Source organism: Coenobita brevimanus, chromosome 110 (genome assembly GCF_032717465.1).
Source record: "Coenobita brevimanus isolate Jiangsu-jjx chromosome 110, ASM3271746v2, whole genome shotgun sequence".
Classification (NCBI taxonomy): domain Eukaryota; kingdom Metazoa; phylum Arthropoda; class Malacostraca; order Decapoda; family Coenobitidae; genus Coenobita; species Coenobita brevimanus.
The window spans coordinates 4047092-4167628 of record NC_137063.1 but is presented as its reverse complement, the minus strand read 5'-3'; the positions used below and the strand labels follow the sequence as shown (position 1 = coordinate 4167628).

The 120537-nt window shown below is 42.9% G+C and overlaps 2 protein-coding genes and 1 non-coding gene across 4 annotated transcripts; all 3 read left to right on the top strand.

The window, feature by feature from the left end:
* The first annotated feature begins 35949 nt into the window (after positions 1-35949).
* LOC145417314 (glycerophosphocholine cholinephosphodiesterase ENPP6-like) lies at positions 35950-84012 on the top strand. 2 transcript variants are annotated; one of them, XM_080285987.1, is made up of 8 exons: positions 35950-36089; positions 72897-73143; positions 74513-74719; positions 79463-79601; positions 80291-80451; positions 80688-80808; positions 81504-81638; positions 83663-84012. In XM_080285987.1, exons 1-8 carry the CDS (start codon positions 35953-35955, stop codon positions 83923-83925), a joined length of 1410 nt encoding a protein of 469 aa, XP_080142113.1. In that variant the 5' UTR covers positions 35950-35952; the 3' UTR covers positions 83926-84012. The 2 variants fall into 2 exon arrangements, with proteins under 2 accessions (XP_080142113.1, XP_080142114.1); XM_080285988.1 differs by lacking the exons at positions 72897-73143; positions 74513-74719; positions 79463-79601; ... (2 more) ...; positions 81504-81638; positions 83663-84012 and adding exons at positions 38043-38289; positions 42234-42440; positions 45194-45332; ... (2 more) ...; positions 51267-51398; positions 54306-54898.
* LOC145417670 (U6 spliceosomal RNA) lies at positions 61061-61167 on the top strand. The gene has a single exon (XR_013900534.1). It is a non-coding gene; the product is annotated as a U6 spliceosomal RNA (small nuclear RNA).
* Positions 84013-104596: 20584 nt separating the features above from the next.
* LOC145417409 (glycerophosphocholine cholinephosphodiesterase ENPP6-like) lies at positions 104597-118518 on the top strand. Its single transcript, XM_080286089.1, has 8 exons — positions 104597-104748; positions 108675-108921; positions 109855-110061; positions 111784-111922; positions 112586-112746; positions 114292-114412; positions 116233-116367; positions 118337-118518. The coding sequence occupies exons 1-8, from the start codon at positions 104597-104599 to the stop codon at positions 118516-118518; spliced, it is 1344 nt and encodes a 447-aa protein (XP_080142215.1).
* Positions 118519-120537: the final 2019 nt, after the last annotated feature.

The following is a 120537-nucleotide window of genomic DNA, read 5'->3' as shown; positions in this document are numbered from 1 at the left end:
AGTCTAAAGCCCTCTCCCCTAAACTGTCCTAATTAACCTGTGAAAGACGTAAGTGAAGAGGAAATTTGCAAGACCTGTGCCCGTCTGGTAAAGTAATAATTAAGAAAAATATAACTAAGATGAAATAAAATAATATGAAGGGAAACAGAAGCAACGTGTGGAATGTTTTTTTGGTCCATCGGGTGTTGCTAGGATTCCGGGGGATTGAATGGTGAGTGGATGGAAGTGTGGCTCATTCAGCTGGGCAAGTTTTGGTTAGCCTCTCTCTCTCTCTCTCTCTCTCTCTCTCTCTCTCCTTGACCACACCCCACCTTGGGATGGGAAAGGAGGTCTGGATGATGATGATGATGATGATGGTGAAGTGGCAGGGTCTCTAGTGTATTTTTCCAGCTGAGGCCAGACGAGTTTATTCAGCTGAGAGAGTCATAGAAGCCTGAGTGCAAAGGAAAAAAAAAAAAAGCTAAAGTAAATTGAACTGGAAGGAAATAAACCAAAATAAATGATAACTGAAGCTGGAATACAACACTAAGGTGAACGAAACTATGTGAGATAAATTGGAAAGTAGAAGAGGGTTGGGAGAGGGGGGTTGTGGAGGAAGGGGGTGGGGAGAAGGGGAAGGGAGTGAGGAGGGACTTGGGAATGGGACAGGGAGGGAAGGATAGGGGAAAGGGGAGGGGAGAGGTGAAGAGGAAAGGGGAGAATTAGTGGGAGAGAAGTGGTAAGAAGGGATTGGTTGAGGAGGAATGGGAGAGATGAGAGAGAAAGAGAGAGAGGGGAGAAGGAAGGAACGAGAAGGAAGAGAGGAGGGAGAGGCTGGCAGATGGGAGGAGAGGAAGGAGGGGAGGGGGCAGGGAGAGAAAGGGGAGGAAAGGGAAGGGGTGTGCGAGTGGGATTAGAGGGCAAGGATGAGCACTGGTGATCATGGCAAGTACGAGAAAAAAAAATGAAAAGAGAACAATCGAAGAATTGAACACGCACCTACATGAGCCACACACACACACACACACACACACACACACACACGAAATTCCAGTGCGTCATGTCAGTACGAAGAACACCCCTCTGGAGTCATTTTATTGTGTCATTTTGCTGATACCGGTGAAAAAATAGGTCCGTATTCTCGTAGGGTAAGGAGGCTCCCTAGCACCTCTTCGTTAGCGATTTATTTTTGTCTATGGCTAGTTAATATCCTTGTGTACGTATGGTAATTTATGCAGTGTATGACAATGTTAGATGGATTTATACGGCAGAACAGGAAAGTAAGATGTAATAGGCAAAAAAAAAAAAAAAAAAAAAAAAATCGCTTCGGAAAAGTTGTTTAGTCAGGATCTCACGCGGAACGAAGCCCTGTTGTTGAGCTGTTACAAGAGATTAATACTAGAAAGTGATGCTAGTCACGAGGAAGTGCTAAGGAAGGGATGCAGAGCCGTAGCATTGCTTTTTTCTCTCACTGTAGGCTAACGAAGCTTCGAACTATGCCGCCTGAACCCTTTGAACCCCGTGACGTATTTTCCATTACATTCTTGCCATCAACAGACATTTTTTATATATATATTTATTAATTTATGCATTTATTTATTTATTTTTAGTCTCCGTATCTGGTCACCCTGAAGCTTAGTAATTCCTCACACACCAGCAGATGGCGTACACACTCGCACTGTCACCGTTTCGTCACTGACACTGCCCCACCTACACTGTCAGGCTGGGTTTTCTCACTCAGGATTGCTGGGATAGGACTACTATCCATTTCAGAGGCGGAGTTGCGCTGTTTATCGCAAATATCTCCTAAACGAATCGTTTGATCAGTATGGTATTTCAACACACTACTTTTGACATCCGGGCCTAATTTATGACCCTTAAACCATATTGCTATTTATGTTATGTGAGGAGTTTACTCGTGAAAAATAACAGAAAGTCGACTAGTCATGTTGACGCATTCGAAGGAAAGTGTTGCCCCCCCAACACCCTCCCAAACTATTCCTTAACTACCCCTACTTCTCCCCCTTCTCGTCCTCGTTATCCCTCCTATTCTCCCCGAGCTCCTCGCCTCCTTCATCACTCTTGTGTCCCTCCCTCATTATCCCAGCACTGTTTTATAATGTAAGAATGTTATGTAGTTGTACACGTATTGATATGATTATTTGCAATGGATGCAAGTCGTATTTCGCGTAGAAAGTACTGTACATCAGGATGATTACGTACATGTAATAGAAGCTATGCCTATATGTTTGCAGTGTTTATGGTCAACCATTGAAATTCACGAACTACAAATTGTATCACTTGTTACCTGAACCTTCTCGGAGAAGTTATTACTATTATTACAATACTGTGTATTTTTGGTAACCGTAGATACATCGGTAATGATACGGCCATAACAACGTAATTAGCCAATGATTTTATGGTCGTTTGACACACTCTGGTTTTCATGGCCACACACAACAGTAGGTTACTGTTTTAAATAATATTACTAATGTATGATAAGTCTATACATACTGTCATATTCAAATATTATGTATGCAATTAGAATGAAAAAAAAAAAAAAAAACGGAAGTGCAAAGATGGGAGAGGGATGGTGTGACAGGGAGTGAAGAGGGAAACGGGGAGGGGGTAAACGCGATATTGGGGGGTAGGGAAGGAATGGTCAGAGGGTTGTTCAGGGTGTTAGTGGAGGAGCTACCCCACACAGTCGCACTCGTCCGATTTTGTATAACACCTTAGATTTGATGACTGGATTAGGCTTAATATCCTTCAGTAAACTCCTAATGTAACATATGTAGCAGTATGGTTTAAGGGTCATAAAATTAGGCCCGGATGTCAAAAGTACTGTGTTGAAATACCATACTGATCCAACGATTCGCTTAGGAGATATTTGCGAAAAACAGCGCAACTCCGCCTCTGAAATGGATAGTAGTTGAGGTGAGTTTACGACAAGTTGGTGGGTAGTATGAAAAACCAATGACGACGAAATTCAGACTGGAAAACTTGTAATATGTTTTGATGTGCATTTGTTGTGGTGGAGCGGCGGTGTTTGTGTGCAAGTCAGACTTTCCCTTGATTGAGCGTAAACGTGTGAACCCATGTATACACGTCTATTTATTCGATCTACCTCTTTCCAAACGCCTTAATCCCGGAGGAGGTGGTTATGAACAAATCACCTCCATGTCGCAATGTCCCTGACTCCAGTCTGGTCCTGCCCCCAAGTCACACACACCTCTAAATCATACATCTTTCTGTCTCGTTTCACAACCTCAGTCTCGGTCGCCTTCTTCCCTTTTTTCCCTCCTCCTCACCCACATACACTCTTCTAATTAATTTCTTCCAAGGGGCAAACCATCTTAGGGAGTTTCTAGCACTCTCAAGAATATCCACAACAGCATCACAACTCTCCCAGACTTCTTCGTATGTCTTCTCTCTCCACATTACGTCACAAGCTCCTCTCAGATTATCCATGGCCATTCCTTTCACTCTTGCCCTGTGTCCTTCCAGCGCAGTCCAGGTTTCACTTCCATACATTGGTGCTGGGATCACAGTGTTAGCACGCAACGATTTTCTGTGCTTCAGTGCTCGACTCCCTGTTCACTGTCATCGCCTGTTTTTCACGTACAAAAATTCTCCTTCACTTCCCTGCTTTAACCCCTTCAGCACACGGACGTCAAATTTAGTTAAGTCTTGGGTCTGTATTCTCGGGGGTTAAGTAAGCTCCCTAACACCTAAGCCTCACCGATTTGGTTTTGGATACGGCTGGCTAATATCGTTTTGTACGTTATATATGCAGGGTATGGTGGTATGAAAATGAAGGAACACAAAAGAAGGCGGCAGGGTAAAATAAGCAGAATAAATCGCTTAGGAAGGGGTGTTAGGGACCTTTCTTAACCGACGAGAATACGAGCCTCGCTATCTTCAGACGATTTTCTTCAGCTTAGAATTAACTGTGAGATTTACGTCCTTCTTTTACCCGCTGGCTACCCTGGAACTCTCCTTGGGTCAGCACTGTCTGGGGGAGGCGAGAATGGGGTGAGATTATACGTCGTTGGTTTGAAGGGGTTGAGAGGATTGTGGCGGCTCTCTCTCGCACCCCGTCATTGCCAGGACTTGTTAACTCTTTCGATTTCCGTGGAGGCAGCAAGTCATTTTGTTCATGACACTACACTGCGGTTTTGTTCAGACGAGAGAATGTGTGGTAGTAAATGGTGGAGAAAGAAAGAGGTCGGGATGATGATGGTGATGGTGTAGTGGTGGTGATGATGGTGATGGAGATAATGGTACTGATTTTGGCGATGTTGATGATGATGATGACGAAATGAAATGGATAGGTAACCTTTGGGGGAGGCGGTGCCACTGAGAAACTTAATATGAACTGTTTGAACCACGCCTTGTTGGACATCTTCAGGGGGACCACATGTGGGTGACAATTTCCTTAATGGAGTTGTACAAAAATCTGTCTAGCGAGAAACGGGTCAAAAATAGAGATTAAACCTCTACTTCCGTATCAACTGTGACGAGGGAGGGTGCAGAGTGAACCTTTTTTGTACCCTGTGTGGCGGGAACTTGATACAGCATCGTACCGTCGACAAAGAACGGTAGACTGAAGACGGTACGATGTGCTTCACCCTGTCGTTAATATAAATGCAAAGAATCAAACAACAAAAGATCATGAGAAGGAGGAATGAGCTCAAACGTTTGGGGGAAGAGTGAGAAATAATGAAGGCGAGACAGCGCTGAGAGGGAAGTGTGAGGGAACGTTTCCTTGTGTTTGTGCAGTTGGAATCAGTTGCAGGTGGTAGCCTACACGTCTCATGTAAACTGGAAATTTATGACGAGGATTGTGAATGGTTAGAGAGAGAGAGAGAGAGAGAGAGAGAGAGAGAGAGAGAGAGAGTGAGAGTGAGAAACAGAGAGAGAGAGAGGGAGAAACAGAGAGAGAGAGAGAGAGAGAGAGTGATTTTGTCTCTTAATATGCCCGGAAATAGTAATATCCTTTAATTAATTCTTCTTTACGAGCAAGGGCGAAGCCTTCGAGTCTCTTGTCAAGTAGTGGTGTTTTCTCACATATGAGCGGCCCAACGCAGCCCGGCCTGATCGTAAAACTTTAGAGCTTATATCTCAGCAACCACAGGTCCGATCACTGCGTGGTTTGCACCATATGATAGCATAATTCTTTAAGATTTGTTTTTGAAAGGTTGCATCGCACCCCGGCGGTGCACGTGGCACGTGACACGCGCCAAGTGCAGCATGCAGTAAATCTTTAATAGAGGGCCACAGGCCAGAACTTTGTCGTAAAGGCATGAAGCTTGGTAGGCAGATAGCCATCAATACACTCTAGGCATCCTCGGGGTGTAAGGAAACATTTCATTGCTTTGGATTTAAATGCCCTCTCTCGTACCTCGTCGACAAAGGCGTTTAACTGCTTCTAGAGGCCCTAGTTTTCTCTCAGGTGAGATTCGAGTAATTTGTATCTTATAGCGTCAGGCCCGCCATAATTTTGCGCAGTACAGAATAAACACAATAATTTCTCGGTCTCGATAAAAATGATGGAGAAAAAATAGTGTTCATATCACACTTTAAATATGGCTTTTAATACCTGGCAATGCAATGGATGTCAAATGTTTACAGTTACAGCGGCTGGGTGGTTTGCGTACTAGTTTCCTGATGCGCGAACACAGTGTTAAATACGGATCCCTTGCTGTGGCGGGCGTTTGAATTGGATGCTGGTTGTGAGTTCTCCCATGTACGGTCGCGGTCATAAGTAAGGATACACCATAGTTCTTTCACCCTGACGTGGCCCAAGTTTGTCGTCCTTTTGCAGTTTATTTCACGTAGCTCAGTGAGTGAAAAAGACAGCGCTGAGCATCCTCTCCATAGCACTTCTTCGTGACTAGCACCATTTTCTAGTGTTCATATTTTGTTACAACTCGACACTGGAGATGGAGAGAGATGGCAATTTTAGGCCAAGTTGAAGTAGAAAGAGTAGTGTTGTCGTATTGTTTATTATCCAGTAGGCTACTGATTGGATATGTAACTCGTCCACTTACAACTTGGTCCACTTAGCCTCATACAGTAAGTGGAGGAGTAAGTGGAGGAGTTCCCTTGAGTCCAGAGGTAAAGAGAAGGCATGGAGGAGCAGTTTACAGCAAAGTGTAGTGACGTAGGCCAGAGTAGATTTGGTTCACTGTATGCGTGTCGCCTTACTTTGGTTTACCACGGTAGAGGAAACTAAAGAAGAAGAAGAGGGAGAAGAAGAAGAAGAAGAAGAAGAAGAAGAAGAACAACAACAACAACAACAACAACAACAACGATAACAAAAATAAGGAATAAGAAAAGAGAAGAAGAAGAAGAAGTGGAAGAAGAGCAAGAACAAGAAGCAAAAGAAGAAGAAGAAGAAAATAGAAAAGAAGGAAAACAAAACCAAAAAGAAGAAAAAGAAAAAAACAAAAAGAAAAAGTAAGCACTTGCCAGTGATGTAAAAAAAAAATGCTTTCAACACTTCCTGGTTACGTCACCCTGGAGATAACGCTGGCGATGCACAGACGACTGATTACTGTTCGATACACATAATGGCTGCCGTGATTGGAACCAGTTTACAAGCCTCGTGAATCTCCACCCAATTTGCTTCCTAACTGCTAAACTGCCCCGATAATGGGAGGTGTGGGTGGCCTTTGCACTCAATACTATACTGGTTAGCGCTGATTTACCGCCAAGTATCGCAGCGTCCAAGAGATATCACACGAACAGCGTTTATTCCAATACTCTCACCAAGACCAACTCTCACGCGACCCATGTAGAGGGCCAGGAACGAAAGCTTGTCTCACCTCATCTGCTTCTCACTGTCCTCGCTTGGCTGATTCCTAAGCTAAGAGAGGCTTGGTATGTTTCTCTGTCTGTGGATGGTGCCTGATATTTCACCTCTGCTTCTCATTTCTTCTGCTGGCTAATATTTCAAAGCTGATAGAGGCCTGTCATGTTTCTCTGCCCATATATGTTGTCTGATATTTCACTTCCTCTGCTTCTCACTTTCTTCTGCTGGCTGGTATTTCCAAGCTAAGAGAGGCTTGGTATATTTCTTTGCTCATAGAAGAGGCTTGATATTTCACCTCCTCTGCCTATAACGTTACTTTCCTTTGCTGCCTAGTATTGCAAAGCTGAAAAAGGCTAGGCATGCTTCTCTGCTAATTGGTAATGCCGATTATTTCACCCCTTATATACTTATCACTCTCCTCTGCAGTCTAATATTCTTAAGCCTACGGACGCTTGATATGTGTCTCTACCAATACATGATGCCCAGTAATTCAGGTCTCCATCTTTCCCACTTTTCTCTGCTGTCTAATATTCCCAGGTTGATAGAGGTTTGGTTTGTTTTGCTACCCATAGAGGATTCATTCAAGGAAGAGGGTAAAGAACAATTTAAAAAAAAAAAAAAAAGCGAAGTAGATGCATTGGGATAGTAGATAAACTTTTGCGTCTGGCTGTGCAGTGCCCCCCCAAAATATCGTAACTTTTTCCGTCTTTCCATTTTGAAACAGTGAACGAACTCTTGCAGTATTCTTCAGTAGCTCCTTATTTATTTACCTGCTATTTCCAGTAACACGGCGTAAAGGTGGAACCGCGTATAGCATCGGAATTAACGTACTGGAATTTAACATCTGTCTACTTCATTACGATAAATAATGAGACGATGAGCGATGATATTCGAAACCCAATGATCTGATCATCGGAGCTTCATATACATTTGCGGAATATTATGCATTACACTCATTATTGTTCGGCTCATTGTGGATGCCTGTCTGTCTGTTGCTTCACGCCCCATCCTGTCAGGGTGGCTTCGACCAAGGAACCTCTAGGCGTCTCTGTCCCTACTCATTAACGACAGCTGTTCCCATGATACACAACCCCCTTACTGACTCACGCACTACAATATTTTACCTCATCCTCAGCGTGCCTCTCCTCTTCCTACACTCATCCACACTCCTTTTACTTTAACCTGGCCTAAAGTTTCCATCTCATCATCTTGATTGCTAAGATATAATAATGAAACAACATTGGAATAAGGCGCTAGTCACGAAGAAATGTGATGAAAAGTCTGTTAAGTCGTAGCATTCTCTTTTTCTGCCACTTATCGAGGAGAAATTAGCTGAAAAGGTTAAAAATCTGGGCCAGGTAAGTGTAAAAAGAGTATAGGTAATATTTCACTCTCCATTCGCTCCATATGGCCCAGCATCCTCATTCATCACAAATTCTTTCTCTTGCGCATTTAATTCTCCATATAATTCAATTGACACATTTAACATAATTTGTTTCACCTTCATTAGGTACATAAAACAAGAATACAGCACTCAGGGAACCCATACCTCCCCCAGCGCCTAGACCAGCCAATTCAATTGTCACCAAAATTTTATCAACTCTTCCTTGGCCCATGACCCACATATCCAAGAAATTTCGTCCAAATCCATCAATAACTTTTTGAGATATACAGCGAACAAACAAACTGACAAAAAAGGGCTGAATACATAACCCCCTCCAGTTCCGTCGGCGGAGGTAATAAAAAGTATTTTGCGAAATTAATTGCTGAGGAAGAGGTGTGAATGGATAGTAGGTCCTCTTGTGTTGGTGATTTGCCTAATGTAGTTGTGATACGGAGAGTCCACGTCTGCGATTCACTATATATTTTGCAACATTGACGCTTGTGCAGTCCAGCGTTGAGTCACAGTGTAGGAAAAAGTGCTCGTATGTGACCCATTACAGATAAACAGTCGTAATTGGCCCCAGGTGGACTATATCAGGAACAGCTGGATATAAAAGTTCGCCTTATATTTCACCTCTCCTGCTTCCCGTTTTCTTCTTGTCCAGATCCAGGGGAGGCTAGGCATTTTCTCCTAACCACAGATGCTTTTCCTTTGCAAGATGAATTAGGGGGGACAACGGACATAGAGCAGGTGTGAGGAAAACCAGGTGAAGGATTAAGGTTTGTCTGTGACCGCATAGTTGAGGTCAATAATTCCTTTACGTGTCAAAACCCGTAAAAAACAATATGTCGCAAGTATCAAGAAGCATCATGTGGGCGAAAAATTAAAAAAGAAATATATATATCTTTCAGTTCTTGTCTTTTTTTCTTTGTTCTTGCTACTTTTAGGCATTTTTTTTCAACTTTGGACAGGCCTCTCGTACTGAAGAGGTTACCAAAGATCTGTATAAATCCTCTAGTTTGAAAATTATCGCAAAAGATGAAGGTGGCTTGGTGGGTAGGGTACTCGTCTTGCGATGCGTGTGCCCCAGGTATGTGGTTCGATCTCTGTTGGCTCTACTGATGGCATGTACAGTCTCCAGCAAAAGTCGAGCGACCGGCTTGACGAGCTGGTTGGTATATGTGGCACCGCCGCACCCCCAGTTTCACCCCCCCCCTTCCTCGTTCCCATTCATTCGTCTACCCTCCACCCTCCCCACATTGAAGGGTAAGAGAGTAAGGCCTTGTCGCATTGTCTCAACCACTCTTCCGTCATCCACTTGTCTGGGAAATAATGGTTTTGTAATGAAAACCAATAAAAACACATTAAACAGTATTCCATACTGTAGTTATTTATACACCACGATCTGAACGCAGGGTGATATAGTAGTATATTCGTATGACAGTGAGCTCTGTAATCATACAATTTATCATTTTGACGGTTGTATCCAGTCAGTGTGTAACATTAAACAGCCGCAAGCTATAAGCAGATGTTTGTAGTGGAAAGTGGTGTGTGTGTGTGTGTGTGGGGTGGGGGGTTAGCTGGCCGTCACACGTTGTGGTGGGGTCATGGGGAGAGGGAAATGGGCCCTGGGTCGACGGGATGTGTGTGTGTGTGTGTGTGTGTGTGTGTGTGTGTGTGTGTGTGTGTGTGTGTGTGTGTGTGTGTGTGTGTGTGTGTGTTCCACCAATGCTCATAAACACGTCTTTATTATCACCATGAAGTGTGCATTACAATATTGTCCACTGCGCCACATAAGAGTGATATTTATAGTTTAACGATATGGCAAATAAGCATTTAATGATCAGTACACAGTAAGACCTTATTTTCTAAATGTTATTCAATCAGATATGCAGTGCAATAGCAGATTATAATACATTAGTTTGAACGTAGCCTTTAACTCTGCAGGGTAAGTCAGGCTAAAACACCAGATCTCTAGTAAAACATTCAATATTGTCACTATACCACATGTTATTGTAGGGCAACTGGAACAGGGCGATAGCAAAGGTGGTGGATGGTCCTACTCGGTGTTGACAGGGTTACCTTATCACTCCCCCAGTTACCCACAACATTCCATTATCATATAAATCCAATGTCTGACCCCATTGTTTCATATCATTTTAAAATGTGTTCCTAAATATACCAGTAGTCAATTAGTCTTCCTTATTAAATATTTGTGTAACCAAAACCGTTTGTCCATTTTAACATCCTTCCCTCTCTGAGGCAATTGACGTTTCAGCTGACGATAGTTAATGGGAAAAACCATGGCCACACAGAGACAGAGGAAAGTAGTAACAGACATGGGACACAAGTTGAAGAGCAAATAATCATAAGGTTAACCTGGCCACTACGTCTGTTACGTTGCTATAAGTAACACTGACCAGTGTGAACAGTAACTCGTCAAACCTTTGTTGAAAACGTTGTCACTGAAAACGAATAAACTAAATTATCTGTTGTATGGCACGATAATGTTGATTAGCGAAAGCTGCGATCGAGACAAGTTTGTTTGGTTACTATGCAGATCATCCATTTGGCCAGTGTAGTTATTGGTTATATTTTTCGAAATGCGTCGTGTTATAATCGTGTGAATCGCAAATTACACCCTATTATAGTTATAACTATATAAGGCAAGGTTATATTCCTGATATTGTTATCAGGTGGTGGTGGGTCTCTTGCTGGAGTGAGTGGCGATAAGTGGCTGAGGCAAGCGGTGGAGGGGGTTTGGTTGTGTGCAGTGCCGGATTAACCCTGCTGTGGCCTGGTAGGCACTGCAGACGGTTGGTCTTCAACATATAGATCTCTTTTTTCCGTTATTTCCGGTGAACTGTTGGCATGACCTATAATGGCCCTTTTTAATGGCCTGATGGGTGATGGCACTTATTTGAACGCCCGAAGCGCATATTTATTCCGCTCTGGAAGTCTGGATGGCCTGTGACAGGCCGTGGCCTGGTAGGCAGTTGCCCATTTTGCCTATACCTGGTAATCCGGCCCTGGTTGTATGGTGTGTGCGGGGTCAGCACACCACGTGGCTCACTCTACTGTTGGCTGTCCTGTGTATGAAATTGACCTTGATACTTATAATACTGTCAGCAGTAATGAATGGCGTCTAAATATTGACTGACCTTTGGTAATGCCAGCAGCCACTTCATGGCCTCGGCTTGACCAGCTTATGCGGTTCAATCACAAGGCAAGCTGTCATCCAGTCCCTGTTGCCCAGCATTATCCGACATCATGTATTAAGACATCAATAACCAAGATAATACTGATCATGCGGTTTACTTAGCAACAGTTTGCTATTATCACAAATGGGGTATTAGTAGTAACTAATGGTAATGACCTATACTAAAATTTGTAAAGTAACAGTGATTACGTCGAGTAAGGGAAGGAGCACACCACCAACCATTAAACATTTGCTTATAGCTTCCGACTCTTTCATGTTACACACTGACTGGATACAGCCGTCAAAATGGTAAACTGTATTATTACATAGCTCACTATCATACTAATATATTACTATTTTATATCACCCTGCGTTCAGATCATGGTGTATAATTAATGTTTTTATTCGTTATCATAACAAAACCATTATTTCCCAAGACAAATGGATGACGGAATAGTGGTTGGGACAGTGCGACAAGGCCTTACTCTCTTACCCTTCAATGTGGGGAGGGTGGAGGGCAGACGAATGAATGGGAAAGAGGGAGAGGGGGGGGTTAAATGAGGGTGTGGCGGTGCACATATACTAACCTGCTCGTCAAGCCGGTCGCTCGACTTCTGCTGGAGACTGTACAGACTTCAGTACACACACACACACACACACACACACACACACACACACACACACACACACACACACACACACACAGTTAAAACACTTCAACTTACACATGCCTCACTCTCCACACAGACACTCCTTCCTCGTCCGTACTTCTCCAGCATGGGGTTGGGTTAATTCTGGTCATCACTCTCCCTCCGAGGAAAAGACCCAGCCATGCAGTGGACCAAGTACGAACTGATGCACAGTAACGCTCACTTCCTCCAGACAAGACTTTAGGTGAAGAGTGTGGTAGGATGAAAAATAAGGCTGTTATGGAACGGTGCTTGGACCTCTTACCCACCATCCTTGAGGCAAATTGAGCTACGCCGATACCACGTCGCCACCAGCACCCAAGCAAGAATGTGAGAAAAATGGTTGCAAATTCCGTGTTGTCATATATATATATATATATATATATATATATATATATATATATATATATATATATTTTTTTTTTTTTTTTTTTTTTTTCAATGTAAATGATGATGATGATGATAATATTATTATTATCATCATCATCATCATTTGCATTAATTATTATTATTATTATTATTATTATTATTATTATTATTATCATCATCATCATCATCATCATCATCATCATCATAATAATGATAAACGTTAGGAAGAACACACTGAGGTGGTTTGGCCACATGGAGAGGATGGAGGGTGAGAGACTGACGAGGAGAGTGTATGTGAGTGAGGTGGAGGGGGGGGAGAGGGAGGGGGAGGCCGAAGATGAGATGGAGGGATGGGGTGGAGAGGTATATGAGAGAGGGGTGTGTGAGTTGGGAGCAGGGCAGTGAAATGGCGGGGGACAAGGCGACGTGGAGGCGATTCGTTTGTGGCCACCGCGTACGGGATTAAGGCGTCTGGCAATAGATAGATAGATAGATAAACAAATAAAGGAAAAGAAAAAGGACCAAGACTAACATCGTGCAAAAATAATGTCCCTTCTCAAAAAAAGTCAAATAAAAAAAAGAATCAGGATCCTCTCATAATAACATGCCTAGATACATTGCCTTCAAAATAAACAAACAAATAAATCAATAAATAAATAAATGGAGGTCGTAAGCAGTGGGAAATACAGAAAGACAATCGCAAAGTTGATCAGCTGCAGAAAGACAATTGCAAAGGTTAACTCTTGTATTAAAGAATTGGATTACAAAAAGGAGAGTGTGTAGGTAGACGAGTGCTGCGTGTCCGCCGTAATGGGGAAGGGAATACATGCAGAGAATTTAGAAGAGCAGTGTCCAGAATAGCAGAGATGGAGAAGAGATATGTTAACGTACTATACTCCTTTCACATTAACTTGGCGTAGATTTTCGTCCTTATGCAGGTTATTTCACGTAGCTCTGGCGGAGAAAGACAATGCTATGGCTCTACATCCTTCAGCACTTCTTCATGACTAGGATCGTATTCTTGTGTTTATCTTTTGCCACGAGTCAGCAGTCAAGATGGAGAGATGGCAATTTTTAGGCCACGTTAGAGTAAAACGAGTATAGCCTCGATGGTGATTTTAACGAGTGGGCAAACGGTTAATTAACGTGATTTATCTTTACTAATTACAAATCTGTTCCAACTATCCCTGAAAATTACTGATGCGCGAGATATAAAGCGATTAACACCTTTAGCCCGAGGACGTCAATTTCACTTTACGCTTGCCCTCTCAGCGGTTTTATTCAGTTTACGATGCAATTCAAACAGGGTGAGTTAGAGACAGGCCCATACTACTTTCACGTTAACTTGGCCTAAAATTGCTGTCTCTCCATCTTTAATCCTACCATCATATTCTAGGGTTAATCTACGACTCAGCATTCAAGATCTAGGTGGTAATTTTAGGCTATGTTAGAGTGAAGAAAAAAATTGTACAGTCAAAATACAAAGCACTGAAAAGCAAGCTCACTAATAAGGGTCCATGTAGCTCCCTAACATCTCTTCCTTACCGATTTATTTTCCTGACCTTGCCCCCTTCATCTGTGTTTTTAAGTCATTCAAAAACCTTCACACTCAGCATCAGTAACATACAAACCAGAACCAGCCGAACCCAAAAAATAAATCGCTAAGGAAGAGGTGCTAGGGAGAACCGAGGAGAATATGGACCTAGAGGACTCCTTGTGTGTATGACCGGATGTATTGACTTCCGCTTACGTCACTCCGGATACCATCAACTTCCGGTAATGAGAGGCCGGGTTGGGTGACGATGGCGAGTCAGTGAATGAGAGAAAATGATGGAGACTGACTTCCGATTGAGCCGAAGTGTGTGTGTGTGTGTGTGTGTGTGTGTGTGTGTGTGTGTGTGTGTGTGTGTGTGTGTGTGTCGTCTTGTTTGTTCTGGTTCTTGTATTGATGTGTTGGGTGGTGGGATTCGTCTGTGTGTGTGTGTGTGTGTGTGTGTGTGTGTGTGTGTGTGTGTGTGTGTGTGTGTGTGTCAAGAAATAAATGACTGGACAGTGATTTATTATTATTATTATTATTATTATTATTATTATTATTATTATCATCACTCGGTTAACATGATTTTGTGGATGAATTTCCTTTGTTCGAGTGAATATCTCAGTTTGAATCTTTAGCTGCATTTGTGGGATTGTCTGTCTTTCCGGCAAAAATATTTTCTGTGTAGATTTTTCTTGTTCGTTGCCTTTCTGGATTTTTTTTTTTTCAGTGTCAATCGTAACTACCAAATACCTCAGACGAATCTATACTCTTCTGTGGGTAGTTGACTTTTTTTCTTTAACTTTTCTTTAACTTTCTTGGTCATAGAGAATATATGTCTTTGAATAATATAATATCCCTAGTATTACGACACTGAAGGGACCCTCTCGAAATATTTGTTAGAATAAAATATGCTCTGTCAAAATATTCTCCTCGTCCTCCTCCTTCTCCTCGTCCTCCTCCTCCTCCTCCTTATCATCATCATCATCATCAGAACAAAGGCCCTTCTCATCTTTTTTCACTCTGACCTATTGACTGTTAGCCTGTTTTATCCAGTATCCGAATCTCATCTCGCCATCTCGTTCTCTGTCTGCCTCTTCCTCTCGCTCCATCTCTGGGCTGCCACTCAGTTCCCCTGGCTATCCATTTGCAATCATTTCTACGAAGGACGTGACTTGCCCACATCCAATTACGCATTTTTAACCGTATTGATTATATCCTCAACTTTCGTCAGTTCTTGTATTCTGGGAACTCTCTTTTTGTCTCTCCATGCTACCCCAAACACAGTCCTTTTCATTCCTCTCTAAGCACTCCTAAGTTTACGTTCCAAGGATTTTGTTAGACTCTAGGTTTCTGATACGTTAGAAGAGGAAGGACACAATGATTATATAGCCTTCTCTTCTGGCATAATGGGAATCGCTTATTTTTCATGTAGTTACTTGGTTTGTCAAAGTCCTCCATCTCATTCCTACTCTTCGCTTGATTTCTTTGTCATGGATTGGGTCTGTCTGAACTGCCTGGCGTCGGTATTATTATTCCTGGACACATTCTAGCTCTCCAGCTCCTATTTTTACTGGACGGAAACGAGCGTGTCTGTAAAACATAATTTTTCTATTCTTCATATTTTTAAACCTTCACGCTCTTCCCGTTCATCACCAGTCATTTCTTGTAGTTCCTCCCCGATTCACTGAAAAGGACTATGTCGTCTGCAAATTTATGACTGTTCATTCGCTCACCGTTTATGTTAATTCCTTTGTCAACCTAATGTAAATGTCTGAAAACGTCCAAGAGGCATGAAATGAAAAATGTGGCTAACACTGTGTCTAACACCTATCTTTGTTGGAATTTTCTGGCTGCTCTAACGAAGTTTTTATAAAGGTCATAGTAAATACCATCTAGTACTTTAACATAGGTATCTTCTACACCTTATTTTCAAATTGCTCTCATTATTGCAGCTCTCTCAACAGAATCAAATGCTTTTCATTATCAACAAATGCCCTGCACAAAGATTTCTCAAATTCTGAAGTTTTCTCATTAACATGATTGATAACTTGAATATGGTCTGTTGTTCGGCAACCTCTTCGATATCCTGTTCTCTTGACTGGTTTACATCTATTGTACCATTATTTCGATTGTACTTTACCCTCCAGCTCTTTTCCACGCCCAGGGTCCTTTAAGTATATCCCCCTCCCCCCCCAAAAAAAAAAACGTTGGCTGTGACCATTATCTTTATTGATTTATTTACTTATTTGTTTATTTATTTGTTTATTAATTTGGGTGACGCTGTTAACTTTTCCTTCGGGTTTTATCTTAAGCTCTGGTTCCTCCTTTGGTAGCAACAGAGGCGTGGATGATGATGATGGTGATGATGATGATGATGACGAGGAGGAGGAGGAGGAGGGTGATGATGATGATGAGGAGGAGGAGGAGGAGGAGCAGGAGGAGGAGCAGGGTGATGATGATGATGATGTTGATGATGATGATGAGGAGAAGGAGGAGGAGGAGGAGGACGAAGAGGATGATGATGATGATAAGGAGGAGGAGGAGGGTGATGATGATGATGATAATGACGATGTTATTCTTGTTACCACCAAACGATTATATTGAACTTAGCCCAATGTCTCACTAATAACGCACAGGGGAGAGGGATGGGGACGCAGGCCGCTAGTCTCGTTAATTAAGAAAGCTCCCTAGCATCTTTTCCTAAGCGATTTAGTTTGTTTATTACACCTTACGGCCCTCTTCTGTGTTACTTAAATAATTCTAATAACATCAAACTCTGCATAAGAGAAGGATATTAGCCGTATTATTGTATTTTCCTGCCACTGAACTATGTGAAATAAACTTGCAAGGGACGAAAATCTAGGCCAAGTTATGGTGAAAAGAGTATGGTATGTTAGAACCACAGGAGCCACCTTTTGGGGTTTGGGAGTGGACAAAACCTTCATTCTCGTCCCCCTGAGAAATTATCCACAGTTTTGAAGATGTAGGCGGGAAATTCCGTGATGGGTAGAGAAGGGGAGCTACGTAGGTGATGAGTGCAGCAGGAACCAAGCGTGGCCATTGAGAGGGGGAGCAGCTGCCCACAGGAGCCACCTTTTGGGGTTTGGGAGTGGACAAAACCTTCATTCTCGTCCCCCTGAGAAATTATCCACAGTTTTGAAGATGTAGGCGGGAAATTCCGTGATGGGTAGAGAAGGGGAGCTACGTAGGTGATGAGTGCAGCAGGAACCAAGCGTGGCCATTGAGAGGGGGAGCAGCTGCCGACCCGACGCCAAAGAATATATCCAGTTCCATCCATCAACCATCCAATCCCCCCCTCCTTTTATTTTTTTACCAGAAGCGTAGGAACCCGGGGCTAGGCTACTCACTCCCGGCATTTAAGGCGAGGGTAACCAGCCCCTCTCTTCACTGAGTAGCATTATGTGAGAAATAAACTCCAATCCCCTCGGATATAAACCCTCACAGGCTCAATCCTGGTGAAACGTCTTGACTCAAAAAAGGGAGTCATTTGGTGATATGGTTACCACCCAACGTTGTAAATTATTTGCTTTCCCCTCATTGTAGGGTCACGCGAAAGCAGTACTAGCCTATATCGAGTGAGGGGATGGTTGGCGCCCTCATCTACCATAGTTTTCCAGGATAAATAGATGCAAGAGTGTCCCTCAATAATGTATGTATCGACTGGGGACCCTGTTCTCGTTAGTTGAGGGAGCTCCCTAACACCTCCCCCTTTGCGATTTATTTTTCTTACTACTCCTCACTCTCCTCTTCAGTGCCATTCACATATTTCAAATACTACCATACTGGCCATGAATAACCCAGAAATATGTATCAACCAGCCGTATCCAAAAATAAATCGCTAAGGAAGAGGTGCTAGGGATTCGGTGTTGACAAGGCGGAGTGAATGGCTGGGCGGAAGCAGAGTAGGACTGAGACATAATGCACTCAAGAAATTATGTTAGTTTTTGATATTCTTAAGAGGATATGAATAAAGATCTTAAGGCACGTTTCTCAGGCAGGATTTCTTTTCAGATGTGGTGTTGATTGTCTCAGGGTTACGCCGACTGTTTGCAAGGTGAGTAACAAGAGTAACGCCGGTAATTCTTTTGTGGTAATTGTATTTCTGTCCTGTGTCTGCAACTACCTCTCTGTTTACCTGTCTACCTGCCTGTCTACTGTTGTGTGTGTTTATATTCGTACATTACCTATCTGTCTATCTATATCTATCTATCTATCTATTTGTCTCCCTGTCTGTCCGTCCATCCATCCATCTATCTATCTGCCTTCCTGTGCATCCATCCATCCATCTATCTATAAAAGGAGAGAGTGCATCTACGTAAAGCTTCATTCGTCAACATTACCTTTACCTTCTGGTCAAGGATGCAGCACAACTCAGCAGTACACCATCCAAGCGTCCCTCTGTCACCCACACCCCCTCGTCGTCATCCCTCGTTCCTGGGGTGGGTTCGGGTGGCGGGAGGCGTTGCGGAATTGACTGTGTGGTTCTGAGGGCCGGTAGGAGAGGAATAATGAAAAACAAAAAAAAAAAAAAGAAGTATCAGTGTTTTTGTGCTAGTGTTGTTGAAGAGAAAGATGTTTGTTACCGAGGAAGAGATGGACTGAAGAACTTAGGGCGATACTCTATCCTAACACCTCTTTCATAGCGATTTATTTTGCATATTACACCTTAACGTTCTCTATTGTGCTATTTCTATCGTTTTAATATTACCGCAGTTTTCATCAATCACGTACTAGTGGAAACTGAGGCATACTATTGCGTGCGGGCGAAGCCCTCGTGAGTCTCTTTTCAGATAGTGGCATTTTCTCACATACGAGCGGCCCGACCCTGTCCGATCGTAACACTTTTGAGAAACTTACAGTATATCTCAGCAACCACAGGGCCGACCACTGCGTGGTTTGCACCATATGATAGCCCCATTCTTTAGGATTTGTTTTGGACAGGTTTCATCACACCCAGGCGGTGCACGTGTCACGTGACACGCGCCCCGTGCAGCATGTCGAAAATCTTCAAAAGAAGGCCACAGGCCAGACAGTTTGTTGTAAAGGCATGAAACTTGGTAGGCAGACAGCCGTCAATATACTCTAGGCATCCTCGGGGTGTAAGGCCACATTTCAGTGCCTTCGGATTTAAATGGCCTCGCTCTACCTCGCCGAAAAAGGCGTTTTGCTGGTGAAAAGTAAATCGGCAAGGAATTGGTGTTAAGACATTTCCAAGACCAGTTAGCACTGTATACGATCCTCTGCATATTCGTTAAAACTTTCTTCTCGTGCACTCAGCTGGCTCCTTTGCCACACATTTTGCTTATTAGGTAAATTCGTTCGCTCGTTAGTTTGTTTGTTTGTTAGTTCGTTAGTTGGGTCGTTCGTTTGTTAGTTGGTTACTTAGTTCGTTCGTTCTTTAGTTAATTTGTTAGTTTAGTTCGTTGGGTGGGTGGTTCTTTCGTTCCTTCGTTCGTTGGTTAGTTGGTTTGCTAGTCAGTTCGTTCGTTAGTTAGTTAGTTAGATAATTAGCCGTTCGTTCGCTGTTTAATTCGATCGTTCGTTGGTTCATGCGTTCGTTAGTTGGTTAATTCTTTCGTTAGTTATTTCGTTCGTTAGTTAGTTCATTACTTCGTTCGTTAGTTAATTCGTTTCTTTCGTTCGTTAGTTAGTTAGTTCGTTACTTAGTTTATTGACAAAATCCCTTACATAATTCAGCAAAAATACATAAAAATTTACAATGTTTTACACCTCAGTATTTTCCTGTATTCTTTTAAGGACATATGGATCGTTCACCTTAACTTGGCTGTGATTTTCGACCCGTTGTAGATTATACGACAATACGAGGCTCTACATCCGTTCCAGAGCACTTCTTCGTGACTATCACCCTTTTCTAGTGCTGGTGCCTTGTTAGATGTCAGGGTTGGAGAGATGGCAGCTCTACCCCGAGTTAAAGTGAACAGCGTATAGGTAGTGTCATCAGCATATCAGGCGAAGCAACAACTTTCTTAGCTCCACAGATCACGACTCGAAAAATATAGTAACAGATTTTTTTTTTATATATATAGATTTCCTCGTATCTGGAGGCTCGTAACTTTTTCTTGTTAAGTTTGAGACAAGAATGGTAGAGGAGAACGCAGAAAGAAACAGAGAATTGTGTGTTTTTCGGAAAAGTATTAAGTTTTTTTGCAGGGGTGAGAAAGTGTTTGGTGAGTGTTTGTGTTGGTGGTGATGTGGTGGTGGTGGTGGTGGTGATAGTGACATGGTGGAGATGAGACTGGTGCGGTGTTGGTGATGAGATGGTTAGGTGGGGTTGCTGTTGGGATGATGAGATGGTTGTGTGATGGTGGTGGTGTTGGTGATGATGCGGTGGATGTATGGTGGTGTTGGTGGTGGTGAGGGAATGTGGTGGTGGTGGAAATGGAGTGTGGTGGTGAGTAGAGTGTGATGAGGCACTGCTGGCTAGAGAGAATGTGGAATGGGTGTGTGGTGGTGGTGGTGGTGGTGGTGGTTGTGGTAGTAATAGTGGTGGTGGTGGTAGTAGTAGTAGTAGTAGTAGTAGTTGCCATCCCAGGTTCATCTAAGTGTGACCTTCTCTATTGCAATTGATGGTGGTGAAGTGTGGTGATGAGTGTGGTGTTATGAGGGAGTGTGTTGGTGTGGTGATGATAGTGAAGCAGTCTGGCGGTGGTGATGATGGAAGTGTGTGGATGAGTGTTGTTATGAGGGAGTGTGTTGATGGTGATGAAGAAATGTGATGATGAGTGGAATGTTATGAGGGAGGGTGATGATGAGGCCGTTTAATGGTGAGGGAGTGTGGTGAGGGAGTTGGATGGTGCGGTGATGTGGTGGTGAGGGAGTATGGTGTGGTGGGGATAGTGTACCGTGTGAGGGGCTGTGTGGAGGAGTGGAGTTGACGGTAGAGCAACACACTATGGACTGCCACACTCTCTTTCATCCACCCTTACATTCCCTCCCCCCCCACCCCGCCCCCTCCATCACGTGTTTGACCCATCCTCTACCCCCCCCTCTCTGTCCCTCCCCCCTTCCCTCCTTCTCCGTCCTTCCCCCTCCTTCTCTCCCCCATTCTCCATCCTTCCTTCTAACTCTACTTTCCCTCTCTGTTCCTTCCTCCCTTCTTCAGTGCCATTTCCTCCAACTCCTACCTCCTTCTTCCCTCACTCGACCCCCTTCCCCAACCCCCACCTCTCCCCTTCCTTCCCTTTCACACCCCCACTTCTCCCCTAGTCCCTTCCTGTCCCTCCCACACCCCTCCTCTTCTTTCCCCTTCCCTCCCTGGCCATCTCGTACTCCTAATCCACCTCTTCTCTAGTTATCCCCTTAGTTATTCTCGTGCAGTCGATAGGCATAAAATCTAAACCTTCTTCCTCTTCCTCTTCCTCTTCTTCTTCCTCTTCCTCTTCATCTTCCTCTTCTTCTGTAATTCCTTCCTCTTGAATGTCCCCTTACTCCATTACTATTTATGCTGAACTCATTAGCGAAGATTTATTCTGATTCGGGGAGGGGAGAGGATGACTTCTGAGACAAAAAACTACTTTGATATAGAGGGAAGAAATGGCCACCGTCCGGGGAAGCGAGTTGGTGTCCTGTATATATATATAAATTCGACAAAGGTAGGCAAAATGGCAATTAACACGAAGACATGAAAAGTAGCACAATTTATTACTTATAGCCGCATCTGGCACGATCACCTCATCACACTGACGCTCATTTTAAAAGCTGAGTTTGCTACACTGGGTTAGCTTATATTTTTTGGGTGTTTTACTGGTGTTTTACTGGTGTTTTAATAGTTTTTGCAGTTTGTTTCCTTTTTTTATTTTTTGGTAACTATTTTTGGTGGAAAGACTAAATACAAAGGTAGATTCCAGACTTTACTTTCCTTCTGGATTTCCTGAATTTTAGGGGGGGGGGGTTACATAAGACATCCCCCTGATATATCCACCCCGGGTCTCCTTCACCTTGAACCCTTCCCTCCCTCTCTCCCCCTCCCTTTACCCCTCTCCTTTCTCCAACCCTCCTTCACTTTCTCCCTCCCTTCCTCCCTCCCTTTTGCCGCCTTCCTTTCTCTCTTCATCTCTCCCTTTCTCTCTCTCTCCCTCCCTCCCTTTCATCCTTATGCTTCTCCCTTCCCCCATCCAGTGTTCATGTGTTCACACTCTCTCTCTCTCTCTCTCTCTCTCTCTCTCTCTCTCTCTCTCTCTCTCCAGCCCTTCCCTCCACCTCCCCCGCCTCCTACCGCGAAGAGAGGACGAAAACAAAAGAATTATTTAACACGGTCAGTCCCTAGCGTGATCTTTGCCCTGTTCTGCCCTATTCCCTACCCTTCTACTTTACCCTGCACTACCTTATCTTACCTTACTCTGCCTTACCCTGCCTTACCCTAGTCTCTCTTCCTTGATCTACTCTGCCTTATCCTACCCTGCTCTACCCTACTGTTCCCTAGCCTTCCCTACCCTACTCTGCCTTCCCCTTCCCTCTCCTTCCCCCCGTGCCCTACCACTACCCTACCTTCATCCAACCCTGCCCCACCCTGCTGTGCCCTGCGTTGGTCTGCCTTGTCCTACATTGTTCTGCCCTGCCCTGCCCTACCTTGTCCTGCCATGTCCTGCCCTGCCCTGTCCTCTCCCACCATACCCTATTGTGTCCTAGTCTGTCCTGCTATCACCCTACCCTGCCATCACCCTGCCCTGCCATCACCCTGCCCTGCCATCACCTACCGTGCCATCACCCTACCCTGTCATCACTCTACCCTGCCATCACCCTACCCTGCCATCACCTATCCTGCCATCACCCTACCCTGCCATCACCCTACCCTGCCATCACCTATCTTGCCATCACCCTACCCTGCCATCACCCTACCCTGCCATCACCCTGTCCTGCTATCACCCTACCCTGCCATCACCCTGCCCTGCCATCACCCTACCCTGCCATCACCCTTCCCTGCCACCATCGTACCCTGCCATCACCCTACCCTGCCATCACCCTGCATTCCTTCTTAAAACCTCAAATTCCTTTCGTACTGTTTTCTTTTCTTTTCTCTGCCTCTATCAAGCCTCCTCCAGACGCTTTATACAGCTTGAGGAAGATGTGTGCTGAATAAAATCGTCCCTTGGTCAGAAGAATTAAAATAGGCGTCAACGGACTCAAGGGGTTAAGCCTGATAGAAAACGTAGGTGTGGCTTTCCTCCCGTCCTGCATTTCTTCCTATAGTTTCCTTTCTTTTTTTTTTCCTACTCCCTTTTTTCTTTCTTGTTTTGTCTTCGAACTGGGTTTGTTAAGTTGGTTTTTGTTTAAAGTTCACACACACACACACACACACACACACACACACACACACACACACACACACACACACACACACACAGAATATACAGTACACAGTGGCGACAGATGCATCTTAAGGAAAAGGAAGTGATTAAGTATTTTCTGTAAGTGCATATCATTACATTTAGATTGCATGAGGATGGTGTGAGTCACCTCTGAAAAATTGCAATAAGCATGATTATATACCGAGTGCCGCTGCCACTTCTCCCCGTGTGTACAGGGAGAGAGAGAGAGAGAGAGAGAGAGAGAGAAAGAGAGAGAGAGAGAGTTCAGGTAGGAAAGGACATAACTGTAAATACACAATGCCACATCAACGCTGGTCCCTATCTCAGTCGTTACTCACCTGTGCTTACTAACGACCTTGAGGCGGAATTTTGAGGGGGACCATTTCTGCCCATGAGGTCATCAGTAAACTGTAGCTCCGAAACGGTTGAGATTTGGACTCAAGTTGATTTAGCACTTCTTAGAGTTCTTTCATCTGTCAATTGCCGAAGTTATGCCCTTTCTTCCCGAGACACCCTATATATACAAAAATGTAGAATCACACCCACCCACCCACATGTGAAAATACCCCTTATAATACCAATACACCAGTCCCGTATGAGACAGCACTAGCATGTATTCAGTATGGGTGGTGGGTGTCAGAGCCGAAGTGGTGACATGTGCAGGTTCATGGTATGTAGGAGAACTACTGGGCCTTGGAAACAGGCTGTGAATCCTATGCCCAGAGTCAGGCTCATTAAAAATTAAAAAGGAGAGGGGTGAGGGTGAGAGGGAAGGAATGTGAGGGTGAGGGAGGGAGTGAAGGAGTGTGAGAGTGGGAGAGGGAGTGAAGGAGTGTGAAGGTGAGGGAGGGAGTGAAGGTGAGGCAGGGAGTGAAGGAGAGTGAGGGTGAAGGAGGGAGTGTGAGGGTGAGGGACGAAGTGTGTAAGAGAGAGGGTGCATGAGGTTGAGGAGGAGTGCGAGTGTGAGGGTGAGGGAGTGTCAGTGAGAGGGGGAGAATGAGTTTGAGCGAGAGGGAACGTGAGGGTGATAGGGAGGGAGTGTGAGGATGAGGGAGAGGCGTTGAGGGTAAGGGAGTAAAGGAGAGAGTGAGGGAAAGAGTAAAAGACGAAGTGTGACGATGAGGAAGAAGGGAAGGAACAAAATATTAGTAAGTAATATAAAAAAATGTAATAAGAAGAAGAAGAGGAAAAGAAAGAGAAGAAAATAACAGAAAAAATATCGACAAAAAATATCCTGGGTACACAGCACTACCCGCCATTGTGGTATTGACGACAAACACAATATCCTCTTGAACCCTCTAGTTTTTGTGTCTCTGTCAGATCGGATTGTTTACCCAGGATCTGATACCGTACGTGGAGATCAAGGTGTCTATAGATTATACCTCGACTTGCACTGAACCCTCGCGAAATTAATATCAATCCACTTTTTAGATGAACAAATATGACACAAGTCCAAAATAGCCTAAGAAGTTTCAAAGACTGCAGTACTGTGATTCAAAAGTCATCGCTCACTGTCTCGTTATTTATCGTGTTGAGGTGAATTGATACACACGTCTGCAGTCTTAACTCAGCTTCCAAACTGTCCAATATAAGTCATGTTTTTTGAGGGTAAAGACTGGGACTTAGTAAATACTGATAGTCCCCGTTAATGACTATTGTTTAGTTGATAGAGATAATAATTAAGTTTTCTTCAGCAATGTAATAAGGTGTAGTTTGTATTTCTGTATTCTGGTGTAATTATTTTGCCTGTCTATGAATATGACCCTTTATCATAAGTATATTGTATTTATCTATCAAGGTGTATATGCAGTCAGCCAACTTTATCTGCTTCCATCTTAGTAGCCTATATCTGCATTTATCTATCCATCCATCCATCCACCCATCCATCCATCCATCCATCTATCCACCCACCCACCCACCCACTCATCCATCCATCATCCAATCCTCCATTTCTCCATCATGAGCGTCAGGGTCCGGGGATATGCTCTCAGTCCAGACCATCGAGGCGTGAGGACCAGTTACTCTTCCCTGAGCAGTGCTACGTGAGAAATAAACACTCAGCACAAAATTCCACCACATTTATTTGGAGCGCATTAATCCACTAAACCACCGGGCGTCTAGTTACTGGTTATCACTGAACTAGTAAATGGAACGTATTTGTCTTGTCACTCATTGCGGAGTCCAATAAATGCAGTTATATCAAATGAGTGGATGGTACGCGCCCCCACCTACCACCAAAATATAAAAACAGTAAGAGTTGGCTAATATGTACATTTATTGTCTCGTAATATTTATCTGAACATATACCTTTTTTTATCGACTAATTCCATCTGGGTTGTCAGTCTCATGTCTTCCGTTGATTCACATATTTATCCGTCTCGTTATATCCAGTTTATTATTATTATTATTATTATTATTACTTCGTTATCTGTTATTCATTACGTTTCCTTATTTGCTAGTCTATGCATATGGCCTATCCGTCAGTCTCAAATTATCTTCCAAATATCCATCTCCAAATCCATGTATGTGTTCATATTTTTTGTTTCGTCATTCATACAGTTCGGTCCTCATATTTTCTCAGCTACTTTCATATCTTACATCTCTGTCTACTAATTTTTACATTTAATTCGCCAGTCATTCTCGCGTGTTCCGTAACTCATTCCCAGGCTGCCATCATTGCATAAGCTGCCCCTTGCTAACCTTTCCCCGTAGATAACATGGCGAGCATTAATATCCCAGACCTCCACACACGCAAGGCATCTGCTGCTCTACCGGCCACAGGGGAGGCTCTGAACCGATAAGTGTCTCTTGGCGGATGGTGATGTATGTACGTTTAAGATTAACCGAAAAGAGGCTGATGGCCGTGAATTATCTCAGGGGAAAGTGAGAGTTGGGTCAGAGGGACAGACCCCGACAGAGAGACAGAAAGCGAAGCGTATTCTCGCGGCCAGGGGAGACTTCGTTGAAACTCTATGATTTATTTTCCATTTTTCACCTTCATGCTCTCCTTTATGTTCATTATATCTTCATAATATCGACAGACTTTACATCAGCAATATCTATGAGGATTATTAATGTGTAATGTTTAGGATAAATCCCTGAAAAAATGCAAAACAAATGAAAAACAGACGAGAAAAGCCAGTTGTGACCAAGCATCTTTACGCGTTGTTTGGGGTGTCACTCCCCTGCCAGACGTAAAACTAACTCTAGCCCCTTATTAACTTCGCCCTCCTGTTCTCTTTGCTCTTACATGATTTATTTCACTTGGCAAGAAGGATTAAACGAAATCAAGGGGGATATATCTCCAGCATTTAGTCTGTGAACGAAAATACCTGATAACCATAACCTAAGCAAACCTGTTATGCAAAGAATCAAAGCATTAGACTTCCAGGATGTTTGATGCTTGACGTGAATGTTTTGATTTTCGAGGATTGATCTCATGCAGTACATCCATGTGAAAAACGGTCTGAAGCAAAGGTAAGAAATACTAGGCGATGATTGAAGTTTTATGAATATTTTGTACGACACGTTGGCTAGCATTCAACAGGTGTGTCTCGCTCTGGTCAGTGAGTGTACAGTACGGTGATGGTGTGTGGCACAGCTTAAACTCCTCACACCACTACAATCTTCGGATCCTGTGAAGAGTAGGGGTGTTGTCCTTGTCTATAGCGGCTGGAGTTAGGTATGTACAAAAAAATGATAATAATAAAAATGACGAACGATTACTTTGGGTGCAATGCATTATATGTGAAGGATTAATTAGATGCTTGTATGAGTTATAATGATACAGGAGAGAGAGTGTGTTTGCATGTAGCAGGTGTATATAAGTACTGTGTGTGTGTGTGTGTGTGTGTGTGTGTGTGTGTGAGAGAGAGAGAGAGAGAGAGTTTGCATGTAGTTACTGTGTGAACTGAGAGAGAGAGAGAGAGAGAGAGAGAGAGAGAGAGAGAGAGAGAGTTTGCATGTAGTTACTGTGTGTACTGAGAGAGAGAGAGAGAGAGAGAGAGAGAGACTATTCTTAGGGTCAGTGTCGCTAAAATTAGCATAACGTGTTTTCATCTCTTTAACCAGCTCTGACCTGTGTAAGCTGTCGGACCCTCGCAGATGCTAGTAGGAATGGATTTAGGCTCGTATTCTAAGTGGCCTTTGAAATTTCTTAACTCTTCTTCCTTGGCGACTTATCCTGCACATTACTCCTGAGTTTCTTCCTGTATGGCACTAATGCTAATTATGCAGATGTTAAAGAAATAGCATGTAAGGGATTTTGTTTTGTAATCTGTCAAATAAATCGCTAAGGGAGAGGTGTTACGTAGCCACCTGTGTCCCTATCCCATCCTGAGTTTGACCGAAGAACTGACTGGGCGTTCGGTAGTTAGATTTCCTCCACGTATACTGAATGCCGGTGTCATATGCACGGAGTGACTTTATGCTGGAAGTTACCGTTCCCTTCTCTATTAAGCCTAAATTAACCTAACCTAACCAAACCTAACCTTACCTTAACCTAACCTTATCCTAGATCAACCTAACCTAAATAAACCTAAAATAAACTAATTTTAATTAACGAAATGACTAATTTGATAATCTGCCTGTAACACACACATATATCTTTATTTATATATATCCATATATCGACCTATAGTTACCTACAGGTCGATAAGACATCCAACTATCTTCCTGATACATGTATTTCATACAATATTGTTCATAAATAGCACAAAATTTGAGATAACATGTAGATACTTTCAAAATAGAAGCTAAACGGCCACTCGGCGCATGCGCACTCAGCGGAACGGTAACTTTCAGCATAAGTCACTCCGTGCATACGACACCGGGCCATACATTGACCTGGTACTGAGTGGGCGTAACCGTGGAAAAAAAAAAAAATCAGCTGTTAATAGAGAGGAAATAATAACAGTAATAATAGTAGTAGTAGTAGTTGTAGTAGTAGTAGTAGTAGTAATAATAATAATAATAATAAAAGTGACCCAGTGTCGGTGTTCTGATCCTACAATTGCCCCAGCTTCCCACAGAAATAACAGCCGTGACAAGTGGGCAGGGTAAGCAGCATCACGTGGTAATGATGGGGTAATTATGAGTTTGCTATCACGCCACGACCTGACTCACGGCTGCAGTTTACCGCGTTAATGTGACCTGTAATTACCACCGATAACGGGTACAACATTTGTCCTTGGGAAATCGGTACTGGAATAATACTTGTACTTGACCGGTATAATACTCCATACAGCTTTCATCGTCAGCGTTATATGGTGGCCACTAACATTGCGGATATGAGCCAGCCTTGGTGATACGAGTACAGTACATGCAAGGCAGCTGCTGTGCACGGGATAACTCGTCTTGATTAATGCACTTAATGATGAAAGAAATCGACCACAGTATATCGTCGTAACCGAAAACTGTCTACGATATGTGTGTTAAACATCCGATCCTAATCACGTGTTACATTGTCCTGATTTTGTGATATATATATATATATATATATATATATATATATATATATATATATATATATATATATATATATATATATATATATATATATATATATAAGATAATCAATATTTATGCATAAAGTTAACAATGTAAACTATTTGCACACACACACACACACACACACACACACACACACACACAAATAAGCACTTCCAATACTTTGTTTTGCATTTTCGATAACTTTGTTCTTATTTAGGAGTAGTTATCCCACCTCATTGTGTTACATAATTATATAAAGCTTCACAGATCCCCTCCCTTCTAGACATCTTTTTCTAGACTGAAGAAAATAAATTGGCAGTAAAATAATTGTATAGAAAAAAAAAATGTCACCAAACAGAAAAGGATAATATTACTGTCATATAGATTTTGAGTAAAAGTTTTAAAACAGATGATGTATATAAGAGTTTTATACGAAGAGCGTTAAAGGTGACCAGATTCTTTTCACGCAGAGGCAAAGGTGAAGGTATTAAAACTGATTCCCGTCATTACGATAAGTTACGAGACAGCAATGAATTCTGAAACTCATTGATGCGATAATCAGAGTCCAATTAAGTTAAGTACGGTGTCATAATTCTTGGGCGGAAAACTGAAATGATAGTATTTTGTGGTATTACTCAGTTGTAGAATATATATTATAATCCTGGCACAAATACTGTATCTCTTACTGGTGAAGAGTGAAAGAGGGGAATGTGTGTGTGTTTGTGTGTGTGTGTGTGTGTGTGTGTGTGTGTGTGTGTGAAAATAAAGTAATAGTGTATGTGTACTAAATATGAAATAGTGTGTGTGTGTGTGTGTGTGTGTGTGTGTGTGTGTGTGTGTGCACGTTGTTATATACAGAAAGAACCCCCTGTCTCCCTTACCCACATCCACCACTTAACCAGATGAGAAAGAGAGAGAGAGAGAGAGAGCATGACGTGGAATCTGACATTTTATGGGCAACACAAGATCACGCAATACGCCCGTTTACCCTCCAACATAACTTTAACCCTTTATCGGCGCAGTGGGTCGCCAGCTGAATTAAATCTGTTGTTATCTGTTGCATCTGTTGTTATCTGTTCATCTGTTAGCCTGAATATAGAAACCACGTCTATCAGGAATGTGCTGAAGATGTGAGAGGCGGGTGGATGATTGAGGGGTTGAGTCACCAGCGCATGAGTGAAGAAGGTTAGATATCCAGCTTAGGTCGTTGGTAAATAGGAAGAGGAGAGATGAAAAGACAGAGCCCTGAGGAACACCACTACTAAGAGTGTTAGAAGATAGAAGAATTTTAGAAGATTGGCTGTCTACAACTTTTGGTGTGGAGTGACAGGAGAAGCTTCAGATGACAGCCACAGAAAGGGGGATTGAAACCTCACGAGAACAATATGAATTTTAAATATTTGTATTTGACTCGTTCAGAAGCCTTTGATAAACCTAACGCAACAGCAAAGGCTTTATCGAAATATTAAAAGAGGAAGAGCAAAGATAAGAGAGGAAATTATCTACGGACGCATACACGTTATTTTTAAAACTAATTATTACTGATTCCGCTGTAGAGTATTCAGGAATAAGAAAGAGTTTATCCTGGCCAGTACGCACCTGAACACATATGCCTTCAGGGTTGTTTATCTATCAGTCGTCTAAGATATACTAAAGGCAAGAAGGTTCATCATCAGTCCTCCACTATCAGTTACAGCAACAAGAACCTGTGTCAGTCCGCTGCACGACGAAGGCATTTCATCTTTCTTCATTCTAACCTTTTAACTGTTAGCCTTTTCCATTCAGTCCCGGGAAATTTGTAAATCTCCTGTAGCAAGCATGTTATTGGTCCGTCTCTTCCCCTCACTCTATCTCTGGGTTGCCGCTTAGTTATCCCTATTGTCCATCTGTTAACTTTTATATTATGGAGTGATGTGACGTTCCCACATCCATTTTCTTTTACTCAAATCGTCTTCTTTCACCTGCTACCTTATTGCAGAATCTCTCTTGTGTTGTACTCTCCTTGTGATGCATAACAATCCTCTCCATTCCTCTTTCAATACTGCTAAATTTATGTCAAAGCGACTTTTCTCTTAAATTCTAGTTTTCCGATCGCTAAGTTAGCATTGGAAGGACACACTGATTACATAAACGTCTCACATCAAAGTAGTTTTTTATCTTTCGTGTGTGTGTGTGTGTGTGTGTGTGTGTGTGTGTGTGTTTTGTAGTAGACCTATCTCTATAAAAATATTGAACTTTAACATTCTTCGACTCTGATAACACTCTCAGCTTCATGAAACTGTGTGGTATTAATGGAAGTCAAATGCCAAAGTTGTCCAAATCATGAAAGGGCTGGCATAGGTGTGGTTTTTTTTTTTTCACTTTCCCTTCGAATTGCTCTCATCATTGCCACTGTTTCAACTTAAATTCTTTCTCATAATAAGGGCCAGATGTAAATATTTCTTTTATTCCTTTCTCAGTTACTTGATTAGCTTATAACTGGAAACACGAATTCCATACTACAGAGGAGGAATAAACACTGACTGCATGTCTATAATAAAGAGCCATTGTTATGCACCTTACTATTAGGATACAGACATCAATAAAGCCTTAACAGAAGATTCCCAGGAGCGCCCGGTTGAAGTGGCCCATTTCTTGCGGTCCACTGGATTCACTTCCGAATGAGCCTGGGGTTGCAGCTCCTCCTCGTCGTCGTCGTCGTCGTCGTCGTCCTCCTCCTCCTCCTCCTCCTCCTCCTCCTCCTCCTACTACTACTACTACTACTACTACTACTACTACTACTGCTACTACTACTACTACTACAGAAATAACTCCCGCTTTACCTACTCCAAATATTCAGATACAATGTACAGTTTGGGACAAAATTTCATGTATCATTCCACGGCATCTACTTCGCACTTGGGACATTTTCTCTTCCCCTGACGCATCATAACAAAAAGAAGCATTTTTGTACAGAGAAATATACCCTGTCTCTCTCAGCTTATGAATATTTTACCATGAAAGAAACGTGAGGAGCAGGAGAGGAGATGAAGTACCAGGTATCATATGTGAGTAAGAAAACATATTAAGCTTAAGAATACTAGTCCGCAGAGGGATGTGAGCGTACCCGTTGACAAGAGCGACGTCCCTTAGTCACCCTCCGCTAGATGGCAGTTAAATCGATTCATAAGTGGAGGAAGGGGGTTAGAATGTGTCTGGTAGAGGATTAGAATGTGTTTGGTCTTCTCAATAGATGGCGCTGATTCATGGACACTTATAGCCCGTTTCGCGTCCGTTGATTGTGTGGGTAGTGTGTAGTGTGTGTGAGAGACGGTATCCTTGTCTTATTAGAGGAATTATTAGTTATTTTTATCGTTATTGGGATGCGTTTGGAATCGGAAAGGAAAGCCGTCAGATTAAGCCTGTTAGTCAATCAGTCAGTCAGTATCTCTCTCTCTCTCTCTCTCTCTCTCTAGATCAAGCAATGTAAGAGGGACTCACACACACACACACACACACACACACACACACCACGCTCAGAATAAAATTACTAAGGAATTTTCAAGGTTAAAATAACAAGCACAGTATCCAGGATGTGAATCAACATTATTATGCGCTTTTATGAAGAGACACGAAGTTGACAAGTTACCACCCCTCTCTCTCACACACACACACACACACACACACACACACACACACACACAAGAAGTCAATGGAAGGGGATGAAAATTGTGATAAATTGGAAAGCCTATTTTTGTGTGTGTGTGTGTGTGTGTGTGTGTGTGTGTGTGTGTGTGTGTGTGTGTGTGTGTGTGTTTTATTCTTGCATGGGGGTGAATATAACAACGCAATGGATTAAACAGAGCCTTATAAACCATTTCCATGCCAAGTCTCCTTCCTCGCTTAAATAAAATCGTCTGGCGGTATATAAATAAAAATGAAAAATATACCTAGACTAAAAGACATTATATTACTCTCGTGTAGCATCTGGTTCACTAAAAATTTTGAAATAGATTATGTAGTATTAAATTTCATACTGATTTCAAATGAGGTTACCCACGAAATTTTCACCTGCTCACACCTGTAGGCTCGCTGATTCACCTCCTTCCGATAATTCAGGAGACCGTGAGCGATGAATTTTGAAACCCTGTATTACGATATATGGGATCCGGCAAAGGCTTTCATATTATTAAGGAAGAGTTTCATAATATTTAGACTTCGAAGGGAAATGCGGTGTTTTTATTTTTTTTACGTGCTTGCTCATTAATTCATACGCGGATCGTGAAGCGGCCAAATAGCATGTTCTGAGTGTTAAACAGTTTATAGTGGTAGGTGGGGGCGCTCACCATCCACTCATTCGATGTGGTGCTGCTCTCGGGTGACTGCCCTTTCCTCTCTTCTTTCTTTCCTTCCTTCCTCTTCTGCCTTTCTTTCCTTCATTCTTTCCTCTTCCTTCTGCCTACTGGTGACTCTACAATCCTTCTTCTGTCTTTTTGTTCTTCATTCTTTCCTCTTCCTTACCTACGGGTGACTCTACACACCCTCTTCTGTCTTTCTTTCCTTCATTCTTTCCTCTTCTACCTATTGGTGACTCTACACTGAGTGACAAGCCAAATGGTTTCCTGTACACCTGGAAACCATTTCTTACGCTGGATGGTAACCATATAACCAAATTATGGCGCCTGGTGGTTTAGTGGGTAATTAAGGCGCTCCAGTTGGATTGAGCCGGTGCAGGTTTATATCCAAGGGGTGGTTGGGGTTTATTGCTCATGTAATTCCACTCAAGGATGAATGAGGCTGGTCACTCTCATCTTAAATGCCAGGACCAACTTGCCTAGCCCCGGGTTCCTACGCTACTCATGGGCAACACAGGATTAGATGATGAATGAATAAATAAATTTCTCGAACCGATCAGAGAGAGAGGGAGAGAGAGAGAAGGGGAATGTTAATACTGAATGTGTATGCTAATGTGTATATGCGTGCAGATGTATGTACTTGTGTGTGTGTGTGTGTGTGTGTGTGTGTGCGGGGCTAAGATGGTGAAGCATATACAAAGAGACTCCTGCACTTCTTGACCCGCATCCACCACTTAACCAGTTGTGTGTGTGTGTGTGTGTGTGTGTGTGTGTGTGTGTGTGTGTGTGTGTGAGAGAGAGAGAGAGAGAGAGAGAGAGAGAGAGAGAGATGGTAAGTTAAGATATGCGGTGAGGCGAACTCTCAGCTTTCAGGCAAGGTGTTTAGTCTCTCTCTCTCTCTCTCTCTCTCTCTCTCTCTCTCTCTCAAATCTAAGCCAGTTTTATAATAAGCTTTTTTTTAACAATCAGTGACAGTACCAGGGCCCTAAATATTATGTTACTAGATTTCCAGAAAGCCTTTGACAGAGTACGACGTAATAGATTAATGAGACAGATAAGATTACCAGGAAGCGACGGAAACATTCACAGGTGGATAAGTAGCTGGGTAAGTGAAAAAAAGAAAAAAGAAAAAAAAACGTGTAACGAATGGTGTCGAGTCAGATTGGGCCCGCGAGAGTAATGGTGTTGTGGTGTTCTTCAGGGGTCAGTGTTGGGACCAGTTTTGTTTATATTAGCGACATCGATGTTGGGCTAAACAAATTCATTTCTAAATTCGCGTGTAACACAAAAATCAGCGATACTGTTAAACTGAAGAGGACAGAATCAGCCATCAGAATTGCCTTAACAAAATTGCCGAATGGTCGAAAAAAACTGGCAAATGTCCTTCAGTGTAATGGCCAGGTACTGCAGTGTGAGACAAAAAGCAAGAATTAGTTAGAAAATGCAAGGCCAGATAATCAGCAATTTAGGAATAATAATGTCAGATAATCTCAAATTTTCTGATCGGTGTATCCTTACCATGAATAGAGCCAACAAAGCCGTAGGATTCATCAAAAGGCGTTTTACCTATAAATGCAAGGACATTGTAATCCCTCTTTACCATAGCACAGCTAGGCCACACTTAGGGTTTGAGGCTCAATTGTGGGCACTATAACTGGTCAGAGATACGGAGAACTTGAAGTTGTACCACACAGGACCACCAAGTTAATCCTTTCCCTGAGAATAAACAGTTATCTCGAGACGGTTAGGGAACTGAATTTATTCTCTCTTAGAGAACGCAGAATCAGGGATCAGCTAACTGAGTGTTGTAAGGTATTCAACGGTTTTAGTGATATACAATCAAACAGTCTGTTTAAAGTTGTTACCGAGACCACAACTCTAGGAAATAGCATGAAGCTGCAAGCAAGAGAGGCTAATCTTGATGCAACTAAAAACTTCTTCACTTCTTTGCAAATAATTGGAATAAACTCCCTAGGAACGTGGTCGAGAGCATAATCATAAATAGCTTCCAAAAAGAAATTCGATATACATATTAATGCGATTGGTATTATACAAGTACGAAAGTCAGTGTGTATTAATAACTATATGGGTGTGCACATGTACAGTACCTACATATGTTCAAGGATACGAGTAAGTGTATATCATGTCTCTGAGGAGGAGAGGGTAATGTGGTGATCCATGAGCTGACTCGGCCTAACCTGACCTGACCTGACCAAATATGTTGTACCAGGTGTGGCCATCGCCTTCACCAACATATCCTTATCTGTTCCCGGGGCATGAAGCAAGAATAAGTATATAGGTGTATACACATTTGTTTATATAGATATCCAAGTACAGACATATATTTGAGGTTATGCGTTAGGTGCACACGCATAGGCCTGCAGCTTTTTGCATACATCCGTAGCAGTTATGTATACAGCTCATATTTCCTTCTATGAAAAACTAATATAAAGTGTATGCAATAGGTTAAAATTAGATTTAATATTTGGCTGCATACTCAGCCTTTCCATTTTCATTATTTCCGACTCTCTGCCGATCCTATTTTTCCTTCAGGCCTTTTAAACCCTGCAAGGTGCTGATGCTCCATTTTTTCCTTTACGGCAAATATCAGAGGGTTTGGAGGGTGGGGGAGAGACTTTTCTGTTGTGCTATCCTTTTCTCCTACTTAACTTGAGAGCTGTATCAGAGTTAAGGCCGGACCGCTTCATAGGAACTGTGAGGTCTGTGTGGTCTGTGAATCAATGCAATTCTATGTAACGCTGTGTACCTCTCGTCTCTATATTATTTTCTTTCCCAGAGTCAAGATGGGCACAATGCGACGCCTGTGTTTTGTGTTGATGGTTCTGTCTCTCGCCGCCCTGGTCTCGTCCTTCCCTGACCGCCACACGAAGGACACACACCACAACACCAGGAACCAACTGCTGTACATCCTGCTGGACGGGTGAGTGTGCCGCTGATGGTGGTGGTGGTGATAATGGTGATGATGATGGTGTTGAAGGTGGTGGTGGTGGTGGTGGTGACTGATGATAATTGATGATGATGATGTGGTGCTAGGTATTATAGTGGTTGTGGAGTGGTTTTAGTGGTGGTAGTAGTTTTAGTGGTGGTGGTTATGGTGGTGGTAGTGGTGATGTTGGTTATAATGGTAGTTGTGGTGGTGGTGGTAGTAAAGACAGCAGGTGTTGTTTGAGACAGGTGTGTTGGCAGTATGGGTCAGCTGTTACGGGGGCTGGAGAGAGAGAGAGAGAGAGAGAGAGAGAATGATAAAACAGGCAAAGATAGTTAAATAATTGAGAGAGAGACAGACAGACAGAGAAGAAGGGTAAATATGACAGACAAAAGATAGTGAAAAGTAAATGAGAGAGAGAGAGAGAATGGTGGGTCTATTCGTTTCTGGCGTCGAATAGGGTACACTTTTCCCCCATCGTTCTGTGCAAGTTGTCAGTATTTGCCCACTAGCCTAGTACTCTGCTGGCGGGGGACACTGTTTTATGAGTCGAATGTTTAGTGCTGGGGTCGAATATCTGTTGGTGTCACATTTTTCTCGCTGGTGTCGAATATTTTTTTTTTTTTTTTTTTTTTTTTTATGCGAGGAAGAAGGAACCAAAGGCCATGAGCCCGCAGTAACAGTTCCCTCCAAGAGAAAAACAAAATACAACAGAGAGCCAAATTCAAGATCCGATCATTTTGAGATGCCTGGACACACTGCGTTTGAAAGACTGGAGATCATAGGCAGCAGGAAATACAGACAGAGGGAGACAGTTCCAGAGCTGACCTGTTGCATAAATGAAAGACTGGGAGTAACGGTTAACTCTTGCATTAGAGAGTTGGACAGAAAAAGGATGAGAGTTTGCTGCCAGACGGGTGCTACGCGCCCGTCGTAGAGGTGGAGGAATGCAAGCAGACAGTTCAGAGGAGCAGTGACCATTAAAGTAGCGATAGAAAAGAGATAAAGATGCAACAGTGCGGCGAAGAGACAGAGGTTGAAGGGAGTCAGTAAGAGGAGGAGAGTTAATGAGACGAAAAGCCTTTGACTCCACCCTATTGAGAAGAGCTGTATGTGGGGAGCCACCCCACACATGAGAGTTGTACTCCACACAGGGGCGGATAAAACCCCTGTATAGAGTCAACAATTGCGCAGGGGTAAAGAAAGAGCGGAGTCGGCTTAGCACACCCAATCTCTTGGAAGCAGATTTTACAAGAGATGTAATATGATCTTTCCAAGATAAGTCCCGAGTAAATGAAACCCCAAGCATGTTCAAGGATGATGCAGGATTAAGCTGAATATTATTAAACATTAGTGGGTATACCTGTGGAAGATTTTGTCGGGTTGATAGGTGTAAGAACTGAGTCTTAGATCCATTAAAAACAACCATATTATTTTTACCCCAGTCAGAGATACGAGCCAAGTCAGACATTAGGTGTGCCATAGCCTCATCCCTTGTTTGTTGAAGTAACTGTTGAGATGGGCGTTGCGGGAACCGAATGGAAAGGTGAAGGGTGGAGTCATCAGCGTATGAGTGGATATGGTTAGATGTACAGCTTAGAAGATCATTGATGAATAAAAGGAAGAGAGTTGGTGATAGGACAGAGCCCTGAGGAACACCACTGTTGATAGATCTAGGAGAAGAACGATGGCCATCTACAACAGCGGCTATAGAACGACCAGAAAGGAAGCTAGCGATGAAGGCACAGATAGAAGGATAGAAACCGTAGGAGGGCAGTTTGGAAATTAAAGATTTATGCCAGACTCGATCGAAAGCCTTTGAGATGTCAAGTGCAATGGCAAAGCTTTCGCCAAAGTCCCGAAAGAAGGATTTCTTAAGAGTGGGATGGCACATTGGACCGTAGCCCTCTTGTAGTTGATGGGCATTAACCCAACCCTTTCCCGTAGCTTCCGATGGGACTACGTGGACAAGCAGCCGGCCAGCAGCCTGCCGGGGTTCACCAGGTTCCTGCAGGAGGGTGGAAGGGCGCGCTGGACCACGCCCCTCTTCCCTTCCCTCTCCTACCCCACCTGGACCAGCCTCGTCACGGGCCGGCACGCTGAGTCGCACGGCATCGTCGGCAATTACTTCTACGACCCCGAGGACAAGGACGTGTTCTCGCTGTTTGATAACGACGCCACCGGGAAGGCAAAGGTGGGGAAGTGTAGCTGATTGTGCCGTTTGAACCCTCTGTCTCCACCTGCCTCTCTTTCTGGCTCCCCCTCTCATTCTCTGTCTCTGCTCGTTTCTCTCTCCCTCTCTCGCTCTTTCTCTCTTCTCCTCCCTTTCCCACGTCCTTGTGCATCACCCTAACTACCACTCAGTATGCAGAGGAGACGCGTGGGAAAGTGGGCAGTTGTTTTTATGACCTTGAAGATTAGGATAGTTTTAAGTTATTGATGTTACTGAGAGGCAGAGGGTGAGGAGGCTTGGTTGGTTGTGATATTCCCCCCACCCTTCTCTCTCTCTATCTATCTTTCTATCTGTCTGTCTATATCTATCCATCTCTAAGCTAAAAACCTGTCCTTGCCAATATATCAAATCAATCTTCATGGAATTTATATAGGGAGACGCCTTTCGTGATTCAGAACGTTCGTATACACATATATCCATAAACAGAGCCCCTCCAGTCGACCAGTGACTATCCTAAAGTGAAATAGTTTAAACCCACGTCTCGAAGTGTATTTATGATGACGATACATCTTTTGAAGATACACTTTTTGTACTTATACGGTCGCAGCTTCAGTATGTGTAAAATGTCCTTCTCTTCCACTGTTCACGATTTCATACCAACACCCACCTACACTTACACTTTCCAAGGCTTCTGTTCTCGTCGGAGGCTCCTTAACACTTTTTCCTTAGCGATTTATTCTTGGATATAGCTGGTGAATATCCTTTTATACGCTTTTTATGCAGTGTGGCGATACTGGAAAGACGTGTGTGACAGGACAGGACAGGAAGGAGTAACAAGCAAAATAAATCGCTTAGGGAGAGGTGTTAGGGAGCTTCTTTAACCGACTAGTATGCGGTTCCTAGACTATAACACCCTAACCTTAAAGCCTTATACTCACACACACCCCAAAGCCAGTCAGGAGACAGGACGTGTGTGCTGGGCAATCCCCAGGTCCTGTCCTCCCCACTTACTGTTTTTTAATCAGCCCATACCCCACTGACCGGGCTAATGTATGGCCTGGCCTGCACTATAGGTGCAGGGAATCTTTAAACGAACGAAAGCCTTATACTTTATCAGGGGTAATATTAGGGTGTTGAATATTACCCCATGGAAGTATTAGAGGAAGTATTGCCAGTATATATATCATGATGCACAGATGTCAATAGTTATCGAATTCTGTAAAAAATTAATGGATCTGTTTCAAAACTAATTATCAGCAATTAAATGGAATGTAATCTGGCTTAATTAATTTAGAATCCAAAGAAGAGTAAAGGAATTCTTGGCTGGGTGTACAGTACTATAGGCTTGGGTAAATGTAATGAACTAATATGTAATGGTGTGCTATGTAAGAGTCGTCAGTACTCTTGTGTTTGTTTGTTTTGTTTTGCTTTATGCTTACTCTCCAGTTCCCTGGCAAGAAGGAAATCGCTGGTGTGTGTGTGTGTGTGTGTGTGTGTGTGTGTGTGTGTGTGTGTGTGTGTGTGTGTGTGTGTAAAGGAGTGCGTTTATGGTTCCGTGCACATCAAAGGACAAGGCCACATGCTCAATCATCTTGTTCTCAGAGCCAGGAAGCATAATTATTCCAATCTGAGGGCAGCACACAACATAGCAACAGCCATCCATCCAATCCTACGTTGCCCCATGAGGAGCGTAGGAGCCCGGGGCTAGGCAAGTTGGTCCTGACATTTTTTTTAATAGATAATGAATGGAGGAAGGAAAAACAAAGGGAAAAAAAAATAAGTCCATGTGCCTAAAGGCATCTTCCATTCATAAAATATTTATAACAACTGGATTTGACTTGAAGTGGATTAAATGTTTGTGGGAAACAACTCCCAGGAAGTGAATTTCAGAGAGTAGTAGTTCTGGGGATAAATGAATTTTGATAAGCAGAGGTTCTGCATTGCGGGGGAGAGAGTGTGAATTCATGGGCGCTCCCAGCTGCCCGAGTATTTCGGGAGAAAATGTGAAGGGGAGGAACAATTGAAACCAGTTCGTCTGAACACTTACGGTAAAAATATCTACGAGATTGACCAGCCTCATTTATTCCTTGAGTGGCATTACGTGAGCAGTAAACCCCAACCATCCCTTGGATATACACCTTCACCGGCTCAATCCGATTGGAGTGCTGTAATTACCCATTAAACCATCAGGTGTCAAAATTTGGTTATATGGTTACCACCCAGCGTAGTAAATGGTTTCCTGGTGTACAGGAAACCATTTGGTTTGTCACTCAGTGCAGAGTCACCCACAGGCAGAAGGAAAAGGAAAGAATGAAGGGAAGATAGATAGAAGAGGGAGTGTGAAATCACCCGTAGGGAGAAGGACGAGGAAGGAATGAAATAAAGAACGACAGAAGAGGAAGGAAGGAAGGAGGAAAGGAAAGGACAGACACCCAAGAACAGCACTACATCGAGTGAGTGGATGGTGAGCATCCCCACCATACAATTATTCATACATATTCCACATCACTTCTATGCAGATCTATAACTTCCAAACACACAGTGGATACTCCAGTTTTTAAAAGCAATGTATCCAGGCATCTCAATGTGAATGGTTATTGAATTTGGCTCTGATATTTTGTTTTTATGTTTTTCTTGGAGCGAACAGTCTTGCGAGTTTCTGGCATTTGGCTCCTTCTTCCTTGCATTTAAAAAAAACTTCAGTGCACTGTGTGGTCACAAATTATTACTTAACCCGAGGCATCCCATTGACGTATGGACACCACCACGTTTTGTCACGGTGACACCCGTTGATATATCCATATGTTTTGCAATTGCGAGGTCTGTCATTTGCACATTTTTCAAATTTCGCACGTGATTTTTGGTACTTATACGTGGGACACCTTCCTTTACCCGAGGCCAGGCGGGGGCAATGCCTTACCCCACGTGACCTCCCCCCCCCCCGCCATTGTCTGGGCAGCTCACCTGTTATCAATGACCTGGCCAGTAAAGACATGTTGCGCCACAGTACGAAATTCAAGGCGAGAGTGATTCCCCAATCGATGACAATGTGAAGGACAAAGTTTTTGTGGTGCAAGAGGAAGAAACGATCAGAAATGATGGGGAGGTAACGTCGTCAAGGAAGATGCGGTTTGTTGATGTGTTTGGTGAGTGAAACAACGCTTATATTGCCTATGTTATTGTGTGAAAACCAGTATACTCTTCTACTACATATAAATTCGTACCAAATGAATAAATATCTACCTATTCTGAGTGGTTTGGAATAGTTACCCCTCCTGTAGAAAAGTCTTCTTTGGAGCTGGGCTCAAGACAGTACGAGATGAGGGGATAGTCACCTGTATAGGGCACTTACAGTATAAGCTCAGGTGAGTACTTTCTCTCTGAATTATCGATGTTTCTCATAAAAAGCGGAGGTTTTAGTCAAAAAAAAAAAAAAAACTTTTTGAAAATCTTCCGGGATTGGATGGGAGTCATTGGTGAAAAATCTGCCGGGACACGGCGGGTTAAGAGACATTTATTTTACAAGTTCTTCCACGTAGCAGCTTTTGGCATGTTATTTAAATGTCCCGGGTGGCTCATGTCTTCCCCTCACATGGTCTAATATCTGGCGTCATTGTAAACAGATTCTTACAGTGGTGGTCATTATCTGTGGGAAATATAACGTAATGTTCCCAGTGCTGACATTGTTGCATGTAATGTAATAATATTGTCAGTGGAGTACATTACATCTACCTGCAATTATTGTAATATAGTGTAATGTAATGTAGACCTAATATAATGTAAACCTGTGATACTGTCAAATGGTGGATATTATCTACTTGCAGAATAATGTGATGAAATGTAATACAGTACTTGTAGTGGTGGAAATTATAATAAAGTTAATGCAGTGTTGTGGTTGACATTATTACATGTCTACCCATAATATAATGTAATGTGAATTTAATGTCCAGTTGTAATCCTGGCAGTGGTGGACGTCTGAGCCTGTATGGACAACGGCGGAGAAGGCTGGCCTGCGCACAGCTCAGTTCTTGTGGGCTCGCTGCGACGTGCCCATAGATGGCGTCACCACCACCTTCTGTGAACACTTTGTTAAGATTCCCGGCAAACGGATCTTCCAGCAGAACATCGGCAGAGCCCTGGACAAGCTGAGTGAAGGATTTGATCTGGTGCAGGTGAGTATACTTGTACATACGGATTTTTTAAATATTTTCTGAACTAACATTCTTCATGTACCTTCGAGGACAAGTCCCAACACTGAAGAAGGACTCGCTGATGGCCAAGCAGGAATGGATATATAATTGTTTTTTTTTTTCTTTCTTTCTTTCATTCCTCTAAGATGATAACAAGGTTATTACCTCCGCCATTTTTTTTTTTTTTTTTTTTTTTTACAATTGAGTTGGCCATAGAATTGTTTTTAGTATGGATTCCACCAGGGATGCACCACTGGCCATCTTCTCTCCTTCCTTTCAGACTCCTGGTCATCCTCCTTTTGGGACACTGGCCGCTGCACTTGACATCTGAAAGACTTCTGATCGAGTCAGGCATAAATCTTTAATTTCCAGACGGCTCCCTTATGGTTTCTATCCTCATGTCTGTGAGTTCATCTCTAACTTCCTGTCTGGTCGTTCTACTCGTATAGCTGCTGTTGTAGACAGCCGCTGTTCTTCTAGAGCTATCAGTAACAGTGTTCTTTAGGTTTCTGTTCTGTCACCAGCACTTTTCCATTTATTCATCAATGATCTAAGCTGTACATCTAACCCTATCCACTCATACGCTGATGACTCCACCCCTCACCTTTCCATTCGCGTCTCTATCTATCTATCTATCTATTGCCAGACGCCATAATCCCGTATGGGGTGGCCATTTGACTCTGAGTTATTTGTTTTACAGGGAGGGGCACTAACCCTCCACCAACCTACTTGACACGTAGGGAGCACGTATGGTTTGGTTGTATGGTTACCACCCAGCGTTGTAAATGGTTTCTTGGCTTACAGGAAACCATTTGGCTTGTCACTAAATGTAAAGCCACCTGTAACGGAAAGAAAAGCGCATTCGCGTCTCGCAGCGTCCATTTCAGCAGTTACTTCAACGAACAAGGGGTGAGGCTGTGGCACACTTAATGACTGACTTGGCTCATATCTCTGATTGAGGTAAATGTAACTTTGTCTTTTTTAATGCAATAAAACTCACTTATTGCATCTTTCGACTCGTCAAAATTTTCCACAAGAGTATCCGTTAATATTTAACAGCGTTCATTTCTATCCTACATCGTCTGTTAACATACTAGGGGTTTCATTTTCCTGGGATTTATCTTGGAAAGATCATATTATTCTCATGTAAAATCAGCTTCCAAGAGTTTCAGTGTGCTAAGCCGACTCCCTGCCTTTTTTATCCCTACCCATTTGTTGACTTTATACACGGGTTTTATTCGCTCCTTTGTAGAGTACAGCTCTCACGTGTGGGGAGGCTCCCCACATACAGCTTATTTTAACAAGGTGGAGTCAAAGGTTTTACGTCTTATTAACTTTCCTCTTCTTACTGGCTCACTTCAACCTCTGTCTCTTCGCCGCATTGTTGCATCTTTCTCTCTTTACAGTCATTACTTCATGGGTCACTGCTCTTCTGAACTGTCTACTTGCATCCTTCCTCCAGTACGGCGGGTGCGTAGCACCCGTCTAGCAGCAAACTCTAACCTTTTTTGTGTCCAACTTATTAATGCAAGAGTTTCATTTCTCCCAGTCCTTCATGTATGCAACAGGTCAGCTTAGGAACTGTCTTCCTCTGTCTATGTTTCCTTTTGCTTATGACCTCCAACATTATAAATGTAATGTGTCCAGGCATCTCGGAATGAACAGATCTTGAATTTGGCTGTTTGTTTACCTGTTTTTTGTTGGAGGAGCCATCTTACAGGATGCTAGCCTTTGTTTCCTTCTTTCGTGCATTATAAAAGAAAAATCATTCGATCCCACCCAACCCCACCATTACCTCACTCCACCCCACCCAACCCCACCATTACCTCACTCCACCCCACCCAACCCCACCATTACCTCACTCCACCCCACCCAACCCCACCATTACCTCACTCCACCCCACCCAACCCCACCATTACCTCACTCCACCCCACCCAACCCCACCATTACCTCACTCCACCCCACCCAACCCCACCATTACCTCACTCCACCCCACCCAACCCCACCATTACCTCACTCCACCCCACCCAACCCCACCATACTCTGCTGTTCTTTCCATTTCCTGAGGATTTTGTTAACATTTAAGAAACCATGTGTAGCGACGAGGTTACAATCTTCATTAATCCCTCCACGGTCTCCATTAATCCCCCCACGGTCTCCATTAATCCCCCCACGGTCTCCATTAATCCCTCCACGGTCTCCATTAATCCCTCCACGGTCTCCATTAATCCCTCCACGGTCTCCATTAATCCCCCCACGGTCTCCATTAATCCCCCCACGGTCTCCATTAATCCCTCCACGGTCTCCATTAATCCCTCCACGGTCTCCATTAATCCCCCCACGGTCTCCATTAATCCCCCCACGGTCTCCATTAATCCCTCCACGGTCTCCATTAATCCCCCCACGGTCTCCATTAATCCCCCCACGGTCTCCATTAATCCCCCCACGGTCTCCATTAATCCCTCCACGGTCTCCATTAATCCCCCCACGGTCTCCATTAATCCCCCCACGGTCTCCATTAATCCCTCCACAGCCTGATTTTTCTCTCTTCAGTAACCAAGAATACAGTGAAGAAAAATACAAAATCTGACTTGAGTTACATGAATAACCATGAAAATACATAATTCTCTCTCTCTCTCTCTCTCTCTCTCTCTCTCTCTCTCTCTCTCTCTCAACTATGCATAAAAAAAACACAAACTCAGGCTGAAATGGCAAAAAATGGCCTTTCCCCACAGGTCTACACAGAGCACACAGACCACACTGGCCACGGGAAGGGTCCGGAGTCTCCTGAGGTGGCGCAGGCGGTGAGAGACCTGGATGACGTCATACTGTACCTCCTTAATGAACTCCGGAACCGTCACCTCGAGGACAAAGGTACGTACAGGTGCGGACGGTAATATGACGTCATACTCTACCTGGATGACGTCATACGCTACCTGGATTACGTCAGACTGTACTTCCCAAATCAACTTTCATGACCCCAGCCTCCAGGACACGATAAAAAAAAAAAAAAAAAAGAATAACTAGCGCGGTGTCGATGTTTGTGTTTCTCAGGGAGGGATGTAGAGCCGTAGCATTGCCTTCCTCTGCCTCTGAAGAACGCGAAATAACCGGGACGAATATCTGGGCCAGGTTAAGGTGAAAAGGGTATAAGTTTGTTACCGTCTGCTGGATAGTCACACCAGTCACCACCAACCCCTTCTGATCGAGGTTATGGTTTTCCTTTTATTTTTGTTATGACTCCTGCTGCCTTCAGACGAGTTCCCTCACCTCTGTTTGTTTATATCTGAGGGAACAGGGTCACTCAGCTCAAACACCAAGTCGTGATGCTTGAAATTCGATGGGCCATGAGGTAAGAATGAGTCTCCTTGGTTACTAGTCAGATTTTTCCCTTTCAATCTGATTACGTTTGACCACCAGTTCGGGTGAAAACGGGTCAGGAATCTCTCTCTCTCTCTCTCTCTCTCTCTCTCTCTCTCTCTCTCTCTCTCTCTCTCTCTCTCTCTCTCTCTCTCTCTCTCTCAACCTTAGGGGAGAGTTGCATGGTGAAGGAATCAGTGAAGAGTTTAACAGACCCCTCCATCTTTTAGTGCAAAATTAAAAGATGAGGGAGCTTCGGGGCTATAACTTAATAAGCCCTTGATCTGGCGGGTGTGAGAAGGTAATTTTTGTGTGGTGTCGTATGAGGACGTTGTGTGGTGTAGTGTAGTGTGGTGATATAGTTGCTTGGTGTGGTGTGGTGTAGTATGGTGTGGTGTGGTGTGGTGTGACGGAGTTGCTTGGTGTGGTGTTGTGTAGTGTGGTGTGATAGAGTTGCTTGGTGTGGTGTAGCGTAGTGTGGTGGGGTGTGGTGTGATATAGTTGCGTGGTGTGGTGTGTCGTATGGTATGGCAGCGTTGCGTGGTGTGGGGTGGCGTGGTATTGTCTAGTCATTTCTGTATCGTTAAAGTCCACAGGTGTTAAGAGGGAGAAATTTAGGGGAACATTAGGCAGATGTTAATGAAAAGATTATCCCTGACTCACCGCGCGCCTTTCCCTGTTAGATCGAACTATGGGTGAAAGAAATTGATCATTGCACAGGGGGTCCCATCCTTACCGAAAACATTCCTTCATTTCCAACGTCTCATTGTGTGTCAACAGTGTCTAATTATATACACCTAACATTTGCTACACGTTTGCAAGAGGATGTTGCTATAAAGAAAAACAGTTGGCAATATTATGACACCTGCCGACATCAAGGCTACCATCATATCGTAGGTCGGATACTAATATTTCATTGACCTTCGTAGTGTGGTCCCTGATGGTTCACGCATATTCTGCACCGATACTTTTTTTATCCATAGTACATTATTTTTGCCAGGACTTGCCAGCTACAGCCGTCTCTCTCTCTCTCTCTCTCTCTCTCTCTCTCTCTCTCTCTCTCTCTCTCTCTCTCTCTCAGTTTTAGAAGTTCCCAAACACCTCTTCCTAATTTATTTATGTTGCTTTATATACGTTACGATAGTCTTTTGCGTTCCTCTAAATTACTCTGAAGTGGCCATACTCTGCTTGAGTGACGTGCAGAGTGATATTACCCAGCCAGATCCCAAAATAAATCGCAGAGGAAGAGGTGTTAGGGAGCTTTCTTACTGAACCAGAAGACGAACCCAGGACCTTACTTCTGGACGGCCATTTATAAATTACCTATAATTACTAGACGTCGTTAGCCTGCATCCCACATTTCACAGTGCGGTTAGCAGGGAGTCGGAAAGCAGGTCAGACAGGTTCCATCATCACATACTTCAGAAATTACTATAAAAATCTGGGTCTTCTCCACATCTCGCCTTTTTTATTTATTTATTTATTTTTTTCAATTTAATAATACTTCCCTACGTCTGCTCCACCCCACAAGCCGGCAGCCCGTCCCATATAACTCACTTCGAGGTGCAGGGTCCCGGGGCTAGGCTAGTGTAGGCCTGTGTATTGAAGTGTAGATGACCAGGCTTCCCTCCATCGTAGCATCGCATGTCTGAACACCCTCCGCTAACCTCTCTAGGGAAACAACCCGTGTGTATGCCGGGCCGCCACTCCGACCGGGGCCGTCTAACCACTTGACCACCAGGCGCCTTCAGGGTTGCCTCGTGAATATGTGATGAAGGGGAAAAAAAGTGGTACATCGATGTCATATATTTATTTCCATCCCTCCAGTCCTGAATGAGATATCCCTGTCGTATATTATGGAAGGACGGTGAGTATTAGTGCCCAAATGGTGACGTGAAATGTGTTGTACTACTGTCAGTCCTCAGGGAAGGGACCATCAAGTCTTTGGCCAGAGCTGATGCCTTTTTGTTTTGTTCTTCCTCCGGCCAAGTTATGTCATTAAGGCCTGTCAAGATTTCTCATAGTGATGGAGTTACAGGAGATGGTTTCTAACGCTGGCCGAAGCACCCCATCTGCAGTCCACCATCTTCCATTCAAGAGACTGGGAAGTTGTTATTGTCGCTGTTGTTGTTGATGTTGCTGTTGTTATTATTTTGGCCCGATCTGTGTGGACGAGAAGACCCATCGACCATAAGTAAGCGATGGTTGCCGTGGGGACGTCCTATAGGTACAGTACAGTGCAGTACATACATCGTGTAGGGATCCGGCGTCTTCTAGCTGTGGCAGACAGCGTCTCACCATTGTCGAACCACGGTCCTTCTCACGACAAGGTGCAGGGAAATATGAGGTTTGGCTCCTGGGTGGACGCTGCAGTTGCCCCATCCAGGGTACACAGCCACCACGTGTAGTCTCCCCTTCAGTATCTGTGGGGCTGTTGAGAGGCGATTGTGTAACCAGGTCGCGGAGGTGCTCAGTAATATCGGTGCCACCCCATGAAGGCGTCCCTCTGCAGCGCCAAAGACATCGCACAAAAGAGGTTAAACCATCCACTCATATGATGTATTTCTTTTTAATTCTCACTAGTTCCAGGGGATTTTATGCATCTCAGGAGAAATTTATTTTAATTACAAGGGTTACATGTCACCTTCATTTACCCATTAACTGTAAAATTTCTTTCTCAAGGTGAATAAAATCGTGTTGTGATTGAAAAAAGTAAATAATAATAATAATAATAATAATAATAATAAAGTTCATTCTGAGGGGATTACAGTGTTGATATTCAGTCTCTCTCTCTCTCTCTCTCTCTCTCTCTCTCTCTCTCTCTCTCTCTCTCTCTCTCTCTCTCTCTCTCTCTCTCTCTCTCTCTCTCTCTCTCTCTCTCTCTCTCTCTCTCTCTACCTGCCTACCTACCTACCTATCTGTCTGTCTATCTACCTGTCTATCAATCTATCTATCTATCTATCCGCAGTGAACATCGTCATCGTAAGCGACCACGGAATGACCAACACGGCGCCCGGAACGATCGAGCGACACGAAATTGACGAATATTTGGACTCGTCGTTGGTGGAGAATATCGCTGACAAGGGCGCCTTTATGAATATCAAGGTGGCGGCGCCGAACGTGGACGAGGTGAGAGAGAGAGAGAGAGAGAGAGAGTGAATTGTGTTTGTGTGTGTACAGTATGTATGTATGTGTATGTCTATGTATGTATGTGTGAGTATGGGAACGCTTCTGATTCAATTTTATCCAAACTTGGTGGAAAGTTGAGAGTTAGCCAAGGGAATGACCATTCTTTCTCATTCGTTCAGCTCCTTTATATTTTCGCTTCCACAAAATGATAATACCCAGATAAAGATTTACATGCAGTCTACGGGACCGATAATGCCTTTCGTAAAATTAAATCACTTGTCTTGTATAGCTGCCACCACCATTACCGGGTCTAAATAATACCAGGAGTTATATCGTGGACAGGTGTATGAGCAGGTGTCCAAAATACCCGGTGTGAAGGCATACCGGCGAGAGGACGTCCCCCAACAATACCACTACCAACACCAGAAATACATCCACGAGATCATCCTGTCTGCTGATATAGGTATGGATTTCTCCTCTGATGTATGTCCCCACACAAGTAACATTACGAGACTCATTTTCCTCTGCTGGTTATTATTTCTTATCTGAGGGAAGTTTGGTATGCTTCTCTGTGCATCAGTTATTCTCTCTCTCTCTCTCTCTCTCTCTCTCTCTCTCTCTCTCTCTCTCTCTCTCTCTCTCTCTCTCTCAGTAAATAAACTTTTTCCCCATACTGTACCTTCACGAGATCACACCAGTGGCTGATAGGGATGTTTCTCCTCTGATGCATTTCCCTAACATCCCAGGTACTCTCACTAGTTACCCTGTTTGCCGACACAAAGATACTTCTTCTTCGAAATGTATCCCAACACCACAAGCAAAGTCAAACACGCGTGGTCAGAGAGAGGACCGCTATACATCGTTTAAAATCACCAGCATCAGTAACACGCAAGATATTGATGTGTAATGCGTGAAATAAATCGCTAAGGATGAGGTGTTACGGAATCTCCAAATACTATAATATGCCCTGGTTCAGTCTCAGCTTACCATGCTAACCCTTTCAGTCCGATGGCATACATGTTGCTACTCCAACAGATGTTATTCAGCCGTGGAAAAGTTAATCCTACTTTAAATATTTCTTTTTAATTAACATCTTGACTTCGAATAAAATCGCCTGGTGATTGCAAGAATATACACGGGAAGACGTCATTGTAGTGAAGGGGCCAGCCGTTGTATTTTAAACAAATCGGGACAATCCTGGTGGGAAATTGTCCTATTCGGCGCATCACATCACTCGGCCACAGCGTGAGGCAGCCAGGGTTACCAGCCACTGAAACCCCATTATGATATTTACACAGTCCATTTTTGGCAGTTTCATGTTTTAGCCAAACGAACCAGGGCCTCCGACAGCCATCACCAGGCCTGAGGCAAGACTGACTCCCCCTGAAAACTGTGCTGAATACTGTAGATTATACTCTAAGTCCAGCTCACGGCTAACCATTCATGTACTGCCGAAAGAATCGTGCTGCGTCATAGCACCTTCCCCTCCTTCTCTGTAAAACAGCGAAAAAACTACAAGGAAATTATACTATATTAGGTAAAGAGACTTTAGTAGCAGTCTTTATATATTTATGTATTATATATTATTTGTCCGACGATTGTGGAAAATTTTGAAATAAGAGAAAACGGGTGCATCAGTAGATCTTGGGTCCGTATTGTATGCCATGGTATGTTGAACGATAAATCTCATTTAAATTCAAATTAATTGGCAGTGCAACCGGAATGCTTATGGCTTCAGACTTCATGTATGCCACCTTGTGCCCGGGTCTCAGGGATTATCTCCAGCTCCCCCCCCCCCCTCTCATCGGCCCTGATACGAACAAAAAGGAAACGTGTAATTTTCTTGACACATGCCAAATTTTTTTATTTGATTTTTGGCACAAAATGTTAAAATGTGGCTGCACCTGGTACCGCTGATAGCACCTTGTGGATAGGAACCTGGGGAAGACTTTGCTGGATGGAGAAAGGGAAAAATGATACACGGAACCAAAGTCTGCCACCTGACTTAATGCACTTTGGCTCCAGACACGGCTGAGAGAGAATGTTGCTTGCCGCCCCACCCATGGCCAGTACTCTCTCTCTCTCTTTTGAATGGCTGAAACCTTCTTCTTTTCTTCTTCTTCTTCCTTTTCTTCTTTTTCGTGATCGTCATCATCGTTATCTTCTGCTTCTCCTTCTTCTTCTTCTTCTTCTTCCTCTACTTCATTTCCATTTTCACAATCATCACCATCATCACCACCTTGTACCCACGTGAGCCAGGGGTGAGGTAAGTAATACGTCCCAGCCATGACCCGGAACTGATGTCAGGTGTGTTGGCAGGTCACTTCATCATGGCGTCGAGGTCAGGGAAGATGCTGCCGCCCCGGAATGACAACTTCGTGTACATGGGGGCTCACGGCTACAGACCAGAGGAGGAGGAGATGAGAGGGATTTTCTTCGCCAAGGGCCCAGGTAACCAAAAAACACGGCAGTTCTTTCATTTTAACTTGGCTCAGATTTTCGTCATTTTGTGGTTTATTTCACGTACCTCATTGACAAAAAGGAGGAGGAGGAAGAAGAAGAAGAAAGAAAATGACAATGCTATGGCTCCACGTCCTTTCCATTGCACTCCTTCATGACTAGCATAATATTCTAGTTTAATACATTGTTACAACTCAGCATTCAAGTTGGAGAGATGGCAGTTTTAGGCCCAGATTAATTTAACGGGTAAATTAATATTTCCTCAGTCATATTCTCGTCTTTAATTCGTCATAGAGCAATATTATCCCGACGAAGGGACGAAAGGCGTATTCTTCAAGTTTGTTTTCTCTCACCCCCCCCCTCAATCCGGTACCGTATTTTTCACTATAGTCATCTCCTCTAGACGACTTTGTTCAAATCAGGAAAGCTTTCTCGACCTCACAACCTTCCATAATCCTTTCACTTATTTCACTCTCAGTCTGTTCATCGAAAAAAGAAAATAGCAGTGAAAGGGCATGCAATACGTAGCAAGCCCCAACACATGACAGCAACCTTCCACACACGTTAATAAGCCCGCTGTACAGAGACAACAATTGCACCGGCGTGAAAAATGCATGGAGTCAGGTCGCTACAAGTACGGTTCATTGCAGGCGGAGATCGTTGGCCGTTATCATAAACTAAATCAGGTTTAAAGCAGCGGCGGTACTGATAACACCCATCAAAGCTTTTCATCTGAACGCAAAACGACCGCCACTGTGAACTTTTGATCCTTAATTTTCCTGATTACACTGCCATAATCTGTGATCCGTTTAGCCGCCCGTAACGACAATTCTTAGTCCACCCTGTCGTCTTTGGGTGCACCAGGAAGCATGCCGGGAACTTTGCTTGTGAGATCCTGCCCTTTCCCTCTACAGGGTAGAAGGTTCCCGGCATAATTTTGGTTTATTTCCTAAAATCTCTTTAGATTTTACTGGGGTTTATTTATAAATGGTAACATGGTACCTGCCAAATTGTAAAAGTCAGCTTATATATGATTGACGTCTGACTTTACAGTCCCAAACACAGAGGAAGCCACAGATGATTTATTTATGTATTTATTTATTTATTTTTGTATAATCGAAGCTATAATATAATAGGCAAAAATACATTCAGAAATTCTTGCCAAGTTTGCCACTACCGCAGTAACCACTCATCCTGTGCTTCTTACCTTCCTTGAGATGGATTGGTCACGCCACATGAGCGTCATCACGATACATAAACTCATCGTGAAACATGACACGAAGTAGGAATCTCTTGGTAAGGAATTCTGCTGTAGTCTGCCATGGAAACTGAGATAAAAGGGAGTAAGTTCTACAATCAGTCTCGAAAAACAGAAAAATGTTACCCTATACCTCATCTCCCACAAGAAATAAGTGTTGGTGAAGCTGTATTCCGCAGTAGACGTGTGTGTGTGTGTGTGTGTGTGTGTGTGTTTTGCTGCTTATATTAGCGAACATGCAATTAAAAAAAGGTAGCAGCTCCTGATATCATCCCAGTCCTGAGCAGTTCACGAGCATAGCAGAGTGAAGGTGCAACTCTGTATTATGGTAAGCATACACAACATATCATAGCAGTTATACAAGTGTGGGTGATTTCGCTCTTCAATTATGTACCCTGAACCATAATTCCATCCATAATTGGTATACGGCAGATGGTAGTGCAATATTGGAACACCACTGACTATGCTGGCCAGAAGAAAATATTTGTTGCATGAATCACTGAGGAAATAATAATGGAAATGTGAGTAAAGGAAAGTAAACATAAATTGCACACGAAAAAAACACAACGTTGGAAATTAGATGAAAGTACAATATTTAAGTACAATATTTAGTAAGATACCGTGGTACAACATGCAGTAAAAGGAGAGAGAGAGAGAGGCAGCAAGGAAAGAGGGCATGTGATGAGAGATGTCAGGATGGGATATGTCCAGAGTGAGGGTGGATATAAAAAGGAGGAAGAGTACGGCCACAGTCATGTGGTGTTTTCCTTCTGACAAAATAAACCACACACACACACACACACACACACACACACACACACACACACACACACACACACACACACACACACACACACACACACACACAGGCATTGCTTCAACCCCTTCTCACCGCTCGACCCTCTCCCCCATTCTCCCCGCCTGGTAGGTCTTCCCATTGCATCAGGCAGCAATATTAGTGCTACCTATATATAATGGAGTACCGGAACTGTGTTGCATGGCATGAATTCATGTACATGTAACACAGGCTAAAGGGCACGTTCGAGTCGAACTCATCCCGTACTGTAACCGCATTTGAAGCTGAAAAGAGGATACGTCATGTGTTAAGATAATTGCCTTGGCGTTTTTTGTTTCTGCGCCAATCAGTTGGTGGTTCTTTTCAACAGTTTTTAGACTAAAAACTCATGTTATTGTCTAAATAAAAATTATGAAAGAAGGTGTTCTGAAATACCGGGTTCAGGTACAATGCATATTAACTTTGACACCAGTCGGCACAACAGTAAGTCTTGAGGGCGTGGCAACGAGCCTTGCTAAGAACAACAGCACCAAGAATAAATATGGAATTTTTTTCCCCACTGAGAAAGGTGAAAATACATCACATTGACGAGGTTGCCCCTTTTCCCTCCATAGGAAAGAAAAAAAAATTTTGATTTAGCTTTTTGCCTACATAAAAATGAAAATAATATCGATTAACCTGCTCTAAGTTACTTCTTTCACACGATTTAATTCAACTAAGAGTGACTTATAAGAGCCTGACAGTATGGTTTAAGCTTAGTAGAGATTAAAATTTCCTCGATCAGCTCTTTATCTGTACAGGAGTGCCGAAAATTACCTTGTTTTCTCTCCTCTCTGCCTTTCAGACTTCAAGTGCGGGTGGACACTGGATCCAATACACGTGGTGGACATCTACCAGGTGCTGACCCACACCCTGGCCATCACCCCACGGCCACACAACGGCACCTGGACCCATGTAGAGGGGGCGCTGGCACAGGACGGGGGTCGGGAAGGCTGCACCAGGACATCAGCATCGCCCACACCAGGACTGTCACTTGCTGCTCTGCTCTGGTCTCTCATTTTTACCCTCCTTAGATAGACTGAAGTGCACTTTGGGGTGGAATGGACTTCCTTCTTTCCTGCCCTTTTTAAGAAGAATGGGCTGTTTTAAATACACAAGTTTCGTTAAAAATATGGAAACTCTGGGGAAAGCTCCCTCTGTGACGTCCATATTGTTCATCACACACCCGCAGCCAACTTTCCCAGTCTTTGTGGATGCATCATTGGACTTTCGGCTGAATGCTGGCACAGACATTGATAATTCTTACTTTTATATATTCCTTGTTCATTATTTTTGTTTCATACTCGTAGACCATGGATTTAAATATCTCCAGAGGTAAAAATCCAGGGAAGTAAAATCTGAGGATTGGGGTGGCCACTCAGCAGGACTACACCAACCAATCCATTGCCCTGGAAACTATTGATCTAGCCAGGAACAGACAAACAAATCGTGGTGGAGCAATGGCCCATCATGCGGGGAAAAAAATTCATAAACTTGCCATCTTCATTCTGCACCGTAGGCATGGTGATCTCAGGCATATGTCGGCAGAAATCCACGTTCAGATTCTCGTGGATGAAGAGAGGTCTGATTACGTTCGAAAGCTGCACCACACCGTCAGCTTTCCAGACCCTGCCATTTTGGAAGACAACCCGCAATGTGCTACTTGGAAAAAAATCTACCATTACTTAGTGCACAAAGGAAACCTGGTTTTTGTTCCTCCAACTGATGATGATGATGATGATTATTATTATTATTATTATTATTATTATTATTTTTGCTTTTGTTAAACTGATTCTTTAAAAATGTGACGAAATGGATAAGTTTTTTGGTTGTTATGTGCCATACTTTAGTTCCCACAGTGTCCTGAGCTTTTTTTTTTTTTTTTTTTTTAATTGAAGTCCATTTTTATGGGTATGAGACGGAAGATGGCCATATGAAATACAGGTTGCAAACTCCCACGTCAGTATCTGTTCTAGTTTAGTGGAAATGACCATCAAGGCAACTAAAAATAATGTTTTCAACCCATCCTATGATGCATGTAGCAGTCCTGGGAACAGTCTTATGCAGTTTGTTGCAGTTCTTTGGTCAGTCCAGTTAGGGTTAGGGTCAAACAAGCAATGATCATTCTGATTGTTGATTTCACTGTTCATGCAAAAGCTGGCATCATCAGGATCTGGAAGCAGGTGGCACATCCACTGCAAACTCCTGAAGGCCTCGCTCATAGATTTTGTGCATTGATCCAGGTCGTATTCACTTGAGTGTTGCTGCTTCTGTATTGTATTTTGATCCCACTTGTTTCTGTGTAAGACCTGTAGGGCAATGGGTTACCACATGTTTTCCACTGATACTGGGTGTGTGATTATGTGTGGGCCTTTAGCAAACACTGCAAAAATCATGATGAAAGCTTTATTGGCTGTTGTGCATGGCCGTCACTTCTTTATCAATGTGTTTTTTTTAATCACTTTCACGAATGGTATTGTGCAAATGTGTTTGTGTGAGGTGCTGGCATCTGAAGGCCTCTCTAACTTGTTAATTGTTGTTACCGACATGTAGGATGATGTCAGTGCATATTTCCTTTGACGTTGCCATCAGATGTCACCATAAACTTGACGAGACAGTGGACATGAAATCCCTCTCTTCCTCCAAGCTTCCAGACTTATGCCTTACCCTGCAGACTGAGATGTTATAAATGTTGAATCCTTAGTTTCAGTGTAAGATGGGCTGCTTTTATTGAGTAGTTTAACCCCTTTAGTCTGATTTTTTATCTCGCTATATTCTTGTCACCTGTAGACGATTTCATTCAGCACCAGATAAACTTGTTGAAACCAAGGGATTAGATAGTACTTTCAATATCCCCATTTGCTACGAGAGATCTTTATTGATTAAAACTGATGGTAAAAATAATTTGAAAATGCCATCAGACTGAAGGGGTTAAATATACGAAGGGGATAACTATACGAAAGACTTCATGTACAGTAGGTCGGTTTATGTCCGAGTTTATACATATAATTTGCTTCGAAATGTCGATCGGCCCGTTTGAAACGTAAAATGAATTGTATATTTACGTAGAATACATTATTTTTAACCCTTTACCTACGCAGTTGAGCTGTATGTATCCCCCCCCCAAAAAAAAAAAAATCGACTGCCCTACTAAACTCATGAATTAATGTTTATATAATCAGAAGCTTTTCATCAGATTTCAGCTCCATAAATTCAGTGCAGCTGGTGATTACGTAAATCCTCCACTCACCTCCTACCCCACCCCAGCCTAAATAACACGAACCATCAGCCTCATCGTCATCATCAGGTCCTAAAACATTGTCATCTGTATTGGCCAGTGTTGTTGAAGGGTTAAGTATAGAGTGGAATACTTTTGAGACTGAATGAACTGTATTTTTTGGCAGAGTGGACTGTTTTCTTACGTAACATACAAATGGTGGACATCTTCCACGCCCAGGACATCACTCAGCAACCCCACAAAAACACTTGGAATCGCCTGCTGGGAGATAAGGGGCAGAACACTTCACCAGGATATCACCATCATCCAGCCCTCTCACCCAACCCAGGACTATGTTGCTGTGCTGCTGTATCTCACACTTGCCCTCTTGCCTTGGAGAGGGTGAATAATGGATTAGTATTAGATAAACTGGAATATTTCATCACCGCTTTTATTCTGGAAACAAAGTTTTGGAAAATGCCGTGAAAACAGACTCCATAAAGGAAAAGCTTGAAAACATATCGTGTAAGATACGAGCTTTTATTTATTTATTTATTTGTGACAAGGCATAACTAGACGTGAACCCAGTGGACGGCAGGCTGAAGCTGCACTTGTCCTGCAGTTCACCATTCTCTTGTGATGAACATGGAGGGAAAGGCGTTTTTATACCATGGGTGCCTCCAAGGGTAAGAGCTTGGAAACTGGCTGAGTGCAGTAAAACTTGAAGACATCATATAAAATCTACAAAACTGAAAAACTTTAGGGTAAGAGGTAGAAAATGAAACAGATGACGTATAAGGCATGTATGAAAATCACTGAGCTCTATAGTACGGCGAGGCTTTCTCATGAGCAGCACCGCGTAATTTATGTAGCCGCTGCCAGAGCGGTGCTGGTGTAGCTGTAGCCATGGTAAACCACGCCTGATGCCCGCGTTTTTGTACTGAGCTGCTCAGTGGGTTTTTGAAAGCAGCTGATGATTCCGGAAAATATAGTGCCATGGTCCACTGTGCAGCTTACGGATACAAAAATGGGCACAGGAATTCATCGAAGAGAGATGGCGTTACATTTCACAAGAAATGTATCTTGTTGCTAATAGAACATTACCGCCCCCTTGGGTGGGACGGGAAGATTCTTCCCCAGTATCCGTGCATGAATGAGGCCACTAAAACGGGCCCATTTATCTCCAGTCTTTCTCTCCATGTCCTCTACTCTTCTGTTCACACTCTCTTGTAGATATTTCCATGTTTCTTCCGGCCTTTATCAATCTTTACATTCTGTTTCATCACATGGATAGTCTAAGGACTTCCCACACCATTTCACCACCATTGCTTCGATTCAAAACAGCTTCAACATCACTATCATTTCAACGTTCATACCACACTATCTTTTCCCTTTCTGCCATTACTTTTCTCTGGCTTAGTGCCATAAAGGGTAAGTTCTGCATTGCGGCAGCCTATGGCGTTGTTTTATACTCATTAGCTGTACCTGATATAATTCGTTGAACTAGGCGGAAAATCATAATCCGTATATGTTACTGTATTATAAGCGACGAATGGATCTTTATTAATAACCACTGCTTAGCGGAAATAAAGTATTTGAATTTGAGTGCTGGTGTTCCAATATTGCAGCCACAAGCACACGCTCGCGGAGGAGATAGCCTCTCCATACTATAGAGCTTAGCGAGTTCATCCCAGGCGCCAAGAAATCGCCCAGTTTTCGCATTACTGCTCTAAATATAGCCCAGAAACACATCCCGCAAAGCTTCTAAATTTTGTTGGAAAATAAGTACGGATACGTACCAAAAATCGGGAAATCGGTTAAAATATGCCCGTCAATTATTATTTTTTTTTTTTATTCAATATTTATGCAAAACAGAAGTCTGTCAAGGCGAACTGGTGATATAAAGGCGAAACTTTCCCTAGCTTTAGTACGTTTTCACTCTGAATCCCTTTTTTATTAATAGTTATTATTTTTTTTTACCGAATTTCAGATAATTAGGTGCATATGACCCTATATGGCAATAAAAATTATAACATATTCCAATTAAGAGTGTCGATTCGGTAAATGACTGCCGATCCAGTAATTCGTCGCACACCTTGAAGACTACCACTGCTGTTGAATGGAGATCTAATGCAACAGTGGATGGATACACTAGAATTCCTTTCTTATAACTAATGTAGTCAACAAAAGAGGTTTTATCAGTTAGATAAATTTTTTCTGTGTTGTATAAAAGGTCCTACTAAAAATCAATAACCTCATAAGAATTATTTTTTCACAACTAACTCTTTGCCCAATACACCACACCCGACATTAAAATGCCCCACATGTGTAGTATACAGTATCTTAAACGAAATGCAAAGGGCTTCTCTCACCAACCAAACTCTTCATTTTATAGCTAGTGAAAATCAGTGTGAAAGTTCGAGGGGTTACACACAAGATCCAGCATTTAACTTACCTTATTTCCAGTTCATTTTTGGAAATACCCTGTATCCTTACACTGCCTCTTTCAATTTGTATCATGGTATAACAACTCTTCATAAACACGCCAAATACATGTAGAATACAACTTGCCTGGCATACCTGATAACACTCATTTGCAGAAAGTTCGCTCTCTTCACCCTAATTCCCATAATTTCCTTCTTGTTGAATTACAATGGAATCGGAAAAGATGCAAACAAGGTCCATGAGTGTTACTGCACCGAAATGTACACAACCAGCCATTAATAAGGGCAAAGGAAAATGCCCCAGTAAAGAAAAACAGCACACCCTACTTGGCTTCTCGTGCGTTTGAGGGACACGGCCAGAACAGTGGCCCAATGTTCTTCCAGTGCAGACTCATTAGGGCCTCTTCTTATATGCTGGAAAGTTGCCTAGATTTACGGATGAAGTCAGACGTGTACGGCACGACACGTTGCCATAACCGAGGGTCTCCACTATCCCCTTCCAAGGAGATGTGAAGAGACAAGTTAAAAGCTTCCAGAGATGCCAGACGATCGCTCAAAATGTGCAGAGTCGAACCTAGCACGAAGTGTTATATGGTTCTTTCAACCTGGGGACACCACTGGAACCAAGGGTGCTCTGTCATATACAGTACAGGTGGCTTGCGAGGCCTGTGTGACCCGACTGTAACCTGATGGCATCTTCAACATCTCGACAGGGATGGCGAACCCAAGGGTGTGCAGAGAAGTCAGACCGTAAACGTCCCAGGTGGAAGGCAGGGAGCTGGTCACAAGGTTTGAATTCCAATACATGCAGGCAACTGCGTGTGAGGTTAGGGAATGTGGTGGTATCAGGTGCCACATAAACCAATGTGTTGGAGGTCAGCGTCCACCTTGCTGGTGCATCTGCAATTCCATGACACGAATGCCGATACATGCGGAGGAATCCATTGAGGAAGGAAGTGCCCGTGAGGAGTAGCAAGAAGGAGGTGCTCTAAAATAACATGAACAACCCTGACATGAGTCACTGGACGATCTGAGGAGAGGAGGGTAAGTGAAGACTGAGGCAGTATATAAAACCACCGGTTGGGGTTGCAGGAAGGTCTGTACAAATTCAACTGCCTGGAGGATGACTAGGGGTTCCGCAGTCAGGGCATCATACTGCCCACTGAAAGACCAATTTTGGCATAAGAAAAAGTCCTCAAAGTAGACCGGCGAGGCAAAGGAAAATGGGGGAGAGTGGGGCCCATATCTGTGTAAATTCTAAAGGAGTCCTTATGAAATGAGGAGTCCATGTTAAGGAAGAGCTGCGCCAAGACTGCATCTGCTGATTTCAGGAACGGCATTGGGAGATATATAGGGGGAGATAAATTGAGACAAATCCATCCAAGGGGGGACAGGTAGAGAAATAGGATGTGGCAAGCCTGGATGCCGCAGAGAATGAATTGATAACCGCACTCGTGGCCAGTCTGGGGGCTGGCGAAGGACCGTGGGGAGGCAGTAGAGGGAGGAGAGCGGGTGGACGGAGCGAAGGGCAAGAATGCACTGGGGCAGCAGATGAGCAGACAGTCCAACTCCATGTAACAGATCGAGAGGGACATCAACCCAGACTCCGCGTAAAGTGAAACAACTGGGATGGACTTCAAGGCACCTATAGCAATGTGGAGAGCAGTGTTTTAACGACAGCCAACTTTTTTTAGGTGAGTCTGGGCAGCCGATCCATTAAGGGAGGAACCATACGAAATCTTGCTGCGTATGAAGCACAATTCAAAATAAATACTACGAAATATTTTTGTTTTTAGAGTTACTAATTTCGCCCCGGCCCGTAGCGAATTACGGGACCGAAACTGCGTTGGTGGGACATCCGGACCTAAAGATTTCTTCCATAGTTTCACAATTCTAAATGTACTTGCTTCGGCAGTACATATACTAAAATTGGAACGATACAGAGAAGATTAGCATGGCCCCTGCGCAAGGATGACACGCAAAATCGTGAAGCGTTCCACATTTTTGACCGGGATAGATACAGCAAGTCATGTTCAATAACCTTCATTTGTTATATATAAAGATTTGTTTCTGTAATAATATATTAGTACTGACGCTTGTTGTGTGATTGTAACGCTAGGTGTGGATGTTCGAGGCTCGAGCCTAAAAATATTTCGTTTAATATTTAGTCGGTTAATTATTTTTACTGGTCTGATCACCGCTTGAGAAGAGTGTTACACTGCGTCCTATCGCTAGAAAATAGTGAACTGTCGCGAAATTAGCCATGAAACTAATTAACAACCCAAATATGTCATTGTTTACCTTGAACTGATGACTGACGTTTTTTATGAAACGAACGTTTTCTCTCGTTTACTATTACCGGGGGGACCTAAAGGCAGTGCATACGAATACGGCATGACTATGGCTACATATATGCATATAGAGTATGTGTGAATATGTGCCCCTCTCTGCATATATATGTCCATATGTGTGCATCAATGTATCACTGCTCATCCCAGAACTTGTAATGATAATTACAGCAACAACTTTGTGCCATGTATATGTCATTATATGTTTTTGTTCATTAATTGTGCTTGTAACGATAATTAATTCTATACTTTCTAAGCCCTAAGGTATCAATGTAACTTTTTGCTCTCATGCACCCTTCCCTGCTTGACCTTCAGCGACAATGTTCCCCAGAGTGTTGGGGCTTGTACTGAATGGTAAAGAACCTAAATTAAAAAAAGAAAATACTATAACAGGACGTTCGCCTCATTACCGGACAGTACATGAAACTAGAGGGACAACACCGTGACTTAACTCCAATGCAATGACGTCTTTTTAACTCGCTGGGTGTATCATTGTGTGTGTGTGTGTGTGTGTGTGTGTGTGTGTGTGTGTGTGTGTGTGTGTGTGAACGAAACGCTCAAACAGTTAGGATCAGAATTAGGCCAAACTTGGTGAGAGGATACGGTCAGGCAAGGATAAAATAATTCATTCTTCAAGCAAAAGGACAGGGGTCAAGGTCACACAGTATGGCCAACTAAAAATAATTCTGATCTCATTTAGATGTGATAGAATCTCTCTCTATCACCCCCTCCTCCAGCACCTCCCTCTTCTTTACCCCTGATCGTCATTCCCCTACTATCGTCCGTCCGGTCTCAACCACTCATCAACACCTGCATCAACACGTTCGGCTGTTCACTATTTAGGCTCCGTTTCTAAGCTGGATCGGGGTTGACCAGGAATGTTGCAGTAGGTGGTGACTGATTCTCAAAGTTGGTTGACCTGTTCTTCCTGGGCTTCTTTATTTGATTTTGTTCCATGGCATTCCATCGGTGTCCTCCTCCTCAGTTTGAGGTTGTAGGTCGAGGTATTGTCCCTTGTGGCTGTTTGTTCTAACTTTTTTGCAGTAATCACTATAGCATACACACTCCTTTGGCTAGTTATTTTTTCTCCTCTTGCAGGGGGGCCACAGTTCCTCCTTACAGGAGTGTCGAGCTGCAGCCTCTTTCTGAGCATCTTCCTACCTGTTCAGCTGGAGTCGTTTTCTTGTTTTATTGATTCTCTTCCTGATGTTCTTGGTCTTCAGTGTTGCTTCTGCGAGGCTTCGGGGAATGATGGTTGGCAACCGGTTTTCTACATAAATTTTCGGCTGATAGACGAACACGGCCTCCTTGTTATCCCCGCAGAAGACTTGCATATGAGTTCACGTCAGCGCTTCCGAAGGTCTGGTTTTTGCATCCCTAGTTCAGCTGTTGATCCCGTGAGTGGAGAGAATCCTTCACAGCGGTTCCTACCGGTCCACTGGCGTTCCATGCCTCAAAACCCTGAAGACCCTTTTTATGACCGATAACGTAACCTCCACCTCCTTGCCGTCACCAGGGGACTGTTGCTGGAGCCGTGGCAGTGGACAAACATGGACCTAACCTATGCGTATATAGTTTGTCAGTCCGCCTCATATCTTTTTGTAGATCCACATTTATCTGGGTTATATTTCTCTATCTACTGTATACATTCTTGTATTCTAACTTGGGTCCGTCATCTCGTCGGTTAAGGAAGTTCCCTAGCACCTCCTCCTTAGCAATTTATTTTTGAATATTGTTGACTAATATCCTTTAGCACATTACTTATGCAGAGTATGGCGATGTTTGAAGGATTCATGTAACATACAAGAGGACAGTACGGTGTAGTAAGACAAATAAAACTGCTTAGGAAAAGGTGTTAGGGAGGTTCCTTAACCGACGAGAATACAGGCCTATGCATATGGTTTGTCACACCCTCTTATTTTCCCTAATTCGTTACAAGGCTGCAGTTACTGTATTTATCAGTCACGTAATATCCATCAACTACTTATTTATACCTCTTCCTGTCTATTCATACACTGTCAGCTTCATATCGCCCCTGACTCATTCTCAGGCTGCCATCATTGCCTATGCTGTCTCTCGCTAAGCTTTCTCCATAGATAACATGGCAGTCACAGGCATCCAAACACGCGAGGCAACTACTGCTGTACAGGCCACAAAGAAGGGACTGAACAGATCCATTAGCTCCCGTTGTCGAGTGTTGATGTATTTATGTAAACGACTTACAGACAGGGCGACTAATGATTATGAATTAACTTACGAGAATGTGGTCGAATTCGGTCAAAAGGACAGAGCCGTATTCTTGCTGGCACAATAGGATTCGCTGCACTTCTTCTGCGATTTATTTGGCGTTCTGTGCCTTACTTTTCCCTTGTATGTTATGTATATCTTCTCAGTACCGCCACACTTTGCACCAACAACATACATGAGCCTTAGCAAAGTGTAATATGCAATAAATGGCGGAAAATTGCTCCTTACAAAAAAAAAGTCACGGGGACGGAGACCAGTGACCGACGTCGGATCCCAGTGCCTGCCTGCGAGTTGCTTGCTGTGGCACTCCGCTGCCAACCGTATGAGTAACACAAGCGCCTCTCTTTCAATTAACTTTAACTTCCTGTGTTCTTTAGTCTTATTTAACAGTCTACATTTCACTTAGCAATGATTATTCAAGTAACATCATAAGTGTTTATCTCAAGCATGTTTGTGAGGCCTGTTTGTGAATGAAACTGCATGACAAAAATTTAGTCAACTCATTAAGATACAGTATACTCATCATCAGTTTTCGAGGATGTCTGGAACCAGACGTGAATGTTGTGATCTTATGTTCGAAAATTCATCTCTTATAATGCATTCATTTGAGGGAGGATTCAAAGTAACGGCACGATGCGATGATTGAGATATAAAGAAACAATTTGTACGACATGTTAGGCTAGCGTTCAACAAGTGTATCTCACATACCCGTAACCCGGCCAGTGTAGCGTATTGTGGCAGTGTAGAGTACGAGCGAAATTTATCGCAGCACTCTGTACAACCAGTGCATCCTGTCAGATTTGGTGGTGCTAAGCCTCGTCACCACACCAGTAGCGACAGAGGAGCTACAGACGACCTGAGTTAGTTACAGTATGTAACCTGTTTAATAACGGATATTTTTTGAAAAATTTCTCATTATTTTGACAATTTAAGGCACAGGTCTTACCTGATGACAAGAACATGCATTATATATATATATATATATATATATATATATATATATATATATATATATATATATATATATATATATATATCACCTGTAGCTCACCGTTACATTTTGCAGAAACCATAAGTTTATTTTTTATTTTTTTTTTAATTCATATTCACGTTTGAGTTCCCTTTGTTATGCCTAATGTGACTAATTAAACACACAAGGTAGAAGCATCGTAGCCTTCCCAGAAGAGATAAAAGTTTGTAATGCTTAATACGTAATGCTGAAAAGCAACATAAGTTTGTCGTTTTGGACATTATTGTATATAGTTGGTGTGTTTTGCTGGTCGAGGTCTCTCTCTCTCTCTCTCTCTCTCTCTCTCTCTCTCTCTCTCTCTCTCTCTCTCTCTCAAGGCCTTTGGTCCCCTCCCTCCAGGTAACCACACCGGATGTTTAGTTAGGTTTAGCTGTTGTGTGTGGTATTCAAAAATAGGGTAGGGAATTTCTTGTGAGTTTTGTGGTTGCCAGGGTACCTGCGTTGATTGGCTGAGTATGATTAAAGTTAAAGACCAAAATTGTTGGGTAATATACACTGAGACCATTTTCTTCTCTTGCATCAGTCATTACTATCGCCTTTCTAATTTCTTTTTCAGTGATACTGTGATAAACCTATAGGATAATTATATAACATGCATACTCATGGTAGATCAAACTAGACCTTCTGACACGATAACCTGCCTAATAGGACAGTGGTGGATACCCATATTCACAAAATCATCGACCGCCTCAAACCGCCAAAGTAAGAAGGGGGGGACACAAAATTTTGGATGGAATGGGATGAAAATTTGTTGGGCGGTGGGGCAGCGACAGGATAGTATACACTGTGAAAATGGGAGTTGTGGGATTGGTGGTTTGCGTGTTGTGAAGGTTTATTTCAAAATATCACCCATGTGTGTGAGTGACGGGGAAGTAAAGAAATGGGCGTGGAGGACAAAGAAGTTGGTGGAAATAGATGGGATTTTTATGGGGTGTGAGTCGAGATCCTGGCAGTATACTCTTTGAAAATAGGTGCTGTAGAATTAATGGTTTGAGTGCGGTGAAGGTTTACTGCAAGGATTTTTTCGGCGACAAGATGAGCGCGCGTTACTCACATCCATCTACTTTGCGGCGCAGGTAAATAATTGGTGCAGTGCGTTGTGTTGCGTGACTTGCGTTTGTGTTTATTCCGCAACTGTCTCTCTCTCTCTCTCTCTCTCAGCTGAATAAAGTCGCCTGGTGGTAGTAGAAATAAAACACAGGATACAGTACGTCCTCGGAATGACGGGATTAAGAGGCGAGGTGTCTTGCTAATGAGGTGCGATCGATACACAAACTTACAATCGATTCACAAACTTACGATCGATCCACAAACTTACGATCGATTCACAAACTTACGATCTATTCACAAACTTACGATCAATTCACAAACTTACGATCACTTCCTTGTGTAACTTCCTGAGGTAATTTTAAAAGAAAAAAATACGAGAAATTCCTGTACTTCCTTTGCCTTGTCTTTCCTGCAGAAACAAGAATTATGGCTTACGATAATTTTCCCTTCTCGTAACTAAGATTTTTTTTGTGTAGGAGGAACAAGGAACAAGGGAAGATTACGCTCAGTGGCGTTCCTAGGAGGTATGGCGCCCGGGGACCTTTTTTTTTGGGGGGGGGGAGGTTACCTGGAAGAGAACCGGTTTGATCGAGAGAGAGAGAGAGAGAGAATTGCGTCAGTAGGAAGAAAGCAGGTTTGGTTAAGGAGAGAGAGCTAGTAGGAAGAGAGGTGGTTTGGTCGAGAGTCGCGTTAATTGGAAGAGGAGAGGTTTGGTCGAGAGAGAGAGAGAGAGAGAGGATCCTGTTGGCTGGAAGAGAACGGGTCTAGTCAAGAAAAGGATATCTCAAAAAAAAAAAAAAAAAATCTGAACTGCTCCAGTTCTCCCATGACCTTGAGCTCCTCGTCACAGCTTATGTTGGATACGCATATACAGTCGGAAGCAAAAATAATCGCATGAGAGAGAGAGAGAGAGATTTCATACGCTTTTGCTGTTATCGTCATCATCATCATCATCATCTTCTTCTTCTTCTTCTTCATTTTCTATAGTATGTTTAATGCAACTAAGACATCTGCCTAAAACCCTTCCGTGTAATGACTTCGTTCGGGAGCTGGAATAGACAACGCCGAAGTATTCATTTCAGCTCGAGAGTACGGTACCTGCTCTCTCTCTCTCTCTCTCTCTCCACACCTAAGGAAAGTAATTCTGTACGTATTTCGAATTAATGTCAACAGATCACGTGCAAGGAATAGCTACATATGCAGTTTTCCCAGTATTTCCTTGAGCTCTCGTCGAACCTGCCACATAATTTGTACGGGAAACACAGGAATTAACCACCCAGAATACTACATATTTTATTATTTATGCATTTACGTTATCAGAGCTGTATGACGGATTGCGAAGAGAACCTTGAATACCAAATGTAGTTAGATGGAATGTTTAGTAACCAAGGAGACTGGTTTCTAGTTGATAACCAAGGCTGATTGAATATTACGCAACCAAGAGTTAATATGCGTGTTATTGGAATGGATCAGTTCCGCCAAATGAAAACAAACGGACTACAGATGTTTGCTATCTGGATGGCTGGAGACGAGGGTGGAGTGGTTCCTGCCCTCGTCCTTGAATCACGTACCCAGATCCACGTACTGTAATGGCCGGAGTAGCATAGCAGTACGACCTTGAAGAGACAGTCACACTCTTATTAATATTTAAAAATCAGAAAACTGAAGGAGAAGAAGACGAAGAAGAAAAAAGGTGATGATGATGATGATGATGATGAAAAATAAGTACAAGAAGAACAAGAACAACAAGGGTTAAGGATCGAATATCTGACTTTGCCCTGTGAGTGTGACCTTCGACAGATCGCTCTCAAAATCAAGTAACTTCATTATTGTCAAGTCCTAAAGATTTCCACCAACTTTTGTTCACATCTAATTAAAACTGCCTAAATTGGCTTTGCTCAGTGACTTAGAAAGAGAGAGAGAGAGAGAGAGACCCGTTCTAAATTGAGGAGGAATACATTATCCCCACACACACACACATTACCTATTTACCATCACCCCACATTATACAGGGTGTTCCGAAAGGGCATAACTTTGGAAATTAATAGACGAGAGAATTATAAGCAAAAAGAAAACAAAAGCTATATCAACATTGGTCCACATCTCAGCCCTTACGGAACTACAGTTACTGATAACCTGAAGGACAAAAATGGTCTCCCTCATAATTATCACAAGGTTTGAAATTTGGACCTGTGTTGATTTTTAATATTTTTTTACATAGAATACCTTCATTTGTTGTATCACAAAATTATGCCCTTTCCTTCCGGGTCTCGCAGTACACGCTTGCCTCAGGAAACTAGCCTATTGTGACCCAGATTGACATACCAACTGCGTCTGTTAATCGAGGTCTTTTATAACCCCCTGTCTGCTGGGACTCCTCTCAGTCGGATAAAATCAACTGTTATTAAGGAGAGTGTAAAATGGAATTGTATGATGGTAGCAGTAATATGCCTGTTCTTGACTGTTTACTCTCTCTCTCTCTCTCTCTCTCCCTGCGTCTTTCCTAGTCTTCACTTCACCGCTGAGTCATACTGTTATACAGGAAGTATCCAGTATTGAGCAGTCGGCCTACTACAATTAACCCCCCCCCCCTCTCGCTCTCTCTCTCTCTCTCTCTCTCTCTCATACCTACATTGTCACCCCCAGAGTCAAGACGGTCACAATGCAACGCCTGTGTTTTGTGTTTATGGTTCTGCCTCTCGCCGCCCTGGTCTCGTCCTTCCCTGACCACCACACGAAGGACACACACCACAACACCAGGCACCAACTGCTGTACATCATGCTGGACGGGTGAGTGTGCTGCTGGTGATGGTGGTGGTGATAATGATAATGGTGATGATAATGGTGGTGTTGTGATGAGACAGGTGTGGTGCATATTGAGGTGGGTAACGGTGGGTAGCTGGGTGGTTGTGGTGGTTTTTCTGATGATAGTGGTGCATGTTGTGGTAGGGGCGATGGTTATGGTGGTATTTACATGTCCGTGGTGGTTGTGGTAGGTGCTGTGTTGCTATTCTCATTTAATTGGTCTCTATATATGTATTTATTTGTCCGATCCGATCTAAAAATAAACACAGAGGAAGCGATTCGATTGTAGTGGAGGTTGATTAAAGGCCAAGGTGAAAGCTGGGCGGTGACGTTGTTGTGTTCTCTGAGTACGTTTGATGACGATGATGATTGATGAGACTGATGATTAATGTGATGATCGATGATGATGATGTTGTTGTTTTTGCTGCTGTTGGTGTTGTTCTTGCGATGGTGGTGGTGATTTCGAAGTGAGGTTGCTGCTATCGTTGTTGCGATGGGAGGTGATTCTGCTTCTGTTTTCGTTGTTATTGTCATTGTTTTGTTCCTGTTAGTGTTATCGGTGCAGTTGCTTTTGTTGTGGCAGTGGTGGTGGTGGTGGCAGGTATGATGGTGGTAGTCCTGGTGGAGGAAGAGGAGGAGATGGTGGTGGAGGTGGTTGTGGTGGTGGGAGGTATGATAGTGGTAGTCCTGGTGGAGAAGGAGGAGGAAAAGAAGATGGTGGTGGTGATGGTGATGATGGTGGTGGTAGCAGATGTTTTATAAGGCAGGTGTTTTGGTAATATGGCACACCTGTCCTGGGGCTCGGCAGTAAAATCCTCTATGTAGCAACTTCTCTTACTTCAGAAAAAAATGTTCGGATAATTTCAGAAGTAAATTACAGACAACATACTGATCCCGTCTTTAAGCATTTAGGGATTCTAAAAATACAAGATATATACAGAGTAGAGACACTAAAATTTGTATATAATCAGTTACGCCATCCCACTGCCATTAACTTTCAGAATATGTCCAGTTTTCATCCTAACAATTTACGAAATAGTAGATGTAACTTATCACGACCCCCTAAACTACGGGCTGAAAAAATTGAAAGATTTGTTGTTTATTCTGGCTGCCGCTTTGACCGAAAGGTCGGAGGATCGAATCCACCCAAGGGTCATTGGTAGACATCAGGAAGGGCATCCGGTCATAAAATGCTACACGCTCCAGTCCAAAAGTCCTCTACCCAGGGGCAACGCCTTAGCCCTTCGGGGATACCTGGCGTAAAACCAAATTATTTATTTATTTATTTATTTTTTTACCACCCACGTAACCTTCAAGATAAAAACTAAATAACAGCTATATTGTAAGCCGATACTGATGCAGTTTACAGTATATGAATCTTGTTATCTTACTTTCATTTTCCTTATTATACATATCATACAAATATGTAATAAGACAAATAGTTTTCTTTTAATTACTCGATGTAAAATTATATAGCGAGCTTTCATTATGTGTACTGTGCAGTGTTTTCCCTTCACATATAATGTACAACTATTTGCTGAGCTCATAAAAATTATTTTACTTCATGAGCTCAGCCTTTAAATTATGTATACTTACCGGTATATTAGTATTGTTCTCTGTTTATAGGCAAAATAAAGATTTTGAATTTGAGAGAGAAAGACGTAACTATTCATGCATACGTGAGACTAAAAGCTTAACCCTCCACAGCCCACGGTTGCTGTACGTGGGATTTGGTGGGGACGGTACTTGGCGTACTGCCCTTCGCTCGTCGGCTTACAGTCGCGAAGTTCATAAGTTCCTACGTTAGGGTTTCCTTCTGACTGTAGTTTTTTTCAAAATGCCCCAAAGCGGCATGTCGGCTTGGGGCTGGGCTACAGGGGGTTAGATACTGTTGTAATTGACGGCATTAGTGTTTAAGGTGCTAAATGCATCTCTGACATGTCAGATTAACTGGTGAAGAGTATTCTATTAGCTGCCGAGTAGCCTGTATTATACGGGTGAGCCGGTGGGTGCGTTGGTTGACACATCAAGCTTATACGTGGAAGAACTCGAGTGCAGTTCCGGGGTCAGTCAGATTTGTGGACTCGATTTCCTCCCTCCCCCACCCCTTTCGCCCTGCCCTCCCACCAGCTACATATCTGCAGGTCGTGTTCTAAGGAAAGATTGGGGTGTAGGGAAAAACTGTCTTTCTTAGTGATCCTCTTCTTCTCAATAGGCAGTTATTTTCCCTTCATCTCCTTTTCCGTTATTCAAGGCAGCTGTGTGTGCTGATATGGTGTCAGATATATTGCGATGCCGAATACAGTGTGTGGTACCGGCATAAGTATGTTGTGATGTCGAGGATAATACGGTGTCGGTGTCAGTGAATACTTTATGGAGTCGAATATTATGTTGGGACGGTATTATTAAGTATGCTGTGCTGTAAAATTTGATATGGTAACGGTTCTATAAAATATGTTGTATTATCGAAATGTTGTGGTGTCGAATAAGTCACGTCGAATAGGTTACTGAGTTGAAGGATGTTTCGTCTGTATACCGATACGGGATACATACACTCTCCCCTTCCTAAAACCCTCCAGTGTTCCTCATCTGCCATTCCTGTGGTTTTCGCCCTCACTCTGTCGACTACAACCACACAGTATATCATCCCCACTACGCTAAAGAGGCAAATACTTTCATGATTGCCACACTCCATTCTTTCCCCCTTTCCGTCATGCAAGAGGACTCATTTTATTCTAACATGGCCTAGAATTGCCATCTCTCCCTCTTCAGTAAGTTATAACAAGACATTAACACTAGAACATGATGCTAGTTACGAAGAAGTGCTGTGGAAAGTATGTACAGCCGTAGTATTATCTTATTCTGCCACTGAGTTTACGTTAAAATTAAAGGACCACTGTATCGCATTTAGTTCGAGTGTGTTGAACGAACTCTTTGCGCTGTTAAACCCTGCACAGATACGTACTCCTATTGGCCCTTGTTTACCCTTACCTCTAGTAATGAATTGTCTGTCCACGTTCCCTGTCTCTCACACTGAAATTCATTGTCATGCTTGTCCGAGCGAGCAAGTGGGCGAATACACTGTCGGACACATAGTGAGGTGGTAACAAAACAAAAACACAAAACACCAAAACCCAATTATCACTGATACTATTAAAAATACAGCAGACCTATGCTAATCAAGGAAAGCTGGAAGAGAGGCAAATGATGTTAATGAAGTGATTTTTCTCGAAAATCATCATTATATTAATGATAAAATCAACAACAGGAAAAATTAGTGCCAAAACTGGGTTTTCTTGAGGAATATTAGAATTGCAGAGAACCAGTACGCATCACTGAAAGGCTTACGGAAATGTAGTAGGAGATGCTTAAGAGGCCTTTCTCAGAATCCGCCAACCCATTGCTGAAAACATTTTTTAAATTGAGCACCAAAGCTGGGTTAATTCGGAAATTATTAAAAGTACATTCGATCTACGCATATTGTTGGAAAGTCAACAACATTAAGAAGCTTGCTCGCTCGAATGTTACACACTTTCAAGTGCACACGCCTTTAACTTTATAGTAATAAGTATCATCACATTCTTCATAATTACCACAGTCATAATTATCATAGCCATCATCATCATAACCATAATTGTAATCATAATAATCATGATCACCATAAGCAACTGATCTGGAGAGGGACGCCTTCACGTGATGGCACCAATATAACCAGGTAGCTGTGTTGCCTGGTTATACAGTCATCCATCAACTCCTTCGCTATCCCTCGAAAGGGGGATGGTGCACTGCAGGAGACGAGTAACTTGACTATGCAGTCCACCAGGTTCACGTCCAGATGAACCCAGGGCCACAACAACAACTACAAGCAACATTTTAAATATACATTATCTTGAAAATGACCATCATATCACTGCCGTACGCCTCACTGCTATCTCATCATGGCATCATTATAGCTTATCATCCAAATCGCCATCAGCATCATAGGCTAATCATCTCAAGCAAACCAGTGGTGCAGTGGTTAGTGAGTTCAATCCACAACTGGAAGAACCGGAGATTGATCTTCTACCCCTAGTCCCGTTCACCAAACTGTTTAACTGGGGGCCCGGATGCAACATTAACCACTGCAGGTCCTGTTCTAGGGAAAGACTATGACCTAGAAAATACTGACTGTCTACCTTATTGACCCTTGTAAAGCTGGTAGGCATTAATATGGAACTTCTTTTTCACCATCTCAAACCTCAAACCTTCCCTGCAGCTTCCGATGGGACTACGTGGACAAGCAACCGGCCAGCAGCCTGCCGGGGTTCACCAGGTTCCTGCAGGAGGGCGGAAGGGCGCGCTGGACCACGCCCCTCTTCCCATCCGTCTCCTACCCCACCTGGACCAGCCTCGTCACGGGCCGGCATGCTGAGTCGCACGGCATCGTCGGCAATTACTTCTACGACCCCGAGGACAAGGACGTGTTCTCGCTGTTTGATAACGACGCCACCGGGAAGGCAAAGGTGGGGAAGTCTGGTTGGTTCTCTCTCTCTCTCTCTCTCTCTCTCAACGTAATATATAAGGTAATACAGTACAGAACATTTATAGAGTCACCTTTTCTCGTGTTCAGATTCTAAAAACCTACCCTAAATAAACCAAAAGTTACAGTTTGAATTAGGTAAAAGTAGGACATGAAAAGCAGTGCAGGGCAACAAAATAGCAACAGCAGCAGGGTGAGAAGGATCCTGCACCACCTGTGAGCTTCCAGTTTCATCTCCTGTGTGGACAACTCTCTTACAGATGCACCCACCGTGAGCCGATTCCACAGGCATTAGACCCTAGCCATGTACCGTGTAGATCTGCTGGTGCTGGCATGTGTGAGACTTCGGCATCTGCACAGGCTCGTCACTAGAGAACACTGCTCATATGCCCCTCTCGACGGCTTTTGGGGAGAGCCTCAGCCTCCCCGGGTGTGACACTCCTTGGACCTGGATCTTGTGGAACTCCAGTGGTGTTGACACGTCTTGGCAGTGCATCAGAGGGTCCAGCGGCATCATGTCCTGAGGGGGCAAATGGAGGCTGTTACCTTCAACCAGAAAAAGGGCTTCTTGCTCAAGTCTGTTCAGTCTCCGCAGATGTACCGAAATATAATCTGTACGGTTAAATCTGCTGTTTCTGTGTGTGTGTGTGTGTGTGTGTGTGTGTGTGTGTGTGTGTGTGTGTGTGTGTGTGCACCCATCTGAACGTGTGTGGGAAATTGCTAACTCATCATCCTACTTTTGAGTCATACTACACTGGGTGAGGCTCTACATATGTGTGTAGGTGGCAGGGTGAGTTGTGACAAAATAGGTTCATGAGGAGAACAGGTTCATGGAGGGAATGGATCAGTGTGGGAAAACTAGTCCATATGGGAAATTGCGACCGTGGGGAGATACATCGCTGGGGAAATGGGCACGAGTAGGAACATCAGAGTCACTGGGCCAAAATAAGTATGGGGGAAACTGCATGTGGGGATTTGTTACTTCCATGGGGAGAAATTGGTTCATGGGGAAAGTAGATTCAAGAGGAAAATAAGTCCCTGGAGGAAAAACCCATCGATGGGGAAAATAAGTCGCTGGGAAAATACGTCTGTGGTGGGAAAATGGGTCCATGAGGAAAACAGGAAATGGGTCCATGGGGAAAATATGCCCTTGGGGAAAGTAGCTCCATGGGGAAAACAGGTCCATGGGGGAAATAAGTCCATGAGAAGAACAGGTCCACATGATATATACATCCATGTGTGCCACAGTACTTGCACGAGTGGCCATTATATCTTCCTGCAAAGTAATGTAATAATGAAATTTAGTATAATGCAGTGTAATGTAATACAACAATAATTTGTAATCCTGGCAGTGGTGGACGTCTGAGCCTGTATGGACAACGGCGGAGAAGGCTGGCCTGCGCACAGCTCAGTTCTTGTGGGCTCGCTGCGACGTGCCCATAGATGGCGTCACCACCACCTTCTGTGAACCCTTTGTTAAGATTCCCGGCAAACGGATCTTCCAGCAGAACATCGGCAGAGCCCTGGACAAGCTGAGTGAAGGATTTGATCTGGTGCAGGTGTGTGTGTGTGTGTGTGTGTGTGTGTGTGTGTGTGTGTGTGTGTGTGTGTAAATAATAAAATCATTCTGTGTACGTGTGTGCCTGTCTGTGCTTTTGTTTTTCTTTCACGACAACGGTAGCAGATATCGACCTAATTCTTTTTGTAGATCAGGGTGAGTCCAGGGAGTGTCAGCAAATACCAAACAAAAATCTTAGCTTTGCGCTCGACACAACGGCGCGAAATTTTTAGAACTCGCGACACGTGAAAATGTGTAAATCATTATTTCGATTTTTTTTTTTTTTTTTTTTTTTTTTTTTTTTTTTTTTTTGGTCAGAATAGGTCAGTGTGGTTTCAACAACTATGGAGAAAAAATTAATTGGTATTTAGAAACATTCTGTAACGGAAAGGCTATTAGTTAGTCCATCAAATTTTTCCGGGCAAACACCAGTGTGTGTGTGTGTACAGGATATATATAGATAAGCAGATAGGTATAGAAATATGAATGGAAATTTTATCACTTCAGCACGTAATGTATAAGATGAATAATACTCGCGGAAACGATGAAAAGCCAGAACCCTTTTTTTGTATTTTTTTCTGAACCCCTTCTCTACGATAAGTTGTATTTATTTTTTTCTACTTTCAGACGATTATCTTCACGTTAGGGTAAGGCATCATGTTGTGAAGGGATTGTTGGAGACTGACTGTCACTATAAAAGATTGACTCAAAGCTGACAAAATCGTCTGGAAGTGGCAAAAAGAAAGTTAAACAAGCGTGTTCTTCGATCGCGTGACCTTCATCGCGCCGTAAACCTGTGAAAGGGGAGGTGAAGATATGGGCGTAGCGGGCAAGGGAATGCATGTGATGTGCTGCAAATTTGGTGAGCTTTAGGACTGGGACAGAAAAATATACCTAGTCAAAACTACCCCAGTATCCCTGCTTGTCGTAAAAGGCGACTAAAAGGGTTGGCGGAGGGTTAATGCCCATCCCCGGAAAACAACTAACTAAAAAAACAAACTAGAAGCCTCGGACAAGGTCTGACCAAACGATGACGACCCAGGACCGGACAAAGGACGGTAATGGATACATGGAATGTAAGAGGAACGAATGATGAGGTGAAGGAGAGAGAGATTGTCCAGGTGCTTGAGGGTGCGAAAGTGGATGTATGTGGAATAACTGAAACAAAATGGAGAGGAGAAAGTGTGAGAGAATGGGAGTATGGATGGGGTATATGTGCAGGAGTAGGTGAGAATGAGAGGGCAAAGGAAGGAGTATGTATAGTTGTGAGTAAAAGATGGAAGAAGAGCATAAGACAGTATGGATCAGTTGGGTCAAGGATTGTGTGGGTAAAGTTGAAAGTTGGAATACAAATGTGGGCGATTGTGTGTGTGTATGCGCCAATGCAAGATCATGCTAGAAGAGTGAGAGAAGAGTTCTGGACAAATGTAGAAGTGTGCATGGAAAAGTTTGGAAGGAATGAGAGAGTGTTTTTGATCGGTGATATGAATGATGAAGTTGGGAATATGAAGGTGGATGGAATAGTTGGTGAGTGGGGTGTGCCTGCTGAGATAGATGAGAATGGGAGTGCGTTAGTGGACATTTGTGCTGGGGTTGGTGATAGCCAATACTCTCTTCAGGCATAAAATGATCCACAGGTATACATGGCGAGTGATGAGAAGGGTGGGTGGTGAACTGAATGAAAGGAAAGCAATGATTGATTATGTGTGTGTGGATGAAAGGATGCGAAGATGTGTAATGGATGCAAGAGCTTATAGAGGTTGGGGGAGTGGACTTTCTGACCACTACTTGGTGGTGGCCAGAATTAGGATTCAAGTAAGATGGAGGAATAGAAGAAGGGAAAGACGAGAGGAAAGAGTAGTTGCAAGGAGAGTGGAAAGGTTACAAGAGGATGAGAAAAAGGCAGAGTATAAGAGAGAAGTGGAGGAACGATTGGGTAAATATGAATTGGAGCAGATGGGAGACGTGGAAGGTGTGTGTAGGATATTTACAGAAGAAATATGTGCAGCATGTGTTGTGGTGTGTGGAAGGAAGAGAAGACGGAGGGGGGTGCAAGGAACAGCGTGGTGGACTGAGGAGGTGAGACAGGCTGTGGCACAAAAGAAGAAAGCATACAATGAATGGATGAGAAATAGGGACGTGGAAGAAGTTGAGAGGCGGAAGAGAGAGTTATATGTAGAAAGAAAGAGAGAGGTGAAAAGATTAGTAAGAGAGAGTAAGAAGAGAGTGGATGAGGAATTTGGAAGGAATTTGAGTGTAAAGTGGAGGGACTGTAAGAAAATGTTCTGGAAAGAGGTGAAAAGAGTAAGACAGGGTGGAAGTGAAGTTAGCAGGGGAGTGAAAGATAAAAATGGTAGATTACTAATGGAGAAGAGAGAAAAAGTAAGCAGATGGAGAGAACACTTTAAGGAATTGTTGAACATAGAGGATGGAAGTAATGCGAGTATAAGTGGATGGGGAATGGCTGGGAGAAGGAGGGAGGTGAGAAGACAGGAAGAAATCAGTAGGATAGAAGTTGTGGAAGCAATGAAGAAAGTTAAATCGGGGAAAGCCCCAGGAATTGATGGAGTGTGTGGTGAAATGCTGAAGCATGGGGGAGAGATAGTAGTAGAATGGATGTGGAAGATGTGCAGATTGGCCTGGGAGGAAGGTAGAGTCCCGGGGGATTGGAAGTCAGGTATAATTATTCCCCTATACAAAGAAAAGGGGAAAAAGAAGTGTGTGGTAATCATAGGGGCATTTGTCTTCTTAGTATAATAGGAAAAGTGTATGGTAGGATACTTATTGACAGAGTTAGAGAAAGAACAGAGAAATTAGTTGGAGAAGAACAGGGAGGCTTTAGGAAGGGAAGAGGTTGTGTAGATCAGATATTCATTCTTAGATCTTTAGTGGAAAAGTTTCTAGAGAAGGGAAAGAAGGTGTATGAGGCTTTCATGGATTTGGAGAAAGCATATGACAGGGTGGATAGACAAGGATTGTGGAAAGTGTTAAGAATATATGGAGTAGATGGGAAGTTGTTGAATGCTGTGAAGAGTATGTACGATGGTGCGAAGGCTGCAGTGCGTGTGGATGGTGAACTAAGTGAATTTTTCTCTTTGAAAGTTGGGTTGAAACAGGGATGTGTCATGTCTCCATGGTTGTTCAATCTGTACATGGATGGGGTAATAAAAGAGGTACAAGGTAGGGTAGTGGATGTTGGAGTGGCCCTGGTGAGAGAGGATAGTGTTTGGAAACTCCCTGTACTGTTGTTTGCAGATGATACTGTGTTGTTGAGTGAAGACGAAGGGGAGCTGCAAGGCTTGGTGGATAAGTTTGGGAGAGTGTGTAAGAAACGGAATCTAAAGGTGAATGTAGGGAAGAGTAAAGTGACGGTCTTTGAGAGAGGAGACGTCAGTGAATGTACAGCGAGGTTGGATGGTGAGGAATTGGAAAATGTGAGTACGTTTAAGTACTTGGGTATTGTGATGAGTAAGGATGGAGGTTTGGAGGGTGAAGTGCTTGAAAGGGTACAGCAGGGAAGAAAGGTTGCTGGTTCTTTGAAAGCAGTGATAAGAAACAGGGAAGTGAGCATGGAAGTGAAAAAGTTACTACATGACAGTATTGTGATACCAACTCTAACGTATGGAAGTGAAGCTTGGACGTTGTTGGAAGGACACAAGTCAAGAGTGAGAGCAGTGGAAATGAGTTATTTAAGAGGAGCCTGTGGAGTCACATGGAGAGACAGGCTGACGAATGAGGATATAAAGGAGCGTTGTGGTGTGGATTTGGATGTGATAGGAAGCATTATGAGGAACACACTGAGGTGGTTTGGCCAGGTGGAGAGGATGGAGGGTGAAATACTGACTAAGAGAGTTTATGTGAGTGAGGTGGATGGGGGAAGAGGGAGGGGGAGGCCGAGGATGAGATGGAGGGATGGGGTGGAGAGGTATATGAGAGAGGGGTGTGTGAGTTGGAAGCAGGGCAGTGAAATGGCGGGGGACAGGGCGATTTGTTTGTTGCCACCCCAAACGGGATTGAGGCGTCTGGCAATAGATAGATAGATAGAGAAAACGGGTGTTGTGTGAATAGTGGTTTGATGCCGTGGAAGTATATTTCAAACTGTCGCCTTAGAATGACAGTATCAGGGGGTAAAGAAATGGGTGTGGGGGACAAAGAAATAAATGGGTGGGATGAAGTGCATTTGTGATGGGTGGAGGGGAGGGGCCATGAGAATATAACCTGTGAAAATGGGTGCACTAGAATGAATAGTTTGGATGCACAGAATGATTATGTCAAAGACTTCTCCAACAAGATCACCTCGCGTTGCTCTCATAAGTTGGGCGTCTTGCATCACAGGTAAAAATACGTCATCGGGTGGAAGGGATCAGGACATCTCGTGGCTCAGTGGTCTGTGGTGCGGGTCGGGATAATGATCACGTGCTGAACGCTAGATCGAGTCCACTGCAAGAAATATGAAGTTTTTGCCAACATGTAATGCATCTAAGGGCCAAACCACAGGACCCCACACTCGGCAAAGGGTTATATTGGACTTCCCATTACCGTTTTTTACCGTTTAACTGCTGGGATTTCTCTACACTGAATAAAGTTGACTGACGTGGCCTAAACATTACGTCCAAGGTGTACAAATAGTAAAAGAGTTACTAGATGTAAGTTGTGGAGTCAGAGGTGAGTTCTTGTAGCCTGAATAAAACACCTAAGTGCATCAGCCTCAGCCAGAAGATTAAGACTGTTCATTTTCCGTCAGGTGTACACAGAGCACACAGACTACACAGGCCACACCAAGGGCCCCGAATCCCCTGAGATGACACAGACGGTGAGGGATCTTGATGACGTCATACTCTACCTGCTTAATGAACTTCGAAATCGGAACCTCGAGGACCAAGGTAAGGCAGCACGACATCGCCAAGAATTTATCTCATCCATATAGTGACGCCATTTTAGATTTACTCATGCCATCTCAATCACTCACTCGGGTTACACGTCGTGGTGACACGTAACTCTTCACCCTCCTACACCACCCAATGTAGGTTCTTCCATGCAAGCCCATAGACAGCAACTATTCCCATTCTTAACAACGTTGGCGGGGACGGTCGACTTGCTTCAGCCACGAGTTCTGCAGCCCTCCCCTTGGTCGTTTCCACTCCAGGTTGTCTCTTAGATATCAGGAGGATCAGCCTCAGGGAGACGGGCCACGTACCCACACAGCCGGAGTTGGCATTCACGTATGCAGTCATAAGCCTCGACTTAGACTTATGAATTAATTGCTCGTTACACTCGGTTGTACCAGCGATATCCCATGATCCTGCGAAGGGCACCAAAAAAAATAAAACGCCACACCAAAACACTGATTAATATTCACGTCTCACAGCCATGAAGTATAACAGGGGATACCGGTGTCTTGAAGGTGCGAATTTTTTATCGTTCTGGAATATTTATTTTTATTTACCTCCCTTTCCTTGGGGGAAGCAGCCTAGGTATACAGATAGATTGATAGATTTATTTATTTATTTATTTACCTCTATATATATATGAAACTCACTAATTCTCTCCCCCTGCCTCCTGTTGCCTGCAGTAAACATCATAATAGTAAGCGACCATGGGATGACGTCTATCGGCCCTGATGTTACCACCTACCATGAGATTGACAACTACCTGGACACATCACTGGTGGAAAACATCGCAGATCAGGGCGCCTTTATGAACATCAAAGTGCCGCAGCAGAACGTGGACAAGGTGAGAGTTGAGAGTGAGAGAGAGAGAATTATCACGGTCACTCCCAACCTCTTATAGAGACCCAGACGTCTTTAATATTATACTGTACATTATTTCAGATAAAGCCAGACGATTTTATTCAGGGAGTGAGTGACAGAATCCTGACAGTATTTATTTCCTTAGTAAAATGAACACTTTGCATTATATTCTTGTTCCACCACTGAGCACAACTTGTATCCACGTCTTACTGTTGGCAGGTGTATGAGCAGGTGTCCAAAATACCTGGTGTGAAGGCGTACCGGCGAGAGGACGTCCCCCAACAGTTCCACTACCAACACCACAAATACATCCACGAGATCATCCTGTCTGCTGATAAGGGTATGGATTTCTCCTCCGATGCATGCCCCCAAAACAAGTACAGTCGCGAGCCATAGCTTCTAGTCACCCTCTTCACCAACCCCCCCTAACTTGAGAGAAGGCGAAGCAATGGTTTCACTTGCTCACTCACTCGGGGCAGATGCCGTGGTGGTGCGTAGCCTCTCCCTTCCAGTCCACCCACGAGAATTTGCCAGTTCAGGCCTCCAGACAGCAACTCTTCCTGCTTCAAGTAACTCCCACCTGGAACAGTCAACTTGCTCCAGCCATGAGTTTTGCATCCTCCTCCCTTCAAACCATCATCATCAACAGTCTTCGTTCGGTGTAAAACTCTGCAGTTTTCCTACAACCGGGAATAAAATAGAGGGTGAACAGAAACCATGGCTCGGTATTGTACTGTGCATCTGTGAGATCATTCTACTCGTTGACACGGGTATTGCTGCTCTGATTCATGTCCCCAACACGCCAGGTACGGTCTGAAGTGCTAATAAGTGAACAGGATCCATGTTGAAATCCAACCACCTTAGATGGAAGAAAGGTCAGAATGATGATGTTGGTGATAGTGAGAATGAAGGTGATGCACTGATGGCCATTTCCTACAGTCATCATCATATCATCCGAGTAAAAATAATAATAATAATGTTAATAATAATAATAATAATAACGTTAGTGCTGATGGTGATGTATACGTACCGCAGGACAGTACCTTCTGGCATCACGGTCTGGGAAGCAGGTACCGGAGCGCACCGACCTCGTCTTCTCGGGCAGGGGGGCGCACGGCTACAGGCCCGACGATGAGGAGATGAGGGGCATATTCTTTGCCAAGGGTCCAGGTAACCATTTTTTTTTTTTTCATGAGGTTTTTCTTATTACGGCTACAGTGCCACTAAAGAGATAAGGGATATTGTACACCAAGGGACTAGGTAAATTACCACCTCGTTAACTCATTTGTGCTTGGATATTTCGTTTGCATTAAGAACGAAATGCGCAGTGCTTTCAGCATTGCAACTATGAATCTTGAGTTGTTTCGAGTTTTGTTTGTAATGATAACATTGTGTAAGCCAGGCAGGTTCAGACTTGAAGAATGTGTTACGGGTGAGGGAATCAGATCCCTTCAGATCCTTGGTAAGGTTTTCTGTGCAATCTGCGTCCTAATGAGAATACACAAGATATGTCTGACCATGGCCGGAAGTGTTACCTCTTCAGACATAACGAATTTCATATTGTGGCTACGGTCCTGACGAAGAGTTGAGGGGCATCTTCTCCGCCTATGGGACTAGGTATCCCTAGAAATATTTCTTCACCCGCGTGACATATTTCTTAGTATGGCAGATAAATCTTAAAGACTAAATACTCTTGCAAACCTTATTCATGTCTGTCATAGTATCTGGCTATTTGTTAACTAGTGATTCGAGTGCAGTATCGCGGTGCTTATTATCTGCAATTTGTTTTTCATCCTTACAAAATTATATATTCGTATGTCTTTACTTATGATAATGATACTGTGTTATTACATTTTAATAAGTCTTTAAAGTCATCCATATGTCTTCCTCATATTTACTTCTCATTGCTCATGTTTCCCTGCACCCTCTCCCCTTCGTCTAACCCCACCCCCTTCTTTCTCCTGATCCCCAGCATATTTTCATCCACTCACAGTCGAGACTTCGAATACATATGAACCGACTCAAGTTTCTGTTCTGTATAAGGACTATTCCGAATTGTACATTTGTGGCAGCACTTCGTAAGCCCAGGCCGTTTTTTTACGTTCAAATCTTTAAATAATGAACGAGAAACAGTGCCATGATTGAAGTTTTGATTAAATGAAAACACGTACTGGATAATCTTTTCAGGGGATGATGCTATTACTTTTCATCTTAAGTATTTAAAAACAGCAACACCAGTCAAAAAAAAAAAGAAGGAGAACGCAGCAACATCACCACAGATCAATGGCAAAGCGTTGAACAAGGAAGGAAGCTAAAGTGCCAAATACGTCATCACACAGCAAGGCCAGTGAACAAAAAGGTAGCAGAGATAAGAAAATTCAGTAAACACACAACTCACCCAAAATGTAGAAGGCCAAGATTAACCACGAAACTCCAAGGGCTCAGGGACACACGTGAGGCAAAAGAGGGGCAATAAAACAAATCAAAATAACGAAAAGAAGAAGAAGAAGAATCCCAAAGATGGTGTCCTCTACTGTTAACATATTAAAGGTGACCTGCACAGGGATATAAAGTGAGCTAATATTGCCAGCCTAATGCAGGAGATGTTTTTCCTCTTCCAGTGCCTAGCTAAATGATATCTTCAGCTGGTTTTTTCTCAGTCGAGTGAAATGTTGTGTGAGAACCATTCCTATCCTCACGTCAGGATATGTAGCAATTAGGCATTCTGCTTTAACGTATCCAGTAAAATGCTTATCGCCATGAACTATGGGGAGGTGTGCTTGAAGGCCTGAGAGTACTAGTTCACTTTTGCATTACGTCCCACACGGATGAAAATGATCTTGATTAACCCTTTGCTTCATCATAGAGGTGAAAATTACTTCAATTAATCCTTTGTCTTTTCGGGGCGGTCAGACTGAACTAATTAAGCTTGTTTCCTCCCTAGTTCCCGTTCACCCAGCAGAGCAACTGGGGACTGAAATATCACAGTGACTTTTGTGGCTTATACTCTATAGAAGGACTGGGACACAATCTGGTTGGCAGTCTCGATGATCCTCGTGTACGGCAGTCGATAAGCATTAATCTAAACTCTCTTCTTGTACCCTTTATCACACGGTACTTCTTCTCGTACCCTTTGTCTCCCTTCTCCTTGTACCCTTTATCTCCCTTCTTGTACCCTTTATCGCTGCCCTCAGACTTCAAATGCGGATGGACCCTGGATCCGATACACGTGGTGGACATCTACCAGGTGCTGACCCACACCCTGGCCGTCACCCCACAGCCACACAACGGCACCTGGACCCACGTAGAGGGGGCGCTGGCACAGGACGGATGGCGCGACGGCTGCAGCAGAACATCAACAGCAGCAGCAGCACCCACACCAGGACTCGCTACTTTCCTGCTGTTCGTCTCTCTTGCCCTGTTTAGGCATACTGGACCGCGCCGTTATGTAATATGAATTTCCTTCGTGCTCGTCCCCTTTAGGTTGATTGGGCCGTTTGAAATTTTGAATATTCAGTTTGAAATGTAAAAAGAATTGTTTGAAGTGCGGAATATGCCGCTTGAAATGCAGCATGTTCTATCTGAAATGCGGAGTATGCCGTTTAAACTGCAGTATGGTCTGTTTGAAATGTAGAAGGGACTGTTTGAAATATAGAATGGACTTACTAAAAAATATTATGGGTTGTTTGAAAAGTAGAATGAACTGTATGTTTAGGCTGGACTATATTTTTCCCACTCCATAGCTAACAGGGAGTGAACGGGACACACTAGATGGAAGAGATTCTAAAATAAACTTTTGTAACGGCAACCGCGAGCATCACAGCCCCATTTTGGAGCTAACAATGGTATTACCAGAGATGGACAGTATACAAATGCATATGTATTTAAAATCAGTAAAACCCTGTTAATCCGGACTGTTTAAGAGAAAATAATAAGTCCATATTTACCGATTTTCCGGATATGTGGGTTCCAGAGGAGAGGAAACACACCACAACGAAGAGGTAAACATTCTCTTCAACTGTCTAAGAGCACAGTATTGAACATCACTTTTTCTCCTCTGTTTATTGTTTTACTGTAATGTGCAGCAAACACAACAATATTCTTTAATTATTACAAAATTTACAATACGGATAGTGAAGAAATTATATTTGAAAAATGGAATTGTGTACCGTACATCTGACGAATCTTAGATGCAGCCTCATCTCAAAATTTTGCTGTGTGTACATAATTGCTGTATTGATTGTTTCTCCAGTATCTGTATTGTAAGTTCAATTATATTTTGTGGTGTTTATCCGTTACAGTGAAATGAGAGGCATAAGAAAAAAATATTGTACAGTACTGTGTGTTAGACTGTCCAAGTGTACGCATACAAAGCTCTACTTAGCAAATCACACGCGTGTGTTCTGTGACTATATTTATGTCTGTCTTGTGACCTGTGAACGCCATGAATATACTATACTAATATGCAATACAGTATAATGTTGCAGGTTAGTGATTTCTGAGGTTTGTGTATAAATATAAGCCCATCAGTGAGCTGGGCTGCATGGGACTCGACAGCTATAGTCCGGCATGTTTAGCCAGTCCATAATAGCACGTTTCAGGATACGAGTCCGAAATACGGGATTTTTGCTATTGAGATACATTCTAGTTAAATTGTTGTACTGTATTTATAAATCCCTGTTTCTGTGTATTAATAGGCAACTAAATAATCTTAATTTGTCTTTCGTACTTACAAATACTTAAAATACTTTTCCAGATAGATTTTGGAGAGAGAGAGAGAGGGAGAGAGATCCCCAAGATGCTTTTAGGTGTCAGGATAAACACCCCTGCATTAAAAGTGTGGAGTTCAACACTGTCTTGTTTCATCAGCTCCAGTAGAAAGGCAGTTTTTTTTTTTTTAATTGCAAGTATCACCCTTTTCCCCCACAGGAGTAATTCTTTGGACAATTCTTTGGAGAAAATAGTGCTGCTGAGTGCAATAAGGAAAGTTGATCAGTGTATCTCCATTCCAAAATTCAATATTCATTTAATTTTAAAGTTTTGATTATATAAATCTTTTTACCTTGGGGGTTTGTTGTGCGTGTTGTCTAATAAAAACATTGAACAGTATCTATCTGTCTATATCCACACGCCTTAATGCCGGAAAGGGGTGGCCACAAACGAATCGCCTCCATGTTATTCTGTCCTCAATCATTAGGCTGTCCTCTCTCCAATTCACACTCCCCACATTAATATAGGCTGCCTCTCTACCCAATTCCTCCTCTCATCCTCGGTCTCTCCGTTACCCCCACCCCTCCCACCTCACTCACATATACTCTTCTAGTCAGACATTCATTCACCATTATCTCTATTTGGCCAAAAAAAAAAATTCAAGGTACTTATATATTTTCCAGTATATCCACATCAACACCACAAAGCTCCTCTTATTCCTCATTTTGTCTCTGTCTCTCAACGTATCTCCACATCATGCTCCTCTCAGATAACTAATTTCCACTGCCCTCATTCTTGATTAAAGTTCTTGCAACAGGATCCAAACTTCATTTCCATACGTTAGAATAAAGAACATTATCCTGTCATGCAGCGACTTCTTTTTACTTCCCTACTTCTCTTACTTGTCGCTGCTCTTAGTGAACCAGCAACTTTCTTCACTCTTGTACTCTTCCATGCACTTCATCCTCTGTGCTTTAAGGCCACTCTCACTCCCCATTTCCTGACCCTCCAGCCTTACTGTGCTTTCCATGGCTTCATTTCTGTCAAAGACCATAACTTTACATTTTGCACTGTTCACTTTTATATTACGTTTTTACACACATACTAACAAACTTATGCAGCATGCCTTGCAACTCCCATTCATCTTCAAACAGCAATACAGTATCATCAGCAGACAACAGTACAGGCAGTTTCCAAACCCTGCCCCCTCGCACAAAGGACATTCGAGTAGCCGCTGCCCTACCTTATACTTCTTTTTCAACACCACTGATGTATATTATGAAACAGCCATTGAAGCATGACACATCCCTGTTTCAGTCCAACTCAATTATCACACCCTCACATGCACTGCTGCCCATGCATGCTCATTCATACCCTCTACAGCATTCCATAGCATCATATCTACTCCATATATTTTTCAGCACTTCCTACATTCCTTCACTATCTGCTCTGTCATATGCTTTCTTTATATCCTGGGGGCACGGTGGCCAGTGGCGTCACCAGGGGGGGGCTTAGCCCCCCAAATCAAGGACTCAGCCCCCCCAAAATTGCAGCCCCCCAAAATAATAATAACAAAAAATCACCCGCTTCCATAGTATGCTTGCAGCTCGGCACTGACCCACCTAGCTTTTCCCCAACCCTCTAATGCCAATCCACTTTTATTCGTGCATCCATATTAGTTTAATACAATATTATTTATAGCTATATAATGTGATTAGTTATTCACAATTTACGTAAACCTATGACTCAAATCATAATAGTTATAATATATTAGTTTCCCATATACTTTTTCCAAGCTTGGTTTTCTTTGAAATATATTTATCGCACAAAGAATGCAAGAATGTATTACATTTATCAGACTCATTATATAATTACAATATATAATATGGTATATATTAATCACGGAGCTTTAAGATTGGATTATGCAGTCTAAAATATCTGATCTATGCAATTTTTTACAAATTCGAATGTTCAGAGTATCGGATTCGGAACTCGGAATGCTTGTTTACATTGAGAAGTGTCTGTGAACTGTGGATAAATCTTGTGTTGTTTTCGGTTTTATTTGAATGTATTGGTTTCAGTGGCTGTATAGACGGTACTACGTTCTGGTATACTGCTAGCCACCTCACTTTACCTGTTCATTTTTGTTTTTACAGATATGAGATCTAGCCTACACTCTATACAAAGAGTCAGCAGTACTTAGTTGGTTCAGTCGACACTCGACTGTCGGAACTGAATGTTATTTCCCTTTTATAGGCTATTCTACAATAATACATTTGCGGATATCAGCCAGCAGCCACTCAAGTGATGAAAAGGTCATCTAAAAATCCTCAGGGACAGGGTGACTTAAGGAAATTCTTTCTCACCCTTGCCTCCAAAGATGACTCAGATGAGTGCCAAGAAAAAGTGGCTGTTATTGGGAATGAGATGCCAGAAGCAACCCCAGATAACCCCAAAGCTGAACCCATTCAGACGTGTGTAAGTAGCCCTATATCATACTATTTCAGTAGTCATTTTATGAAGCTTAGGCCAGGATTTTTTTTTTTTAATTGATTTTTTAAATTGGCTAGGCCTAGGCTATTTCTCATTGTTGCAAATATATTGTCCTAAACGTACAGAGTGGGAAAGTAGGCTATAACTCTCTCTCTGCAATGAACTGCAATTTTAGTTTACATTCACTGATAAGTAATACTGAAATAAATGAAAAAAAAAAAACAACCACATTGCATTATGCCACTGTATGGGAGGATATCAGTTTTTATAGAATACAATTTTTTTTGTAATTTTGTTTTATCAAAATGGTTTTATAATGTAACTGATTTATGAATTGGAGTTACTTGTTTTAGATTAATATTTTATAATTTTTGTTTTTTTTGTGAATGGCTTTGTTTTCCTATCACAGTACCGGTAATGGAAGATAAATCTTGGCAGTTATTATATATCTATATATATACGTTGAATAAAGAGCTTCTTTGAATTATCAAATTTAATATGGTAAGACAAAGAAACCGTTATGATACCACATAATACTACGGTAGCAATTGAAGAAAAACTATTATCTGCAAAAAAGCTTTATACATTTACCTTGTACACGTTATATCATAAGGCTTACTGATACCTGGTATTAGGCCCATCAATATTCATGTGTCCTATAAGTTTCTTATTAATAGCCTATGAGACCTTATTTTACTTTTTCTTCATCTATAGGCCTCAAGAATATCTGCTTAATTTCCGAAAAATTTTCCGGGGGGGCTTACAGCGCCCCCCCGTACCCCCCAGCTGCATAGGCTCGCTTCGCTCGCCACCCCCCTTCTACATACACCAGGGCTACAGCCCCCCCAAAATCTAACCCCTGGTGACGCCACTGACGGTGGCTCAGTGGTAGAGCATCGGAGTCGTGATCGGGGGATTGCGAGTTCGAGCCTCACCCGGGACTGCCGTGCAGGGAGTGGTAGCGCGCTCCTGTAACCTAGCAGGGCTATATGGCCATAGTTGCCTAGCTCGGGGATTAAATCCCTTTCTCTGTATCCATGAAGGCAGCATATAACTTTTTTCTTTTCTCGAACTGTAGTGTCAATCACGTCCTCTCATTTGATCCGCCACACACACACGCTGACAGTCACTCCCATACATTCGTCCAGCTCACTTCCCATCCTCCGTCTCACTTGCCTTGTATACCAGTTAATCATCTTGTGTCTGAAAGAGGTATTGGTTATTGCCAAGCCCTTTCCTGCACAAACGTTCACCACGGCACTACCATTTCCTTTCCCTTCACAGAGTACATCCCGTTGTCCAAGCACCCCATTTATTATAACATTACCCATTTTCCCACTCACATTTCCAATCAGAAACACTCTTGCTACGTCCAAACATCTTCAGACGCGCTTCTATAATCGTCCGGAACTCCTCTTTCGCTCTTGCCGCCCGGTCAGATAGCGGAAATCGTGACCTCGGTTAACTAATATTAGCAAGATACGATTGCCTGTAAGAAAATAAACTTACTTTACTGTAGGTACTGTATTTGAAAATGTATGTCGATGCATTAAATACAGTGCACGTAATCCATTTAAATTTTAAATTTTCAATATGTATGTCGTATTTGGATATTAAATTGTTATACATAGTAATTTGTTAAAAACATTTAACGTTATTTGTGCCCATCTCTGGATATTATTGATATTTTCCACTCAGGTTTCACAGTTTCCCGCTGTGGAGTGGGGCTACAGTTTTGCTGTGCTCTCGTATGTTATGAACAATAAAAGTCGTAGACAGCTACCAGAACTATCCCCGCGGCTACACAACGCCACGTGGACTCCGTCTGAGAGGGCGCTAGCGGAGGGAGGGGTGTGGGTGGTTCCACCAGGGCATCACCAGCAGCAGCACCACCACCCACCCCTGATCTCGCTGTTTTGTTACTGAGTCTCATGTCCTCATGAGATAGTGTGTTGTCTGGAAGGTAGATTTAGGTGTAGTTTTCGGTAGTGGAATTTTTTTAGGGAAAGTGGAAATTATTTTTGTTTGAGCTCTTTCGATATTGTGATCCCTACCCTTACGTATGGAAGCGAGGCGTGGACCTTGCAAGAGGGGAACAAGTCAAGAGTGAGAGCAGTGGAAATGAGTTACTTGAGAGGAGCATGTGGAGTGACGTGGAGGGACAGGTTGACGAATGAAGAAGTGAAGGAACGTTGTGGGGTAGATGTGGATGTGGTTGAAAAGATTAGGAGAAATACACTGAGGTGGTTTGGACATGTGGAGAGAATGGAGAATGAAAGACTGACTAAGAGGGTGTATGTTGGTGTGGTGGAGGGAGGGAGAGGGAGGGGTAGACCGAGGATGAGGTGGAGGGATGGAGTTGAGAGGTATATGAGGGAGGGGGGGGTGAGTTGGGGGGAGGGGAGTCAAATGGTGGGTGACAGAGTGACTTGGAGGCGTTTTGTCTGCGGCCACCCTTTTGCGGGATTAGGGCGTCGGGCTATAGATAGATAGATAGATCTTTCGATAGAGTGGATGATTTGAAATTCGTATTGATATATTTAATTTTATTTTTTATTATTATTTTTTTTTTTGAGGGGGAGGTGAATGGACTGGCTTTGTGACTTTCTTTTAGGTATAAATTGTAAAATGCAGGTGGGCGAGGGGCAGGAGGGCTGCAATGGGGGCCCAGTCTTGGTCACCCCCCCCCCCAGGCTTCCCACCGTGTAACAGTGATGATGTCTGGTCATTGTGTTTCTCCATCTTTATTGTCACTGGCCGATTGCGGAAGTAGGATGGGCTGTAAATGGGAAGGTTTTTTTTTTTTTTTTTTTTTTTTTTTTTTTTTTGACAAATTTATGCAGAGTGATTAAAAAAAAGAATGAACTATTTGAAAGGAAGAATAGATTGTGTTTAGGGGTGATACTGGACTGTCTTCAGGAAGAATGGACTGTATTTTTAGTAAGAATGGGGGGATGGGGGATATTTTAAGGTACAATACACTCATTCCATCACCCTGGACTCGCGGGCAGGGGGCACTGGCACAGGACGGGATGCGGAACGGCTACAGCCAGTTTATATTCATCTGACGGAACTGTGTAACGTCCACAATCTGAATACTAAGTCATGGTTCCGTGAAAATTGTTGTCTTAGGATCATATGCTTAATTCTGAAATGGCAAAGTGAGATGCAGATCCCAGATTTTTCATGATGGCTGCTGACTGCCTTCTGTAACATGGGATGCGGGATGACGATAACTAATAACCATAGGCTTTTATGATTAGCGATTTGCATTCCACCTTGCGATTTAAGGTTTAAACACAGGAACTTTAGTTTTAAGGTAGGAATGAGGCTCCTTGATTACCAGCCGCGATAGCGATGCTGGTATTGTTTTCAGTTTGTCTGTCTGTCTGTATGTCTTTGTGTCTGTTAGCACGATAACTTCACAACAGCTCAAGATATTATCAAAAAATTTTACAGATGTGTAGTAGGGATGAAAATCTCGGACGAGTTCGAACATGGTGGAGGTCATATTCCGAGCTGCGTTAGATATGTATCGGCTCGCGGCTGGTGTGATTCCCCCCCTTGGAGGGGCCTGTTGTTATAACTTCTTTTCTGCCTGACAAAACTGGGCCGCTCCCACAACTTGAACAATATGTCGTAGTTGCATGAATTTCAATGAACCTCATTTATGAGGCGCGAATAACATTATCAGTCAAATCAGCCCTCCAGACTTACTACACTTGGCCATCATCTGAGCTGAAAGGGACAGGGATCTTTGTCTGGTTAGAATAAACACGCCACAGAGCATCATCATCATGTCCTCTCTGTCGTATTATTATCCTTTTCTCTGGCCCAGTTTTGGTAGACTGAAGTCCACATTTACGCAAAATTACTTCCTTCTTGCTTGTCCTTCTTAGTTTTTTGGTGGGTTAACGGTTGCCACACCATGACCAAGGGTGACCCGGGACTATGCAAGGAAGTAGAGGCCATGTTCCCTGGTTCGGCAACGTGTTCTGGCCGCAGACTCCTGGTATATAAGGTAAAATCTTCAACTACATTGTGTACGGTAACAGCATGAAAACTGAGACTGCGGGGGGTACGGCAAAGTCCTAATTACTAGGAAGCCATTTGCGAAACACTTGAGGAAAATAAATGACCTCAAGTATGCCCAAATTGATTGACCAAAAAACACAACCTGTTTCCTGTGCCACATGTGTGCACCAAACTATACAATAACCCACAATATGCTTCCTATACAACAGTGTGTGCGTCCATTCGCAGTAACCCTCAGTCTGCTTCCAAGTGGACTGAGCCGCTGCAGGTTTATATCCAAGGGGTGGTTGGGGTTTATTGCCTACGTAATGCCACTCAGGGAGCAGCAGAAATCATCCTACTCTCTCCTCCCTCTTTACTTCTACACTTAGTTTCCACTTACCCTCCACCTTCTTAGCAACCTTTCCCCTGTGCATGAACGCCACCACCCACCTAAATTTCTTCCATTTCATACAACGCTCATCTCTGACGGGCTTCTTCTGCCCGTGTCCACTCTTCATGCGAAGGTGGACGAATCTACATTATCATCATCATCACTCAGGTATGAGTGTGGTTAGTCACTCTCATTTTTAATGTCAGGACCAACTTGCCTAGCCCCGGACTCCTACGCTCCTCATGGGGCAACACTGGATTAGATGATGAATTAACGAAATATATATATATATATATATATATATATATATATATATATATATGTATGTATATATATATATATATATATATATATATATATATATATGTATGTATATATGTGTGTGTGTGTGTGTGTGTGTGTGTTTAATGCAAGGAAGTAGGAACCAAAAGCCAGGACCCCGCAAACCGTTCGCTCCAAGAGGAAAAACACACACACACACACACAACAGATGCCAAATTCAAGATCCGTTCATTTTGAGATGCCTGGACACTCTACGTTTGAAAGACTGGAGATCATAGGCAGTAGGAAATACAGACAGATGGAGACAGTTCCAGAGTTGACCTGTTGCATAAATGAAGGACTGATTGAGTAACGGTTAACTCTTGCACTGGAGAGTTGGACAGAAAAGGGATGAGAGTTCGTTGCTAGACGGGTGCTACACACCCGCCGTTGTGGCGGAGGGATGCAAGCAGACAGTTCAGAGGAGCAGTGACCATTGAAGTAGCGATAGAAATGAGATAAAGATGCAACAGTGCGGGGAAGAGACAGAGGTTGAAGGTAAAAGGATGAGAGTTAATGAGACAAAAAGATTTTGACTCCACCTTGTTGAGAAGAGCTGTATGTGGGGAGCCTCCCCACACATGAGAGTTGTACTCTACACGGGGGCGAATAAAACCCGTGTATAAAGTCAACAGCTGTACAGGGATAAAGAAGGCATGGAATCGGCTTAGCACACCTAATCCCCTGGAAGCAGATTTTACCAGAGATGTAATATGATCTTTCCAAGATAAATCCTGAGAGAATGAAACCCCGAGTATGTTTTAAGATGATGCATGAATAAGCTGGATATTATTAAATATTAACAGGTACTCCTGTGGAAAATTTTGTCTGGTTCATAGGTGTATGAACTGAGTATTTTACTCATTAAAAACAACAAGTTTAATTTTACCCCACTCAGACGAGCCAAGTCATATATTAAGTGTGCCATAGCCTCATCCCTTGTTTGCTGAGATGAACACTGCGAGAAGCGAATGGAAATGTGAAAGGTGAAGTCACCAGCGTAACAGTGGATTGGGTTAGATGTACAGCGTAGGTCACTGATGAATAAAAGAAAGAGTGGCGGTGAGAGGACAGAGCCCAGAAGACCACTGTTGATATATCTATATTCTAGGAGAAGAACGGTGGCCGTCTGCAACAACAGCCACAGAACGACCAGAGAGATGAAGGCACAGACAGAAGGATAGAAACTGAAAGCGGGCAGTTTGGAAATTAAAAATTCTTGCCAGACTCGATCGAAAGCCTTCGGGATGTTAAGTGCAACGGCAAATCTTTCGCCAAGGTCCCGAAAGGAGGATGACCAGGAGTTAGAAAGGTAGTTGAGAAGATCGCCAGTGGAGCGTCCCTGACGGAACCCATACTGACGATCAGAAAGAAGGTTGTGATAGGAAAGGCGCTTCATAATTTTTTTGTTAAGAATAGACTCGAAAACTTTTGAGACAGGATGTTAAAGCAACTGGACGATAGTTAGAGGGTTGGGAATGGTCATCCTTCTTTGGGACTGGCTGAATGAGAGCAAACTTCCAGCAAGAAGGAAAGGTACAAGTTGACAAAGGCGAAAGGGTTTACCTAGGCAGGGTGTAAGCACAAAAGCACAGTTCTTATGTTTGTGTGTGTGTGTATGTATATACTGTAGATAGATAGATAGATAGATTATATATATATGGTTACCATAAACGTTTCGTGATGCATGTGCCCCGTGTCCAGGGAGTTTAAAACCCAACTGTGGTGGACATTTACTTGTACAATGAGTAGTGGCAGTATGTCTTACCATCTGCATCCTGATTCTTCAACCATTGACATAAGTAATACATACACACACACACACAAAGCCATTACAATACTTCGACTTTCACATCCATCACTCTGTCTACAAACACCCCTTCTCCATTCCAACCTTGCCATTATGGAGAAGGGTTAAATTTTGGCCGTTACCCTCCCCCTAGGGCAGAGGCTGTTAACCTGGGGGGCGTGAGTAAATTCCAGAGGGGGCGCGAGCCAAGGGAAAAAAGTAGGAATTTCTGTAATTATATTTGTAATTCTCTTAACAAAAGCGTGGCTGATATCGAGATGATTTTGAAAGTAATACAAAACATGCTTGGACGGCTTTATTAACTACGAGAAGTAGCAATATTTCTAGATTCACAGCAGAAGGCAGATCTCCATGACAAATTCCAGACTGAAGGCTTTCTGCTATATCTAGCTTACCTGGTGGACGTCTTCGAAGCTCTGAATGCAGCCTTAAACTACAAGGGAAAAACATCAACATCATCATGCACCACGACACCATTCGAGACTCCATGGCCAAACTCGACCTCTGGAAATGTCGAATTCAGGATGGAAATACAGCCAGTTTTAGTAACTTGGATTCTGCTCTAATTCACCTTTCCCTTGATTCTGAGTTTTTTATCTTTTTTTTAATAATGGTCATTCATTTGACTGACTTGAAAGCAGAATTCATCAGATACATCCCAGATAAAGATGAGAAGCGTGAAGCCTGGATATTCATCAGGAACCCATTTCAATGTGAAGTAGTTGATGTTTCAGATGAAGTGTAAGAGAAGTTTCTTGAGTTAGAGTTCAACTTCTCATCTGAGGAAGACTTAAAAAAAAAATGGATCTTGAGCCTTTCTGGGTCAAGTACCTTCCTGTGTACCCTCTGATCTCACATCAAGCACTTCGGATTCTGACATTGTTTGGATCCGCGTATCTTTGTGAAGCTGCATTTTCCATGCTTGTTGCTGTCAAGACCAAGTACAGAAACCGCCTGAAGGTTGAAGGGGACTTGCCTTGTGCACCCTCTGGCATTCGACCACGCATTCAAGATCTGGTAGCAGTGTCAAGTATCTCATTACCATTAAATATGCCGGGTATATTGTTTGCACAGAAAACGTGCTTAATAAAAAGACTAAAAACATCTCTTTTTTTTTTCAGTTTTTCCTTAAAATCTGGGAGGGAATGTTATCAATTTGGTTGAAGATGCGAGAGGGACGTGGAGGGAAGGCGCTAAGGAAACGATTAGTATGTTAATGCGAGCCACTACCTCACACTTTGCCCTAATCAGAGTCATTATATACATGGATGGCTATCTTTACCGCGAGGGTTTTTATACTCGCCTCCACACGTGTTGGTAAATGGCGCTAACCGACCCACAGCTGCCTCTGACTCATATTCTTGTACAGCTGCCACCACCATAACGCCTCATCTTCCTAACCACTTTGTGCCTTTAACGTCTTGAACAAAGACGTCTTTTACTACTGGGTGCTTTGGTACTTCTGTAAGATTTTATTCATCATACAAAAGGTATATATGAGTGAATTTGAAGGAGGGAGGAGGCGAGGTAGGCCAAAAAGAAGGTGGAGGGATATGGTGGATGAATGTGTGCGAAAGAGAGGTATGGAAGTTGGTGAGGCTAGGGGACTGACAAGAGACCGAGCTGGTGGATGAATTTTGTGTGAAGCACATAACCAGGGATTTGGCACCCTTTTCTAACGTGACAGCGTCCGGCTTGGCTCTACCAGATAGGTATAAGTGAGGCTACAGAACGTGGTGAAAGTTTTTGGCCTATCTGATGGAGCCAGGATTTCAAGGTCTTGAATGGTGAGTGAATGGAAGCGTGGCCCATTGAACTGGACATACTTTGGCTGCCTGGACGCTGTTACTCCTCGCCCTGCCCTAAGGCGGGAAAAGAGGTCCGGATGAGGATGATGACAAAAGGCTTTGTAGTCTAAAATCTAAAGTCAAAAGCCATAATTATCTAATTGGTACTTCGATGTCTATCCTAAACTGATCAGAATAATTTGGCGGTGGGAAGAATGAAATACAGAAAACATCATCAAACTGAAAACATTAACCCATCTTTCCAAACAGAATCAGTGATAATATCACTGAGCTCTATAGTATGGAGAGGCTATCTCTGCAGCCAGCGTGTAACTTTGGCCACCACATTGATGCACCCGTACTCGTCGCCTGTTCTTAGCTTGCTGTTTCTGTTTCGCTGTTGCCTACACAAGCTGAGCAGTGGGCCATGGCACTATATTTTAGCTGCCCAGTGGACCATGGCACTATATATTCTGAATTCATCTGCTGATTTCAAGTGGCGCGGAGGTCGGGTGCAATGCATAAACATCATCAGCGCCGCCCTGTGCCCCTGGCAGCAGGCACAAAACCCCGAGCTACCCTTGAGAAAGCCTCTGCATCTTATAGAGCTCAGTGGATAAAACACACTTGCACTACACAATGCGGCGAAGACCACATTCTTGACTGACTCGTTCACAGGAACCGGCAGCATATAATTATACGTACGGTCAAAATGAAGGACAATGAAAATGCTTACGGTGATAAGAACTCGCTGATTCAAGCTGTCGGAGCAAATCCGCAGCTGTCTTCGGTAAAACCAGGCTAACCCGTTTTGTCTACAAGTGATACGATTCCAAGATCGTTTTTGTATCTCTCCGACGTGAAGTCGGGCGCAGACTTGGTGCTTGTGGGTATTAAATAAGGCCAGCCGGGATAAGAAAGCAATAAGTCACATAAAATAACACTATTCACACGCCTAGTGGCGCGGTTCATTGAGCATTCGACTCCCAATCCGAGTGACCTGAGTTCGAGCCCTGCTCTGGCTGGGCTGATTGCGTGGGTGAATTGAGCTCTCAGTTGTCAAGTGTAGCTCAAGACACACTGTGGTGAAACACCTGGTAGGGTTCGAAACTCAGCAGGGTAAAGATTTAGTGATCTGTCCCTTTTTGTCTGTCCCTCACCCCAGCCTCGGTAAGACAGGCTTGCGTGTGTCGGCGCTCCTCAAGAGCGGCCAGGGTCAGCATGTTGACACCCTTAAACTAATCTTAGATTAAGAACTTGTGTATTATCAGCCACTGGCTGCAATAAATAAACAGAAAATTACCATGTACGTAAAATACATCGCATAAGGAGAGCATTAATGGTAAATGTGCTAGTTCAACGCAAAAGTCTCTTTGGCTATGTTTACGATACAAAGTTTTGGATGAAAATGCCTGGTTCAGAGCTAACGTTGCTTATTTATCAGTATTCACGAGCATTACCACACGAGGAGTGTAGAAACCAGGCGGCTGTGGTAACGGACCTTAGGTAGACAGTACTAAACACGGCTAATTTTTGTATGTTCTAAGATCCCCACCACCACCTCGACCCACTATCCCTCGATTCAAATCATGTACACTCGACCAGAGAAGAGTTGGAACCGTTCTACGTGCAGAATAACAGGTACGTGTTTGACGAGATATCCTGAGCAAGGTTTTACTTAGAATGAATCACTGGGTTTCTTTCTTCACGCCGCAGTGTGTTGGAAAGGAGGAGAGATAGAAGCTGGGAAAGACAAGCCCGACTAGAGCAAAAATACAGGGGACACCTCGGAGGTGGATTGTGAAACCTTCCACTGTGACTCCCCGATGTTTAATTTGTCATTTTGAACTTGTAGCATTGTTCCATGGATGAGGAGTGTTGCTGGAGGTACACTTGCCATCAAAAGTCCTGTCACCTCTCCTCCTTTTCTCTAAACGCACTTTGAAAATCAGTGTGATGAATCCGTAGCAACATAGACGGTTCTGGAGTCAAATGGCCAACAAAACATAAAAGACAGCCATGATTCACAGGAGAAGTATTGTATAGACTGTCACTTGACAACTGTTCAAATTCTACGGCTCATTTTTAAACATTTGTTATTCTATGCTTGCGCAAATGGTGTTTTCTTAATACGTACAGCTGTATAATATTCAGATACTTCTATGTGCTTCAACTAGGCTTATTTCTAGGCATACAAATATTATTTCTAGGCATACAAACATCAGTAACGAGTTGACAGACGACGCTAGCTTGATAATACCATGAGAGTTTACTTATTTTGCCTGCTTTGTAAAAGACTGATAGAGTTTTAGTTGAATATAAATTGTTCTTGACATCCTTAATTGTGGTAAAGTAGTTCCCATCGGCATATTATTTAGCCTACGCTTACCTCCCTATGTGGATTAGAAGGGCACTGTTTTTCTTTTAAATATTCAAAACATAAAAATGAACATTACTTTGGGAAATATATCAGTTCAGTGCCATTATACTATAATATATTAACCTCACATTGCATAACTGTAGTACTGCAGTGTTTATTTCAACAAAATATTCAGCTACAATATTACAGAGATATAGCTTGGACTATTCTGTATTCTTTCTCATATATATATATATATATATATATATATATATATATATATATATATATATATATATATATATATATATATATAAGAGATACAACACAGTCACAGTACATATGGTAACCTGATAACCAACACGTGTTCGCTACGTGTCAACAAGTGGGGTTGTCGGAGGGGTAGTGCCCCTCCCCGGAAAACAATTAATTAACTAAAAACACAAACAAGAAGCCTTGGACCAGGACGGACAAACAGGTGAAGACCAAGGACCTGACAAAGGACATGGTTTGTATCGCGTGAAACTTAAATGTATCTTAACCACTTCACTTCCATCCATCCATCCACCCATCATCCAATCCTATGTTGCCTCATGAGGAGCGGAAGAGCCCGGGGTAAGCAAGTTGGGCCTGACATTTAAGATGAGAGTGACCAGCCTGGCATTACGTGAGCAATAAACCCCAACCACCCCTTGGATATAAACCTACATAGGCTCAATCCGATTGGAGAACCTTAATTACCCACTAAATCACCAGGCGCCATTGTCTGGTTATATGATTACCACCCAGCATAGTAAATGGTTTCCTGGTGTACAACAAGCCATTTGGCTTGTCAGTCAGTGCAGAGTCACTCGTAGGTAGAAGGAAGAGGAAAGAATGAAGGAAAGAAAGAGAGAAGATGGATTGTAAAATCACCCATAGGCAGAAGAAAGAGGAACGAATGAAGAAAAGAAAGACAGAAGAGGATGAATGGAGGAGAGGAAAGGGCAGACACCCAAAGCAGCACTACATCGAGTGAGTGGATAATGAGCGTCCCCACCTTCTTAAATGAGGATAATGTTTGAGTCCAGTATTCATAACTACTCTTGCAGCACGATTATGTCAGTTGTACCAACATCACGTTTTCTATCATCCTGGTCACAAAACGAAAACGTGTCGCATAATGACGTCAGAGCCAGTGAACATTTTTAAGGCAGAGGTGGTCAAAGCTCCATCACAGCTCCTACAGTGCACAGTACAGTTCCTAGTACAGAATAGGCTGTACCCTACCACTAGATCACGTTACCTGTACACCAACGCGTCCAACACTTCACTGCGGTCATCCTTCGTACCACTTCTCACTTCATGCATCATACTAGAGATAAGTGATTTAAATAGTTGTACAGGCCTTATAAATTCTTATTTATAATACAAGATGTCAGCACTGTCTGTCGTCATCTTGGTTTTCTTTCTGCACTGGTTAGTTGCTTCTCCTTTCTCTTAACTCGACTGAAAAAGAATGTGGTCCTTCGAGCCGGACCTCAGACCAGTGACCATCATGGCGGTGGAGGTGGTGACAGTTAATCCCACTGAGAAATATGTCAAATCCACCAGTACGAGCCATGCAGTAAGGATTTCAGTTATCTGTGGGATTTAGAGTATACAGGAATAGTCTTGAAAAATCTACACCTTGACATCTAAACATACATTTCAAAGTTTTTTTTTGTTTGTTTGTTTTTTTTTTTTTTTTTTTTTTGTGAATATCACCCATAGGTCAATACGTAGGTTACCCCGGAAAAAAAATCAGTAGAAACCTGTTTATGGGCTTGTATGAGGTCGATTTAATCCTGGATACAGTCACCCACAAAGGAAAGACCACCCCCACTGTGCGAGAGGCATTGTCCTTATGGTATTCAGGTCTGGAGTGTGGGGCGTCTACCCACAGTACACCTGACGCCAGGGATGGGGGCAGAGGACGCGTCGCTGGGGGAGGGGTGGGGAGCTGATCTGCCCTCCCGCTTCACCTTCGATCTGATTCGTTTCATAAAAAACTATAGACTGAGTGTTATGGGTAAACGTGATAACACATATTACTAAACATTATAATGGAATATCTATGGAATGTTTAAATACACTACAGGTCTGTTCAGTATTTGGCCTGAAACACTCGAAGCTGAAATAAGATGTGCATGTCACCAACTAGTTCATGTCTTCCAGTCTCCCCGTCCCTCTTGCTGGTGGGAAACAATGTCTGGAGGATTTAGCCATATCTTACGAAACCTGTGTTAGGGGGATAGAGATTATCTTTTTAATTAAGCATGATAGTTTTATTGTATATCGGGAGTATGCACACATCTCGTTTTTGTGAGTGCGTAGGCAGAAATGTGAATCATCTTCTCCAAGAATCAGAAACTGAAAAATAACAAAAACCTTATGAAGGTGCAGCGTACTGAACGCATAAATACTGTGGGAAGGGGAATGTGTGGTCGCTGGAGAGTTATGTTTGTTGGTGTGTGACTGTGAATGTTTGATGTGTGTGTGATTTCAAAATTAGTTGTGATTCAAAATAAGTGAAGGAGTGTTTCGTGCAGATCAGCTCCCCCACACCCCATAGAAACCAGTCCTCACCCCCTATCCCAGGCGGCAGGTGCACTTGCCAAACCTGAATGCTGCGAGCTACAAGGTGATTTTTTTTATGGATGGGGACGCTCACCATCCACTCGCTCGATGTAGTGCTGCTCTTGGGTGACTGCCCTTTCCTCTCTTCCTTCATTCCTTGCTTCCTCTTCTGTCTTTCTTTCTTTCTTTCTTCTTCTTTCTGTCTACGGTTGACTCTGCAATGAGTGACAAGCCAAATGGTTTCTTGTACACCAGGAAATCAACTACAGTGCTACGCTGGGTGGTAACCATATAACCAAATTATGGCGCCTGGTGGTTTAGTGGGTAATTAAGGCTCTCCGATCGGATTGAGCCTGTGTAGGTTTATATCCAAGGGGTGGTTGGGGTTTACTGCTCATGTAATGCCACTCAGGGGATGAGTGAGGCTGGTCACTCTCATTTTGAATGTCAGGACCAACATGCTTAGCCCCCGGCTCCTACGCTCCTCATAGGACGACACAGGATTAGATGATGGATGGATGGATGGACCATACCTAGAGTCCTAGTCTTTTTTCTTTCTTTTTTTCTTTCTTTCTTTCTTTTTGGGACACGAGAGGCAGGGGTTCATAGAGACTGTTTATCGACGCCTCCAATAACCTACTGCCATCATCCTGTGTACAGCCGTATCAACATTCAACATTTTTCAACAAGTGCTTGAAACATTGGCCCATATACTCGTTTCGTTTCGTTTCGTTCCAAAACGTTTGCATGCGATGATAGTCTTGGCCACCTAATGGCGGCTCTCCATGCTGCACGATCTCTGGCAGCCTCCCTATTCAGGTCCTTATCCCTGAGGTTACACTCTACGACCTCGTCCCAGGTCTTTTTCGGTCTGTCTCTTGCAACCCTATCCTCAACATTAATACTTCTCACTTTCTGCACCCAACCGTCATCCTCATTCCCATCCACATGCCCAAACCATCTCGGTCTACCTTTCCTTATCACCACACCAGTACACTCCAATCCCATCCTCCCTTTTAAGTCTTCCATCGTAAACCTAGCCCCCCCCCCCCTCCAGGCCTCACGTTCAAGGACACATTGCATATCCACCCAGTCACTGTCATTTCTGTGCTTTTGAACCTGCGAGTATCTTCCCCTACTGCCCAGATCTCACTACCATACAGCATTACACTATTAACACATGCCGCATACAAATTTCCCTTAGCAAGGAGGAAGAGCCCTCTGTGTCAAGAGAGGCAACAGGTCCCTGAACTTCTTCCAACCACTCCACACTCTAGCCACAGAGCTAGTTCCAGCCCCGCCTCCAGCACATAACACGTCTCCTAAGAAACAAAACTCTTCCACGCACTCGAGAGATTCACCAGCAAGATCAATCCTTTCACGCCTAACGGTATCCACATGGTCTCCCCGCCACACCGCACACATGAAATCAGCATTATCTCGCATTGTACCTCTAATATCACTACATCTTTTATGCAACCACTTATCGCAAACACTGCACAAGATGGAATTACTTCCCACACCCTTGTGACAAACCGCACATGGCCACTCTCCCTCTTTCTTTGACAGTACTGCCACCAACCCTACATTCCATCACCTTTGTTTTATCTGCATTTACTCTCAAGCTTTTGTGTCCCATACCATCTCTCCACATCCTAAATCTTTCCTCCGCCTCCCTTTCATTTTCTGCAGTCAGTACCAAATCATAAGCATACAACATCTCCCACGGGAGTCCAGGTCTGTAGTCACGTGAGAGGGCTTCAAGCACCATGATAAACATCAAGGAGCTCAGAGCTGACCCTTAAGGCACACCAACATTCTCGGAAAACTCATCGCTTAAATCTCCATTCACTCTCACCTGGATGCGAGCACCCACATACATGGTCATAACCACTCTAACCAACCACTCCTCGATCCCATTCTTTCTCATTGCCCACTTCACCACCTCCCTAGGGACTCAGTCAAAGGCCTTCTCTAAATCAACAAAAACAAAGTACAGATCCCTTTCTTTCTTACATATTTTTCCTGAAGCTGTCAACAATTAATTTGGCATCATTTGTCCCTTTGCCAGGCATACATCCAATTTGCATCTCATCAATATTCACTCTCTAATCACACCTTCTAGAACTCTCACCATCACCCTTCATTAACTGGTCCAAAAGTTTTTATGACTATAATTTCCTCTTTCCAGGACGTCACCCTTCCTCTTGTACACATTTACGAGTACAAGCACATTGTTCAGCAAATCATCTGGGACAACACACTCATTTAGGTATAATCGTATTTATCAAATCAGTAACTAACCCTACTCTCATATCTCCTGAGGCCTTCAGCATTTTAGCAGTCATCTCGGACATAGCTGCTGCCATCCCCACCTGTATCCTGCCTATTGTCCTGATCACAGTAGCAGCATCTGTAAAAGGCCAAGGGCCAAAAAACTGGATCTGCCGACTCCAAACCTTCCCTGTCCCAGTCAAACACCTCATCAGAAACCACCTGCAGTGCTCCCTCCTGGCGTCTTTAATATCCTCACTGTTCACCACTACCTTTCCTTCATCATTCTTCACGCACTGCTCGCTTATGATATTCCTATTTTTCCCACTTCATCTGATTTGGCACTATACTGTATCATATTCTTCCTTTCAGTACTGTTAAGGTTATTCAGTAAAAGTCTCAGAGACCCAGATTTTGCCCTGTATACCTCTTTGCTAGCCCTTCGCTTGGCAGTCAAGTATTCATTTTGGTTACCACCCGTTTTCCATTCCCTGAAAAGCCATCTTTTTTTCCTTAACGGCGGCTTCTACACCCTCATTCCATCACGTTACTTTATGTCTTGAGGGGAGGGGGGGCCTTGTCCATCCACACACTGAGCCAGTAACTCTCAGGAGGTTGTTCTCGAGAGCTACGTACTCATGACTGCATAATTAGAGTACACCACGTCAAGATAGTCGTTCGTCATCGTTTCCACTTTGAGTTTTTTCTGTTTCGGCGTGTTGTAGTCCCTTTTCTATTCTTATCTCTGCTGAAATAGAATAATCATCAGCGCTGTCGTCACTGCCATCATTACCAGCCGCGATAGCGATGCTGATATTGTTTTCAGTTTATTTGTCTGTCTGTCTGTGTGACTGTTAGCACGATAACTTCGCAACCGCTCAAGATATCATCACATAATTTTACAGGTGTGTAGTATGGATGAAAATCTCGGACGAGTTAGAAAATGGTGAAAGTGGGTCAAGGTCAAGGTCATATTCCGAGCCGCGCTAGATATGTATCGACTCGCGATTGGTGTGATTCCCCCCTTGCCTCTAGTTTCATTACTGCTGTTGTCATCATTATCATCGTGGCTATCGTCATCAGTTATAATTATTGCTATCATCATCACCTGACATCATTTTCATCAGTGTTATCGTCATTGCCATAATTATCATCACTGTTTGTCATCATTTATCATCACAGCCTCCTTACTGTACTTCGAGTACAGGAAACTCAGCACCATTGACTATCTCTCTCTCTCTCTCTCTCTCTCTCTCTCTCTCTACTTTATATATATATATGTATATATATATATATATATATATATATATATATATATATATATATATTATTTATATTTTTATTTATAATTTCTCCCACAGATCCAAGATGGCCTCAGTACTACTTCAGTATTGTGTGTTGATTGTTCTCTACCACACTGGCCTGGTCTCGTCCTTCCCTTACCACCACGTGAAGGACGGCCAATATGCATGCCAGAACACCAAAACCAGGAACCAGCTGCTGTTCATCCAAGTGGACGGGTAAGAGTTGTGGCGGTGTATGAGACAGGTGCTTTAATTGCTGCTGTTCTTAGCCCCTGTCCGCTTGGCCGAACAGACCCGCCAATCGCTAGTATGCAACTGCACCTGTAGGATCGCCCCATGTATTCTCTTTACCGTTAATGTGCCTGCGTCTTAGCGTGGCATGTGATGTGCAGTGTTCATTCATGTGTGTTAGGCTGTGTGGGCGTATTCTATAAGTTGGGCACGTGTCATCTCTGATTCAACCTAACTCGAATCTAAGCCTGCAGTTGAAGATCTTGGTGATGTACTGATCTAAGCCTAACTAGATGTACTCGACCAGCTCTGTTTTTAAAGATGGCTCTGATGGGTGATGTTTGGGAGGGAGGACTTCTAATAGTGTTCTGATCCAGGTGTTTCATTGCCCAGTGTGTAAAATGAGTCTGTTGGCGTTTCTTCAATGCTAGTTTTGGAATGTCTGGATAAGTGTTGTTGTAGGGGGCCTAATAAAGTTTATGTAGTAATAATATTGTGTTATGTGCGTAGTTGAGTTGTCTGGCTCTGCTATAACAGGAATGTTGTGTGTTAGCACAGGTTGCCACGCAGAATTGTTTGATTCTCATATTAAATATTTTATAACAGGGGGGACTTTGATTTCAAAATGTAAGGTTGTGGAGCAGTCAGTGGTGATGCGCAGAGGATTGATCTGCATGGTCTGCAAGATATTGATTCAAAATTTTTCAGAGATTTATTGAGGGCAATCCCGATCGACCCCTTTCGAGGTTTGCAAATTACAATATGTATTAAGTATATAAGAGCAATTCAGAGTATCATTTTTCCCAATTAATTCAGAAAATATTTTGCGTTAAATGAGCAATAAACTGTACCTTATAGAGTAATACTGTCACAGGAACAAGTGGGGTCTTTGGCTATTTACAAGGGATTTTTTAAGTATAGAATTAGCGATCCTTGTTTAGAAGTAAGAAAATTATAAAGCTAATTAATTTTCCAAGACTATAGTAAAATTATGGTAAGATACATTTTGCGAGGTATTTCTGTATAATAATGTGATGTAATTTACGGCATTAATCATTGTTTTAACAAGAGGCATATGATTAAACTAAAGAGATTAGCTACACTATGCATTAAGTGCTTCAGATATGCCAAATGTTTAAGCACTAGCCATCAGGAGACATACTGAGCAGTCAGTGCACAAGGCAGTGGTTTGAGGTATAAATTTGTCTTCGGTGGCAGTGAATGTTACTACAAATCAAATTAATTAGGCCTAATAATTCGTTTGTTGTCCTAGAAACTGGAACAGGTCCCGGTAATGTTTCCTTAATTACTACCTTTGCATCTCTGCTTCCCTTAAATTTAATCATGATAATGTCCATAAATCTTGCAAGATTCCTGAACCTAAATGTACTTTTACTAGACACAACCCTTCCCAGGCAAAAACTATTTGGGTTGGTATATGTTCCCACCCCCAAATATTTCTTCCTATCACTTTAGGAGGTAGTGACACTTGTCCCCAGTAGCATTTGACGTGCAGAGTTTACAGAGTACATCATCATCATTATCATCATGAATATTTAGTTTTATTTCTGTGGCAGGGAGAAAATGGGTCCTGCATCGAAATCTTGCCATTACCCTTGTGTTTTTATAGTTAAAAATAACAGGTATTTTTCCAGGGTACAATTTTCCTGAAACATTCTGTAGACAGTGCATTGCGAGTTTTGAGTCATGTTCCTATGCCAGTTCTGATAGTTACAGTCACTTAATCTTAACCTAACGTATCGTTCGTATCGTTTATATAGGCTCCAACCTGTTTTCATGCGTCGGCCTTGGTCACCTAATGGCGGGTCTTCATGCTGCTCGATCTCTGCCGTGGCAACCTCCTTGTTTAGTTCCCTACCCAAAGGTCACACTTTATGATCTCGTTCCAGGTCTTTGTCGGTCTGCGTCTTTCAACCCCACCACCGATGTTCACACTTAAAATTTTTAGCACCCAACTGTCATCCTCAACCCTTTCCACATGCCCAAACCATCTCAGTCTACCCCTCCTTATCACAGCACCAATACAGCGTTAATAATATAGTTGGTGGGGAACTCAACCTCTTCATAAAGCCAAAGACCTGTTAACCCTGTGCTGTTAAATATGCCTCGTACAGCAGTAACCCATCCAGAGTGAAATGCATTGTTTGGGTCATCACGCATACCTCGAAGTAATTTGCACATATTGTAAGACAGATTATCCTGACTCCCTGCCATGATTCTGCGCAACAATTCTCAGCCTAAATGTGATCAGACTCATGTGTACCAGTCTCACCAAACACCATACACTCCGCTGTGCTTTTGTTAACCTGTAGTGCATGAGTGTTAACCTGAAGTAAGTTTTTTTGGAAATTTCTGTTAACCTCTGTTGGCTTCAGATCCTCATATACCCACGCTTCAGAGTCGTATGTGAGAATCGGTAGTACAAGTTTCTGAAATAGGTCAGGCTGTATGTCTGTTGAGAGTTTTAACAGTGTTACCTTGGTTTTCATGCTGAACAATGCCTTCCTGGCTTGTTTTACCTGCTTTGATATACCATTTTTACAGTTACGGTTGTAAATGAATTCCACTCCTAGGTATATGTAAGAATCAACGGTTTCCAAATGGTCGTCACCAAGTAAGATGATACTAGCGTGTCTGACTCTACCCCTTGAGGACGCATCAATTTTTGTCTACTAGTAGACTGTGGTTGGTCTGAAAATTAAAAATCAATGGTAAGAGCAGTGGAAATGGGACTGTTGAGGAATGCGTGTGAAGTGCTGAGAGTGGAGAGGATAAGGAATACCGTGATTCATGAAGCATGTGGAGTAAGGAAGTCTGTGGACAACAGAATCGGAGAGAGTGTGCTTTAGATGGCATGGTTACGTGGAGAAAACTGCTGTGAAGACAGTGGTGAAAAGGGTATATCTGAACGAGTCTGAAGGCGGGAGGAGGAGTGGTAGGCCAAGAAAGTGGAGAGATATAGTAAGTGACTTGCGTTCAAAAGCAAGGTGTGAAGCGTGATGTGTTAAGGGAACTGACAGTGGAGCGAGCTAGTTGGAAGAATTTTGTACGGGAAAATGTATGACAAGGGTTTGACACACCTGTTCTTTCTCAATCCTTCTTCCGACTTATTATTACCCCCACCATGGAAGATGTGTAATTTGTTCATTTTGTCTGTCTCTCTGTCTGTTTTGCATTATCGTGGGAAACCTGATAAAATTACGTCAGTTTTGGAATAGTGACTGCGGTCATCAGAGGAACGACTCACTTTAACACCTAAACAACAGAGAAATTCAGACATGACAAATTAATGGGTCAGAGTTCATATTGGCCAAACTCATCTCAGGCAGTATGCACTTCTTCCTTGTGGAATCGTCAAAGGCTTCACACAGAATGAGAAAGTTTTTTCTTTTTTTGTATGGGATATTTACCTTGAAATTGACGGAGGAATACTTAGTTATCAGTGAATTCTACAACATTTTTATCTTTCTTTCATGTACTCGCACTTTCAGTAGCAACACCAAGCAGTAATTGGTTGGGAAGAGATTAGCAAAAACTGCAATGGCAAGGGCATACAATAGGTTGCACTGGGGCAGGGTGGTTACCGAATGCTCTCAGACAGCCCAGGTAAATGTTCTGAATACCACCAGCCATCCTGGCGTCAGTCAGCAAACCAGATCGCTACACTGTACAGATCTTGTCATTAGAAAATTAAATGACTGCCACTGTTTTGGGCTCAAACCCAAGACTTGAGGCACGCACATGGCAAAATGAGTCTGCCACCAGTCAGTGCACCACACCTCCCGTTTGGAGGCAGCAAGAATAAAACGAAATCATCACCACTTCAAATTTCGAAATGTACGCGTGACCCTCGTGCAGTCTATTGATATTTATTTAACCCTTCTTTTTAGTTTCCGATGGGACTACGTAGACAAACAGCCATGTGGTAGTCTGCCGGGGTTCGCAAGGTTCCTCAGGGAGGGTGGGAGGTTCTGCTGGACCACACCCCCCTTTCCCACTCTCTCCTTCCCCTCCTGGATCACTATTAACACGGGCCTGTACACGGAGACACACGGGATAGTGGGCAATTTCTTCTACGACCCGGACGACAAGGATGTGTTTTCGCTGTATGATCCTAAGTCATTTAGGAAACAGAAGGTAATGAAGTTCTTCCATCTTTTCTAGTTGTGCCATGTTCTTACCTAATTGTTCTTACCTAATTGTATCTTTACAGGAATGAGTCAAGCTCGTACTGTCCCGTGTCTTAAACCATATTTATCGTACATATCCTTAAATTTGTGGGTCTCTGCTTGTGTGTGTGTCTGTTTCTTCCTGTGTCTCTCTCCCTCTTCCTTTCCTATCTCACCTGACAAACATCTGGTTCTGTTGTGATGATGCGAACACTGAGCAAAAAAAAAAAAAAAAAAAAAGGCGGGGAGGCTGGACACACTCTCTCTCTCTCTCTCTCTCTCTCTCTCTCTCTCTCTCTCTCTCTCGTAGAATACAGACGTGACTTTACATATACCTGCAATGCAACATAATGTAATGTAATGTAATGTAAAACTTGCAGTGGTGAACCATTTATCCATCTGTAGTACTTGTAATATTCTCAGTGGAAGTCATATTATTTGCCCTTAACGTCCTGTAATGCACAATAATGTAATACTCGCAGTGGTGTACATTTTGTCTAACTCCAGGGTGATGTAATAAGCATATACTTATTTTTCTTAAACCTGGCCTTTTGTGGCGTATTTCACGGAGCTCAGTGGGTTAATGCTACTGCTCTGCATGCTTTTCATTGCACTGCTTCGTGACCAACATCATATTTTGGTGTTATTTGTTACAGCTCAGCAATCGTGATGGAGAGAGAGCAACTTCAGACCAAGTTAAAGAGAGTATAGTGGTTGCCATTTTGTGCGCTGTAATGTAAGGCAGTACAGTGTAATTATCTCCCCGTGGTGGACAATACATCCACCCGCAGTGTAATGTAATCCTGCTAGTTGTGGACATAACATCTAAGTACCAGAAGTGTGTAGTGTAAAAGTTCTCCTAGTGATGAACATTATATTTACTTGTAATGTATTTTCCCAGTGGTGGACAGCAGATCAAGTGGGGACAGTGGCAGAGAAGGCAGGACTGCGCACGGCTGTGTTCATAACAGGGCTGTGTGGTGTGCCCATAAATGGCGTCACTGCTACCTTCTGTGCCCATGTTGGTAACACACCCAGCAAGCAAAACTTCCAGCACAGCATTGGGAAGGCCTTGGACAAGCTGAGTGAGGGGTTCGATTATGTGCAGGTGGGTAGCATATATTTATTACCTCGCCCGGGACGGAGTCCGGCGAGGTATTGTTTTTTGTCGAGTTTGTTTGTTTCTTTGTTAGCAACATTACTGAAAAACGGATGAATGAAATTATATGAAACTTTTAGGATATGGGGGCACCGGTCCCAGAAGGAAGTATTTAAAATTTAGAGGTAATCAAATGACCCTGAAAGGTCAAAATCAAGGTCAAGGATTTTCAGAGGACTATAACATGAAACTCGTTAAGGATAGAGATATTTACTATTACCAGCATACAAGACCTCCCATGTGGGCTTTCATTTGGTACCAAGACCTTTGACTTTCAGTGACCTTGAAAGGTCAGACTCAGGTTCACGGACATTCAGGGGCTGTAACTCGAATCTGGTTGCCGACAGATATTTACTGTTATCAACGTGTAGGAAGTCCCCAATGGACTTCAAATTGGTACCATGACCTTTGACCTAAAGTGATTCTGCAAGGTCAAACTCAAGATCACGGATATTAAGGGGACTATAACTCACAACTGGTTGAGGATAGAGAGATATTTTCTGTTATCAGCATATAGGAAGTCCCCTATGGGCTTCTAATTTGTACTATGACCTTTAACCTTAAGTGACCTTGAAAGGTTAAACTCAAAGTCACAGATATTTAGGTGGCTCTAACGAATCTGGTTGAAGGTAGAGATATCTAATATTACCAAGATATAGGAAGTCTCATGTGGACTTTCATTTGACACCTTGACCTTTGACCTTGAGTGACCTTGAAATGCCAAATGCAAGACTGCGGATTTTCTGTGGATTATAACTTGAAAACGGTTGAAAATAATTAGATATTTACTATGATCAACAAATAGGAAGTCCTATACAATATGGCTTTATTTTGTTACCATGAACTTTGACCTTCAAAGGCCAAACACAGTGTTACGGATTTACATAGCGTTATAAGCCGAAAACGATGGAATTCCATATGGGTTTTTATATTAGTACCATGATCGTTGATCTTCAGTGACCTTGAAAGGTCAGACAAAATGTCACGGATGTCGGCCGAGGTATGTTGTGCCTGGCACCATTTTTATATATATATATATATATATATATATATATATATATATATATATATATATATATATATATATATATATATATGTAGACAAGTAGTTCTTTAACCCCTGCGTCACAACCAAAGTTGAGCCACCAGGCCATACCGAGTGGGTGGGTAAGGATCTACAGTGACTAAATATTCCCCTGTACGACAGTGGCCATAGTCAGGGTTTGCAGTGCCCAACGAAGAACACACCGATTCAAGCTAATTATTGGTGAAAAAGTATGTCGGAGAACTCCCCTCCTCAACCCACAGCTGGTATGACCTAGTAACCCTTAATAGTCGATAAGAATTAATGTTTTTTTTTTTTTTATAATGATTACTGATGTTGCTGGTTAATATAACACACTATTTTTTCTTTTCTGCTTCTGGGTGATCTGACACACTTTGAGTGAAAGCAGTAAATGGTTACCAGTGACATGACCACTAAACCAGCCATGACCTGCCTTCCAGACTGAGTTCTACATAAATCTTAGGTTTCTAATGTAACTGTTTATAAGAAAACTACTGTGTTCTTCGCGGGGCCCAATCCTTTCATGACTCAGGGTAGATTAAAATGTATATGGTTGATTTTGTATACCGCTGACTTATGCCAGTAATAAATCCATGGCCCGTCAGGTATACACGGCACTCGTTGATGACGTAGGCCACGCGAAGGGCCCCGACTTCCCCGAGGTGGCACAGGCGGTGAGGGACGTGGATAGCGTTGTGCTTCACGTGCTCAATGAACTCCAGAATCGCGGCCTCGAGGACAAAGGTAAGAGAACACCTGGCATCAACCCGCTGACGTGTGTTATACGTTTGGTCTTGCTACTCATCGATTTCATTCAGCTTTTGCGAGATCTCTTGTAGTGAAGGGATAAATGAAGGTACCTCTTTGAACCCACCCCCTTGCAGCTCTGTGTAACTCTTTGAACCCACCTCTTTGCATCTCTGTGTAACTCTTTGAACCCACCTCTTTGCATCTCTGTGTAACTCTTTGAACCCACCTCTTTGCATCTCTGTGTAACTCATTGAACCCACCTCTTTGCAGCTCTGTGTAACTCTTTGAACCTACCTCTTTGCAGCTGTGTTTAACTTTGAACCCACCCCTCTGCAGCTCTGTGTAACTCTTTGAACCTACCTCTTTGCAGCTCTATGAAACTCTTTGAACCCACCTCTTTGCAGCTCTGTAGCTCTTTGAACCCACCTCTTTACAGCTCTGTGTAACTCTTTGAACCCACCTCTTTGCAGCTCTGTGTAACTCTTTGAACCCACCTCTTTGCAGCTCTGTGTAACTCTTTGAACCCACCTCTTTTGCAGCTCTGTGTAACTCTTTGAACCCACTTCTGTGTAACTCTTTGAACCCACTTCTGTGTAACTCTTTGAACCCACCTCTTTGCAACGCTGTGTAACTCTGAACCCACCTCCTTGTCCACAGTAAACGTGGTAATAGCAAGCGACCACGGAATGACCCCTCTCGACCCGGGCAGCGTCATGTACCACGAAATCGACGACTACCTGGACACTACACTGGTGGAGAACATCGCAGAGGAGGCCGCCTTTATGAACATCAAGGTGCCCAAGCAGAACGTGGATAAGGTGGGTGAGACAGACTGACAGAGAGTTGAACTGCATTGAATTGGCATAGTGTGAGGGAGAAAGGACATCACAGGGTAGAGCCACCATCCCTAGGCGGGCAGCACAACACAGGCAAAGGTGTGGGTGAGAGGCAGTCCGCTATGGTGCGTAGTAGCCATGGAAAGTTGGTGATATTACTTTGATACCATTACGGAGTCTGGGCTGGATGCTGATATACATTATGTAATGCTGCTATAATTATAACAGTTGGAAAGGTAAAATATCAGTTTAGAAAAGTGAATACATGGTAAAAAGAATTACGTACGGAGACTTTGCGTGGACCTTGCTGAGTATTACTTGTGTACAGTACATCATAATCAAACTTAGGTTAATTCTGCATCGAACATGTGGAATATTGTTGAATTTCTTTCGTAATCAGTCGAGTTTTATATCATACCTTGAAGCTGCCCTTCATTCAGATATATTTTCCTTTTACCGTCTTTAAAGTAAAGAGCTTAAGCTATACGATCCCATAATGTCAACTTTCAGCTTGCCTTTACGTTCATGATGGCTGTTGTTATACAGAACCCTTTGGCCCCACATACACTCTAAGTTCTTCGGAGGATGCTATGTATCACACTGACTGACATGTGTACGTGAAAAAGAAGCTGTGGTTCAGCCACTATGCCATGCAGCTTGACGCGGTCTTGGGGTGCCTGCTGTCTGTTGCGCGGACTCAGTTTTGAAGTAACGATACAGAAATCTGCATTGCCCTATGCTGCTTCGCCTGTGTCGTGGACGGCTCAGTGTGCACAGGCTAAACAGTATGAAATGATAAAGCCTACCTAGCCAGTAGCAATAAGTCAGTAGAGCATACTCTGGATAATGGGAATATCTCCAATCGTTGACATCCCGTTTCTAATCTAACTTTTAAATTATCATGGCATATGCACTGATAGATCATCTGTTTCTTCTCTTTGAAGCAAATGCAATGAATCCATCATTACCTTAAGAATACTGAGCATATTTCTGTATTCAGCTGAGACAGATTTGTGCATTTAACTCCTGTTAAGGTAAAAGTTCTCCTTTGATTTTAATAGATTATATGCAAATGATGAAGAAAAGTCGCTTGAGGATTTGTGGACTTGTGGTGTCCAGGCTTTAGCCCTGTCTCTTGTGAAACCTTTATGAAGTCATATTAGTAAAGTTTTGAGAGAGGCAGGTTCATTAATGTACAGCTATAGCGTACCACTAGGATCAGTTTTGGGTCCAGTGTTGTTTACCGTTGCACCTCAAGGTAGACTGTGCTGTCACTAACTCTCTGGAAATTTCTTGCATGGACAGTCTCTCAGAAGTCTCAGCCCTTTCACACGCACTGTCAGAGAAGAAATCGGAAGCTTTATTCATTACTTCAGTTCCATTATATTTTCACTGCGACCAAACAGTTTTACATAGCTGAGGAGTTTGAATCAGTCCCTGTTACTGCAAATCCCTGTAAATGAGGACTTTTTTTTTCTGTATTCTTGTTACCACCACTGATCCTAACTTCTGCTCACTCGTTGCCAGGTGTATGAGCAAGTGTCCAAGATACCAGGTGTGGCTGCGTACAGGCGAGAGGACATCCCTAAAGAATTCCACTATCAAAACAGTAAATACATCCACGACATCATCTTACTGGCTGACAAAGGTATTTCTCTTATGATTCACCCACAGAAAATTCATGCAGATCATCTTACTGGCTGACAAAGGTATTTCTCCTATGTTTCATCCACTGAAAATTCATGCAGATCATCTTACTGGTTGACAAAGGTATTTCTCCTATGATTCATGCACAATAAATACATCCACGAGATCATCTTGCTAACAAAGGTATTTCTGCTATGATTCATCCACGAGATCATCTTACTCGCTAACAAAGGTAGTTCTCCCCTGATTCATGCCCCCAACACCACAAGTATAATCGTGAGCCATAGCTTCTGTTCTGCTCACCCTCAGCCTTTTTCCCAGCTGGAGGAAAGTCGAAGTTTGGGTTTCACACCGAACGAATCCCTGTTGTTAATGTGGCAATTTGAAGATTTGGTAGACTGCAGGAGAGAAAATTATATCAATTTACTCTACCTTGACATAAAGTTCCCATCTCTTCATCTTCAAAACTAAGCTGTAAAAATAGCTTAACACTAGAAAATGATGCTCGTCACGGAGTGCTATGGAGAGAATGCCGAGGTACTGCATTTGTCATTTTGTGTCACTGTGCAACATGAAATAAGCTGCAAAAGAATTAAAATTTAGGACAAGTGAAGGGGAAAAAAGCTATGGCGATGACGTTGCTTGTCCAATCTAGAAAAGCACCAGTCAGCAACAACAGGTCTTCCTTCTGTGTGGAACCCTGTCTGTTTCTCTTCGGCCAGGGGTAGGGTAGAGGGTGAGCAGTGGGCAGAAAGAATGGCGCGCCACTGTACATCTAAACACAAGAGTACGTTCGCCTCCCCTGTCTCTCACTGTTGGATTCACAGATGCATGAATGAAACGTGGTGAACAAAGTGCATATTATCGCCCAAAGATGTATTATTATGTCCCTATATCCACTACCTCACATCAAGCGTCTTTGACAGGAGAGGGGAACATACTTAAGCATTTGACTGCATCCGTGAGATCCTCCTACTGGCTGACAAAGACATTCCTCCTCTGATTCATGTCCCCAGCAACCACAGGCACAATCAGACCCAAAAGTTCTCCTAGAATTTAACATCTTATACACCTCAGTTTCCTCTTTTGGTTACTATTCTAAGTGTCAAGAGTCTTGGTAGGCTGGTTTCTCTGTTCATAGATGATTCTTTCACATATTATAGAAACTTTTATCCCTAACTGCATATCCACCAGATCATGCTATTCATTAACAAGGGTATTTCTCCTCTGATTGATGGCCCCAGCATCACAGGTATCGTAAATAAAAAAAAATAATAAAAATAATAATAAATGGACAGGGTGAAAGTCGAAAGTTCTGAAGATTCTTTACCTTACTGTCCTCAGGTGAAAAAAAAAAAAGTGAAAAGTGGAGATATACTGTTTATTTTTCACACACACACACACACACACACACACACACACACACACACACACACACACACACACACACACTAGTAAAACAAAAACTTATGCCCACATCACAAGCGGGGGTGTAATAATTCATCATCGTGACCTTTTTTTTCTCTCTCTCACCCAAGAATAAATAGGTTGCGAGTAGACAGAATAAGAAAAAAAAAACTGAAAAACGGAGAATTATAAACATTATTCCCAATTCCATGAGCCACACACTCATTCTCTTACCATTCAAGCCCTTGGAATCCTGACTCCACCTCATGGGCATAACCATCCACACTTACACGCTTCACACTGCATATTAGCTAAAGTCTGCCCAATGACTAAAATAAGTAAATAAATAAATAAATAAATTATAATAATAATAATAATTAATGTTGTGCTAGTGATGATGATGATGTACCGCAGGGAACTACCTCCTGGCGTCGCGGTCTGAGAAGCAGGTACCGCCGCGGAACGACAACGTGTTCTTCTTGAGGGGCCATCACGGCTACCACCCCAGAGAGGAGGACATGAGGGGTATATTCTTCGCCAAGGGACCAGGTAATCTGTGTTCCTGAGTGAGAGGTTTCCGTCCATCCATTCATCCGGCTGTTCGTTCATTCACACTCCACAGGCCACAGTTATAGACCGATACAGATGGTCGAGGTGTCAGATAAACCCTCTGAAGCTAATGGTATGGCCTCATTAATAAAAATAATAATAATAATAATAGTAGTAGTAGTAGTAGTAGTAGCAGTTATAATAGTAGCAGTAAATAGCAAAGTCAGGGCCTGAGAGCAAGCTTCTTTATTTACATATAATCACGAAATTTGTATCAATTTGTACAACCGACAGGAAATTAACAGACCAAAAAAAACATTAAACAAATAAATAAATGCCAGTTTTGTTATTTCAACAGCTGGGATGGAAAAACGACAAGAAATGCAAGTTAATCTTTTATATGCTAAAGTCTATCTTGCACCTTAAACCTTAATACCTTCCAGTCAAAGGATCACATAATCTGACAATGGTTGCAAAGCCTGCGATCAGTGCATAACAAAACCCAGCACTGAGGGATACAGCCTGGCCACAAATGCATGACAAAGAAGCTGCTGTGCATGGCAAGGATCGTACGAGACTACATCTTCGGGACCATAGCTTGACAACAGGAAACTGGCACTTTTTCTAGCTGAACAAAGATGCCTAACCCCTTGCAGCTCTGTTGATGGCCAAATGTAGTCAGACTGAAGAGCTGATTTGACTGTAATGTGTTTAATCTGATCTAAAAATGATCCCTAACCCATTTTAGTTTGGTGAATGGCGAAATGTAGTCAGATTGAAGATTTTATTTGTCTGGAAACCAAGGAGACTCATTTCTACTTCATAAAGCTAATCGAATTTCACGCAACCACGACATGAAGTAGTATTAACGCGATGGAGATGGTCTAGTTCCATCAGATGAAAGAGGGAAAAAATAAAACTTCCCGCACGGTAAACAGAGTGACTCATTCCTACGGCATTAAGGCGGCTCACTGAATTTCTTGTTAAATTAGCCCACTTCCGTCAGGTGAACACAAACCGGCTACAGGAATGTGAAGGAATGTAAAATCACTCGTTGGAATACATGTTGTTACGCCGTCTCTCCCGTACATAATTTTCCAATGTCGTCTGAAGCCTAGGGATGAAAATTAATTAAACCTTTGCCTCAGTAGAGATGAAATTTACCTTGGATAACCACATTGATTAGGATGCTTCGTTTGCATTTTATTTTTGTTATTCTAAACGATTGTATTCGTATCTGGAGAGACTTCAAGTCGGTGGGGTTAGATATACAGCCTCATTAACCTTTTTCAGTGGAGAGGTTGTTCCTATGTTGGAAAGAACTGTTTAGTAGTAATATGAATAACTTGCCATAATTCTCTCCTCGACCAATGGGAGGCGAGGGGGGAGGGAGAAATTATTCTGTTTAAGAAGCTAAGTTACCTACGCTACTACTTTCAGTTGCGAGAACTTCGTTCAGTAGGTGGCATTCATAGCTTTGGGGCGCTACACCCCAAAATCCAGTGAACTGGCAGGTTTTATAATAAAACCCTCTAGTTGATGACTCCAGTGATAGGCTGCCATCTCACCGCCCTCCCTGTCCTTTAATCTCCCTGCCCCACCTTCACGTCTCGGCATACCTCTTGCATGGGTGTATGAGATGAATTCGTCAACAAACAAATTACGAGCACAAGGCGCCTGCAGTAGGCAGCTGTGCTCTACGCACACACCACCATCCTGGAGAAGGCTTATTGGGTAAATGGTGCCTTGCTGAAGTTTTTTTTTTTTTCCATTGAACATCATCTCCGCCAAGTGAATTAAAAGCACTGAATACAATTTTAGGTCTGGCATGGGAAACGTAGCTCTGAGGTACTCCGTCCTTTGATCCCGCAAATAGAGGATTTTATACCCAAACCCTCCATATTAACCTTTTGCCCACATACGGAAGCCGAAAATTAACGCAAATAATTCTCTTCTCTCTGCTCTTCAGCCTTCAAATGCGGGTGGACCCTGGATCCGATACACATGGTGGACATCTACCAGGTATTGACGCACATCCTGGACATCACCCCACAGCCACACAACGGCACCTGGGCCCACGTAGAGGGGGCGCTGGCACAGGACGGGAAGCGGGACGGCTGCACTGGGACAACAGCTGTAGCATCACCATAATGAACACAGGACCCTCACTGCTGTGCCATGGTATCTTTTCTTCATTGTCTCTTTCTTCTTTCTTCTTCTCCTCCTCCTTTTTAAATAGATCACCTGTGAAACAGAATGAATAGCACTGTTGGAATGAACTGTATTTTTAGGTAGATTGGGCTGTAGTTTTAAACATAATGGACTGCTTCTTGTCTCTCCTGGTGCGAGACAGAAGAATGAGAACCAGAAAGGCTGCTCTATACTCCACCTAGTCTGCAACCATCAGTGATGTCCTCAACACCTGTAGCATTGATAAAGGTCCTCAGAACTGGATAGACCTATTTCTGTAGCCTTTATATATTCGATCTCAAGATAAAACATAGAGGCTTACCTAGTGCTGAGGATTTTCATCAACACTACAGGCGTTGAGGACATCACTGATGGTGCCAGACTTGGTGAAATGGAGTATAGGTCCTCATCATCATCCTTCTTGTTCACCCCAGGCCTGCCCCCCCCCTCTCTCTCTCTCTCTCTCTCTCTCTGTGATAGACTGGGCCGTTTGAAATGCATAATGAATTGTATTTTAGGCACAACTGATAATTTGTGGGTAGAATGAACTGTCTAACACACGGACATACCTTCAAATTAATTGCAACAAGAGATCTCTGGGAACATCCGGCTGAAGTGGCCAGTTCCCTGCAGTCCACGGGTTTACGTCCAGATGAGCCTGGGAATACAGCAACAACAAGAATGAACTGCATTTTTAGACAGTGAACCTATTTTTAGATAGAATGAACTAGTTTTTTATGTAGATTTTTTTTTTTTTTTCTTTGAGGAGGGAGGCGGACGCTATATTAAAGTAGAACTAACTGCATCTTCAGGGTGGCATGTAGAGGTGCATGGAATGTAGGAGGACCACTGGGCCTTGGGAGCAGGCTGTGAAGCCTATGCCCAGAGTCGGACACACACACACACACACACACACACACACACACACACACACACACACTATATATATATATATATATATATATATATATATATATATATTTTGTAAATAAATTAACTATTTTCAGGCAATATGGGATTTTTTGGAGGGAGGGGGGTGGACTGGACATTATAAAGAGAAACTCTAGGCCAAATTTGAGTAAAGTCGGTATAATCGTTGATGTTTGTGGGATACAGTTAAACGAGAGACAGTTGCACAGCCGCTTCCTCCATCCCATTCAACACACCACAACAGCAGGAGATAAAGCACTTAACTGCATTATAGTAAAGGATAATGGCAGTACTGAAATGATGACTGATGAATATTAATTGTTTAAACTCAAGGTCAAATGAAAATTTTGTTTGACCTGAACTGTTCATATAAATTTTGCAATCGTAATTTGCATGTAAAACTTTTTTAAATTATTAATGGGCAGTACTTTAGAAAAATCACTGTAATAATAGACCACCAGATATCACACACACACACACACACACACACACACACACACACACACACACAAAACTTTCGCGCCTCCTATTACAGCGACTCTTTTCCACCATCCAGTTACCCGAATTGCCAGGCTTGTATAAGAACTGTCGATATCTTGTATACAGTGGTCATTATTTTTTCTTTTCTTCCACAAGCGAGAGGAACCGCCAGAAAATGGAGCAGCCGACGGTGAACGAGAAAAAGGAGCATTTGAACAGGGTGACACATCTTAACCACAGTTCATCACCCCCGCCACACCACCACACATCCCCGCCATCCCCCTTGCCATTCAGAAATCCGTGCAAGTACCCAATATCAACATTTCAGTACCTTAATCTGAGGTTCATAAAAGTGAACTTCAAATGAACATGTCGGAAGTTTCAGTCCTAACTTGATTATGCCTACGAATAAAGAAGTATTACTCTGTTCAGTGTTCCTCTGTAGTATCAACATGCATGGATATTAGGCCTAAACATCATTTCTAATATAACATCCTGTGATAACAATATATAGTGCTTAAAAGGCCAACCAAAAAAGAAAAAAAATAATAATTCATTAGCAAATCAACA

Coding starts and splice junctions, on each gene's coding strand:
- LOC145417314 (XM_080285987.1), top strand. CDS start 35,953: ATGGGCACAATGCGACGCCTGTGTTTTGTGTTGATGGTTCTGTCTCTC. Junction 79,602..80,290: donor TCGGAACCTCGAGGACCAAG/GTAAGGCAGCAC, acceptor TGTTGCCTGCAG/TAAACATCATAATAGTAAGC. Junction 81,639..83,662: donor ATTCTTTGCCAAGGGTCCAG/GTAACCATTTTT, acceptor CGCTGCCCTCAG/ACTTCAAATGCGGATGGACC.
- LOC145417409 (XM_080286089.1), top strand. CDS start 104,597: ATGGCCTCAGTACTACTTCAGTATTGTGTGTTGATTGTTCTCTACCAC. Junction 110,062..111,783: donor AGGGGTTCGATTATGTGCAG/GTGGGTAGCATA, acceptor ATGGCCCGTCAG/GTATACACGGCACTCGTTGA. Junction 116,368..118,336: donor ATTCTTCGCCAAGGGACCAG/GTAATCTGTGTT, acceptor TCTGCTCTTCAG/CCTTCAAATGCGGGTGGACC.